Below are 121,294 nucleotides of genomic sequence, written 5' to 3'. Positions count from 1 at the left end.
CCGTCTCCCACTCCTCCTGTTTGTATTCCCACTCTTGCTGTGTCTGTCAAATAAATAAATAAAATCTTAAAAAAAAAAAAAAAAGGTAGGATGTCTATTAGACTCAAATGGTAAATAGTGATGGCTATTTTTCCTGTTGTACTAAGGGAAAACCATTGAGCAAAGACCCATTACCTCTGGTCTCTGATCCCTGAAGGGAAAGAGGCCCTCTTGCTGGGTTTGTGCTATCCCTCTCCTCCCCATAAAAAGCAAAAATATTCTTAATTAAAGGCTAGGGGAGCCCTATCCTCTCTCAGCAGTTTGGGATTCAAAAGGTCCAGCTCCTCTGGCTCACCAAACAAAGGACTAGCAGGAGCAGGCCAATCATGAGGGCAGTCCCTGGCCAGCCGGTGAAGGTGGAAGGTGGGAAGAACCCATAGCAGCAGCACTCCCCAGTGGACAAAGCCCCAGCTGGACTTGTATGGCTGCACTGCTAGTACAACACAGGAATGAGCAGCAAAGGCGTGGTCTCATTTGAATTTCAGAGCCACTGGGACTCTAATTAGTAGAAATGAGGGTTTAGAATCAGATAAGCTTTTCCAAACCGAGGGCTCCCTATTTGCTCTCAAACCAGAAATAGGGATCTGAGAGACTCTAAATATTTTCCAAAGCCTGAGAGAAATCACACATTCCCCTAAGATGTATGATATGGGTTAAAGCTGCTATAAAATGAAGTTAGTAATGGAACTGGCCCATTACAGGGATGTTGAGATTAATGAAGTGTTTACAGCAAGCTTGGGCATGTAACAATTATCTTCTCACCAACGTCATGTTGCTTATCAGAGCTCTTACAATTAGGATGGGTAGAACCCAATACCATGAAGTTAAGCTAATCATTCCCAAGAGGATATGCTTGAGTACTCAATGGTAACATCTTACATTTACCGAGGACCTCTGATGGGTCAGGCACTGTGCTATGAAATCACAGGCAGATGAGCAGAGGCTCAGAGATGTTAACTGATGTCCCCATGCTCATACTGCTAAGTTGTGAACCAGGTTTTGAGCCCAGAGTCTGGCTGGAAGGCCTGGGCTCTTAACTGTCTCCAGAGTTAACACATGCGATGATAAACACTACAGACAGGTATTGACAGTTAGGTCTTCTTCCAACAGCCCTGTGAGATACTGAGGACTGGAAAGATTCACCCTTAGCAGATCAGTGCTGCCGTCACATTTGAACCCAGGTCTGAATGCAAAGCCTAGCTTCTCCCCACCACCTCTGAAGTCTCCTTTTCAAAGCACTCTGCAGGGCGCCTGGGTGGCTCAGTGGGTTGGGCCGCTGCCTTCGGCTCGGGTCATGATCTCGGGGTCCTGGGATCGAGTCCCGCATTGGGCTCTCTGCTCGGCAGGGAGCCTGCTTCCCTCTCTCTCTCTGTCTCTGCCTGCCTCTCTGTCTGCTTGTGATCTCTGTCAAATTAAAAAAATAAAAAATTAAAAAAATTAAAAAAAAAAAAAAGCACTCTGTAGAGAAAGGCATCCTCCATCCTACCAAGCTTGAACATTCCCATAGCCTTTGGTTAATTTCCCAGCTAGAGGGTTGGTTGACTGGAGGTGAGGAGCAGATCCCACATGATCACCCTGCTGTGGGCTCCAGAAGGAAGATTCTGTCTAGAGGCAGACCCCCATGTCAAGACACCATCCACCCATTGTCCTCTGATGCCGCCAGTTTCTGTACTTCTCCTGGTTCTCCATCTTAACAGTGCTAGCCATTGGTTCTGGACCCTTGCTTGCCCCGTGGGCCTATTTCCAAGTTCTCTCATTCCAGCAGCTATTCTTTCTTTGCCTAATGGACCAGTTAATCTACCAGTTTCTGCTTAAAGCCCCTGTCCTGGTGCCAGGAATCCTAATGACTAGACTTAACTCTTTAGAGCTTGACAGCAAACTTTTGGTGACAAGTCCAAGAAAGGACGTCATTTGCTTCCACGTTGCCATCAGCCCGATTTCCACCAGTGGGTTCTGTGCACTGTGCAAGTCTGGGCTCCACCTCTACTATGGAAACCAACAGGTCTATCTTTCTCCCAACTTCAGGCAGCTGGATAGTACACAGGACTAGCCAGTCAGATATTCACACCTGGAATTTTGAGCTTTAAAAGGACAGGAGGCAGTGGGAAAACTCACTTAAGTCCAAGGAAGGTGGTAACATCCTTTAAGGCAACCTGCATTTCTTCATGGGCTGTAGTCACTGCTTACCTAAGTTATGCATTTATTTCACATGGCTTTTTGAAATGGTTAAAAAAATACCCCAAAGCCTCTCCTTTCTTTACCTGAGTAATGACTATCCAGGGGTGTTCATGTTGAAAACTCTAACTTTACATGTGCACACTAACTGGCATAGTATTCTGCAGGTCCATGCAATTCAGTACGTTTTACTTTCCTTCCCCAAGCTCGTGCTTCGGTGCCTCCGTCCTGCTACAGCACCCCCTGGTGGGGACATTAACAGCACTTCTGAGTCCAACAGACCAACTTCCAGTTTTAAGTTGATTGAGTTAGGAATTTAAACAATCATATAACCAGATACACAAACACCTGTGCTAGTACCAGAAATTGAGGTCTTACATGACCAGAACTGCCTTCACCAGTTTCCAACACCCAGTATTCTGGATGCTCATATTAGCTGAACTACTTTCCCAACAGAAAATCCCCTCACAACTGAACTACAGAAGTCCAGAAATCAAAGAATTAAGCAGCCTAGTTCACATTTTCAGTACAATTGCAAAATGCCATTCATTTTACCCAGAAGGGATATATAAAACCTTATGATAGCTGCCTGTATTGCATTAGCTTTGGGGTGGGTAGAGAATCATTTATTCAAGGCACTCGAATCTCACTTTATGCATGTGCAGTACTGAGGAACCAACACCAGCTTCTCTACTCAAAACCACCTCACCCTCAGCCCTTCCAAGAAAACTTTCATTAGCCTGAAAAACTGTTACCTCAAGGTGAAGGAAAGCATGGGGAAATAAGGAACATTTACATTTTTGTATACTTGGCTCTACTTCCTAATACAGTAACTATAGTACACATAGTCCACACTCCCTAGAACACTATAAATGGTTAACACATCAGCTATGCCAGAAGCTAGAGATTTCTAAGATTTTTTTTTTTTTTTTGACAGACGGAAATCACAAGTAGACAGAGAAGCAGGCAGAGAGAGGAGGAAGCAGGCTCCCCGCTGAGCAGAGAGCCCAATGCGGGGCTCAATCCCAGGACCCTAGGATCATGACCTGAGCCCAAGGCAGAGGCTTTAACCCACTGAGCCACCCAGGCGCCCTGAAGCTAGAGATTTCTAAAGGGAAGTGTCTCTACTAATGGTAGGTATGTGGTTTCAGTTCCATTACCATTGACAAAAACAGTTGAGAGGTTATGGTCCAGACAGTATAAACATCAAAGGTTCTGGTAGGAGTGGGGGCAGAGATACATTTGTCATTGTGCTCCCAATGGAACTTAATCCCTATATAGTCATGTAGGATTTTTTTTTTTTTATTTTATTTTTTTTTTAAAGATTTTTATTTTTCTTGACAGATAGAGATCACAAGTAGGCAGAGAGGCAGGCAGAGAGAGAGAGAGAGGAGGAAGCAGGCTCCCAGCCAAGCAGAGAGCCCGATGCGGGGCTTGATCCCAGGACCCTGGGATCATGACCTGAGCCGAATGCAGAGGCTTTAACCCGCTGAGCCACCCAGGCACCCCAGTCATGTAGATTTTCATGCCACTTTGTTCCACACTAGTTTCACCTGAAGAAACCAGGAGGATCCAATTTCTTTTTTTTTTTTTTTTTTAAGATTTTGTTTGACAGAGATACAGCAAGAGAGGGAATACAAGTAGGGGGAGTGAGAGAGGGAGAAGCAGGCTTCCTGCTGAGCAGGGAACCCAATGCAGAGCTTGACCCCAAGACCTTGGGGTCATGACCCAAGCCGAAGACAGAGGCTTAACAACTGAGCCACCCAGGCACTCCAATTTCTTTCTTTTTTTTTTTTTTAAGATTTTTTATTTTATTTATTTGACAGAGAGAGATCACAAGTAGACAGAGAGAGAGAGAGAGAGGGAAGCAGGCTCCCTGCTGAGCAGAGAACCCGATGCGGGACTCGATCCCAGGACCCTGAGATCATGACCCGAGCCGAAGGCAGCGGCTCAACCCACTGAGCCACCCAGGCGCCCCCCAATTTCTTATAGCTATCAATATAAAACACTTCAAATGACAAACTATACACAATGTAAAATGTTCTTTACACTTTCCTGGAGTATAATGGTTAAGAGAACAGAAGAGCTATACACTGCTCAGGAAAATCTCATTTCAGGTCCTTCAGAAGGAAAAGCAAATCCCCTTTACACTTCAAAGATGCTCAGGTTGAAATGGAGAATTATGTAAAAAAAACTACCTATAGTGTAGAATGACCTAAAATATAATGGACACTCTATTTATTTTCTATACGCAGTAAGATTTCCTTATGGGCACCTGGGTAGCTCAGTTAAGTGCCTGCCTTTGGCTCAGGTCATGATCCTAGGGTCAGGGGACAGAGTCCCTCCTTGGGCTCCTTGCTTGGCATGGAGCCTGCTTCTCCTTCTGCCTGCTGCTCCCCGTCCATGCTCTGACAAATGAATCTTAAAATAAATTTCCTTAGGGGCGCCTGGGTGGCTCAGTGGGTTAAAGCCTCTGCCTTTGGCTCAGGTCATGATCCCAGGGTCCTGGGATCAAGCCCATCGGGCTCTCTGCTCCACAGGGAGCCTGCTTCCTCCTCTCTCTCTGCCTGGTTGTGATTTGTCTGTCAAATAAATAAAATATTAAAATAATAATAATAATAAAAAAATAAATTTCCTTAAATATATCCCTGGGGAACCTGGGTGGCTCAGTCGGTTAACCAGCCGCCTTCAGATCAGGTCATGATCCCATGGTCCTGGGATTGAATCACACTCCCTGCTCAGCAGGAAGCCAGCTTTTCCCTCTCCCACTTCCCCTGCTTGTGTTCCCCACTTCTGTCAAATAAATAAAAATCTTGAAACACACACACACAATTATATCCCTCTTGGGGCGCCTGGGTGGCTCAGTGGGTTAAAGCCTCTGCCTTCAGCTCAGTTAATGATCCCAGGGTCCTGGGATGGAGCCCCGCATTGGGCTCTCTGCTCAGCAGGGAGCCTGCTCCCCTCTCTCTGTCTGCCTAGTTGTGATCTGTCAATTAAATGGATAAAATCTTAAAAACACACACACACATATCCCTCTTCTAAACCTGTAATGCCAAACTGAAGGTCAATTAATCGCGGTGCTGTCTTCTTAGCAATCAGCCTTCACTTTCACCAGATTTATAGGCTATTACTCTGGTTAGCTCTGTTTGGGTCCTCCTGTTGCAGCTCTTGCCTCCCAAGCACAGCTGAAACCAAGGATTTCAGGGAAAGCAAGCAGGAAAAGTGAGCCAAACAGCCCTGAAAAAAAAATCAAGTAATGTTCCCTTGGGGCAAAAAAATTCTCAGACCAAAAAGAGGACATACAGTCTATTCACACCATGTATCCTTCTTAAAGATTTTATTAAAGGTCTTTACGGATTGAAATGCAGCCTCCAGATCCAGCTGCCGGAGAGACCCTGAAATCAAATAAAGCACAACAGTAAGAACAGAATTTTCACCTGAATACTGGGTTCTTTCATTTCCCACTTAGGATGTGCATGAAGAATATAAACATACACACAGAACACCCAGAAACAAACAAAAAGGTGCTAGACTTAGAAGAGGCTTGGTATTACTGTTTCAACTGCTTAAGGGGCTGCTGAAGAAGAGGTAACTAACAAGAGTGCTTGATTTTAAGCAAATAAAAGGAAACATCTTGTTTCAAACTCAGTGGTAAACACAGGAACTTCTTAGGAGACCAGGGTATACCCCTCCCTACAGAATCCCTGGTTAAATGGGGCCCCCGCTCCAGCCTGCATTGTGAAGCGTCAAGAAAGTACAGTCCGATGTTTATTATTAGTGCTTAGCGCAGTATGGGACACACTAGTAGCAGGAAGACAAGAGAATAGGTTCCTACTCCACTCCAAAAGGCCCCTAGAGACACACCTGTTACGCTGTGGGTACTGGCTGTGGCATAGCAGGCGGCTCTGGCTTCCCACCCTTCTGTTCCGAGATGGGGGTGGTGGGCAGTATCTCATCTTTGGGTTCCACAATGCTCACATGATCCGGCAGGGGCTTCTTAGGGCCAATCTTACCACTTGGGTCCCAGGGAAGCATGATCTTCACTTTGATGCCCAGCACACCTAGAAGATACCATAATTAGCATCTAGCTGTGGTTGCCCTGGTCCCACCATAGGATAGGGCAGAAGGAAGACAACAGTAGGTTACTCAAGCACCCGAGTCTGGTCCCTTCTCAGACAAATGCCTCTAATCAATCAATGAACAGGACACTTTTGCAAAAGGAACACATGCACAGCACCACAGAACGTGGCACTGACAAGGACCAAGAGCAGGATGTGACCTTTCTGACTCGTCATCGTGTCATCACTGAAGGGTACACAGGTGGCTGAGACAAGAGCAAACCAACTCTCAGATCTGATCGATCTCAGCAATTCAGTTCTTACACACCTCATCAATAAACCCAAGTGGAATACAAACATGCTCCACTTGTCCAAAATGAATTTCCCAGCACTGAAGTATGCACAAAAACCCACAACCATATGCTGAAGGCCCTCTGCCTCCAGCGCTCCCAGCTGCTCACCCTGTCTGAGGAGCACATGGCGCACAGCAGTGTCAACGTAGTAGTTAACAGGGTCCCCACTGTGAATCATCAGGCCATCCACAAACTTCATGGATTTAGCCCTCTGTCCTCGGAGTTTCCCAGATACCACGACCTCACAGCCTTTGGCCCCACTCTCCATGATGAACCGCAGCACACCATAGCAGGCCCTTTGGGAGAACAAGACAGATATCCACACGTTATCACAGAAGACAAGACTGTTCGATCCTATCCCACACCACCATGAACACAAGACTCACTAGTCTGCACTATTTTCCATGTTCCCTTAATACGGAATGAATTTGACCAGAGCCTGTCAATTCTCTTACAGTCCTATTGCACCTCATCTTAAGCGGATTCCTTAGGGAATATATGCCAATTCCTTCTAACCAAGTGCTTCCCAGCCTTGGCTCCACATTAGAGTCACCTCAACAAGATTAAAATAAAACAAAAACACCTGTGAAGTCGAGTCCTCACACCAGGCCAATTAAACAGGCAAAATACACACACACACACACACACACACACACACACACACACACATATCCCTCTTCTAAACCTATAATGCCAAACTGAAGGTACTCCCTTTAAGGCACTGACCACTCTTTAAAACATAATCATTTAAAGTTTCAGGCCACTCACCTCCGCACAGCAAGGCCTCCTAGGAGTTTGTAACGCAGAGACTCTGCCTGGGCAATAGCACACAGACCTCTTGTAGCCACCTTTTCAGCATAAAGCTGTAAGAAACAACGCATACCCTTAAACCTGTTAATTTTCCCCCCAATTTTCAATAAAAAAACCACTTCATTCATCATACAAGCATGTCCCACTGTAGCATCCCTCAAGTACTAAAACACTGCCACTACCCACATGTAGCCTATACTTTGTGACAGTCTGAATCTTTCCTTATTGTCCTTCCACCTCTAGCTCCTTCTACAGCAACACCACTGAGGGGACAGCCAATACACCGTATGTACCATCACTATTCCCAAGTTGAAAGCAAAAAATCCCTTCACCACCAGAAATGAGCAGAAAAGGACTATAAAAGGAAGCCCACTGCTTATTAAGAGGACTTGAACAAAATACCAATCCACAGTAATCTCTGGCACAAGGCACAATCATTCACCTCTACACTGCCCTCGGGGAAACCAAATCTCTTCTGAACCACAGCAGTTAATTCTCGGATCCGCCGGCCCTTCTCACCAAGAACATTCTGTGTCCTGAGGAAAAAAACAAAACAAAACGGACAATTTATAGCTCTTACAAAATTCCAAACGTGGCTTTAAATTTTGGATGACAAGAACTAGAGTTAGATTTAAAATAGTTAAGAAAATTTACATTTGCAAGCAGCCTTGTGGCTCAGGTCATGATCCCAGGGCCCTGGGATAAGAGTCCAGCATCCGGCTCCCTGCTCCATGGGGCATCCGCTTCTTCAGTACCTCCACCCCCGTCTGTCCCCTCACCCCTGCTTGTGCTCTCTCAAATAAACAAATAAAAATCTTTAAAACAGAAACTTACATTTGCTAAGGCCAGTGTACTGACTGTCCCTGTAAGTTCACAGAATACACGATCCTAATATGTACAGCAATTACAGGTGACAGCCAAGAAAATGAGTTTTCACCTGGTGGCCAAGATAATGATTTCTGTCCTTGTGGGTGTAACTCGGACCTCAACCCCGGAGTAGCCATCTTCAGCCAGCTCCCGAGTGAGGAACTCGTTCAGTTCAGCTTTGAAGATGCCATCAGCGACAAACTAACCAAAAGGGAAAATTCACAATTAGAACTTGGACGCAGGGTCATTTTCCTGCCTAGTCCTTCTGCCAATGCAACTCTCATCAACATTCAACACCTTGAAAAAAACAACCCATCATCACCCTATTACCCTGGTTCCAACACTCATGTAGCAACCCTTCTCAGACAAATGCCTCTAGGTCGTCCTCTGGAAGTTACTTTAACCCAAGGGCCCTTAAAACCGCCACAGAACGCAGCAAGGAGTAGGGGCCACCCGGCAAAGATAATACCCCCAGTCAGACTCGTCATCCTCTCTTCATTGAAGGGTTTTTAAGACTTGTTCGTATGTACCTACAAATGCTAAACAAAAAGCGGTCCTCAAATGGCACATCCACAGCTCATTCATTCATTAAGGCAGAGACGCTACCCTTGTAACTAACGCAAATAGACCGACTTTAAGTAAGCAGTCTCAATTGTAGACACAACTTGGACCACCTATAGACTGCCAGCCAGGTTATCTTGCCATAAAGTGCGCGTGTCTTACAAAGCCGGCAAGTCCTAACTAGAGTAAAGGTGTGAATTTACACGTTATCATGTCCACACAAAATGACAAGTTAGTTGCCTATTTCTAATGCATATGGATTTTACGGAAAAGCGAAAAGTGGAAATTCGATGAAGTGCTCTTTCCAGGTCTCCTCCCTCCATTAGCCCATCAGTTTCCTTGGGGTACAGATGGAGCAAGAAACCGTCAGCAGCCTTCCCAAGCGAGCTCTCTGGGGTCAGAAAGCCGCACCCCGACTCGAAGCAAGCATGAGTACGCTGCTACCTCCCCTTCCCAAACACACAGTGAGACCTGAGGAGAAACGGCTCAACCTCTCAAAGGACTACATGTTTACTGAAGCTATTTGCTGACCAAGAAATGCTCACAAGCGCTTTGTCCCGGGCAGGAGGGACACCCAGTGTTCACCTCTGCTATTCGCCTAGAAGCGGCAACAATCACTCTTTTCCGCCGCCAGGATGAGCTCGCCAGGCTCGGGCCCCGCGTTCAATCCACCGCCATCCGCGGCCCGCGGGAATGCCACGCAGCCGAGGCCGCTTCTCGAAGCAGGGCAAGGAGCTGCGGGTCTCGCGACGGCGTCTCCACAAACCCCGACCCGCGCGGCGCCAGTTCCCTGGACCTGGGCCCCAGGGTCTCACCTTCCTCTTCTTAGAAATCTGCACCGCCATCTTGCCGCCGCGCGCCCCGGAAAGAAAAGGAAGTAGTTCGCGGGCGGAAGTAGGTATAAAGAGCGCGAGGGACGAGTAAGAACGGCGCGACGTCGACGCCTGTACGTGCTCCTGGGAATTGTAGTTTTTAGTAAGGCATTAAAGGAAAAAAAGGAGGGTAATGGGGACACCTATAGGCAGAACCAGGAAAGGGAGACGCTCAATCACAACTTCGGAACTGCAAGGGAGCCTAGAGTTTAGTTCTTATTAGCTTAAAAGTGAGAACGTGAGGCACAGAGATGGAAATTCCAGGTATAAGCTCACACAGTAACAGCATGGAACTCTGGTCCCTACCCTCTGCACTCAGTGAAATTCGTTTAGGTCCAGCCCTTCTAATCTGTATCCATTTCCTCTGTTCCAAATGATGGCAATATTAATATCTAATATTTATTAAATATTCTAGGGACTGTTCTATGCCTTTATATTATGAACTCATTTACCTCTACCTTTCATAAAGTAAAATATGTAACGGAAGTCACAAAGTAGTGGTTCATGGATTCGCAATTATTTTTCCTGGGGCGGCTGGGTGGCTCAGTGGGTTAAAGCCTCTGCCTTCGGCTCAGGTCATGATCCCAGGATCCTGGGATTGAGCCCTGCATCGGGCTCTCTGCTTGGCGGGGGGCCTGCTTCCTCCTCTCTCTCTCTGCCTGCCTCTCTGCCTACTTGTGATCTCTGTCTGTCAAATAAATTAAAAAAAATTATTTTTCCTAAGTCAATTGGAGAAAGACAACTATGATATGATCTCCCTGATATGAGGAAGTGGAGATGCGACATGGGGGGTTTGGGGGTAGGAAAAGAATAAATGAAACAAGATGGGATCAGGAGGGAGACAAACCATAAGAGACTCTTAATCTCACAAAACAAACTGAGGGTTGCTGGGGTGTGGGGGGGGTCGGGAGAGGGTGGTGGGGTTAAGGACATTGGGGAGGGTATGTGCTATGGTGAGTGCTGTGAAGTGTGTAAACCTGGCGATTCACAGACCTGTGAATTCACAGACCCCTGGGGCTAATAATACATTATATGTTTATAACAAAATTAAAAATTTTTAAAAATTATTTTTCCTTACATTTTGAAAATTTCAAGCATACAGAAAAGTTGAAAGAACTGTATATATGCATCACCAAGGTGCTCCAATTAACATTTTTGTCATAATTGCCTTATCATATATCTATCCATCCATCTATTCACCCAAAGGTGAATCTTTTGATGCATTTCAAAGTAAGGTGCAGACATCAGCACACTTCACTCTGAAACATCTCAACAACAGTTTTATTGAGAAATAATTGCCATATATCACTGTATAAGTTTAAAGCATACAGAATGATGGTTTGATTTACAAATATTGTGAAATGATGGCCACAATAGTTTCAGCTAACACCCATCACGTCATATAGATACAATAAAAAAGAAAAGAAGAAAAGAAAAAAAGAGCTTTTCTGAGCAGTTTTATTTTAAATTTGAATAGTTGGCCTACATTTAAAAATCAGGAATTTTGGTTATAAAACTATTTTAAGCTTCTCTTAAAAATGTAGAAAGACCTATCAAAATACCAGGCTCATGTTTCCTCATGGCAGCATTCTCCTTCCCTGTTAGATAGCAAAGGGCTTTTCAGTGTGCCAGAGTCCCTGGCGGTTTTACTCATTTATTGTCTGGCCCTAGAAGCTATTTGAGCTTTTCCCCAACAGTAAAAAGATCTGTCCTATAATCATGGAATTACCAGAGTTTTTTTTGGGGGGGGGGCAGAACAGAGGGACCAGGGAAGATGAAAAGACGTGGATGGACTGGGATGCCTGAGTGGTTCAGTCAGATGAGCGTCTGCCTTTGGCTCAGGTTATGATCCCAGTCAGGCTCTCTGCTCAGCGGGGAGCCTGCTTCTTCTTCTTCTTCTCCCTCTGCCCCTCTGCCTGCTTGTGCTTGTTCTCTCACTCTCTTTCTCTCTCAAATAAGTAAATAAAATATCAATTTAAAAAAAGAAGTGGGTGGACCAAAGAGAGAGTAGGCTATGGACCTATGTATCTTGGTGATGGATTGAGGTTGAGGGGGAACTGAGAAGGATACTCCAGTTTCTTTCTTTTTTTAAAATTTTATTTATTTATTTATTTGACAGAGAGAGAGAGAGAGCGCGTGCACAAACAGGGGGAGCAGCAGAGGGAGAGGGAGAAGCAGGCTCTCTGCTGAGCAGAGAGCCCGATGCGGGGCTCGACCTGAACCAAAGGCAGATACTTAACCAACTGAGCCACCCAGGTGCCCCAATACCCCAGTTTCTGACTCCAGTGGTGGGCACTTGGTAACAACCCTCACTGAGATGAGGAAACCAGGGTTGGGTTTTTCTTGCATGTGTTCTCTCCATGTGCTCTTCACTCCCTTCCTCATCCAGCTCCATGGTCCATTAATTCAGTGGCGCCAGGCTGATCCAGTACCCGCCCTAGTGAGTCTGACTTCTCTGTGCCCTCATTAGGGATGTGGGTGCTGTGGGAGAGCAGCAGCCTGTGTGCTGGGGTCAGCATATTTCCTCATTCAGGTATGCCCCTCATTCTCCCACAGTTCCTGTTCTAATCTTTGCCAAATCAGAATCTCTTCCTCACTCTCAACAATGAACTTGCCTACTAACCTTTTGCCACCAGGTATATTTGTGTAATCGACCTGGGCACAGAACCAGGCGAGAACTGCCTCTCACCCATCCTATAATTCTGTGTGTCCTTGGCCACCCCTTCCTGCTCAGGAAAGAGCAGGAAGAGCTTCTTGCCCAAGGTCAACCTCCCCTGTGCATTTGGTTCAAGTTTAGTTCTCTTCTTTGGAGACCTTGCTCTTGCAGTCATACCTTCTCTTTCCTGTGACACTGTTTTTTGGCTGGCTCTTTCCTTCCCAGTGCTAGATATGTCACTTCCTCTTAGTTGCTCCCATAACCATAACACCTCATCTCACTGGGTTGGAATGGCCTGCTTGTGTCCCACTAGACCACCAAGACCAAACCTGTCTCTGTTCATTATATCTAGAACCTAGGATATGGCCTGGCTCAAACTCAGCGTCAGTAGAAATTTGATGAGTAAATAAATCAATGCATGGATTCTGGTTTTAGATCATTTCCTAGTAGCATGGTTCATATGAATTTGCTTGCAAGTGCCATTTCTGAACCAAGCTCTGGAGACTCCAAGGTGAGCATGGCAGGTAAATCCTGCTGGAGGCTCCATGGTCGCCCATCTGCTGCCCTTCCCCAATGACACTAGGAGGCTGCCCACCTGGGAATTGCCCTCTGGTTCCAGAAGGAAGCACACAAAGGAAGCCTTTGTCTTTATCCTGATGCCTTAAATTTTATCTAAGACTGTTGGAAGAAGATACTGTATTACTCAAAATGACACCATAAAAATAATAGCGGTCACAATACACTGAATTCTAATCCAAGCAGGGACTGTGAGAGTGACTTCATCTCTTCCTCCGTATCTGAAGTGTAGACAAGGTTTACTGTGTTGAGCCCAGGGCGCCACAGAAGTGGCCTCAGAATCGGGAAGAGGGAGCCGTGTGTGTTTGTGTGTGTGAAAGCAGACTCTTAATCTACTTAACCAGGCCATGCCTGGGCTCTGTGAGTGCCACACGGGTGCTGTCCTGAAATTCCTGAAAACGGAAGGTGAGATTTGCCCCGGTTGCATGGTTTTGAAGACAGTTTAGTCACCTAAAGACCAGAACACTGAAATCTCACAAAAAGCTTTGAACTTACCTGGCTCCCACTGGAGGAGTTAGGCAAGAAAAAAGTGCAAGCGGGAGTACCTGGGTAGCTCAGCTGGTTGGGCGGTCAACTCTTGGTTTTGGCTGGTTGTGCGGTCCAGCACCCCTCGGGCTCCTGGCTGGGAGGCAGTCAGGACAATCTTTCTCTGCCCGCAACCCCCCCGGCCACGCCCTCGCTCACACGCATGCGTACTCTCCTCTCCCAAAGGAATAAAAATCTTTTTTAAAAAACAAATAAATAAGTGTGTGTGGGGGGGGTGCCTACCTCCTGCTCCATGAGCACATCCTCCGAATGAGATGTACTGAGGGAATCTCCACCCTCGCAGATGGTCTAGGTCTCACGCCTCAGGGGGCAAACAGCTAGGCGGGCTCCTTGTTCAAAGATTTATGTTTTTTTCGACAAGACCCCCAAATAAGCTTATAACTCCATCTAGTGTTTGGCCAAAGAACTGGAGATCCGTGCAAGGCCTGGAGGAAAAGCTGAATTCACAGAGAGAACGTATACCCGTCTCCACTAGGGCACTTCCTGAGGGATCATGTTGGGGGGAGGGGCGGGGACAGTGACCATATTTAGTTGTCACTCCCTTTAGATTCTAACGCCCCACAATAGGACGTGATGATACTGTCACATTCTCAGTGATTTCATTAAAATTCAACAGTGACTCACTCTGGGCCTGGAATTGAGTCTCTGGATATGAACAGAAGAATACTGTAGGAAAAAAATCTCAAAATAGGGGCGCCAGGGTGGTTCAGTTGTTAAGCGTCTGCCTTTGGCTCAGGTCATGATCTTAGGGATCAAGCCCCATATGGGGCTCCTTGCTCCGCGGGAAGCCTGCTTTCCCTCTCCTATTCGCCCCCCCCCCCCCCGCCCCCGCCCCACTCCCTGCTTGTGTTCCTACTCTCACGGTCTTCCTCTGTCAAATAAATAAATAAAATCTCAAAAAAAAATTTTCAATCTCAAAAAAATTTTTTTTGTTGCTTTGGTATCACTACTAAAATCTGATACTCCTCCTTACAATACAAATCAGATCTGGTGTATGATGAAAGGATGTAAGAAAACTTCACACTGAGGGGGGAAAGGGGTATGAATTGAGCTTCTTTGGGGAGGGCAGCTTGATGGTACCTGCTGTCACTTAAGATGTGGATTTCCCAGCAAATACACTCCTTTTTATCTCCTCCAGAAAAACACCTACACCAATGTACAAGGATGAAAAGGCAGGAATGCTCATGATAGCTGTATTACTAATAATGAAAAAACACATAGAAACAGCCAAAAGCCATTCAACAGAGAAATGGCCATCGAATATCATGCAGTCATTGAAGAGAATGAGGTGATTCAACATATGCACGTGAAAAGAGCACTGAGAAATACTGCTACGTCAGAAAACCAAGTTGCAGAACAATATGGACTGTGTGATATTTTTGCACAATAAAATAAGACATACACGCATGTAAAAACATAGAAGACTCTATAGCCAAGGAATAGATAAGCCTACTTCTGGGAATGGAACAGTATTGAGGGAGGGTAAAGGGCAACTTACTTGATTGTTTCCCTTATAATAAAAATGTATTCATTACTTGTGAACTTAAAAACAAATTGAAAAGAAAAAGAAATGCAAGGGATCACTTGTGAAACAATGTGAATGTCCCAGCCTCCAGCACCAAATGCCATAACCCTTTATTCTGAAAGCTGAATACAAAGAAAAGCTTATTTTCTTAGATTATAAATCCATACTGTCCCAAACAGTAGCCACTGACCTCATAGGGCTACGGAGCACTTGACATGTGGCTGGTCAGAGTGGAAAGTGTTGGAAGGATACAATAAACACCAGATTTCAAAGTACTAAAAAAAAAGAAGAAGAACATTTCCTTAATCAGTTTTATATTGATTACATGCTGAGACAATAATATTTTATGTATATTGAGTTAAAACAGGCTATTAAAATAAGTTCACTGGTTTCTTTTGGTGCTTTTTTTCATGTGGCTGTTAGAAAAACTAGAATCCCATACATGGCTTCCATTTGTGGTTCTTACATTTCCTTTGGACAGTGCTGCTGGAGTCCTTTTGACTGCAGAGATCCATGGTGCCTGACTTCTTGTTTCCTTGGGATTGGGCGCAGCGATCAGCAGAGCATGGTAATCAGTAACTGCTCACGGACTTAATGAACCGAAGATAGCTCACGTGGAGTGTTACATACTGGTCTTGTTTCTCTGTTTGTCTAGGGCCTTGGGAAACTCAAAGCTAAATTTCATGCTCGGTTGAGATCCTAGGACCCCATTGTGTCCCAGATCCACTCCAGACAGGTGGAAGAGACCCATCCAGGGGAATTCAGGATTGTTGCTGCTGTCCTCAAGTCAGGAAAGTCAGACCATCCCAACCCATCTTCCACATTCACACGTCCTTCCTCTGCTATAAACTGTGGCCCGTGGGGTCCAGGGAATGAATGGGGGTGAACTCAGTGAGCTCATTTTATTTTGTTCACGTTTTTCTGAACAAACTGCCTGTGTGGTCACTAGAGCCACAGGGAAGGTTGGGTATGGAGTTAAATCCCTGTCTTTGGGGTCAGCCAAAACACTTTTCACATGGAATGACACTTTGGAGAAATTCCAGGTTTCCTAATCCAGCAAAACTTTCCCAAGCATCTTTTCAGTATACCATAATGTTTAAGGTCATGGATTTGAGCCAGACAGCCTGGGTACACATCCCTGGTCTGGTCGTTTACTAGCTGCATGACCTCCAGCTAGTTTTCTCTGCATAAACTTCCTCATCTGTAAAATGAATGAAAAATAGGGGTGCTTGGGTGGCTCAGTCATTAAGCGTCTGCTTTTGTCTTAGGTCATGATCCCAGGGTCCTGAGATCGAATCCCATGTTGGGGTCCCTGCTTGGCGGGAAGCCGGCTTCTCCCTCTCCCACTCCCCTTGTTTGTGTTCCTGCTCTGACTCTCTCTCTGCCAAATAAATAAATAAAAATCTTTTAAAAAATGAATGAAAATAGTAGTAAACCTACCTCATGGGACAATTGTGAGATTAAATGACTTAATAGAGGCAAAATGCTTAGCACAGAATAAAGCACCTAGAATGTAGTAAGTGCTCAATTAGCTTTAGCTAGTATATGGATCTGCAGCTTTTGCCAAGTCCTGGGGAAACTGATGAATCTGACTGAACCCCTGCTCAAATCTGTAGGTGAGGTGGGCGTTACAGATAAATAAGTGTGATAAGCATCATACCATATGATGGGGACCACAGAGTACTGAGGGGGCAGAGTGTTTGAAAGGATGTCATAGAGACCCAGTCCTTGCACTAAGGTTCACAATACACTTAGGTGTTTGCTAGACCAAGAGACACCTCAGGCAGAATGAACGGGCTGAAGCCTCTGGGGGCAGAAGAAGGACCTCCCCCATGCCGAAAATAGTTTTCTGATTCAAAAAGTAAAATACATTAATAAAAAACTTGGAAAAGAATCAAGAATATAAAAGCAGTGTTCTAGTTAAGCAGTATAAACATATTGAGGCATGTTTCCTCAGATCTTTCCTTAGGCGGTGGGATAGATTGTGATGGACAGACGGGCATTTGCAAGGTCACACAAACGGTGTCCTCATGATGCACAGGTGCCAAGAAGGATGCTTGTGCCACGCCAGGAGGGAATGGAAGCTGGATCAGAGGTGGGGAGCACCGGGGAAATAATGAAGCCAGCCCCATTGGTTTCATATCCCAGTTCTGCCACCTACCAGCTTTGTGATCTCAGGTAAACCTGCTTAACCTTCCTGAAGCTCAGATTCTTCATTTGGAAAGAGGAGAAATGATCACAGCCCTCATAGGATTTCTGTGATCCCATTAAATGGTAGCTTAAAACACTCAATATAACTGACAGCACATGGAAACTGTCTGTTACGTGGGGCAGAGTAGCATTGCTTTTAGCACAGATAATTTGGCATTTAGGTTTGCCTCCATCTTCCGTGTTTTTGGGTAAGGGGAGTTCTCTCGCTGAATGCTTCCCAACACTAACAGGTGGGCTCACTCGGCTGATCTTTGCGGAAGACCAGAACACCCTAGCATCGTTTCTTTTTTTAGAGACTTATTTATTTGAGAGAGAAATAGAGAAAGAGAGTGTGTGCTTGCGCAAGTTGGGGAAGAGAGGGAGGGGGCAGAGGGAAAGAATCTCAAGAGGGCTCCACGCTGTGAAGGGAGCCAGAAGCCGGGCTCCATCCCAGGACCCTGAGATCATCACCTGAACTGAAACTGAGAGTTGGGAGCTCAACAAACCAGGCCACCCAGGCGCCCCCACACTGTCACTTTTCTTTCTCACACGTCAGGCACAATTTGACTACTGGTAAAAGGACTGTACTACTGTAATGTATAGGGTGGAGAAAAGTCCCTTAAAGGGAAGATGTGGAAATAAGTGGGCCAAAGACAAGACTGCTGAAGCATTAAATTTAAAAAACAAACAAACAAACAAACAAAAAAGGACTGCTGAAGGAGAAAGATGTGGCCACGGGACGGAAAAAAGCCATGAAAGCCTCAACCCATCAGGCTTCCTCTGACCGCCTGGGATCAGTGACAAGTCTGGAGAGGTGGGGCCCAAGGACAGCTGTAACAGGGACCAGGAAGGACATGGCGGGCAGGTAAGGAAGGCCGGCTAGACTCTTCCTGGGAGGGTTTACTAAACCCAGCTCGAGGAGGGGAAACACGAAGTACCCAGAGACCCTCTCTAGTTTGACTTTAGAAAGTGGAAATTCCACCTTTCCCAAATTGGCTCTCCCAAAGCTTTGCTTACTTTGCCCTCTGGCGGCCACAGTCTGTAACTACAGCACTTTGGTAGACCTCTTTCCCAGAAAGGAGTGGGGCCGGTTGCTCTCCCAGCGGGTACTCCTTACCCCTTCAACTGATACGCTAACCAAACGGGCATCTTTGGTAGTCAAATTCCAGGGGCTGAGAATGTACAAAAGCACACAGCTTTAGGTGGGCGTGCTACACAAACAAGAGGCTGAAGGCCGGCTCCCCTGGATTTGACTAGTGAAGCCCACACATCAGAATTTACTGTGACACCATTTGGGGTGACTGGAGGACAGGAATGAGACGGTAACAAGCCAGTGCTACCAACAACCCCGTTTCCTGCCCACAGCAAGGCTGTGTGAACAGGCAGCTGGTTGGCTTGGAGACAAAGGTAGGAAGGCAGGAGGCAAGAGCTGGCTAGTAGCCATCAAGGCTCAGGGGCAGGAGCCAGGCCTGGGGTATGACACGGCTGGCTCTGAGCAGAGAGGGCTCCTTCTCAGAGGTGCCTGCTCTGGGCTTTTGTAGAGAGAAGCCATTAGAACCTTCTGATCTAGTTCTCCAGACCCTAATCTGACAGGCTCGGGAGCCCTGGAGTTCTGGCAGCAAGTCACCTCCGCTTAGCCTTGCACTTTCCCAGAAAGACATGGACATAGCAGCTTCCTGAATGTTGCAGACCTCCACACAGTCATGGAGCACTGGGGAGGAGTCACGGCAATAGGATTCATCTCCACTGCTAGGGGCCAGGGTGGGGGAAGGGGGAGGAGGGTCGGGGTGGGGGATGTCAACTAGCCCAGCTGCTTTGGAAAGTTCAGTACCCTCCAGGAACCTCAATTGTACATCCGCAAACCTCAGCCATTCCACTCCTGAGTGTGCAGCCTAGACCTGGTCTTCAAAATTGTGTGCTCACATCCTCCCTACAAGAATTCGAAGGATGCGGTTTTCCTTTGTACATTCCGAGTTGCGTAGAACTTTAACATAGGTAGAAGTTTTCACCAGAAGTTTAAATAAACTCACAGAGACTATAATTTCCAGCACTCTCATAATGTCAACACCTTAAAATATAGCAGTTACTCATTCTTTTAAATGTATCCATAGGAAGATAAATGCCACAGTGATTTGATACCCACAATTATCCGCTTTAAAAATACACAAACACAGGGCTCCTGGGTGGCTCACTTGTTAGGCGCCTGCCTTCGGCTTGGGGTTGTGATCCCGGGGTCCTGGGATCGAGCCCTGCGTTGGGCTCTCTGCTGGGTGGGAAGCCTGCTTCTCCCTCTCCCACTCCCCTGCTTGTGTTCCCTCTCTCACTGTGTCTCTCTCTGTCAAACAAATAAATTAAAAATCTTTAAAACAAAATACACAGGGTGCCTGGGTGGCTCAGTTGGTTAAGCCGCTGCTTTCGGCTCAGGTCCTGATCCCAGGGTCGTGGGATCAAGTCCCGCATCAGACTCCTTGCTAAGTGGAGAGCCTGCTTCTCTCTCTGCCTCTGCCTGCCTCTCTGCCTGCTTGTGCTCTCTCTCTGATAAATAAATAAAATCTTTTTGAAAAAACCCACAAAATACACAAACACACTTTTCTCAAACAGCTGCACCTTTTATATTATTTCAGTCTCTCCTTGAACTTATGTTTTTATTGTGCATAACCCCGGGAATGCCTTCATGCACCCTGACAAATTCAGAGCTCCCTTGGATTGGATCCATGACCCTTCCCACTAACACTCCTTGCCCTCGTTGGCCAAGCTGACTCAGGTTTGATTTAGGTGGTTTTCCAGGAAGACCCCACACCAGCTGGGTGTTTGCCTAGCTTAGCGATCTGCTGAAATCCTCCCTTCCTGTGACCCCTTGTTTACTCATCAAAAAGGGCCTGCAAAAAAAAAAAAAAGAAAAAAAAAGAAGGGTCTGAACCAAAGTGCAGGGGTATAAGCTTTTAGCCACAACACTTGTAAAAGATCTCTGCATATGTAAATAGCAAGCAATTTTATATACTAATAGCTAGACATATTGAGAGCTTATAGTGTACCAAGCACTATGCTAAGTACTTCATACACATTATACATTTTTGCCTCATAATTCCCATGATGCAGTTTAATCTGTTTACTGTGATATCAACCCATTTTACCAACCAAAGGAAATGGTCTTCAAAGACCAGACTGGAAATCTACCCCCTTCAAGAAAATTACTTATTAACATCCAGGAATTTAAAGGGTTACATAATATCGATAATTTCCCCCCATCCAGAAGCCACAGTTGGAGAAGAACTTACCTGAGACATCTTAACTGTATTGAGACCTGTTGAGAAGATAGTAATTGGGTGACAGGATATTTCTTAAATTCTTTCTGTAAAGTGACTTTGAATTAAAGTCAAGACTAAAATCAAAACAGGATAGTACATGAATGCGATAAATGGTTTGGGACCACAAAGTGTTTCAAGATACTAAGTCCAATCCCCACCTCCAACGATGAAGGGTCATTGAAGAATAGGACAGCTTGGAAGAGCAGCCAATAGAGGGCGGCAGAGCACAGCGGACCCAGACAGGTCAAGGGCGGCCTCAGCCTCCGTCAGCTGTGTCAGATTAACGAGCGCGGTGGTTTGCGCCTCTGCCTGCCCAGTCCTCAACAGACACCTCCACAGCTTCTCGGGAAGGGCAAGAGAGGCAGGTGCCCGGAGGAAGGCTACGCGCCAGCCCTGTCCAGCAGAAATGTAATGTGAGCGCCGACATGATTTCAAGTTTGCTGGTAGCCACTTAAAAGAAGGGGGAGAAAGGAACAGTTGATGTTAATTTTAATATTTTAAATTTACCCCACCTATCCAAAAATGTTACCACTTCAACATGTAATTCATATGAAAATTATTGAGATGTTTTGCTTTTTTAATTAAGCCTTTAAAATCCAACATGTATTTTCTATTTGCAGCACTTGTCAATTTCAACGAGCCGCATTTCAAGTCTTCAATAGCCGCTTGTGACTATAGACATTTAATTTACATCACTGAAGTACCTCTTGCTGGATAAGGCCTTAGGAGAATTCCAGTAGTCCCAGAGAGGCCAGTCCAAGGACCTTTCCTGGCTCTGCCTAAGCTTTGACTTAGAGCCCCTGCCCCAGTCCCTTCCCTCAATATTTTCCTGCCACAAATATTTTCCCTAGGGCACTGTGGTCTCTCTCCTCACCTGTCAGAGGCATTCTTGTTACTTCCTAAAATGTAAGTTAATGTGTCATGCCCCAGGTTAGGAATGCTCCGTGGCTCCCGGTCCCCTGTGGTCTGACATCAGAGCTGTTCAGGCTTGGGGAGGTGTGAGGGTTTCGATAGATTTCATTTCATAAGAGCGCTGTGATTGAGAGGATAACAACTTGATTCTCGATCCAGTTGCCCATTGAGAGAGGCAGATGCTCAGAGAGGAGAACAGGCTCTGGTCTCCTGGAGCCTGGCACACATATCAGATGGGATGGCCTTGGGCAAATGGCTTAAAGCTTTGTCAGGATTTCCTCATCCGTCAAGCGGGGATATAAGAATACTTCCCCGCTAGTCTAGCTGTGAGGATTCCACGAGAGACTTCTAACAGTGTTTGGCACATAGTAAGAGCTAAATCAGTGTTAACTTCGAGAAAACTCTGTTGGCATGACAGCATTTCAACACTTTTAAACAATTATTTTTTGGCAAAATATGTAAACTTCTGGGAACTCTCTCAGCTGCTGTGCTGCCAGATGGGCCTGGCAATGCTCTGATCAAACCCTTACATGTGGTCCCTGCGAACCAGGCCATTATGACGTTACCTCCCGTCCTCTTGGGCTAAATGGATCCCATCATTGTCAGTGGGACCCAACTAAAATTTGTAAACAACACAGAGGCAAAGATTACCAATTAAAATACCTTTAAACACAATTTAGTTCTTGGCTAATACATGGCTAATGCTTTCAAATGCCTGCAAAGTTTCGGGTGTTTTTCTTCTTTCATTTTTTTTTTTTTTTTACGATTTTGTTTATTTATTTGACAGATAGAGATCAGAAGTATGCAGAGAGGAGGAAGCAGGCTCCCCGCTGAGCGAAGAGCCCGATATGGGGCTCGATCTCAGGACCCTGGGATCATGACCTGAGCTGAAGGCAGAGGCTCCAACCCACTGAGCCACCCAGGTGCCCTTCTTTTTTTTTTTTTTTAACATGCTTTAAGGCATTGAATTTTCACAAGTATGAATCAGAGTTTATATTTTGCATATGAAAAGACAGGTCACAGAACTAGGAAGTGACAGAAGTAAGTTCAAATCCAGACGGTCTGGCCCCAGAGTCTGGAGCTTGGGCTATCCTTTTTACTTTTCACCAGCAAAATTTATTCCTTCTGCACCACCCCCTACCCCCCCATGACCTGTCCTGTGCTCCTGGATTTATGTTCCCAGGCGTAGGGTTCAGGCCTCCCGCTGGACACCTGTCACGTGACATCACTGTGAGCTATGCTAGAATGTAGTTCCTCATTCCAGGGGCCAGGCCTGGGGGAGGGAGCCAGACAGGCCAAGATTTGATTTCTGGCTCTGCCCCTTACATCATGGGTGCCTTAAACAAAAGTCTCACTTCACTGTTCCTGCTAGGTTTCTAGCGCTTTTAGCACTAGGTGTCAAGTTCCTGACATGCAGTAGATGTTTTCTAAATCATGGTTTCTTATCATCAGGGACAATGATTATGCTACATTTTTTCTGTGAATTAAAAAATAAATTTTTTTACAATCAAGAAATGACATAATCAGCAAACTGATACAGCATGCAATTTGGTTACAAACGTAAATGCTTTAAACTTGCCCTTTGACCTTGCTATTTCATTTCTGGCAAATTATCTACAAATATATTCCTCTAAGTGAGAAACTGCCTATGCACAAGAACAGTCATTGTAGCAAAAGACTGGATTCCCCCAAAGTGTCCCAACACTAGGAAACTGTTTCAAGATTTTATTTGTTTATTTGAAAGAGAAAGAAAGAGAAAGAAAATAAGCACAAGCTGGGTGGGGGGCAGAGGCAGAGGGAGAAGCAGACTCCCTGCTGAGCAGGGAGCCCAATACGGGACTGGATCCCAGGACTCCAGGTTGAGGACCCAAGCCCAAAGTAGACGCTTAACCCGCTGAGCCACCCAGGCACCCCCAGCACTAGGGGATTGTTTAAATGAGTTGTAATCTATCCATCAGATGGGCTACTATGAAATCATGAACAAGAATGAAATGGCTCTATGTGTAGGGGAATGAATCACTTTCCAGATTAAAAAAGAAAAGAGCCAAGTGCAGAACAGTATGGAAAAATGTTATGTTTTGTGTAGAAACTAGAGAAGAAGGTTATATACGTGAGCAATTACACTTGCACTGAATATCTCTGGAAGGCAATCCCAGACACTGCTTCTGGATGTGGTCTCCGGACAGGAGACTGCAAAGCAGGGCTTCAGACATGGAAAGGAGGTTGACTTTTCACGGACCACCCTTTCCGAATGCTGTAAGATGTGCATGCATATTGATTAAATTTTTCATTAATTTAATTTAATGAAAGAGGAACACCTGAAGATACCCAGTCTCAGTTGTAACATTTTTTCAAGGTGATAAACAAATGGCCAATGGACACATGAAAAGATGCTCAGCATCACGCATCATCAGAGGAATGCAAATCGAAACCACGACGAGACAAAAGCATCACCTCACACCTGTTAGAATGGCTATTATCAAAAAGACAAGAAATACGTGCTGGCAAAGATGTGGAGAAAAGGGAACCACTGCTGGAAATAGATCCAAAGGAAGTGAAGTCACTATCTCAAGGAGATATCCTTAGCCCATGTTTATTGCAACATTATTTACAATAGCCAAGCCGTGGAACCAACCCAAGTGGTGGCTGATGAATGAATGGATAAGGAAATATATATACATTTCAACCAAGGGAAGGAAATGCTACCATTTGCAACATGGATCGAACTTGCAGGCATTATACTAAGTGAAGGAGGTCAGAGGGAAAAAATATTGTGCGATCTTAGATCTTTTTTTTTTTTTTAAGATTTTATTTTTTGCGGCACCTGGGTGGCTCAGTCAGTTAAGCATCCTGGGATCCCAGGGTCCTGAGATCGAGCCCTGCATTGGGTTCCCTGCTCAGTGGGAAGTCTGCTTCTCCCTCTGTCTCTCCCCCTGCTTGTGCTCTCTCTGTCCAATAAATCAATAAAATCTTTTTAAAAAATAAAGATTTTATATTTAAGTCATCTCTATACCCAACTAGAGTGTGGGCCCGAACTCACAACCCCAAGATCTAGAGTCACAAGCTCTAATCAATGAGCCAGCCAGGCGCCCCTAGTGTGTGATCTTATATGTAGGATCTTTAAAAAAAGGAAAAAGAAAGCACCCCGAACTCGTAGAAGTGGAGAGTAGATTGGTTGTTGTCAGAAGCTCAGGGGTGGAGAAAGTGGGTGAAGGTGGCCAAATCCTCAGTTATAAGACGATCAAGTTCACTGAGGTGACTATAGCGAACGATACTGTGTGGCACACTTGCAAATTGCTCAGCACGGATCTTAGAAGTTCTCATCACACACATCCACACTCACAGGGTAGGTAGATATGTGAGTGACGGATTGTTAACTAACCTTAGAGTGGTGATCATTTCCCAAAATATGTGTGTATCAAATCATTACACTGTACACTTTAAATGTACACAGTGTTATATGTTGATTTTATCTCGATAAAGCTGGAAAAAATAGTTGTAATAAGGGAAGTGCAAAGTGAAACAATGAGATTATACTTTTCACCCATCAGATTGGCCAGCACTTTCTTTCTTTTTCTAAGATTTTATTTATTTACTTGTCAGAGACAGAGAGCAAGTAAAACCAGGGGGAGTGGCAGGCAGGAGAAGCATTCTCCCTGCTGATCAGGGAGCCCGACATGGAACTCCACCCCAGGACCCTGGGGATCATGACCTGAGCCTACGGCAGACACTTAACCGACTGAGCCACCCAGGCACCCCCGGCCAGCATTTTCAAGTCTGGGGTCAAGTGCTGGCTCACACCGACTCTGTCTGATCCTGTTAGTGGCAGAGTAAAACGACACAGCTACCTCTAAAACAATCTGGCGGTACCTAGTAGGATGCATTTGCCTTGTGACTGTATGATTGCATTTTTCAATGCCAGTTCAAGGCCAGAGTCAAAATCAGGTCCCTCCTAAGGCTCCGCCTTAGCCCTGCAGGAACAGTTATCCCCTGGGCCCAGACCGGAGGCGCTGGTCAGAGGACACTGGCCTTGCTGTATTCTTCCCCGTGTCTTCTAATACAAGGAGAAGGTTCTCATGCATTATTTAAGGAATGAAGAGTTTAAAAACTGTTAAGTATTTTACAAACATGATTCTCTAGAGACATGTGGGAAAGGAAAAAGAGAAAAGGAGAGAGGAAGAAATATTTCTATGGCCAGAGGTAACCACCTTGACATTTTACATTTTCCCTTCATTGAATTTTTTGGTGCCTAGATCCGCCTGCGCAGTGCTGAGAGAGAACACAATTTCATATCCTGTTTTTCCCATTAACTTTGTAACTTGGCATTGGGTGTGAGACAGGACCATGAGTCTCTCTCCACTTCTCTTAATGGCCTGGGGATGTGGGGGGGGGGGGGAGGTGGGTGGTTAGGGGTAAGAGGTGGAGGTGGGGCGGGAGTTCTGTGTGCCCTGGGTATCCCTAGGGAGAGGTTCCTTTTGGTCTGGATAATTCTTGGTTGTGGGGAACTCTCCTATGCACTGGAGGGTGTTTGACAGCTCCCTGACCTCTGCCCACCAAAGACCAGTAGTACCACCCCTCCAGCTGAGACAACCAAAAATGTCTTCCGACTTAGCCGAATGTCACCTAGGGATACGGCTGCCAGATTTAGCTAACGGAAATAAAGGATTGCCCCACGGAAGTTGGATTTCAGATAAGCAAGAAATAATTTTCTACTATAAGTATATCCGAAAGACACACAGGGTAGGGGACATAGCTACACCGAAAAACTGCTTGTTTATCTAGAACTCACACTAACTGGTGGCATGCATTTGATCAGGTGCCCTGGGGGTGGGGAGGGAGGGATCACCCTCTGCTGAGAGCCCTTGCCTCAGCGCACCAGACAAAACAGGGTATCCCCTGCTGCCCAGGGTTTGAAGAGGTGGGGGTCTGGGGGGTGGCCACTGAGCCTGGGAGGGGTCACTGTGAGAGGGGAGCAGATTCAGAACCCAGAAACAGTGGATAAGACTGTCCGGTCATTTACTAAAGTTCATTTATGGAGAGTTCACTGTGTGCCAGGCACTGTGCTAGGTGCTAGGGAGGCAGCAGGAAACAGGAGGAGCTCGTCCTTGCTCAGGTGGGCACAAATGGAAGGTGCAGGCAGGGAGGACGGTTGTGCTGTCTGGGAGAGGAAGGGCAGCCAAAGGAACTGCTCGAACTGGTCTGGGGGGCAGACGGGTGATCAGTGGGTGGTGAGCCCGGCTCTGGATGCAGGTAGAATTCAAGGTGCCTGAGACACCTGGGGTCTGGGGAACGAGAGGACTGTGAATCTGGGCTCCAGAGAGGAATGTACTCAGAAGCCCTGGGGAAGGATGGCAAGAGTTGGTAGGAGAGAGAGGAGAGGGTGGGGACAGAGCCTGGGAACCTCGGTATACAGGGGCAGTGAGGGGGACTTTGAAGAAACAGTCAGAGGCCTAGATAGGGCTTGAGTCTGGAGGGCCAGCACAGAAGAGAGGTCCCAGGAGGGAACGGTGGGCAACCCGTAGCACTGTGGAGAGGGCAGGTGGGCTGGAGGTGGCAGTGGGGGCACCGAGGACACAAGCCAGCACAGTTCTGGGCCTCCCATTTCAGGACGAATATTCACAGGCAGAGAAGATTTGGGGAAGGGCCAGGTGTCATTTGGGGAAATGTTTGAATGAACTGGGGAGGCCAGCATGTAAAGGGAGCCCCCCAGGTTCATGGGTGACCCATAGCTGCAGCCACTCAGACTCAGAGTGCCTGGAGTGGCAACACTGGCACCCCCTCTGCCCCCTGCTCACTCTACTCCAACCCAGCTGGCCTCCTTACTGCTCTTCAGATATGCCAAATGGGCTCTCACCCCAGGGCCTTTGCACCTGCTCTTCTCTCTGCCTGGAACACTTTCCTAATACATCCTCATCTCCTTCAGGTTTTTACTCAAATGTTATCTTCCTTGTTAGATCTTCCCTTCCCTGACAATCAATTTAAAATAGTAGCATCCCTCTCTGCATTACCCTTCCCTTCTTTATTTTTATTTTTTATATTTTTATTTATAATCCCCTTCCCTACATTATTTTTCCCCATCACACATTTATTACCATCGAATAAAATGTACATTAAAATTTAAAAGTTATTTTGTTTTGGTTTGAATGGATAATATGTTCCCGCAGTTCAAGATTCATAGTTGTGTCCAGTCTTTCACTAGCACCACCAGTCCTGCAATGGATAACCTCATGCCTACATTTTACTATGTGGCAGAGCTCTAGGCTACAGTCCCAGAAGGGGGGTTATTGGGTCAAGGGGTAAATGCATTTCTAATTTTATCTTACTTATTTTTTTTTCCTACTCTCCCAACTAGAATGTAAAGCCCAGTATCCCCAGTGCTTTAAACAAGTTCTGATGCATAATAGGTACTCAGTAAGTACATATTGAATGGACTATTCAATATGTATGATGAGGAACCCATTCCCAGAAGCCTGAAGGTTTGCCCCCTTCCCAACCTCGAGGCTATGACTCTCTAGAGATCCTTGAATACAGTACATGGTCTGCATGAGTCCCACACACCCTTCAGAAATGAAGAGCCTTTTCCTCAGCAGATTTCTAAGGCTGCTTGTTTACTCCCTCTGTTTCCCCTACTTAATCCAGGAAGGCATTTTAAAAATATTTCTACAAAGCAACATGCATCATTTCCCCTGTAAATTCCCTTCCCTGACTACAGTTTTCTCTTTTCTAATAATTTACAAAAATCACTGAATACTGGAAGAATGATCAGGTGGCAGAGAAAGTGGGCTCGTTTTCGGAGATGGAATTCACCCATAGAGTGTTTCTGTTGTGCCTGACCTTGCACTGGCAATGAGAATGGACAAGGAGAACAAGATGAAAATCTTGCCTGCCAGCAGGGCTTTATCATTCACAGGCAGATTATGTTCAGGAAGTTTCCTTGAGGGTGGGGACCTGTCTGGGTTATTCAAGATAGACAGCCCCCTCCACTCACGCTGGCGCGGGCACACACACACACACTATAGCTGGTTAATGTTTAATCTCCCCCTCTAAGAATGAAGATATTGACTTGAATAATTCTCCAATTTTTCCTCACCTGTTGAAAAGACCATTTTTTTGTTGGTGGTACTGTAGGTCCGTTGGTTGACTGTTGGTCGGTTCGTTGGCTGTTGGTTTCATGTTTCTGGGAGTGTCTGTTACTTGTCTGTGTCAACTGTTTAACTTCAGGAAACTTGGCCATTCTGACTCCAGGCAATCCCCTTTGGACCCCTCAGGGAACACCCAAGTCCCATTAGGACTTTTCCCTTTGGCTCCCAAATGTTTTAGGATTGGGGAAGGAGAAGAAGTGGGCAAAATATGGAGCCAGACTGACCTGGGTCCAAAGCCTAGCCCAATCTATTGGTAACTGAGCAGTCCTGGGCAACTGAGATCCAAACTCCCTTCATCTTGTGTTCCAGCCCCACCTATTCCTCCTGCCCTTCCTGGAATCAATCACCTGATAAAGGGGAGGGAAGGGGTAAAGTCCAGCACCAACGCCAGCCGCGTTGGGCTGGAGGTATAAGGTTGCAGGATGGCAATCCTCCAGATCAAGGGAGGAACTTATGACAAAAACTGGGACCCATGTGTTCATTCCTAGGGGCGTCTTCTGTGGTTACAGCTCCAAAAACATTTAGGCCCCTAACCTAGACTTTCTGGATTTTCTGAGAAATCCATATATAAATTAGAGCATTGTTTGGCTCTTTTTAATTTCCTCGGGCACTCAAGTATCCATAGCATGTTTAACCTGGGGAGCTTTTAACATTAACTTCTAGAAGTCTAGAAGACCGCTAGACATTAGACACCTGTCTCACTGTTTATGCTGGAATGAGGAATCCCAAATTTCTACATGGACTGGGTCACCAAGAAAAGGTCCTTTAAAACCTAAAGATAAAGCACCTGGAAATTCTTCTGCCTCTAAAGAGACTGAAGATTTGAGAGAGCTTGAAGCAGCATGAACTTGAAGTTGACCCCATGGTAATTTCAGGAGATGATATTGATTAAGACAAAGAATTTGGCCTTAAAGGAAGAACAAAAGAACCCCCGCAGATTTTAGATGGTGATAGATGAGTAGAGAAGGAAATGTCATTTTAATCCCTTAACTGGTGCTGTCCAAAGCGGAGTAACCCATGGGAGGCACAGAAGACACAGCAGCTAAATACAATACACAGACCTTGCTCGGATCCTCATTCAGACAAATCAACTATAAAAGAGAAAAGCGACTAGATTTTGAGATTGAGCAGACCTTGATAACCACTGAAGCTGAGTGATGGGTACATGCAACTGAATTTGCTATTCCTTCTACCTCTGCATGTGTTTGAATTTTTTCATAATATAAGTGAAAGAAAATAAGGCTCCCCAAAAAGAGTATTTTAATGTTAAGACCAAATACTTCTCTTGCCTTACATATCAATCATTAAAATCATGCCACATTTTTGTTTACTTCCTATTGAATCACAATTTTCTGGTACAGTTTTGTGTTTTTTCTGGAGTTTCTTGGCATCTTTCCTATTTCTGAGAGAAGAAACATGCTCCTTCTTTATCGTATGACTAAGAGCTTCTAACTTCTTAATTGTACAATCTATTAACTGGAAGTCAATTTATTCTTGAAGACATTTTTAAGACACTGTTATCAGAGCCCACGTTTTCCTGTTCTAATTTAAATGAAATACTTCTAGGCAAACCGTTATTACCCTGGAGGTTCTTTTCAATGTGCATGTTGGGGGTTACTTCTACTGTTTCATGGCTATTAGGTCATGTTAGTCTGAAGCAGAGCCTGAGGCAAGGATTCTGGGGTAAGACCACTCCCCCAGTGGATCACCACCATCAGAATAAAGCAGGGGAATTCCAAAAACTAAGCAAGAAAGTTTTAGCACTGTTCCATGAAGACTCTGGAGACTGTCACCCCTTAAGACTGGGGTTGGGGGGAGGGGAGTGGCAGCTGCATTTTATGCAGCAACTCACAGCAACCAAGCAGTGGGTGAATCAGACAGCTGAAGGAGATTCGAAAGCATAATCCACAACTCCATGGGTTCTGCAGCTTGTTAAATGACACAGATCACTGAGCCCACCTTCAAGGTTTCTGATTCAGTAGGTCAGGGAAGGGCATGAAAAATTGCATTTCTAATACCTTGGGAGGTGCAGCTCCTGGAACTAAGAGAAGGAGAACACTACATTATGTCTTCCTTTTTTTGTTTTCCAGGAGCACAAGCTCAGGTTACTTTTTCCAGCAAGATTGCATGGGAAGTAAGACTTCTTTATTCTCACAAGTCTATTTGGACCCTATGCTTGTTTTTTAGTTTGGCTGGTTCAAAACATTTGCCCTGATTTTGTGGGCCATTGTTTCCTAACTTCTAGCTCCGGAAAAGCCTGATGCTAATTTGATCTTTCTACCTTTATAGATCATCTGTTTATTTGTTTTCAATTTCTAGGAAAAGTTGGGTTTTCTGAGACCTCAGGAGACCCTAGGCATGCATGAGTTTTTTTGTTTGTTTTTTATTCTGCTCTGCATTCAGTGTGTACTTTTATCTTTTTTTTTTTTTTTTTCAGTGTGTACTTTTAATCTGAAGACTCATTTTTCTTTCTCTGGGGAAATTTTCTTCTATTATTTCTAACTATTTTCCTGCCTCCATTTTCCCTTTTCTCTCTGGAAATTTCATTACACAAACATTAGGTCTCTTGAATCGATCCTTTGTGATTCAGTTCCCCCCACCCTGTAAAAAAAAATTGTTTTCTCTATAATCCTGGAGAATTTCATGACTTTTGCTTCTAGATTTATTTTATTTTATTTTTTTTAAAGTAGGCTCCACGTCCAACATGAAGCTCAACATGGGTGTTGAACTCACAACCCTGAGATCAAGGCCTCAGCTAACATCAAGAGTCATCTGACCGAGCCACCCAGGTTCCCCCTGCTTCTAGATATTTTTTTTCAGTTAGTGTTTTATTTTGGAATAATTTTAGATTTATAGAGAAGTTGCCAGGATAATACAGGGGGTTTCCATATGCCCTTCACCCAATTTCCTCTAATGTTATCATCTTATATTCCCACGGCACATCAAAACTAAGAAATGAACAGTCATACGTTACTATTACTGAAAGTCCAGATTTTTTATTCAAATCTCAACAGTTTTCCACTAACATCTTTCTTCCCTTTCAGGACCCAATCCAGTATAGCGCACTGTGTTTAGTCCTGTCTCCTGAGTCTCCCTGGGACAGTTTCTCAGTCTTTCCTTGTTTTTCGCCTTTTTCCTTTTTTTAAATCACTTTGACAGTTTTGAAGAGTATTAGGTATTTTGTAGAACACCCCTCAAGTGGGACTTTTCCCCATGACTAGAGTAGGGTGGGTTGCTTGGGGGAGAATACCACAAAGGGGAAGGGCCTCTTCTGTCCTGTGATATCAGCTGGTGACCGTCACCTTGATCATTTGACTAAAGCACTGTTTGTGTGTCAGATTAGCCCGCTGTACAGTTACCATTTTTTTCCCCTTTCCATAGTCTATTCTTTGGAGGTGAGTCACTCGGTTACAGCCACATTCAAGGGAGAAAAGACAATTAAGCTCCATCTGGAGCAGAGAGTAGCTGCATATGTTCCTTGGAACAATTCTGTAAGAAAGATTTATCCTTTCCCCGCAATTATTTATTTATTCAGTCCTGTAGGTCAGTCTGGACTCGTGTATATTTGTTTTGTACTTTAGGCAGCTTTGGCCACTGAGAGCCCTTTCAGGTTGGCGTCTGTGTCCTGCTGACCCACCCTCTCCCAGTTTATTTAAGCCTTTCCTTACTTTCTGGCACTAGCTTTTTTTCTTTTCTTTTCTTTTCTTTTCTCTTTTTTTTTTTAAATTTTCTTCATTTATTTGACAGAGACACAGTGAGAGAAGGAACACAAGCAGGGGGAGTGGGAGAGGGAGAAGCAGGCTTCCCGCTGAGCAGGAAGCCCTACATGACCCTTCAAGGGGCTCGACCCCAGGACCCTGGAATCAGGACCCGAGCTGAAGGCAGACGCGTTTGCTTAATGACTGAGCCACCTAGGCACCCCATGGCACTAGCTTCTAGACTTTTAAATTATATTTTTTTACCTTGACAATCAGATTTTTCATTTCCCAGAACTCCTCCCTGGTTTTTTAAGACACGTATTTCTTGTTTTATGAATCCCTGATAATCTTTAATTAGAATCTATTTCTAATTATAAGGTTGTAGATGCTGTTTACTGGGTTTAAATGATTAGAATTACTCTCAGATAAAGCATGAAAGACTCAGTTATGGTTACAGGACATATATAACTCTAACTCTTGTTAATGTAAAAGTAAGTGTCTGTCAGAGTCAGAATGGGGTGGGGGGCAGGCAAAACAGTATAAGGAGGCCAAGTCTCCATTTCACATAGTAGAAAGCATGAGATGTCATTAACATGGATGGAACTGGAAATAAAGATTGTAAATGACCATGGAGCTTGAGGAAACACTCAGTAGAAGGATGAACTAATACTACAACCAGGACAATGTGGAGCGGATCAGCAGATGAGCAGGAGAGTAAGGGGGCAGGTTTCTTCATTTTTTTTTCCTGAAGGGAGTCACTAGCTCTTAATTAGTTCATAAATCAAGACATGAAGGTATCGGCCTATGAATCAGATTTGTGGTGAAAGTCACCACGTCTAAAAGCAGAAAAGGTTGCTGGTTTCCTTAAGGGACACAGGGCAGGGCGAGGTAAGGGTGGGGAAAAACTGAGTTTTTCTTTTCTTTTTTTTTTTAAAGATTTTATTTATTTATTTGTCAGAGAGAGAGACAGAGAGAGAAAGATCACAAGTAGGCAGAGAGGTAGGCAGAGGTAGAGGGAGAGCAGGCTCCCTGCTGAGCAAGGAGCCCAATATGGGACTCGATCCCAGGATTCTAGGATCATGACCTGAGCCGAAGGCAGCCGCTTAAACAACTGAGCCACCCAGGCGTCCCAAACTGAGTTTTTCTTTATTAGCATTCTATATTGAAAAACTTAAAAAGCATACTATGTTTGGGGCACTGCGGTAGCTGAGTCGGTTAAGCGTTTGCCTTTGGCTCAGGTCATGATCCCGGGATCCTGGGATTGAGTCCCATGTCAGGCTTCTTGCTCTTCTCCCAGGCTCGTGCTCTCCCTCACATCACATCTCTGTCACTATCTGTCTCTCTTTAAAAAAGAAAAATGTATTACTTTTATTAAAATAATTTAAATGTATGTAAATGGTAGTGCAGAAACAGGCTGGTGTTTGGTGGACCACATGGAGTGGGCAGGGATATGACGGGGTTGGATGAAGTGCCACGTGTGCGGGATTTTGGCTGCAGGAAAGAGCCGCCTGGGGTAGGGGTGTTCCCCAAGGCAGGGCCCCTTTGCTCCTTCAGTATGTTCCTTCATTCAACAATTTATCCGGTGCTCGCTGAGTTCCAGACCCTGTTTTGGGGCTGAGGATAGGAGGCATCTTGGCTGTTGACATTTGACCAACCTTGACAAAGCTGCTCACCCTGGAGGAGGGGCTGCCCACCATGGCCAGGAGATAGTCCCTTTCTATTTTCCTTTCCAGGGTGAAGGTAACTGTGGGGAGGATCCCCAGGAGGTGCGGTGACCAACCATCCAGGTTTGCCCACCATCATCCCAGTTTTCAAACGGGAAGTGCTTTGTGTCAGGAGACTCCTCTGTCTTGGGCAAACCTGGGCACTGGGTCACCCTTTCCAAAGGGACAGCTCTAGCCCTGACTCTCACTCCTCCTCCGTCTTTGTTCTGGAGGAGACCAGGGAAGCCCGTGGCTTGTGGGCTTGTGGGTGTCACCACTAGAGCCACTAGCATGATCTGCTTTCTGAATTTTAGAGGGTCCGCAGTGGTAGAGGGTGGAATATGGATCAGAAAGCTGGTGATGTTGATTTCTGGATGGTGAAGGTGAAGGGAAGAGAGGACACTGAAGAAGAGAACTAGGAGACATGGGGTGAGTGAGGTAGGTTAAAGTAGGGTGTTTGCTCCACCTCCAGAAATTACATCTGGCAGGGCCATATAGTTTGACCTTAGGAGAAGGCCGGGTGGTTATGCCCACTCCCTTCCTTAAAATGCACTTATTTAATCAATATTTACTGAGCACCTACTATGTACCATGCTGTGATAATTAAGTTGTATTATACTCATTCATTAATTCAGGCCTGTTTTAGACTCCAGGGATGCAGCAAGGAACCAGGCAGATTCAGATACAGGTATAGAGTTCACAGTCCAGAAGGGAATGTTGACAACTGGCCTGTGAGCTTATTTTTCTCCTGTTATTCTATCTTTAAACTAGTACCACTCTGGGGGCGCCTGGGTGGCTCAGTGGGTTAAAGCCTCTGCCTTCGGCTCAGGTCATGATCCCAGGGTCCTGGGATCGAGCCCCACATCGAGCTCTCTGCTCCGCAGGGAGCCTGCTTCCTCCTCTCTCTCTCTGCCTACTTGTGATCTCTGTCTGTCAAATAAATAAATAAAATCTTAAAAAAAAAACACAAAAAACTAGTACCACTCTGGATTCATGATTACAGCTTGACATTAAGTTCTGAAATCATGTAGTGTGTGTCCTCCAACTTTGTCTTTTCCTTCCCCTCCCCCAGGCTGATTTCACTATTTCCATATACACATCTACTAAAAAAAATTGAAAAGCTTATTGGGGTTGTATTGACTGATTTGGGAGAATATAGACTAATATCGAGTCTCCCAAAACTATGAACTTAGTATATTTCCTCATTTATTTAGCTCTCCTTTGCTTTCTCTCAGCAATGTTTTATAATTTTTCGTGTAAGGGATAAGGTCTTGCATGTCTTTTGTTAAATTTATCCCTAAGTGAGGTGCCTGGGTAGCTCAGGCCCTTGAGCATCTGCCTTTGGCTCAGGTCCCTGCTCACCGGGGAGCCTGCTCCTCCCTCTCCCTCTGCCTGCTGCTCCCCCTGCTTGTACTCTCTTTCTCTCCGTGTCAAATAAATCAATAAAGTCTTTTAAAAAATTTATCCCTAAGTATTTTATGTTTTTTAATGCTCTTGTAATAGAATTTTTTCATTTCATTTTCAGTTCTTTCCTGCTAGTATACAGAAACACAATGGATTTTATATATTGACTTCGTTTATTAATTCTAGCAGTTGCACATTTCTAAGCATTTTCTGTATTAACAATCATGTCATTTGCAGATATAGACAGCTGTACTTACTTCCCAGTCTTGTCCCTTTTATTTCTTTGTATTCCTTATTGCAACGGCTAGGATCGCTGCTATCACGTTCACTGGAAGTAGAGAGAACTATCTTTGCCTTATTCCTGATCTTAAGGGGAAAGTATTTAATGTTTCGGGTTTAAGTAACATGTTAGTTGTAGGCTTTTCATAGTTTCTCTTTATTAAGTTGAGGAAGTTCCCTTCTACAGCTGATTTATTGAGTGAGGGTTTGTATCATGAATGGACGTTGAACCTTGCCAAATGTTTTTTTCCGCATCTATCAAGATATTCAGATGGCTTTTCTCCCTTAAACTATGAATGCAGGAAATTACATTGATTTAAAATGTTAAGCCAATCTTATGTCCTTAGATAAATCCACTTGGTCATGGTATAATGTATTTTTCATCTACACCTGGATTCAATTTGGTAATACTTCGGAATTTTTTTTTTCGGCATCTACCATGTGTTGTGCTCTGATAATTAAGCTACATTGTACTCATGAATAGTGAGGTGTATGTGGAATATTTACCTACAGTTTTTCTTTTTCTTGTAATGTCTTTCAGGTTTTGGTATCAGTATTATTCAGGTGGTTACTACAAGTTGGGAAGTGTTCCTTCCTTTATTTTCTGAATCTGTCCGTGTAAGATTAGTATTACTTCTTCCTTAAATATTTTTTATAATTCGCCGCTGAAATCCTTTAGCCCCAGAGTTTTTTGGTGACAAGGATTTGATAATAAAACCAGATTTGATTAGAATTCAAATTTTTTTTAATTAAAAAAAATTTTTTTTGAGAGAGAGAGTACAAGCACACAGTAGTGGGGAGGGGAGCAGAGATGGTGAGGGAGAGAATCTTAAGTAGGCTCCACGCCCAGAGAGCCCAACCTGGGCCTCAGTCCTGCAACTCTGAGATCATGACCTGTGCAAAAATCAAGAATTGGACACTTAACTGAATGAGCCACACAGGTGCCCCTAATCTCATTGATTTATATTCTGATATTTATTATTTCCTTTCTTCCACTTGCTTTGGGTTTAATATGTTCTTTGTTTTTTTGTTTCCTAAGGTAGAAATTTAGGTGATTGATTCTATTCATTTCTTCCTTTATACTATAAGCATATAAAATAGACATTTCCCCAAAGCACTACTTCACCTGTTTCCCCCGAGTGTTCATATGTTGCATTTTCTTTACCATTCAGCTCCAAATAATTTCTAATTTTCCTGGTGATTTCTTCTTTGATCCATGTGCTATTTAGAAGTCTGTTACTTAGTGCACCTGGGTGGCTCAGTGGGTTAAAGCCTATGCTTTTGGCTCAGGTCATGATCCCAGGGTCCTGGGATCGAGCCCCGCATCAGGCTTTCTGCTCAGGCTCTCTGCTCGGTGGGGAGCCTGCTTCTTCCTCTCTCTCTGCCTGCCTCTCTGCCTACTTGTGATCTGTCTGTCAAATAAATAAATACATAAAATATTTTTTAAAAAAGTCTGTTACTTAATTTTTAAATTTGTAAAGCCCTAGATATCTTAATTTTATTAATTTCTAATTTAATTCTTTTGTGTTCAGAGAATATAGTTTGTAAGATACCGATCTTTTGAAACTTAGTGAGTTTTGTTTTGTTTTGTTTTGTTTTGGGAGGTCTTTTTGTGGCCCAGCATAAAGTCTACCTTGGTGACTATTTTATGTGCATTTGAAAAAAAAATGCGTATTCTGCAATTGTTGGCTGTATACTTCTACAAATGTCAGTTAGGTGAAGGTAGTTGACATTATTGTTAAAATCTTTTTGAATTTTACTTATGCTTCTCTAGATGTTCTTACTTACTGAGAGGAATATTAAGAATCAACAACACAGGAGTGCCTGGGTGGCTTAGTTGGTTAAGCATCTGCCTTAGGCTCAGGTCATGATCCCAGGGTCCTGGGATTGAGCCCTTCCCCTCATCAATATCCCTGCTCAGTCTGCTTCTCCCTCACCCTTTACCCCCTGCCTTTCCCCCTCCCCCACCCTCTGCCCCTGCTCTTGCTCTCACTTTCAAATAAATAAATAAAATTGTAAGAAGAAAAAAAAAAGGGAATCACCAACACAATTGTAGGTTTATCTATTTTTCTTTTTAGTTCTGTGAATTTTTACTTTATGTATCTTGAAGTTTTTTTATTAAGTGCATACCCATTTATGATTATGTCTTCTTGATCAGTTGAGCCTTTATTGTTATGAAATATCCCTCTTTAATCTCAGATAATAATCTTATCTTGAAGTCTCTTTTCTTTGGCATGGATATAGCTAAATTAGCTTTCTTATGTTCACAGCTTTCTTGTGCTTCCATGGTATATCTGTCCCCACTCCTTTACATTCTATCCATCTGTGTCTTTATATTTAAAGTGCAGCTCTTGAAGGCAGTGTATAGTTAGATCTTACCTTTTTTATTCTTTTCTTTGATTCCATTTTTATTTAATGTAATTTTCTTTCTGTGGTAGGATTAGGTTTACCATTTTGCCGTTTGTTTTCTTCTTTCGTCCCATCTCTTTTTTGGTCCTTTGTTTCTCCCTTCTTGTCTTCTTTTGGATTAGTCAAATACTTCTAATACTTCATCTTTATTTACTCTTTAAAGTTTGAAGTGTTTGCTCTAGGGATTATAAATAGGCATCCTTAACTTATCACAGTCTACTCGGAATAAAATATATGAACCTTGCAAAAATATAATTCCATTTATCTCCATTTTCCATGTCCTATGGTCCTAATGTTGTCATATATTTTACTTCTATATGAATTAAAAACCCCATAATAAAATGTTCTTATTTTGGTGTTTAACAGTCAGTTAAAAGTAAAGGGGAAAAGCACCCTTATCTGTCCATAGAGTTACCATTTCTGGTGTTCTTCATTCCTTTCAAAAGATCTACCTTTCCAGGGGCACCTGGGTGGCTCAGTGGGTTAAAGCCTCTGCCTAGAGCCCGGGTCATGATCACAGGTCCTGAGATCGAGCCCCACATTGGGCTCTCTGCTCGGCGGGGAGCCTGCTTCCTCTTCTCTCTCTCTGCCTGCCTCTTTGTCTACTTGTGATCTCTGTCAAATAAATAAATAAAATATTTTTTAAAAAAAGATCTACCTTTCCATCTGGTGTCATTTTCTTTCAGCCTAAAGAACTCTCCTTAGCATCTTTTACTCTGCCGTGCTGCTGGTTTTGGACACTCTCTCCTGTCATCTATCCGAAAATGTCTTTATTTCACTTTCATTTCTTGAGGGATGTGTTTGCCAGATAGAGAATTTGGGTTGGCCGTTTTCCCCCTCTTCCAGCACTTTAAAGATGTTACTCCATTGTCTCCCGGCCTCTGTTTCTGATGAGAAGTCAACCCTCATTTGTAGCTGCTTCGCTGTGTATAATCATGTTTGTAACGCGTCTTTTCTCCTCTGGCCACTTCCAAGATTTTCTCTTTATCTCTGGTTTTCTGCAGTTTGATTATGATGTACTTAGATGTTAGTCCTCTGTATTGATCTTACTTGGGTTTTGCCAAGCTCCTTGAATCTATAAGCTGATTTTTTTTATCAAATTTGTGAGATTCCCAGTTATTAATTATTCAGATGGTTTTTCTGTCCCATTCTCACTTCCTTTAAAAAATTATCAGTCTTTAAGTTTGTTTAGAACAATTTTAGGTTCCCAGCAAAAGTGAGAAGGTACAGATTTTCTATATACCTCCCACCCCGACACATGCATCTCCTCCCCCACTATCAACATCCTCCACCAGAGTAGTACATTTGTTACAATTAATGAGCCTACATTGACACCTTATAATCACACGTTTACATTAGGATTCACTAGGAGTGTCTTACATTCTAAGAGTCTGGACAAATAAGTAATAACATGTATCCACCATTATAGTACCATACAGATTATTTCCTTTTTTTTTTTTTTTTAAGATTTTATTTATTTATTTGAGAGAGAGAGGGAGAGAGAGCACCAGCAGGGGGAGGGGAAGAAGGAGGGGGAGAAGGGAGCCTGACGGGGGGCTCCATCCCAGGACCCTAGGATCATGACCTGAGCTGAAGGCAGAGGCTTAACCCACTCAGCCACCCAGGCACCCCAGGAATATTTTCATTGCCCTAAAAATCATCTGTGCTCACCTATTCTTTCTTCCCTTCCCCCTCAATGCCTGGCAACCACCGATCTTTTTACTGTCTCCACACTTTAGCCTTTTTCAGAAAGTCATATAGTTGGAATCATGTAGCATGGAGCCTTTTCAGACTGGCTTCTTTCACTTAGTAATATGCATTTAAGGTTTCTCCAGGCCTTTTCATGGCTTGGTAGCTAGTTTGTCTTTAGCACTGAATAATGTTTTATTGTACCCCAGTTTATTTATCCATCCATCTACTGAAAGACATTTTGGTTGTTTCCAGATTTTGGCAGTTATGAATAAAGCCACTGTAAACACCTATTCAGTTCTCGTGCAGACATAAGTTTTCAGCTAATCTGGATAAATCCCAAGAAGCCCAATTACTGGATTGTATGGTAAAGGTATGTTTAGTTTTGTAAGAAACCATCAAACTTGTCTTCCAAAGTTGCATTCCTATCAGCAGTGGGTGAGAGTTCCTGTTTCCCTGCATCCTTGCCAGCATTTGACGTCTGTATTTCAAATTGTCCATCCTAAGGGGTGCCTAGGAGTATCTCATTGCTGTTTTAATTTACATTTCCCTAATGACAGAAGACATGGATCCTTTTTTCATTTGCTTATTTGTCACTCGCGTATTTGCCTTAGTGACATGTTACTTCTTTTTCGGGGGCTGAAACTACATGATTTTGTCCATGCCTCAGAGAGGACTTGAGGATAACCTACACGAAAATTCGGAGTCTTAGCCCCTCGGTAGCTCCCTCCCTCCCAGGACTTCCCCTGTCAATTTCTAGTCATTCTAGCATTCTCAAATTCCTTCTTCTGATACTCAAACAGCTTTCATCTCCCTCAAGCTTTCTGCTTGAGTTCCAGCTTCCCTAGAGGGAAGGGACCTCAGTAGAAGAGCATATAAAGGCAGATTTCCCCCAGTGTCGTTCCCATCTCTCAAGAGCAAAATCCCCTCTGGTTTTGGACTGTTTCTGTTTGTTCTCCAGTGCCTTCAAATTCTTGTTTTTGTATTTGTTCAAAGTTTATATTGCTATCTACAGGGGTTAGTCTGCTAGAAGATACTTCACCATTACTAGAATCCTATCTGCTGCCTCTCTTCTTTAGAAAGCTAACAATATCACGCCGACCCAGCAAAGGCCTCTCAGTTAGCAAGGGTAGCTGTCCCTTCCTGTCATCTTCTGGCTCTGAGTGGTTACCATAACTCACTCAGCTGCATTTTGTAGTAGAGTGGGTATTTGTACTTTTTGGCTGCTCAGCCTCTAAATTCCCGTCTTACATTTGGGGAATCCTTTGCCCTACAAGTCTTGGAGCAAGTCTAAGGCTGCCTCCCAGTATGGAAATCACAAATGCCAACAAGGCAGTTTCTCAGGGTCCTTGCCTACAAATGTAGGATCACGTGACCAGGCTCAGCCAATCATGGGGGATTTTGAAGAGTGGAGGGCTCTGCCTCAGGGAATGTAGAGCCAGTGAAGAATCCTTCCCAGGGACAAAGATGTGGCAGTGGCCATACCTACTTTCTAGGCCATACCTACATACCCAGGCTTGAGGCTGGCAATAGCTGGGGGTATGAGTTGTGGCGTTCCTTCCTCAGCAGCAGCAGCTATCTGAATACCCTGCCAATAAGTTCTTTGGATATTCGAGTCAGCCAGAATTGGTTTTGTCAGTTACAAATGAAAACCTTGAATCGTCCACTGAGTGATAGTTAGATACCAACAATCCCACCAACAGCAATCTTGTTAAACAAACTGGAGGTCTTGTTACACCCTGCCAAACTGGGGAGCTGACCCAGCTCTGAGCCTGCTTCCTCAAGATAACGGCTCCATCCTCCTTTCCAGTCCTGCTCCTCCCCTCTCTGTGCTCTGGCCGCAGATCCATCTGAATTCTTTCAAAGTGCTGTACCCTTTTCCTTCCTGCCTGGCTTTGCAGCTATTGAATGTCCTCTCCCTGGAATGTGGTTATCGTCCTTCCCCTGAACAGATAACAAGGTCCCTCCCCTCTGCATCCCCTACGGCCCATATCCAATCCATCCTTTACGCAACAGCCAGAGCCATTGTCTCAAAATACAGGTCAGAGCATGTCACTGCTCTGCTTAAAATCTTTCAAAGCTCAAAAATCTTCATTGATCTTTGGATAAAGACCAAATTCCTTAACATGACCCTCCAGGCCCAGCATGGTCCGGCTCCTGCCTATGTCTTCAGCTTTACTGGGAGACACTTAGGAGGTAGATGTCCAGGACGGCCCGACAGGGATCAAGCGAGGAAAAGGAGAAGTCAAAGATGACACCTAGATTTCTGGTGGGGGCAAAAGTAGGGAATCTCCCTAGTTTATCAATCTTTAACACTCAAAGGCATGCATCAGTCAACCTCACATCCTTTGTCGAACGAGGAGCTAGAAACAACCCTGCTCCCTGCCCCCACTCACTCCTTCTTCAAACTGACATTCAACTACCTGACCAGCTAAGCACAAGCTTTAGGTTTGAACTACAGGTTTGAACTTCCTTTTATTTGCTATGTCCTTGACTTAGGCACGTTCCCTCTTAGAGGTTTTGTTTTCTCATCTATAAAGCAGGAATAATACTTCATATCTCTCTTTCTCTTTTGGTAAGGGGTTATTATTGTGAGTGGTGAATTCAGGGCTAAGACTGGCCCAGGCTGGGTCAGAGCTGACCATGACCATCCCCTACGAACCTCAGTAGTAGAATCTATTTGCCTTTTAGAAAGACCAATCTGGCTTGCAGATGGAGGCTGTATAACAAATGGGTCAAGACCAGAAGGAGGGAGCCTCCAGGACTCTCAGCCCTCAGTGCCCTTGAAGAAATGTGTGGGGGCAGGTGGCCTGCATGAGGGGTGGAACAAACGACCTGCCCCAAACCTCAGAGCAACCCTGGATCTCCCACTGTCCACAGCTGGTCCCTGAGCAGGTGCTCTACCTCCAAATATACATGAACCCCTTTACTTCTCATTTCTCCTGCCACCACCATTGTCCAAACCACCATCCACTCTCTCTTGCCTACCGTCCCTGCTTGTCTGGTCCAACACCTCTCCAGCCAACAGCCAGAGTGACCTTTCAAAATATAAGCATGTACTGTTTCTCATCTCTTGTGTCCTCCACTGGCTCTCCAAACTCTTCAGCCCAAAAACAACTGCTGTAGGATCTCTATTCTGCTTCCCTGGTTCACCTAAACCCAGGCACCCTGACCTTATTCTTGGGCTTCAGAAGGGTCCAGCTCTGTATTTGCTCCTCCCTCTGCCTGGGCATCTCTCCCTACAGGCTTTCACCACACACCACCCATCACTGGGTCCTGACCTGCAGGTTTTACCCAGAGGTCAATACCATTTCTGAGTATACCTGCCCCATCACTCTTTGTTTCTTCACTGTTTTATTTCCTACCTAATACTTGGTACTGCTTGAAATTAGATCATTTATACTTATAGAGTTCTCCTCAACATATCATGTTTACATTTTTGTTAATTTTAATGATACTGAGAATATTTTATACGGTCTGAAGGTCCTGATAGGTAAAGCAAAAATACCTCTTAACTCCTCTTCCCCCATCCTAGATCCCTCACTAGAATGACAGCCCTGTTTGTCCTACAGATCACTGATTTGTAAGTTCCCAGAACAGCGCATGGCATATTTGACAAACAGTTATTGAATGAAAAGTAAATCAAAGACCAGCTTCTGGCTCTTCCATATACTAGCTTCCCTTGGTGGTGGGGGTTGGGGGGAGCTGGAGAAGGGGAGGTCAGAGGCCAAGGTCCCCCGGAGGCTGTGGATTTGGGCAAACTACATAGCTTCTCCAAGCATCAGCTTGCTTATTTATAAAACAGGGAGAAGAGAATTTATCTCATAGAATTCTGAACATCAAGTAGTGTCAGGGACACCATTAACTCCCTCATGAAGTTTATGGGCTCATGGGGATGTACTTGACATCGTGCCTGTTAACTGCACAGCCTACCAATCTGTTCACTGTCCCCAGAGCATTAGAGCCATCCTTCCCCAAATGGGCTGGGAAGAGCTGTGTGGGGGCAAGAGTTACTTGAAACAATCTGATGCATCTTCCTGGACCATTCGTTTTCCTTGGAAGCAATGCACCTTATGTCTTGTAGCAAACTAAACATAAACATTTATTGAGTCAAAGGGAGAATTAAGATGTAAAATTCAGGTGCTTTAGGCATCACCATGAGGAGAGCCATTGTAGATCACGTAACTGGTTGAACCCATCCCCTGAGGGGAAACTGATGCGGAGAGTGGCAGAAGCAGGTCTCTCCATCCCAGTTAAGGTCCTCTCAAGCTCACACAGTGAGCCTCCTGTCATCACACATGACCCTGGTATGCTCCTCTCAAGTCCCTGGGCTCAGCAGAAACAGCAGGTGGCTTCTCTCCTTTCCCTGAGGGAGTAAGAGTGAAGCTCAGAGGCCAAGGCCAAGACGAAAGTCCAGGGCTCTAATCCACGCTCTCTTAATTCCCAACATTGCCTAGACCCTGGACCACACTGTCTGCCTATCAGCACACCCCTCCTTAACCACCGGCCTATCTGGACATAATCACAGTAATTTTATTGGGATATCCTTACCCAGCTATATATAACCAGCATAGGTAACTGCTTCTGAACATAATTACAGGAGATGTTTACAGACCCACAACCACATAATAGTAAATGATAGTTTCCTTTCCTCCCATTAATATGCCAATATTAGGGATCTGTCTGGTCCAATTAGTCAAATCCCAGCAGTGAAGGGGTGGGAAAGACCTCATACTGCTCCATTACCTGGACAGCAGGAAGGGGCAGCAGGGTCCCAGCCAGGGTTTTACAGGACACCAAGATGTCTGCGGAGGGATGGGCTAACATCTACTGAGCTCCTACCCCCTGCCAGGCACTCGGGGAGGACAGCAAACACCTGTGAACAATTCTGCAAGCCATATTAAGTATCTCACTTTGTGAGTTTGGAGCCCTTTGGAGAGGGCTGGTGTCTAGTGTCACCCATAAAAAGCCATGAAGCTCGGTAGGGGCCTTTCCACGGTGCTACCCCACCAGGTCAGGCTCCCAGGCCACAGGAGACCAGCTCTAAGCTTCTTCCTTACCTCCTGTGCTCACTGCTTCCTCTTCCTAGGCAGCCACCTCCACCCGCCCCCTGCCGGTCTCCGGACCCTCGCCCCCCATCAGTTCCCCAGCGTTGACTGCTGCCTTCTTCAACCCCCCTCCGCCCCTTCTTCCTTTCCCTGTAGGGTTGTTGGGTGTTATCTCTCCAGAAGGGCGGGGAGTTGGGGTGGAGGAGGGTGAGGCATAGGACTAAGGCGGTGCCAGGCACCCGGGGTCTCCTACAGGCCCCCACCCCCGCCCTACCAGGGGCGCGGCTGGGAGGGAGCTAGGCCTTGGGGTGGGCTGACCTTGGGCTTCCACCCTCCCGCATACACAAAAGGCTGCCTCGCTAGCACCGGGGAGCCCTCCTGCACACACGCACAACTGCACAAAGACGTGCATACCGTTCCACCGCACGAACACACTCCCGACTCGGCCGGAGCACACGGCCGTGCACACGCACCGACACACTCGCGTGCACACACGCGCACGTATAGACACCCCAGCGTGCGCCCTCACGTACATCAGACACACAGCGGGGTGCACGGCGGTGTGGACCCCCAAATGCCGGCCTTGAGGCCCTGACGCGCCCGCCGCCCTGCCCTGGCGCGCACACGCAGGCACACGCGCAGGCACACGCACCCTCCCGCACTGCTCCACGCCCCTGGCCGCGGCCCCGGCGGGCGCTGTGCTGCGCGGCGGGCGGGCCCGGGGCGGGGGCGGCGGCGGCGGCGGCGGCGGCGGCGGCAGCGGGGAGAGCGGAGGAGGCGGAGCAGGGAGCCGGGAGCCGGCTGGCCCGCGCTCCTCCTGCCGGCCGGGGATTTTCCAGCCTGGGCGCTGTCGCCTTGGACCTCCTGCGGCCTCGGCGGACCATGGGCGACAAAGGGACGCGGTGAGTGCCGGCTGCGGCCCGGCCGGGTGCCCGTGGGGGCGACCTGGGCGAGGGCTCGGGCGGGGGTTCCAGTCAGTCACCCCGGGAGCGCCGACGCCTGGCTCCGCTGCACGCAGCTCTCCTGTGCCAGAGGTCTCCTGTGTGTGGTCGCTGGTGGGGCCTGGGAGACCCGGGGGGTCTTGTGTGGGGGTACCTAGAGCGAGGACCTAGACGCCCCATCTGGCTCGCAGCTCCTCGCCGCCGCCGCCACACACTCACACACACTCACTCGCTGCTGACACCCAGCACCGGCCAGCAGACGCAGAGACGCAAGGGGGCAGGTTAACACACAATGGCACACACGCTCCTGGAGACACACGGGCACACTCATCCATGGGCACACTCCTGCTGGCATACACATGGATGTTCACTGCCACAAGCTTATCGCGTACAATGACACACCGTCACACACTCACTGGTACACACTCATGAACACATTCTTGCTGACAGTCATGTTGTCATACACATGTCACACTCTAAGACACATCAGTTCTACCACACCTTCATGTTGGCACACTCATGGTGGCCTACACAGATACACACAGACACTGTCACTTGCACTCACTGTAACAAACACTCTGGGATGTAACCTCACACACTCATGCTGGCACCTATCTCCCCAACACCGTGTTTGTGAGACCCCACCAGCACTGACCCCCACAGACAGTCAGACTAAAGCCCACACACTCTGGCACCCCATGGTCACAAGCCAACAGACCCTGGGGCCGCTGACACACTCACTCCAGTCCCTACATGGCACGAAGTGGAAAGACACACATCACACAGGGTAGCAGCCCGCCCTCCCCCCCCCCCCCCCCCCCAGCCTGGGAAAAATGCATCCCTTCCACTCTGTTTCCCTTCCTCTGACCTCCAGAGGCCTGGGGTGGCTGGCCACCATCTGTCTGAAGCTGGGGTGGGGAGAGGGGTTCCTATCTTCTTAGGAGCTTGGCCTGGCTCAGAAAGGGAGAGGCTTTGCCTCTGAGATGGAAAACTGGTACAAAATAGGGGGGGAACCTGGGGCAGGGCAGCCCCTGGGGATAGCCTCTCTAGACCAAGACAAGCCCAGATCAGGCGCTCTGGTGTGTCACCCTAGTTGTACCCCTTCCCTCTGCCTGCTCCCTTAAGTGCCACTAGATGCTTCCCTCTCTCCTCCCCCTACCACTTCTACAAGCCCTTCATTTTCATTTTTTTCTTTCTTTACCTTCTTCTATCCTTGTGTCCCCTTCTCTCTCCTCTCTTCCCTCTCTCCACCCTCCCTCCCTTCTTGCTGCCAATAATTATTTATTGAGTGCCTGCTGTGTACTGGGCATGGCGTGGGGATCAAAGACATGTAAGACCTATTCCTTCCCCAAAGGAGCATCTAGACTAGGAAGACATGACCCCAGTGGTCATTACGTTTCGCGACCACGACAAAGCAATTTCACACAGCCTGCTGTCTGACGCTCTTCCTCAACGGCATGAGAGAGATCCTCTGGAGATTATTTTCCATTTCTCAGAAGAAGAAACTGAGGCTTGAAGATAATTTAGAAACTGCTTCCCAACCATCCTCCTGACATCTTCTTCAAGGAGGCTAATTTTCCTCTTCTGCTTTCCAGAAGAGGAACCAGAGTGTTAGAGGTTACCTGACTTTCTTAAGGCCAGGGGACATCAGAAGCCGGGCAGAGGCAGGAGCCCCCTTAGTCCATTTCTCTGGGGCTTGCCCTTGGGCAGTGCCAAGCCCTTCATGGGCCCTGAGGGTGCCCTGCTCTGTGTGTGGAGGCCCCGGGCTCAGAGGCGAGATTGCAGAAGATCCTGAGGCTTCTGCGTTCACCTTGATGACTAGTCCTCATTGCAGCTGGCTGGCCGGCACTGTGACCATGTTTTTGTCCTCACTAGGATGTGCAACTCTCTCTTCTGCTATGACCAATGTCCCCCAAAGCCAAGATCCTCCTGACCATTGAGATGAGACTTTTCTCCTCATCAGTGTTAGGAGCCCTTGCCCTTCTCATTTATTCCTCCTGTGCTACTCCGCTGTCAGGGTGACTCAGCCCCTCTTGGGCCTTGGTTTGCCTCTCTGTGACTTGAGGAGGTGGGTCATTGCTCCCATGCTGGCATAGAGTGCCAGCAGGATGGGGACCTTGTGAGCAGCCCAGTACCTGTTGGAGACCCTGTCTTTGGGGTCAAGATCTTTCCCACGACCCCCTCCCACTTGCCTCTAACTCACAGGGGGGCCTTGGACATTTGTCCTTACTCTTCTGGACCTTAGTTTTCCTGTCTGTAAATTGGAGCTGTCAGTACTTAAGCATTTCAAGGCTCTGTTGTGTTTATTGAATTTGCTGAGCAGGGAAAGAGGTGCTGGCCGAAGCCTGGAGCCCAGGCTTGGCTAAAGTCCATTTGATGGATGGTGGCCCTGCTTTTCCCCCACTCTCTCTCTCCCTTGTAGCCCCAGGAGGCCAGGTTTCCTGAGGAATTTGGAAGCGAAGGGCGAAATCAATAATGGGCTGTACCGTGCCTCGTTTCGGAGGCCATGGGTTTCTTTCTCTGACCTGGAAGGGGAAACTGCAAATACTTCATACCATAAGGCTCGGGAGTCATGGCATCGGTCTCTGTACCTGGACTTAGCCCTATGTGAAAGTGATAGTGAGAATTAGGCAGAAACTGTCACTGTCCTCTAGGAAGTCTTGGGGTGCAGGGGGAAGGCCGGGGGCAGGTGGTGACACAAATGTCTGGATGGGATTAATTACGGGGCAGGTGTTATGATGACTGTTCTAGCAAGGTGCTCTGGGAGGAATCGTACACCCATTCAGCAAATGTTGACGGAGTGTCTGGGTCTGGGGCTTCTGAAAGGAAGGGCCCTACTCTGTTCCCCAAGGATTTAGAGCCGAGCAGGTGACTACACTGCAGGGTGACAGGTGCCGTGGAAGGCCTAGGGAGGAGTCCCCACTCCAGTCCCAGCGGGGGACATGGTGAGGGATGCTTTCCTGGGACAGAGGTGGCTCTGGAGCCCCTGAGCTTCATCTGGAAAGACGAAGAGGCCAAGGCGGCGGCCCTGGGCATGGCTTTCCTGGCAGAGGGCACAGAATGTGAAAAGGTCTGGGAGGCGCGAAGCACCCTGTGTGTGCGGCCTGCGGGTGGGGCTGGTGATGATGGGTGAGCCTCAAGAGAGAAACGCAGGCTAGTCAGCAACAGCCTGGAACGTCACTAAGGAGAGAGTCTGTGGTGGTTCAGGGGGGAGTGTGAGAGGAGGGACGAGAGCAGATTTCCCTTGCAGAGGGACGCCTTTGGCAGTGGCGGGGGTGGGGGGTGGAGGGCAGAAGCAGGGAGACTGGGTGAGGAGGCCGAGGAGGAGCCTGGGAGAAAGCAGGATCCAAGCTAGGCTTGGGGAGAGGACGCAACTGAGAAATATGAATGAGGAGGTGGTGTCCATTAGTCTGACTGCTCGGTGTCTGGTATGTGTCAGGAAACTTACATGCATGATCTCATTTGGTTCTCCCAGTGATCCTGTTAATGGAGGGATTGTTATTCCCTTTTACAGCTGAGGAAACAGACTAAGAGAGATTAAGTAATTTGTCCGCTGCCATTCAGCCAAGAAGCCAGCCTGTGTGTTCACAAAGCCCTCTGCGGCACCGCGCTTGCACCCGGAGGGAGAGGGCTGAATGGCCCACACAGCTTCCCCCACCTCCCTGGCCGGTCCAGTCTCTCTCGGGCTGTGCATCCCTTCTGGTTCTTGCTGTTCTTCCTAATTCAGCTGCCAACACTAACGATCAGAGTGAGATAACAGGAGGGACTTCCCGAGAGGCAATGGGATGGAATGGAATTCTTGTTCCTACAGATGGTTATGAATTTTTCTTTGTTGGAAGGGGAGGAAGGCAGGTGTGATAGGCACATGTCATTACCAGCTCTCTGAACCTTGGCTGTCATCTCTCTCTTGGCAGTCAAGCCCTGTGTGACCTGTCTTGGGTGGACTATGGGGAAGTCTTGTGGCTTTGTCCAGGGATGCATCTGGGGTTGCTGGGAGTGGCAGTGTTGAACCTGACTTATCATCTCTGGTCCCCAGTCTAGGTTGGCTTCTGGGCTTCAGATTTGGCCACAGCTCTTTCCCTTCCAAGTTTGGGCATCCTTGCCTGAGGCTGAAGTTTTCCGTTGGCATGGGTTCAGGGGCCTTGTCACACCTCGGAGCTGTGACAATGGAAAAACAACAGAGAGTCGACACCACCCAAGTGGCCCCCTGGCTTCAGCCAGGCCACCCTCCACTGCTTCCAGAGTGACCATTCTGGCCATCTGTCTGTCTGAGGACTGCAGGGAGGGGGCAGCTTGGCAGGGAGCCAGACTGGAAGTTGAGGAAGAGGTAGGGAGACTTCTGTCTGCATAGATGGGTCAGGATCCTGGGGGTAGGGATGGTGGAGGGAGGTGGGGATTGGAAAGTCCTGGGTTTGGAAGTGGCAGTTGCCTCGGGAAGCATGGGTACTGTGGCATAGGGAAGAGCTATGGTGTGTGCAGAGAGGAGAGTTAGGGGCAGCTGCGGCCTTGGAGAGCTCAGGTGCCTGAGGGGGAAGAGGGGACCAGCTCGGGCTACACACCTGGGAGTTGGCCAGAAGGCAGTGGCTGGTGACTTGGTGAGAGGGCTTTTGATGGGGTGGTGAGGGCAAATCTGGGTCACGGGGAGAGGGGAGGACCCTGCTTTTCCCCGTGCTTGGAGCTGAGGTGGGTCTCATGGAGGAAGGGTGTGAGGCCCTGGGCTCAGATGGTAGGGACTGGGGGTGTGGGAACCTGGGGGCTCAGGCTCAGCTAGGGGTGGGAGGGACACTGCAGAAATACGAGCTGGTCACAGGAGAGGGTGTCTCCTGAAAGAGGGGCCTCTGATTCTGGCCAGGGGTCTTGGGAAGCCTTTCAGTATATGTGCTGCCGAAGCGAGCACATTGGGAAGCCTTTCATAAGGAAGTGCCTTCTGAGCTGGGTCCTGGGGCAAGGGGAAGGCCAAGTCGTCTAGACAGAAATTGCGGACAGCGGCTGCAGGCCCAGGAGTGTGGCTGCTGAGGGACGAAGCCGCCCTGGGAAGTAGGCCTTGGGTACTAGGTGGGTGAATTTCCTGGCAGTTTCTCACACATTTATCCATACCCCAGGTGTTTTTATTTCCCAGTTGGTGAGCTTCTTGTGGTTTGGGGGCTATTTCTGTTTTCTGTTTGCTGGTCGTTATCCACCTCTGGGTCTGATTCATTGGAGATGCCTGGGAAGGGTAGTTGAGTGCACTGAATCCTTCCTTCTCTCTTGCCTCTGCTGTCAGCCCAGGGACATCCTAAGGGCTAATATTAGGTCCGTCCAATAGGGAATTCTAAGGATGAAAGCCATGTTTCCCACATTAGACTAGGTTTGGTGGGTGGAGAGCGGGGAGCCCGTTTCCTCCATCAGATTGTGAAGTCTTGAAGGAGAGGGAGGTCCCATCCCTATCAGAATGGGGTTCCTCAGAGTGAAGCCGGTATCTCCCCCATGAAACAGGCATCCGAAAGAGGAAGGTCTGTCTGCCCCATCAGACTGAAGGCTGCTGAGGGTGGGGCATGTCTCAGTATGAGTAGGTATTATCTCGGATGGTTTCAGGCTCCCTCTCTGTCTTCCGCGTGCAGGATGGGTCCTGCCCCAGGAGTGGCTGGAGTCCTAATAGGGGGGTGTCCAACCAACAGAGGGGGTGGGGCAGGACAGGGTGGCTGCTTTTGAGAGGGGAACAAAGGCGTCTGTTGTGCCAGCCCCAGCCCTCCCTCCCCAAGCGGCCCTGGCAGGGTCATCTCTCTGGAGACGCCTCCTCCTTCCTGGGACGGGCCCCATCTTTAGTCCACTTGAGAGGAACTGCCTGTTCCTTCCCAGGAGACCTGGTGCCAGATGAGGCCGGGCTTCGGGGACTGGACCAGACAGGTCCTGGAGTTCTGTATGGCTGAAGTCACCGCAGCCACTGAGTGGTTTTCCCTCTGCCGAGGACGGGGCTGGGCCTGGCTTGGGACCACAGCTGATTCCGTGGGGCCCCTTGTACTTGGAGAGGAATCCATCTATTGGTCCAAAGAGCCTGGAACAAGGGGGGCACTCTGGCTAATGTCAGGCTGGCTGGAGACTTACTCCTCGCTCAAGGTCTGAGCGTTCAGTGGCAGCACGGCGGGCACCCACAGATCCGGAAGCGGAATGGGTACGGGCCTGGGTGAAGCCGAAGGGCCCTCCCATGGTGGTTGGGGGCCTCTGGCCCCACGGCTGGTCCTCCTGGTTCTTTTGCAGCTCTATCCTCCTGCCTTCTCCCATGCCATTAGTAGGCATGGGTGTGTTTTGACCAAAGGCAGGGGCGGGGGGGTGGGGAGCGGACAGCTGTGATGTACCATCACTGGAGGGTCCCAGAGGTATGCTCTAAAGCTTAATCATTGCTGTGTGATCCAGGCACCACATTCACCCTCTCTGGGTCTTGGTGTCCCTGTGGAAGTCAAATCTTCCATGCTGTGCAAGGAGGTAACTCTCCTTGAGTTATCCCCTTTCCTGTGTTCTGCTAGTGGGCGTGGGGGTGACCTTTCTTCCAGAGGGTGCCAGAAGTGGGGGATAGGGCAAAGTTCAGGCCTCTGTCACAGACCAGTGGGACCGAGATTGCAGGGGAGCTGGGCCTGGGTGACTGTGGATTGTGCCCTCAGCCCACTCTGTGATCCGATTAGCATAGACTGATTAGTGTAGTGGGTAGGCTTTAGGAAGAACCAGATTTCCTGGTTTCATATGCCAGCTCTGCCACTTACCAGCTCTGTGACTTCTATTATTTAACCCTTCCTCTGCTCTAGCACTCTCATCCGTAAAATGGGGCAGCAACTATGCCTGTAGAGTAGGTTGCCTCGAGGAGTAACTGAGTTGAAATAGGTAAAGCTCAGGGACAAGTCCCTGGCCAAAGGGCGGTATTTACTTGAGGTCAACTCCCTCAGCAGGCTGTGAGCTCTCACACAGAGTGACCCTCTCAGATTCACTCCTGAGGCCTCAAAGTTCTTGGCACAAGCCTGTTTCATCATTGGCCCTTAGTACACAGGTGGTGACCTGACCCAACACAGTGCCCTTCCTGTCTGTCCTTCAAGGCCTCCATCATATATGGCCTCCTTCTGGAAACCCTCGCCAATCACCCTGATCACCAAGTACCTTGTGGGTTTTTTGTTTTGTTTTGTTTTTTGGTTTTTGTTTTTTTGCATTCTCTCTCTCCCTCTCTCTCTCTCTCTTAATCTTGGCACTGATCCACTCCTCCACACCCCCAACGTGTCCTGGTTATTTACATAGTTGTGATGTCCCCTGGGTGAGACCAAGGACACCTGTCCTGAGTCTTTTGTCCCTGTACCTGTGCAGACCTGGCATGGCGCACTGAACTACGTAAATATTTGTTCAGTGAAGGTGGCTGAATGTAGGTGTTTCACTGGGAGAAGATATACTTGGCTGGGGAGGGGGATGGGCACTATGGTTGGTGAGAACAATGGGATATCTTTGCTGGCTTTGAAACACCTACAAGTGATTTTGTGTGTGTGTGTCACCCAAAGGGCGGATGTCATTGGATGAGCGGCTTTACCTGGCTAGGAGCATGTGTTTTCTGATAACCAGAGCTAGCTGGCATGGGGTTTGGTGGCTCATTCCAGCCTTCTTGCTTTTGCTTCTCCTGCTCCCTCCATTTAGGGTGCCATCCTCGTTTCTTACTGCTTGTCCAAATCCTACTCCCTAAGTAAGTGCCCCAGCCGTGGAGCCATCCCTTGCTGGCCCCAAGAGAGTGGCTTCCATTCCTCATCCCCATCCTCAGACATTTCTTGAGCCTTTCTGGTTCTGGACTGTGGCGTAGGTGAGTGTGGAGTCTTTAGAATGGACGTCTGGATCTGGCCCCAGGACACCCAGTGTTCTTTGACCTGGCCTGAGGAGGGGACCGTGGCTTCCGATGACCCACCGGTGATCAAGGAACTCTTTATGCAGCTGGAGAGATCTCCCCCTTGGCTTCCCACTGGGCAAATACTCAGAACCCACCTAATTACTGGGGACAGCGTTCTGGGCACTGGATCCAGCAGGCTGCGGTCATGATCAGCTAATTAAACCACCCAAGAATTGCTCACTGGCCCTGAGGAGGGGAAGGAAGAAGGTGGGGCGTGGTGGGGCTCGGAAGAGTGTGAGAAGGCCAGCAAGGCTGTGAAGGAGGCTTCAGACATGGGGCCTGCAGGCAGAGCTAGGAAAAGACAGCAGGAGGTGGGGAGAGAGGGTGGGGGAGCTGGGAGAGAGGCAGACAGACTGACGGATGAGCGAGAGTGCTATCTGGGGACAACAGCCAAGTGAGATAAGTCAAGGAGAGGGGTACTGACCTGGGAAACAGGGATCCCACTTCTTTGCTATCCCTCTGATACCCTGGATGAGCGGCTTTTCCTCTTTGGGCCTCAGTTTCTCTGTGCGTCAAGAAGGAAGGAGAAAGGGCTTTGGCCTAGGAGGGCCTTAGTACTCTTTCCTTCTCAGTTCTACAGCTGGAAGGGGAGAGGGCAGAGACAGCTGGCTGTCAGGCTGTGCTCTGTGCTGGATAACTTGGCTGCAGGCAGTGGGTGGGTGTGATCCCGCCTGAGGTGGAATGCCTCGAGTTGAATCAGAAGGGAAGAGTCCGGGTGGCAGGCAGCAGGCAAGACCTCGGCCTCCGTTGTGCCCTGTCTTCATGGCCATCCTCTGGCTCCCAAACTAGCGTCCTCAGTGGGGACCAGTGAGGGCTGCGTGGTGTCTCCCAATAGTAGCACCCCCGGATGTATGGGGCTCCCCAAAGCTAGAGCCACGAGGTCTGGAACAGGGATGGTAGAGTCCCGCAGACTTGGGCAGTTCTGCTGTTCAGCAATATTGCACACCAGCTCCATGACTTGGGGGGAAGTCTCTCTAGGCGTCAGTTTTCTCATTTGTGCGGTAGGCGTGATAACGTCACCTAGCGCATATGGTTGCTCTGGGCCAGAGGGTAAGGATTTGCTGAAGCCCTCACTGTCATTCAAGACCAGGAGTGGGTCTCAGCTCTTCTCTCTGCTTCCCTGTCTCCTGCATCTCCTCCCTCCCCACCCTGTCTGGTGCTGTGCACACAGATTAATTAATTAAGCGGGAGTGGGGGTTGCACCAGGCTAGAGAAGAAGTTCAGATGGAGGCAGGAAAGGGAAGTGAGATTGCCCAGAGGCCAGGGAGGGGCAGAGCTGGGTGCTGCGGGGCAGCCTGAGCCCCCAGCCCTATGGCCCCTCACCCATGACAGATCGTCTAGGAGGCAGTGGGGAGAATGGGGGGGGGGGCAAGAAGCCAGGGGCAGGGGTGGACACTGTGGAGGGCCCCAGGCTTCTCTCCCATAGCCCATGCCCGCAGGTGCTGCGGTGAGGACTAGAGCCAGGTTTTCTGCCCAGGGAAGCCAGCAGGCCACTGTTTCACACACTCCTATGACAACAGCCCTTCCTGGTTCCCACCCCTAGCAGGGGGGTGCCTGCTTGGAGCTGAGAGTCTTGGAGAGCAGCGCCAGCCTCCGAGGTCTGCTGAGGTCTGGAGGAGAGGCAGAAAAGGAGGGAAGCAAGCCGCTTCGCCCTCCCCCAGCCTCTCCCTGCAGTGCTGGGCTGTGACATGCCAGGGCCTCTGACTCCAAGGAAGCTGGTTACATAACTCGGCCCAACTCCCTGGTTCCTTCTTCTCTTCCTCCCCAGAGGGGCCCAGGAGGAGGCTGGAGCTGCTTTGCTGGGGATTTCTGGGCCTGAGATGTCAATGTGAGCAGCCCCCTGCCTGGGCTGGTGGTATGTGCCACCCACACCATTTCCGGGGGTGGGGGGGTGGGGAGGAGCTGTAGGGCCCCTGAGGTTGGTTCCGGGCACTGCCCCCCTCCCACACTCTTGGGAGTAGAGCTGTAAGGGGGAGAAGCCCTCATTACAGGAAACAGGCTGTGTCCTGAGATAATTTGCCCACGAAGTACCCCCAGAGGGGACCTGGCCTCTTTGCAGCCAGAGGAACAAATAGCCAGCATTTTTCAGTTTGTTCCACTAGGCTCCACAAACATTTCTCAAGCACTTGCTGGGTGCCAGGCCCAGACCTCCACTCAACACATGTCTCCACACTGCCTGGCTGACTTGTGGAGCAGCTCTGCTCCTGTCCCCAACCTGAGACCCCTTCTCAGAGGCCTAGCCCTCGGGGGCTGGGGTGGCAGGAACTTCCATGATAGAGAACACCATGGCTTATCCCTTTCTGTTCTGCCAACCCGGTCCTCCCAAGAAGGGACCTGTGAATGAACACTTCAGGGCTGGGCATCTGAAGCACGAAGAGGAGGAAACATGCAAGTCTCAGCCCTGGGGCTGCTCCTGTCTTTTGGGGGAGAGGAAGTAGATCATCACAACACACTAGAAGAAGGGGGTAAGGTGGACTCGTTTATACAGGGTCGGGGGGCAGAGCCCACCGAGTGACTCAGGGTCAGAGGCAGCTCCTCAGAAGTGGGGGACCCTGGAGCAGGCTTTGGCTGGTGAGTCTGTACCAGGCACAGTGTCAGACCCCTCTGCTGTTAATTAGGGGTAGGTGGAGGCTGCAGATTGTTTTTAAGCAAAAAAAATTTTTTTTTAAGATATTATTCATTTGAGAAAGAGACAGAGGGTGCATGGGGGGTGGCACAGAGGGAGGGGGACAAGGAGGCTCCCCCTTGAGCAGGGAGCCCAACGAGGCTGGGCTTGATCCCAGGACCCCGACATCATGATCTGAGCGGAAGGCAGATGTTTAACCTACTGAGCCACCCAGGTGGGGCTGCAAAGTGTTGGGGGGCACAAAATCTAGGGTGAAATTCAAGGTTCTGCCTCATGGCCTCACAGTGAATGTTGGGGCCTGGACGGAAGAAATGGGATGGATATAGGAGGAGACACCAGGTCCTGCAAACCCACCGTCGGAAATGAGGCGGTTTGGGGGGGTCTGTCCTGGTCTCTTCTGATGGAGGGCCATCAGAGCAAAGACTTTCCCCCAGTGGAGGAGACCTGCAGAAGGTCTGACGACTTCTAGATGAGCGGGGGACATGAAATAGGAAACAATGTCTTTTGAGAAACAGCGCTAAGCTTTGTGGCTGTGGGGTGGCAGTGGAGGTGGGGGACACGTGGCTCTGAGGTCCGTCTCTGGAGGCCAGGGACGGGTGGCCGAGAGAAGCAATGGGTTGGTGTTCTCACCTTCCTTCTAGCAGGATCTCCAGTATCCCTGGTAGCTTCCCGGGGTTTTTCAGCCTCTGGGCATAAAGCTTCTGCTCTTTCTGTGTTGTATCTGTGCTAATGAAAGTGCCCAGCACATTAGCAGGATGATTTTATTATGGGGCTTTATAGCCCCAGGGCAGTGGAAGAAACCAGGAAGCATTTTTAAAACTCAGTAAGGAGAATTTTTTTCTTAGCAAGAGATTTTTTTTTTAATATCCTAAAAATGACAAAGATGATCACATGGGATAATGGAATGGTTAATATGCTCGTATTCATTTCTCATTTAGAGGGCTGACTTCGGCAGCAAGGTCTCAGTGCACAGACTTGAGACAACCTGATCAGCTCTGATGTTCACTTTTTTACAGTCAATTTTGCCAAAAAAAAAAAAAAGGTAAAAGTTGTTTGGTAAGTAGAACTTTCAACCAAAGAACCATGACCCAGTCCCAGATCGAGTCCTGTCCCAGGCCACACAGCAACTTGGCTCCCTCCGGCCTCAGCTTCTGTTGGAGTGTTTGGGGGCAGGGATGTGCCAAGCTCCTGATCCTAACCTTTGGGGCACCCAGCTTCGTGGTGATAGATACATGTCCATATCACCGAAGTGCTTTTCTTCTCCCCATTCTCCTGCGGCTGGCTCAGGCCAAGCGCTGCTTCTGGCCTGGACTGTGACCAGAATCTTCTGGCTTACTCCTGGTCCCACTGCTCAGTCTAGATGCCCCCCACACAGTCCTCTTATTCTGAAATTCACATCTGACTCCATTTTTCTCCTCTGCCTTAGAAACTGGCCGGTTGCTCCCCATTTCCTGTAGGACAGTCCACATTCTCCAGGGGGCATTGGAGGCCCTCCACCGTCTGTGCCAAACTTCCTTCCCTGTTCCTTTCCCAGCTCTCCCCACCACCCGGCCCACACCCCAGCTGCGCTGATTTTTTTTGGATATTCCTCTACAGTCTTCATATTTTCTCCGCACCGTGCCTTTGTTCAAGCCGGCCTCTCCGTCTGGAATGCCTTCTTTCTCTGACTGGGCACAGCTCCCTTCTATTTGAAGGTTGAACTTCACCTCTGTGTGGTATAGTTGATCTGTTGTACTGAGCACTTCAGGTGTGACACCTTCCCTTGACTGGGCGCCCTGCGCCAAGGCCGTCAGTGTCGTCCTGTATGCTCCCTTGCACCTCGCAGTCTTGCGGGTGGGATGGTGCGTTCCGTCAGAGCTGGCTGCTGACACGTCAGTTTCCTGTGCTTGCGGGCAGACCTGTGTCTGGTGCCTCTTGGCCCCCCAGCTCCTGATAGGGCTGGCCTAGCCGCGGGAGGTCTAGGTTTGCAGAAGTGAACTGAAGCAAGAGTACAAGCCCCACACACCCATGGGCGTGTGTGCAAACTCACACACTTCTGACACACATGGCTGTTGTACTCTTTTACGTAGGGGCCAGAACTGGGTGGAGGTGTGAGTCAGGGAAGATTCCCTGGAGGAAGCGAGCCCTGAGCTGCTGACCCAAAGGAGAAGCACTCTTTCCCTCTTCTCACTTCCTTCCTGGCCTTAGCGCTTTAAGAAAACAGCTGACACCGGCTGTGGAAAGGGAAATGTCAGTATTGTGAGTTGGGGGTTGGGATCTCTGAGCCTGGAGGTGATTAAATCAGGCACGTGCCTCCCTCCCTTCCTTCCTTGCCCTCCCTCTCCCTCTCCCTCCCTCCTGGTAGTTCCTCCCCTTCCTTTCCTTCCTCTCTCCCTTCCCAGTCTCCTTTATCTCCTCCCTTCCTCCCTCCCTTTTCCCTCCCCTCCCTGCTCCTGCCCCACCTCCTTCCCTCCCTCCTCCCTTCCCTCCCTGCCTCCTGCCTCCCCTCCCTCTCTCCTGCTCCCCCTCCTTCCCTCCCTCCTCCCTCTCTCTCTGCCTTCTGCCCCCTCCCTCCCTCCCTCTCTGCCTCCTGCCCCCCTCCTTCCCTCCCTCCTCCCTCCCCTCCCTGCCTCCCTTCCACATACATTTCTGAACCTCTAGCACATGCCAAATACCGGGGGCTACAAAACTGATCAAATAAAACATATCTTTATATTTTTCTGTCTTCCTAATATTCATGTTGGAACCTGCCCTTTCCTTTATTTGTCTCAGGGGATCTGAGTTCAAGTGTTGGCATGTCACCGATAGCTCTGTGCCTCTGGGCCGGTCAAGTCACTTCTCTGAGCTTTAATTTCCTGTGTATACCATGAGATGATAATACCCTCCTCCTGAGACTACAGTGAATCATATGTGTGAGGTGCCCAGCAGGCGCCTTTGATGGTAGTTCCTCACTGAGTGAGAGCCACTCTCCAGCTGGAAGCCGGATCCGGCGTGTCCTCCATGACCAGCACAGGGCCAGGCACGCAGTACAGTGGCGTGCTCAATCATTCCAGTTTTCCTGGAACTGTCTTGGTCCATCTCGGGACACTCCTTTGTCTTGGGTGACTGTGGACAGGTGGTCACCCTATACTACATTCGCCATAAGGGTTTGTAGAATGGACCTATGAGTGGGTAAATCACAAGGGAAGGACAGAGCTGGGACTTGGCAAGCACAGGGCAGCTGGCTTGTCGGGGGAGAGGTGGTCTCATGAAGGGTCTGGGTGGCGGAGCAGGTGGGAGGTGGGCTCGGGACCTTCTGCTGCTTGGCAGCATGGGGAAAGAAAGGTACAGGCCCTGAGTCTGCGAGGCTGTTGCTTTTAAGCAAGCTTCAGGCTTCCAAGGCATATGCACTGGTTGTCTGATCCCCTTTTTCTAGGAAGGCCTGTAATAAGCCACTGGCTGCTCCTCTGCCTCGGAAGCTGGAGGCCTCTTGTTCCTCATGGGACACACGGTGTTCCTCAGGAGCTGTGTACTCCAGACTGTGAAGAGACTAGGCCGAGGTCCAGACTGGGAGATGGGAGAGCAGGGCTCTAGCCCCACTCCCTGGTCATGGCCCAGAGACCCAGCAAGGCCTCAGTTCCCCACCTGTTCCCTGAGAATCCAGCCCTTCCTGCCAGGGTGTCTGTGAGATGTCACCTGCAAAGGTCCCTTGGCATGTCTTGCCCAGAGGAGGCATACAACGCATGTCCTCTGTTGTTCCTTTCTGTAAATGGGGACAATACAATCAGCTCTGCCTACCTTCCAGGGCCAATGTGTGGACCAGATGGGATGCGGGATGTGGGAACACTGGCTAAACAGTGTCATAGCCTTCAAATATTTGGGGCTGGGGTTCTTAGTAGGGCTGTTTCTGCTGGCCCAGGGGTCCAGGCACAGGTGAGGGCGACCCTGCCCACCCAGGCACGGAGGACCCTCCTGGAGGCGTGCTCTAGGATCACAGAGAAGTCCAGCGCTGCTGTCCATGGGAGCACACACACTCCGTGGGCAGGTCCTGAACTCAGACGAGCTCTGCTGCTTCTGAAACCGTGGCGAGAGGGAGACAGACAGCCAGCCAGACTTAGTCCTGTGGCAGGGAGGGTTTAGTTGCAGCAGGACGCGTGATCAGAAGAAGGAATGTCCTCCAGAGCCTCCTCTGTCAGTTGGGCTGGAGGCAGGGCCTTTGTGAAGGCGGGTGGTGTTCGGATCGCCTCTGGGCCCTTCCTCCAGCCCAGGGGCGGACTCACCGTGAGGCTGGCTGCGGCTTCAGCTTCAGGCCCTCTGTGCTCCAGGGCCCCTTCCGAGACCTAGCGCTGTGTCCACGGACTCAGAGGTTCTGTGAAAGGTGCAAAAAGAAGATATTTTTGTACTCTTCTTTTTTCTTTTTTTAAAGAGGGCTTCCAAACTCTATGAACTCATTCAAGCTTAAGTGTGCCCCTGCTCAGGCCGGGTGGTCCTTTGTGCCAGGATGTCGGCGCCATGTCCCTGCGAGTGCTCGGGGAGGTCTCACCCCACACACGTGGACCTGGTCATCGGTCATGGCCCTCCCTGCTGAGGCAGGACCCAAAAGCTATCTGGGTGAGCCACTTCCCGGCCAGGCCCAGCTGCCAAGCTCCCTGGCTATAGTAAAGGAGAGACTGGAGAAGTCCTTCGGCCCTCAGTCTTACTCATCTGTAACGTGGACATCATCCCTACGTGAAAAGGCCTGGAAAGGTCTAAATAATGTGCCGCAGGTGAAACTACCTGGGACAGCCCCCGACTTGTCACGGGAGCTCAGTAAATGTTGGTGGAACCTGGATAGAGATGGGTAGGGGGTGGGGTAGGGAGATTTGGAGGCTTGGGGGAAGGGGGTGGGGGGCACCCCTTCCATTGGGGTCTCTGTCAGATTCACCTGTACTGTGCTGGGCCTGGTGCCGGGATTCAGACAGCTGGGGTGGGGTGCCGGGGGTCAGATGAGCTAAGAGGGGGAAAAGGGTTTATTAGCTGTGGAGTACAGTTTCCTGGGAAGGGGCCATCGTAAACTGAGTGGCCCTTTGGTGGAGGAGGGCAGAGTGGAAATCTGGATCGAACTTTCCTGCTGCTGGGGGTAAGAGGTCGTCAGCCTGACCTGTTTTGTTTGAGTGAAGCAGCCCAAGCAGGCAAGCCAGACCTTTCCTGCTTAGAAAGGAAACCAGGCCGGCAGGGTGCGCTGCTTCCCACGTCGTGCACCCTGGCGCTGAGCTGGGGAGAGGGGAAGGTAGCTTAATGACCGTGGTTCCATCCCTCACAACTTCAGCGCCCCCTTCAGGGAGGGGAGGGAACGGCAGTGAGGTGGGGACTAGGAGGAAGGAATAGCAGCTTTGGTGTGAGGCTACCTTTCAAATCCAGCCACTGTTGCTTATGTCTGTGACCTTGAAACAGTTACCTAATCTTTCTGAACCTCTGTTTTCCTATCTTTGAAATGGGGGTGATAATATTCTCTCCCCACTGCCTGGGTTGTAGTAAGGCCTAAATGAGATGGTGTAGGGCTTAGCACTGGCACACAGTAGGTGCTCAGTAAATACTGATTATCCCTCACTCCTCCCCCATGACCCTCATCCAACTGTCTTGCATTCTACTCCATTATCCATATGCGTATACCCTTGGTTAGACTGGACTGCCCGAGGGCAAAGGTTATGTTTTATTCATCCATCCCTACACCCCCAGCCCTGGTACAGTATCTTCCAGACACCTTGAATTGGTTGGTGAGAAGCTGCACTGGGTCAAAGAATAGTGCAGGAAGTTTAAGCCAGAAACTCACTTACTGCACACCTACTGTGCTGTGCGCTCCTGCCAGAGGCCTCATGGGGGGTCTGTGCCCTGCCTGTCAGTAGTAACTTGAATGGCCACAGACTGTCAGTAGTAATTTGCTGTCACCCTCTGTACCAGCGATTTCCTTTTCTTTTCTTCTGGTCCCATTTCCCGGCACAGGGGGTACCCATACATTTTTGGTGAATGAATGGCTGCCTTCCTCCACTCTCTCCCCTGCCTTTCTGAAGTCAGGCTTTGTGTCCCTCCCAGCCCAGCCACTTTCCAGCTGCGGCAAGTCACCCTGCCTTGTTCAGCTTCAGCTTCCTCCTCTATAAAATGGGGAAAATAGTGATATCAGATGTCCAAGGGCCCAACTGTGCCTAAGAACAAGGTAAGCACCTCATTATGTCAGCTGCTGTTTTTTGCATGATCTCCAGGGGTCTTTGTCATCTGGCAGGGGGAACATTCCATTCCTGCAGACCCTCTCTGCTGGCCTCACAATGGATTTGGAGCTCAGTGCAAACTGTTTATGTTTCCCCAGCAGAGTTTATTACCCAGACAGGCCTACTGCAATTAATTACTAGCAGAGCAAATAACTTGTCCCTGGGAGGCTGGGCTTGGCATAAACATTTACATCCAGCCAGGGGCCAGTCCAGGGGCTAGGCTCTTTCCTCTAGGCTCTGGAACAGAGGGAGATCAGAGGATCAGGCTGAGAGGCGTAGGATGGGGTGGGGTGCCAAAGAGAAACAGCTTTCCTTCAATTGCTTTTCCTGGAGGACTCCTTAGCCCTTGAGGTGCTGGGCCTCTGCTTTCTCTTTTTATCTCCCTCACTGCCCCACAAGGAGAGTCCCTGTGTGCAGATGGGGAAATTGAGGCTCAGCTAAATTAAGCAGCCTGCTTAAAGCCACAGAACCTGCAGGAGGGGCAGGAGGTGAAGGTTCGAGTGGTAGCAATGTGGAAAAATAGACTGGGAAAGAGAGGCTAGAAGCTGGGAAATCACCAAGGAATTGCTTGTTGGTTCTCTTGTTCATTTGCCACATGTTTGTCTGGTCCCTGTGAGGGGAGCCTGAGGAGGCGGTGCTGACTGTTAGTGACGACTGAGACTGACCGACTCCACACTGAGTTCCAGAAACTCCCTCAGGATGGTACCGTTAACAGTCAAACATGTGGCAGAGGCAGTTTCTTGGAGGACAGGAAAGAGGTGGCCTCTGTGGGTCTCTAGAGCTCAGAGCCACACTGTCTTACACAGAGAGGTGGCCTGAAGGGGAGTAGTCTTCAAAAAAAAAAAAAAGAAAAGAAAAGAAAAAGGAAGAGTCCCTGGATAGCTCAGTCAGTTAGGAATCTCCCTCTTGATTTGGGCTCAGGTCATGATCTCAGGGTCATGAGATTGAGCCCCACGTCTGAGTCCGTGGTGGTCACGGGGCCTGCTTAAGATTCTTTCTCTCCACCTCCGCCGCCCGCCTCCCCATACCTCTCTCTTTCTCCCCCTCATTATAAAAAACCCAAACACCAAACCAAACTAAACCAAGACAAACAAAAAATACCAAAAGGAAGGGCCCTCTGAAGGCAGCTCACTCCTCTCAACCTAGAATCTAGAATTCTAGAGTCTTGAGCCCCTACTTTTGGGCAAAGAGAAGGTTCAGAGAAGGTTTAGCTCAAAGTTACACAGCGGGAAGGCTTTAGGATAAAATCCGACAAAGGATTTTATCTTGTGCATTTATGTCTTAGGGGTGAAATGACCGATCGTAGGGGAAACTGTCATGGCTGTCCTGATCCCATGCCCCCTCTCCACTCTGTGGCTGTGAGTCCTGTGTTTTCTGGAGGCCCTTCCCGCTCAGCATTCCTGCTCCACTCACATTCTTGCTGTGTAACTCTCTAGAGCCTCCTGCTGGGTCCATCTTCCCTCTATGCTGGAAGGAAAGCCAAGGCTTAGGGAGGGAAAGGAGCAGGGTCCTCCTGCCCCTGTACTCATTTTGGACATGGTGTGCCTGGATTCTGGAACCTCTGGAGGTGGGCAGAAGTGCATCTCTGCAGCTTCAGGCCCTGGGGCACCCTGGGGCCTCACCTGAGCCCTCCACTCTGTGTTGTCAGCACCTGGCCCAGAGCCTGGCTTGCGGTAACTGATGTCCAGGGAAGGTGTGACTTGCAGGGTGAGTGAATGGCTGGTGGCAGACGAGGGTGGCAGGCAGGGGGCTCCACTTCAAGTCACCACTCTACCACAGATGAATATCAGCATTGCTTCCAGAAAGGAGACAGGACAATAGTCCTCACTCGCAGGGTCATGGTGAGGATCAAAAGGCAGCCGAAAGTGGAAAAGGATGGCCCAAATGTGCATCAGTGGATGGATGTCTAAGCCGATTGTGGTCAGTCCAAACCATGGAGGAGTATTGAGTCATAACAAGGGATGACACAGTGGTGCCTGCTGTGACAGGGACGAGACTTGAAAACATTGCTCTAAGTGAAGGAAGCCAGTCGCCCAGGTCACACATTGTACGATTCCATTTATATGAAATGTCTAGAATAGATCCATCTGTAGCTGCTGGGGCTGGGGGAAGGGGAGAATGGGGAGAAGAGACTTCCTATGGGTGAGGCATTTCACTGTGGAGCCATGGAAGTGTTTTGGAAATGGAGGAGGTAGGTTTTTTGTTTTGTTGTTGTTGTTGGGTTTTTTTTTTTTTTTGCACATCTTGAATGTACTAAATGCCACTAATTGTTCACTTTGAAATGCTAAGTTTTATGTTATGTGAATTTCACCTCAATACATTATTTTTTTTAATGGCAAAAAAAAAAAAGACGCATCTGTTAGGAGAGAATGCTGGAGGTGGGACACGGGTGTTGGGGTGAGGCTCCTGGAGGAAGGTGGGGTAAGACTGAACAGCCGTGAAGCGTGCAGGTGTCAAGTGGAAGGCAGTTTGGCGGATGGTAGGACCAAGGGTTCTAGAATAAGACTGAGGGAATTCAGAGCTCTGTGGCCTTGGGCAGGTTATTTAACTCTTCTGTTTCTGTTTTTTCAGCTGTGAGATGGGAGTAATGAGGTTTTTATTATGGGACTCATAATCTTCTATTATGGAAATTATAAAATGTTCCTGAGGATTAAATGCATTAATATTTGCGAAATGCTGAGAACGGTGCTTGGCACAAAGTGGGTACCACGTAAGTGTTAGCTGCTGTTACTGTCGCTCTTTCGCATTTTCATTCATTTGCTCACTTACTGAACACCAGGCCTGGGCTGTGCCCTGAGGGCCAGGCTGGGAGGGCAGGGAGGTGGGGGTGGGAAGGGAGGGGCCGGGTCCTGTTCTCAGGGGCATCCTCATATCTGGATGCAGAGTCAGGCCCCGCTGTACCTCCAGCTGTTAATGAAAATTGAAAATCGTGCATCACCTCCCGGTTCTCGGAGTTTCCTGAGCAGGCACTGTCTCCCTTAGGACCTGGCAGTCCTCATTCTTGGCTTTTGAAAACACCTGGGTCTTGGGGGCTGGTGCCTTGGGCTTTCTGGAACTTTAGTAAGTCTCTGGGCCTTGATTTCCCTGCTTATCCTGGGAGAGGACAGGCTGTGCTCTGGGGCTCTCAGTGTCTTTTAACCTCCAAACCTGAGCCCATGCTTGGGGTGGGCCTGGCGTGTCACATCTGTGGAGATTTAATTTATAAAAAGCGGACAGTCGTTTTAGGGCTCGCGTTCTGGACAACCGAGGGAGGGGCTCGGAGTGGGAGTCGGGGTCTCTCCTGAGCTCCCGCCTTCAAGGTTTTGCCTCCTTTTGGGCCTGGCCAGCCCCTGTCGGCCTCCCCGACTCTTCCAGCAGTCGTTCAGGCTCAGAGTCTCGTGGACTGAAACAATCTGTTTCTGGCTGCCGCCCATCTCTGCTCTGTCAACCCCTCCATGTCGGCACCCCTCCCACTGCCGTCCCCAGCCCGTCACTCCAGCACCGTCATATGCCCCATTCCCTCCCTGTGACATTCAGTACACACACAATCACCAGGTCCTGGTGACTCCTGTTCACCCCCAGGGGAGTCTTGCTCAGCTCCTGTTCTCCCCTTCTACCACCTGCGTCCCTCAGCTCACCCCCAACCCACCTGCCCTCCTTCCACCTAGAGCTCTGTCTCCATCTGCTGGCTCCCCTGCCAGCTGCTTGTCACGGAGGTTGTCCCAGGGCAAAGGAGCAGAAAAGTCATTCCCGGAAGGAGCTTGCTTTCTCGCTTCTTGTAAAAACAAAGTTACATCTTAAGTAGCTTGAGTCAGGCTTCCAGAACTCCTCCCTGGTGGTGGGAGGATGGATAAAACAGGCAGCGGCGCTGTGCTAGAGGGCCTCTGGAAGAAAGCAGAGCCAGAGTCAGGCCAGGCAGAGTTCTCTGGCTTCTCAGAAAGCCCTGATGTATTCATATCCCCTCCCCTCTCTCCCAGACACAGACAGCACACTCCTGCACACGTGGCTCTCAAGGGTTTGGCACACAGGGTTCAGGGAAGTTTTCTTGGGTAGAACACTCATTTATTCAGCCTTTCATTCATCCATGGGCCTTTGTTCAGTGCCAGGCCCTGTGCCGAACCCTGGGGATGTGGAGTGGGGCCAGACCAGGTCCCCGCCTGAGGGCTGGTTCTGGAGGCTGTTGGGCGCTCAGAAGCACACGGTGAGGTCTGATAAGTGTCATGCATTCGTTTGCTCATTCAACAAAGGCTTGCTAAGCACCTGCTGCATACCAGGCCCCATTGTAGCACTGGGGCACAAGCCCAGAACAAAGAAGGCAAGAACCCTCACCTTTACCAGGCTAGCCTTCTGGGGCTGTGCCATCCCAGAGACACAGTGACCAGAGTTCTGAGGGCACATTTAAAAAGAACTAATATTTATCATTCAATAACTATTTTTAAAAACACAAAATCAGGGGTGCCTGGGTGGCTCAGGCATTAAGTGTCTGCCTTTGGCTCAGGCCATGATCCGGGGGTCCTAGGTTCGAGCCTGACATCCTGGGATCGAGTCCCTTCCTGTTCAGCAGGAAGCCTGCTTCTCCCTCTCCCACTCCCCCTGCTTGTGTTCCTTCTCTCCCTGTGTCTCTCTCCAACCGATAAATAAATAATGAAGTAAAATTTAAAAAAAAATAAAAACACAAAACTTTCAGTTTAGACAAGGAGAAGATAGCAATCGTCCATAATTTCATCGCTTTGGAAGAACATTAAAAATTTTTTTTCAGTGTTTGCCCTCTCTGCTATGCATGTGTGCGTACGTGTATGTGTGCAGGTGCTGTGTGTTCAGGCACAATGGTGCTTAAGCTGTCTGTGACATCTGGACTAGTGTCTTTTTTCCTCCAGCATTTCCCTGCCATTAACCCAGCATTAATAAATCCATATTTATTAATGACACACAGTTTCTCATGCAAATGCTCCTCAGTTTATCGAACTCTCCCCTTCTTTGGCATGGACATTATTTCTCGTTTTTTTGCTATTCCAAATAATGCTGGAACGATTAGTTTTGAAACCACCCAGTGACCCTCTGAGGGCAGGATCCTGGAAGTTGCAAAGGTCCCAGGCTCTGCAGCTGCCCGTCCTCCCTCTCCCCTGCAGGCCTTTCTTGCTGTGAAGGCTCGGTGCCTTGCCTGTGAGAGAGGAGGCGCCCGCCAGGTCAGTCTCAGTACAAGTTGTTGCATTTTCTTGGCTGCATAAACAATCAGCTGATAACTTAGTAGCTGGAAATAACAACGTTCTTTTTTTTTTCTCTCCTGGTTTCTGCGGGTCAGGATATGGGAAGGGCTCAGCTGGGCACGTCTGGCTCAGGGTCTTGCGCGGTCATGGCTGGCCCCGGGGCAGGAGCAGCTGTGTGCTTGAAGCGGGCCCTTGTTGCTATCACCCCTGGAGTCCGGCCCTGCCTCCCTGTGTCTCATGGCTCCCTCTCACATGCGGGCGGCCTCCATGTCTGTGTCTCCCCTGGACGAACCATGCCAGCTGAACACACAGCGCTGTCTGCGGGCCTGGGGTTCTTGCCAGTTCTTGACATATGTGAAGTTGTTCATTGAATCCTCACAGCGACCCAAGGAGGCAGGTACTGTTGGGATCTCGCTTCCCGCTCAGAAAGTGCATGTGTGGAATCTGAACCCAGAGCAGCCTTATTACTGAGCCTGCCCCCGCAACACCCCCCGCCCCATCCCCCGTGTCTACTCCAGCCTCTCTGACCTTCCATTCTCCACCTAGTGGCCAAAGTGAGCACATTTAAGGGTTCGGTCCGTTGTTTGCGTCCATTCCTTGCTGAAACCCTGCCAATGTCTTATCAGGCTGACGATTAAAATCCCGACTGGTGACCAAGGCCACCTGGTGACTGGAGCTGTTGGTCTTGCCCCCCTACCCCACGCCCCCTCTCCCTCAGCGCCTTCAACGAGGCTTACCCCCGCCTCCAAGCCACTGTGTAATGGGCCACCCCTTGCCCCTTTCTGAGTTTTTACTGCTGCTGCTTCTGCTCCTAGCTCAGACCTCCTTTCTTGAGGAAGCCTTCTTGACTTCCCAGGCTGGTCTGTCACCTATCCTGGGCTCTCGGAGCCCTGTATTTGGCGGCCCATACTGTAAGAGTCACCGTGTACTATTTGTCGGATGTCTGTCTTGGAGGGCTGTGGTGCTACACACTTGTGGGTGATGCTGTTGGCATTACGGTCCGTGCCACGGAACCCCCTGGTGTTGGGCAGTGTGGAGCCCTGTTGTCTTCCCTGCTAGAAGGGAAACGTTGGGTCCGTTGCACAAAACTGCCCTAGTCACCATTTGTCCCTGGTGGTCAGCAGTGTCTGACATGGAAGTAAATATTTTTGTGGAATATTATTCATTATAATAAGAGCTATATGTGTTACCAAGAGTTAGGCACTACATTTGGTCAATCCTCAGAACAACCTTATAGGGTAGGCCCTCTTGTCATCCCCTCGTTTTAGATGAGGACACAGGCTGAGGAAGGGGGAGTCACTTGACTTATGTCCTCTAGCGAGTAGAAGGTTCACCCAAGGCAGACTGGTTCACTATGATAAAAAAACAAACAAGAGAATTCTAGCAGCTTAGAGCTGGTCAGATGAGGGAGAGCCCAGACACACCCCATTGCAATAAAGCTTCTCACACAGTGGTGAGGATGTATGTGCTGGGAGGGTTGTTTTCCTCCGGTAGGGAGGGAGGAAGGAGAGAAAGGGCCCCTGGACAGGAAGTGGATTTGCTTTGGGGCCACTCTCCCATTTGGATGCCAGACCTGGCCATGTTCTCCTGACCACAGCCTCTGTCTCCCCCAGCTTGCTGTCCCAAAATGAAGCCCTGAGGAAAGAAGGTTCCAGCCGGGACAGGGATGGGGTGGGACTCTCCTATGTGCCCAAGTCATACCAGAGGCCTCAGCTCTTACTTATGTGGAGATCTGTCCTTAACCTGATGATTCTCCTGAGAGGAAAACAGATAGGAGAATTTCCATTATACAGGTGAGGGAATGGAATAACCCAGAAAAGTCAAGGGGATGGTCTGAGTCCTAGAGCCAGGACCAGAACCCAGATCCCTGGAAGCCCCTCAGGCCCAGGACTCTCTCTGTGTGTGAGAGAGAGTGTGTGGAGTGTGTGTGTGTATGAGAGTGTGAGTGTGGAGTAGGGGTGGGGGACAAAGATGAGGCCTCCCCCTTCCTCAGTCCCCTGGCTCCTCCTGACTCCTTATCCTAGCAGCCTGTCCCACCAGAGGAAAAGACCCCCATTAAGGCTCTATGGACTGTCCCACAGTGCCTGCCAGTCCTGTTTGTCTAGGAGTTCGGAATCACCTCAGTGCCCGCTCTCCATCCGTTGAATTCCTTGGCTTTCCCACTGGCCTGTGGGCTTTCTGAGGGCTAAGCCTTGACTATACCATCAGGTCAGTTTTGCTGCACAGTATTTTCTGAGTTTGTGTTCAATCCTGTGTGGAGCCCAGCCCAGCCCAGTGCAGAGGTTGGTTCAGGGGTTTTGGGAAAAGTTGGAGCAGTAGGAGTGACCGGAGTCCATGTCACCTTCCTCCCTGAGCCCCAGCCCCTGTGGGTACAGAGCTGGGCAGGCACTGGTGATTGATGCCCAACCCCCACCCCCCCGTGCCAGCTCCAGTCTCTAGCAGGGCTACCCAGTCCCTGAAGATTCCAGAGACTCCAGCCCTGGGCGCCTGCCCAGCCACTGCCCCTCTGAGGCCCCGGCTTCTTTCTGTCTCCTTCCTCACAGGTCTGTCTTCTGGGGATTCTGTTTTGGTTGGAAAGAGGAGGCGGAGGTGTTTGCGTGTCTGGCTCTTTCCTCCTTTCTCATTCCTCCTCCCTTCCTCCCTCTTGCCTCTCAAGATGTTTCCTCTGCCAGTCTGGCCTCACTCCAGGCTCCCTGCTCCTCAGTAGCCGTCCTCTCCCGCCTGGGGCTTCTGTGGGCTGTGGCTTTCCCTTAATGCCTTCTGTCTCCAGACAAGGGGTCCACGGGACATATCCTTCAGGGTGGGGGTCCATTGCCTCCACCTTCCCCTCCTGTTTAAAACCCACGTCTCCTGGGAGAGGAGACCGCAGGCCCATTCTAGCGCTGCCTCCTGCTCCAGGTGTCCCTTTTCTCCTCCAGGCCTTGGTTCCCTGTGGAGCCTATAGACGGCATAGGCAGCCCCTTGGTGTCAGGGCACATAACGTGCCTTGCGTTCATTTCATTGTAGTTTTGTGCTGCTTTGGCAAGGATCTGTACTCCAGGCATGGGACACTGGGGAGCTGCTCCCTCCAGCTGGGCAGTGGCCTGGAGTACAAAACTTGCACGACCCCCCCCCCCCAGCTCCAACCACCTTTTCATGTTCCCAGCTGGGGTCCCATCATTCCCTGAGGACCCTCAAGGACCCCTTCTCCATCTGCCCCTCCTGGCGGAGGTTCACAGGGTGAAGCAGACCCATACCCGGGCCTGATGGAGCTCAGCCTGTGCTGTGTACCCTCAGCACATCGCACTGTGTCTGAAACAGGGCAGATAACTCAGTAAATATTTGTAGAATGATTTCTGGAGGAGCAGCCAGTGAACCAGAGTGTGGCACGATAGAGGGGTGAGGACGGATAAGGTGCTGAAGGGGCACTTCCTAGTGGAGGTGACATGTGGTGTTTCAGAATGGGTCAGAGCTGGACAGAGAGAGAAGGGAGGGCATTCCAGACAGAAGGAACAGAGGGCATGTGATCTGGGGCTGAGGGTAGATTCGAGTAAGTGGAAAGAAGTGATGCTGGAAAGAAGGAGTGGGATATGGGAGGAACCTCTGTTCTGGGGCTGGGGGCCCTGGCCTGTTGGAATGGTGCCAGCACTTATCCCACTCGGCAGGGTCCCAGGTCTCTGTGCTGTAGGCCTGGGTTTGGGGGGGCAGGCAGGTGGTGGAGGGGGAGGTCCCTCAGGGCTTTCGAGGCCTTGCGGGGCTTGGGACTGCGTGAACCCAAGGCCACTAGCTCTGTTCCCCTGGGCCGAGCAGATCATGGGATTAGAACCTGTCAGGGCCAGCTGGATGAAGCAGGCTTGTGACAACACTTAAGTTAGAACCAGGTTCAGCTGCGTTCTCCATAATTTCCTGGCTGGGACCCTGAGCAAATCACCGACTCTGTGTGAAAGGTTTCCTCTTCAATAGAGAGAACATAAGCTGCCTCTCGAGACCATTACAAAAATTAAGGTAACCTGTGTAAAGTTTTCCTTTTTCCTCCCAGTATCTCCCCTTCCATGCCCACACTCCTTCTTGGCAGGGCTGGCTCTTTGCACTGGGGGCCTGGGTCCGGTGGCAAGGACACAGGATATTCTCAGCGCTGATAGCCCACCTCTCCTTCCACAGTGCCCTGGACTCCACATGCCTCTAAGTGTGCATTCCTCTGGGTAGCAGTTCCCAGCATCTTGGAGCCAGTGTGTCTGCAGTACCTCTAAAAAGGAAACAGTTGGAAATCCACATTCCCAGGCCCACCTCTCCCCCTGCCCACTGAATGGGAACTCAGAAGGTACGGCCCAGCAAGCTGGGTTTTAACAAGCCTCCCACGTGATTCTGACCCATGCTCAGGTGTGAGAACCTTTCCCAAATGAGACTGATGCCCAAGGGCCTCTCAGCCAGAGGAGCCTGGGTTTGGGTCATGAGTCAGAACATGGGAGTGCTTCCAGGTGGGTGACCTGTACGGTCACCTAGAGGCCAAAGCTCAGAAGGCCCTCTGGATTGGTTAAATGCTTTGCTGTCATTGTCTTGACATCTGAACAAGGGGCCCTGCATTTCCATTTGGCGCTGGGTACGCAGATGACTTAGCTGGTTCTAGGAGCTGGTCCCGGCCACGGGCCAGGTTAACTGGGTGTCCTCGGGGAAGTTGCTGTCTCTCTCAGTCTCACGTGCTCATCTATACAGGAGGATGAGAACCACCACGTCCTAGTAATTGCAGGATTCAGCATGAAGCTTGGGCTCAGCAGTCAGCCCCGTGCCCCGCCCAGGCCAGTGTAGAGTGGCCTGCTGAGGCCACGTGCCAGTTCTAGGCACACCCCTGGGGAAACCAGGGCAGCACACAGCCCGTCCTTGGCTTCATGGGCTTTCAGTCTGGAGCAGGGAGATGACAAGAGTCCCCACTGTGAGGCGTGCCCTGAGAATGCCTGAGGGGGTGCTGACCTACTTGGGGGAGGTCACCAAAGGCTTTCTGAGGATGTACCCAATGAGCAAATATCTGAGATGGAGTGGATGTGAACTTGGCGTGGGCGGTGGACAGCCTTGTCCGGATGGAGGCAACAAAACGCCATGTGCTGTGTTATTAGTTACCAACAGCGGATCTCTGGGGAGGCTGAGGTGAGGGGAGAGGGCCTGGAGGGAGGTGATGGGCCACAGGGACCGCAGGCAGCTGGTCAGGAGGCTGGCTGCCTTGGGGCCAGATCACGGCTCTGGCTTCCTCCCCTGGACCCAAGGCTTTAGAATAGGAACAGCCCTTGCCCAGAGGCCTCCTGGAGCAGTAGGAATGTGGCCTTGCCAGCTCCCATGGCTGGCAGGTTATTGACCCTCCGCAAACTTCAGCTTCCTCTTCATCAGAATGGGCCTTCTAGACCCTCAGGTGGCTGTGGTGAGTGAAGTATAAGCAAAGTGACAGCCCAGAAGCCCAGCACAGTGCTGCCTGTGGGGAAGTGGATTCTTCCCTCCGGGAGGGCAGTGCAGCGCCCTGGTTTGGATCTCCTGATTCCCTAGAGCCCAGGTTGACTCCCTTGGGGGTAGTCCTTTCTTTAATGGGAAGGAAAATCAGGCTGGTAATCCCTTTCCTAGAGACAATCCGCTGAGATTAAGGACTAACCAGCTTTGGGGGCCCAGAAGCAGCAGCTTTGCAGACAACTGAATATCCTTCTGTCTGGGTGTCCCCACCTCAGGGTCCAGCCTGGGGTTAAATGAAACCCACTGGCTATATCACAGAGCGGGATGAGCTCCCCCAGCCAGTGTCCTGAGTCCAGGCCCCACTCTCTCAATGGCGAGAGCGGCTTTCACTTCACACGGGCTTCCCGGCACCAGGTCCTGTCCATGCGTTCATCAAGAAAGGCACTGTTAGGGGCGCCTGGGTGGCTCAGTGGGTTAAAGCCTCTGCCTTCAGCTCAGGTCATGATCCCGGGGTCCTGGGATGGAGCCCCGCATCAGGCTCTCTGCTCCGCAGGCAGCCTGCTTCCTCCTCTCTCTCTGCCTGCCTCTCTGCCTAGTTTTGACTTCTCTCTGTCAAATAAATAAAATATCAAAAAAAAAAAAAAAAAAGAAAGGCACTGTTATTTCCATTCTATCGTTGAGGATCAGAACAACTCGTTCCTTGCCCAAGGTCACCCAGCTTGTGAGTGGCAGACTGCAAACTCCCATAGTGACACAGTGTGAAGCCAGGGGTGAGTCCTGTCCTTCTCTGGGCCTCCGTGCCACTACGTGTGTCCTGAGGGGTGGGCCCTAACGTTCGTAGAGACCCCATCAACCTCACTGCCCTGGGGTCTGCACTTCTGGGAGGGCCTGCTCCCCCGCGAAGATAACCCACCGCACTCTGTGCCCCATCCAGGGTGCTGTTCCTTTACTGTGTAGGGAATGACTGGCTCACTCAGGCCCTCTCAGCTCCAGCCTGCCAGGTCTCCTGCCGCCGAGGGCTGACCTCTGGTTTTGCTCCCTCTCCCTTACCCACAAAGAGGAACGGGTGTGGCCAGGACCTATGGTTTTTCCATCATGAGTGCGTGTGGATTGGGCTGGTGAGGCAGGAGCCTCTCTCCTGTGGGAGAGTCCAGAGTTGTACAGAATTTGGTGTTTTCAGGGAAGTAACCACAGTCAGTGTGGCTGGAGGGCGTGTGTGTGGTGGGGGGACGGGAGTAGGTGGGCTCAGACTGTGAAAGGCTTGTAGGGAGCAGTGAAGGGGTTTGAGGCCAAGGGGAGACTCAACAGGTGCACATCAAGCCTGACAGAAAATGTCAGCGACAGGAGACACAGAGTTCAGTAGCCATTGGTCATAGTTTCCTTACGTTGATTGTCACAAACACGCAGATTCCTCTTCTTACCAGCTATGAGAACTTGAGGCCACCACTAACCCCCAGGGCCTCATTTTCCCCACCAGTCCTGTGGGCAGAAGGATAAGGAGTCTTCCTCTCAGGAGTTTCATCAGGAGCAAAGAGAGATAATGGGGAGATTTCATCTAATCTTGGTTAATCCTACAAATTCGTGGCCCACTCAGCCCAGCTGCGTAGCCAGGGCCCTTCCTCCCTGTCATAGGCCTCCCCCGCTTCACGGTTTGGGGCAGGGTAGGACGCAGTCACTGGCTCCAGGAGGCCCCAGCCGTAATACAGTTCCTTGTAGGCACAGCTTTACCTTCCCCAGATCCCATCCTTCCTCTATCCTCAACCTTGACCCTGCAGTAGTAGACCCCAGCCTCCCTCTCAGACTTTCCCCTAGCCTTGAAACCCTGGCCAAGGAGCTCCCAGCCTTCATAGCCCCTGGAGAGTCCCAGAAAGGCCAGTGTGGTGTGGGAGGGAGCATGTAGGACCCGAGGAAGTCACATGCCTTCCCTGAGTCTGTGTCCCCAACTGCAAAATGGGAATGGGACGATTAGTCTCCTATTGCTTCTATAACAAATTACCAGAGATTTAATGGCCTAAAACAGCACATATTTCTTCTCTTACAGTTCTGGAGGTCAGAAGTTCTCAAGTAGGTTGGTAAGGTTGCGATCCTTCTGGAGGCTCGAGGGCAGAATCCATTCCTTTGCCTTACCTAGCTTTTGCAAAGCCGCCTGCATTCTTTGGCTCCCGGTAAAGCCAGCGACACAGCATCTTCCAATTTCTCTCTCGATGCTTCCCTCAGAACAAAGTTGTCTCTTCTCTCTCTGACCCTGCTGCCTCCCTCTTATAAGGAGCTTTGCGATGACACTGGGGCCACCTGGATAATGCAGGGGAGTCGTCCCATCTGGAGATCCTTCACTAAATCACACCTGCGAGGTCCCTTTTACCATGTAAGCTACCCTAGTCACAGTTCCAGGCATTCGGATGTGGGTGTCTCAGGGGGCCATTCGTCAGCCTGCCACACATACCTTGCAGGTTGGTTGTGAGGATTAAGGAGACAAGAAATGTGAAAGCCTCCAACAGTGCCTGGGACATGGCAATCAATCTCCAGACATGCTTCTTTGTCCTCCTCTGCCTGGGCCTCTGTCTCCCCATCCATAAGAAGAGGCCCATTCCAGCCCCAGCAATTAGATCCCACCTTCATCTAAGAGCGAGTGGTAAGGACAGGCAGACTGTGCCCTTAGCCCAACCTGGGCTTCAGCGGAAGCAGCAGAATGGAGCCCCGCCTCCAGGACGCCCCCAGTGGCCCTCGGAAAAGCCCAAAGTCCATCTTCTCCTCCTCCTCCCTCTCTGGGGCAGGCCTCTGCCGGTTCCTGGCCTGCTCTGCATTTCCCAGCATTCCCAGGGATGGCTGATGGGAAAGGCTGAGCTCACTGCTCCCTGGGGAGGGCGAGGGCTGGAGGGAGGAGAGGGAGCGGCTGGCGGCAGCTGTGGGAGCTGAGGAGAGGGTGGGATATTTGCAGTGGGAGAGGTCGAGGTTATCAGCGTTTGGGGGCGGGGGGGGGGGGGCTCCAAACTGGGCCTCCCAGAAGCTCAGCTCTTCCTTGGCCTCCTCTGAAGGCTGCTCTGTCCCTCTGCCAGCCACCCTGCTGAGGGGCCCCGGGCTCTCTGGAGGAGAATGCACATATGTGGGGGCTGGGAGGAGGGCATTACAGACCAGCAGGGTCGGGGAATGAGGGGCTCTTGCCCAACAGGAATAAGAATACCACCCCCTTCATGGGGAGAGGCTGTCTCGGCCAGCGTTCCTCCTTTACTCATACCCTGTCCCCCGGAAATTGGCCCCTATTTACCATTGGGCTCATCATCTATCTTCCCTGGACCTTATTTTCCTTATTTGCATGTGCGTGAGGGGCAGTGGGAGAGGGCAGGTAAGAACACCACTATGGGATTTGAGAGAATTGAATGAGATCGTGGTTTTGGAATGATCTGGAAGCATACAGTCTGCTCTAGAAGGATGTGTCATTCCACGCATACGCACATCACTTCAGTGTTCTCTCTTCACCTTGATGACCCGGCAAACTCTTAATCATTCTCCAAGTCCCATCTCACATGTCGCCTGTTCTCTGTGACTTCCGAGCCACTCCCTGGAATTCCTGTCACCTTCTTTACAACTCTCTCTCACAGTCCCTTTGCAGGGTTGTTTTTGGTTTGTGCCATCTACCTCCCCTACCACATGTGGGCCGTATGTTCACCCCAGACCCCCTCTGCTTCTCAGGGTCCCCATGGTTGCGGTAGAATAGAGGCAGGATGGCGAAGGCTGGGCAAGCTGGCCTCCTGGGGTCTGGCTGGGGCAAGGTCCCCACGGGGCAGTCCAGTCCTCAGAATGGAGCAGGTCTCCACAACCATCTCCATCAGATTTACAAGCATCTGGGTTGGGCAGCCAGAGCTGGCTCTAAAGTTGTCACTCCAGACAGATGGGTGGCTAACGAAGGAGCCCCACACTGTTCCTCCTGGCAATCTTCTCACACTTCCCAGGACAAAGAAAGGGAATCCCAAGGAGCAGGTGGAGGGTTTGGGTTGGGTATGGAGGTGTTGATGACCAAGCTCCAAGGCATGGTTCTGGGAGAGGTTTGGAGATGCCCCGAGGGCTCCTTCCTGCTTGTGGCCTCACTGAGGACAGCTGCTCTTGGCTGGCCTTGCTGTGCCCACCTGATTCGTAGGCCTCTGTGTTCTTGAAAGTAATGAAGGGGCACCTGGGTGGCTCAGTTGGTTAAGCAACTGCCTTCGACTCAGGTCATAATCCTGGAGTCCCAGGATCAAGTCCCACATCAGGCCCTCTGCTCATCAGGGAGCCGGCTTCTCCCTCTGCCCCTCGCCCCTTTCATCTCTCTCAAATAAATAAAATCTTGAAAGTAATGAAAATGGATTTCTTAAAAATGCTTGCTAATTCAGCCATGTTCTCATAATAGGCCTTTGTCTCTGGCCTCCTAGGAATTCCTCATACCCATTACCTCCTCTCAGCTGCCGAGGCCCATCAAGGTAATGTGACCTGGATTGAGAGCTGGTGAGCCAGTTGAGGCCAAGGTGGGCAGGAATGTGCCCAAGGCCACTCAGCGAGTTTGTTTATGGTGGTGCTGGTGGTTAGTATTTTCACCACTTGAAGGACTCTAGCTGGGTACCAGGGCCTCCTCTAACCCGCAGACAGCTGAAGTCCGGGCTGATGAAGCCACCCGTCTTCTCCCTGACCTCAAGCTGGTAACCCCTTTGATGCACCTTCTCTGTACCAAGCGCAACCCCCTCTCTGGAGCAGCTCCCAGACTGGGCAGGGCGGACATCTGTGGGTCATGCCCACCACCACGCCCACCAAGGTGCAGGAGATAGGCACCCTCGAGGGACTAAGGGAATAATGGCTTCTCTTTCTTGATTTGTCCTCAAGATTAAACATGAGAAATATGCAAAGTACCTAGCACATAACAAATACATGAGAAATCTTAAACCGATTGCTATTGTGGGTTTTTCTTATTTTCTAAATTTTAACAAAACTGCTCAGTTAGAAGTTTCAAAAGAAGGAGAAGTGTAAGTGTGCCTGGGTGGCTGCGTCCATTAAGCATCTGACTCCTGATTTCAGTTCAGGTCACGATCTTGTGGTCATGAGATCAATCCCGGCATCGGCCTCAGCTTGAAATGGTCTCTCTCTCCTTCTGCCCCTCCCTTGGCACACGGGCTCACTCTCGCTCACTCTCTCAAAATAAGTAAAATCTTTGAAAAAAAAGGAAGGAGAACTGTATTTTGAGAGGACTGAGAAACTTGTGTTTTACAAATGTGTAATATTATTCTTTGAGAGGACTTCTTACATCCTGAGAATACCATGGTATGTCCAATAATGAATGTATTTGGTTTGGAACACAGGATAAATTATATCTTTCGAAAGTATATGTCTTTTAAAATTCAGAAGCGTTGTAATTATATTTTCACTTCTTAATTGATGCAGATGATTTGAGCTGCTTCCATTTTTTCTCTTCTGCTCTGTGATGTTGGACAAGTTACTTAATCAATTTGTCTCTAAATTTCATCCTGTGTAGAGTGGGAATAATGAGAGTATCTACCTTACAGGGTTCTTGTGAGGTTTAAATGAGTTAATATTGTGTTTACAATAGCACTGGGCTTGTATTAAATGCAATAAATAGAATTTATAGTAATAATAACAAAATACACCCAGGTTAAGTTACCGGATTAAGGTGGCTTTTCAGCGAATATGTATTCAGCTGACATTTACCGGGTGCTGGCCCTGGGCTTGTTTGGGCCTTGGTCTCGGGTCTCCACTGCTCCCTCCCTCTGCGCAGTGGCCTGGGCCCCCGGCTCCATTTCCACATCTTGCTCCTAGCCCCCAGGGCCCCGGGTGAGGCTAAGCTCATAAAAAGTGCCGGCAAAGCACTTTGTGGATCGATGCTAACTAATAGCAGCTCCCAGAGCTGGCGCATGTAGGGAAGAGGACTGTGAAGGCGGCTTGGACCAGGCTCAGGGATGACACCTGGCCCTCGGGGAGGCCATTAATGTCCTCACGGTGGGACCTGTCCTTCCTCTCTTGTGCCTCCTGCCACTGTAGCCAGCAGTGGGTGCTGATTTGGGGGCTGGGGGGGGCATTAGTGGCCCCAGGGGGAAGAGGTTTGCCTGACTGGCAGCAGAGTCAGGACCAGAGACCCAGGGAGCCCATGCATCTGGTGGCATCCAGGCCAGAGCTGGGTGCCCAGCTTGTCCTGGGCATCCTCCTGTCAGGGCTTTCCTCGTCACCCCCTCAAAATTGCTTGAGAAGTCAACGTTCCTGGGTTGGGACAGACGGCCGCCATCCAGACACATGGCTGTCTTAAGTATGGCAAGGCTGCTGTGGGTCGGTTGAGGGCATGAATGGGAGGTTGGCGTGAGACCCTGCACAGGGGACGATTGGGTAGAACTCCCCCCTGGTTCTGCCCCCAGACGGAAGCCCTTCTCTGTGTCTTTGACTGAATGAAGTCTGTTCCGAGGACTGTTATGGGGGCAAGCAGGTGGGGGGTGTGCCCTCTGGGAGTTCCTAGTCTAATGGAGGAGGCATGGCCCCATCTTCCAGGAGAGAGACTCCTGTCTGATGGTGGGGGGGTGTGTGGCTCCTATTTCCTGGGGCTCCCCATTTAATGGAGGGGACATAGCTCTCTTGTCCACTGGCAGCTGTTGTTTAAGGAAGGAGGCATGATCTTTGTCCTGCAAGAACCTCTAATGATTGAAAGTCACAGCCACTTCCCTCAGGGGAAATCTTTATTTGATAGAGGAGATCTGCCCTTTGCCCTCAGGAAAGGTCTCCTGTCTGATGGGAGAGGCTCATCTTGTCACTCAGGAAGGCCCATTGATGGCCTCTGCCCTTGTCTCCCTCCTCCCTGCTTACCCGTCCCCCACCCCAGCATGATTTATGGGGCGCATAGATCTACAGGCAATAGCCACAGAAGGCTGGGCCGTGTGTGTTGGGGGGGTGGCTGCTGTAGGGCAGGGAGGAAGGGAAGAAGAGGGACTACAGAGGGACTTCATAGCAAGTGAGGGTGACATGGAAGGCTTCCCAGTAGAGGTGTCTTTATGGGACAGTCTGATGCATAAGAGGTGCCTGGCTGTGATAAGTATCCCTGGGGGATAATGTGTAGCGGCTCCCCTGGGCTGGGCAGGAACACTTGAGAGGTCACTCCAGGGAGCTCCTGTTCATGCAGGCCCGACTGCTGGGGTAGACGGGCCCCGGGGAGACCCTCACCTTCTGTCTGTGCACAGCTGAGTGCGGTCAGCCCAGAGACATCCGCCCTCCAAGGCCCGAGAAGCCCAGAGGAGGAGAGGAAACAGGACGCGTATCAGGAACGCCTTTTCCTTTTCTTTGTAACTAACCCCCTCACTCCAGGCTGGGGAGAGCTGAAGGGCCTGCCCTGGTCTGCCTGTTGCTGCCTCCAGCCCCCAGCTCTGGGTCCTACACACACAGCCTTACCTGCCCCCTTGGCTGCTGCTTCTGGGCCGGTCCCTCACTTCACCAAAACTCAGGACTCTCATCTGTAAAATGGGGTAAGACTTCCTATCTGCCTCACATGGAAGTTTGGTTTTTTTCCTCTCTGTGTAGGATTTACATAAATTATTTCTTTATTCCTGAGATGGGCATTAGGCACCTGGGAGCTTTGGGTTGGGGAGGGGCACGCAACAGAAGCAAGGAACAGATGTGGACAGACAGGAAGTCCGTGGGGAACTTGTCTGAGGAGCTGGAGGACACGTGAGTGGAGATGTCACAAAGCTGGTGGGTGTGGGGTCAGAGAGGATCTGGCTGGAGATGGGGTTTGGACTCACCAGCCTTGCGTGGCAGCCAAGTGGCTGGGTGGGTGGAGTCACCCAGGGAACTGCTTGTCATGCGCCCTGGGAAGGAGTGGAGGGCCAGACCCTGGGGGCCACAGCGTCTGGGGCTCAGCGTACAGAGAGCTGGATACAGAGCAGGGATGGGGAACCATGCAGCCAGGGCTCCAGTGACCAAGAGGCTGGTGGGGCGGTGGTGTGTGGGGAAGGGCGGGCCACAGAGGATGAAGAGGGAGTAAAGGTGAAGGTACTGAGACATTGAAGAAGGCGGTCAGTCAGACTGGCATGCTTTCACTGTTCACATGATTTCAGATACTATTGGTCTCTGCCGACCAGAAGGCTCCTTATGTGTGTGTTTGTGTGGTGTGTATACAGCCTGTGTGGGGGGATATTGGAGTAAGATATGTGTTGCAGGCGTGAGTGGCGTGTGCATGGTATGTGTGTCTGTGGGGTCTGTGTGCGTCTGAGGTGTGACGCACATATGATGACGTGTGTGGCGTAGGTGGCAAGTGTGCACAGTGAGTGTGTGCTGTGGTATGTGTGATATGTGGGTACTTTCTGTCTGTGGGTGTGTGTGGTGTCTGTAGGTGTGGGTGAGGGGTGTGCAGTGTTTGTGTGGTCTCTGTGGGTATGTGTGGGGTGTGTCTCTGCGTGTGTGTGTGTATGGTGTGCACGGCACTTGTGTGTATGAGGGGTGTAGACTTCGTGCACATTTGGATCCTGGTTCCACATTGCAGAAAGCAGGCTGGTGCTGAGCCATCTACCTGGGCTGGAAACTGATCAGCATCTCCCAGGCTTGTGAATTCCCTTCTTTACTTAGGGTTACACCCAGTGGTGTACTGATAACAACTGGCTGTCCAGAAGACAACGGAGGTGGTGTGGTGGTACTTGCCACCAAGTTCTCCCACCAAGGAGTTCGCACTACTAAAGTGATGTCGTTGAACGTGGGGATGGGGAGAGATGAGCAGTAGGACACCATCCGACAGCATTCCCACGGCGACATAAGTAGCCTCAAGAGCATCGTAGGGAAATTTGGTGAAATTACAGTAATGATAAGTTTGGAGTATGTATTCCCTTTGTTTTTAATATAATTTAATATAATATAATTTATTGAACTCTAAGTTTAGAGCAGCATTTCTCACTATCAGTACTAAGAACATTCGGGCTGCAGAATCTTGCTTGGCGGTGGGCACGGGGCTGACCGTGTTTGTGCAGGCGGCATCCCTGACCTCTACCCACTGGATGCCACTAGCGCCCATCCTCCAGAGTGTCTCCAGACATTGCCAAATGTCCCCGGTGGGGGAGTGAGGGGGTGGCGCATTCACCCCACAGTGGCGAGCCGTGGCAATGGCTCTGTTTAACCCATACAAGCCTCCTCCTGCACGTCACAGGCACCTTGTCTGGCTAAATATGAGACATGGCTTTTTTCCCTTAGAATTCTTTCTCAGAGAAGAGCTGCCACCCGAGGCCATAACTTTCAGTCTGGACAGAGCCCCTGACCACAGAAGGCGCTCAGCCTCTGACCCGCCCCTGGAGAGGTCAACACAGAGTCTGAGATGTGCTCCCATAGCGATCGGCTCTGCTGTTTTATGACCCACTAGAAGGAAAAAAGTAATGCTTCTGAATTACTGTCTCATTTTGATATGCGATTCTATGATCCTAAAAATTTGTCTGTGCGAATTGGCAAAACAAAACAAAACAACCAAACTCAAACAAATGAAACTTGAAATAAAGTCTTCCTCTGGGAACATCTGACTGCCTTGTGTCTGGGGCCGCCCTGTGTGTCCCAGGCTCCCGCTGAGGCCCACGCGCCGCGTCTCCTCCTGCTGGCAGGGCTGCCCGCCTCTGATTCGCCACTTGGCCCTGGACCTGTTTCTCCCCAGCTTCATGCTTGGGGGTTGGTTCTCTTTGATTCCTTTATTCATTCATACAGAATATTTATTTAGCACTAGCCATTAAAGTAAATGACTGAGGGAAGAGGCTTCTGATCTCCGCAGTTTCTCAGTGTTGCATGGCTGTCTCCAAGGAGAGGTGGGATACAAGCCAGTGCGGATGCCGAGGGGACATGGGCGCTGGATGGGGGAGGGGAGGGACAGGTGCTAATGTGTGTGGGTGGCTGTTTTGTGCCTGGAACCGAGCTGGACATTATACATCCTCTCATTCCGCCCTCCCACTGTGCTTTTAAGGGAAGCTTTGTTTATTTGTGGAGCATCTGTCTTCCTGCTTCAGAGTGTAGGTACCCTGGGGACAGGGCGCAGGGGCCTAGATCTCCTGGAGGTAAGAACTGTGGCAGGCCCAGAGATTGGAAAATAAAAGGAAGAAAATAAAGGAAGGAAGAAAGATGGATAGAAAGAGGGGAGATGGGAAAGAGGCAGGAGAGAGGAGCCAGCACAGTCCCTCTGGAGATGAGAACAGTCAGGGAAGGCTTCTCAGATGAGGTGACATCGGGAAGAAAGGATTGCAGTTGGGAGGACAGACAGAAAGGCTAGTACAGAAAGAAGAAATAGGGCATGTCCCCAGAGATTTCTGAACTGTGAGGGTCTAAACTGGGAAGAGAACATTACAAACTATTGTTTTCCATCTGAGACCAAGAGGAGGACAGACAACTAGAAAAACTTGCCTGTCTCCAGCGAGGGTAACATAACTATCTCTTCCCACCCGGAGGCCTTCTCACTCAAGGGACATTTAGGCAAGAACTCTCCCCTGGGCCCTGGAGGGGAGGGGAACAATGATAACAACAATAATCATATTACCAATCATGTTGGCTTCCTTTTATCAGTTCCCTGCAGTGTACCAAGTCCTTATATGTGCCTTCATGCTATGTGGTAGATACCGCCCCATATTCCAGACAGGGGAAAGTATGCCTCAAAGAGGTGCTAAACTCACCCGAGGACACACAGGATTCCGGCCGGGTCTGCCTGCTTTTCCGCCGCTAGCAGCCTTCCCTAAGCTGAAAGAAGCCTGGAGAGTATTCAGGTGCGGTCTGTGGGCTCTTTGGGATCCAGCTGCCAGCCCGCTTGTTGAAATTTTTATTAGCCTTTGACGTTCAGATCTACAGTTTCTTAGGTTACCGGCAAACGCACCCGCTTCTTTAAGAAACTCTCCTCTCTCTTCAGGGCCACCTGGTGGGCCCCCTCCTTCCTGACTCTGCGCCCTGTAGATCTGGCTCAAGGTCAGAAAAGGGAACCTGGGAATGAAAGCAGAAGGGGGAGGGGTTGCTGTCAGCCCAGAAGCCGATGGGAAGTCCAGAGGCTGGGAGCGTGACTTGGTCAGAGCCCCCATCCACCACCCTTGCCCTGCAGCCCTGCCAGACACGCCGCCCTCTGGACACAGGAGCCTTGCCAGGTGTCGAGCTGCTGCAATAGGACAAGAGCACGAGGAACCTGGGGCTCCCCTCCCTGTCTGGGACTCTGTGCACGTGGGCGAGTGTCTCTGAGCCTATTTCCTGGCCTCCGCAGGGACCCTTCCCTCCCTTGCGTTGTGATTTCTCCATCTGGGGAATGAAGCAGGCTGTAGTGTGCTCCCTCAGGCTCCCCAGATTTGTGAAATAAGGGTGACATTTCCTGTCTTCCTGCCCTTTCCCCCTCCTGGGCTGTCCTGAACTGCAGGTGCACTAATGGTAGGTAAACAGGCAGGCAATGTTCTGACACGGGGCGGGTGTGCAATTTTGCCAGAGCGGACGAGCTTGTACGTAAATAACTCTGCTACCAAGGAGCGTGTGATAAGGGCCCTAGAAACCTCTTTGCTGCCATCGCCACCTGTTCTTCATGCTTCCCTGCTCCCTGATGGCTGCTCTCACACCCAGAAAGTGGGTCAGAATGTAGGGCAGAAGGAATGCCCCCTTGTGTTGTCCCCACCCTGCCCAATTGAGTCCATGATTGCCTATCGGGCCAGGGATAGAGGAAATTTATGGGGTTGGGGGCACGTCTGTGTCCAAAATATAGTCCTGGCCCATCATTCTCCCTCCCCCAAAGGCCCAAGGCTCCCTATTGCCTTCTGGTTATGGTTCAAGTTCCTTAGCTTGGCATTCAAGGCCCTTTACACCTAGCCCAGGGCTTGGTGGATGGAGGTGCTCCATGACTCTCTGGGTCATGAGTGGACCTTTCTCTGGCCTGTCCTCCTCCCTGGTGCTCCTCCTAGACCTGCAGGACACACAGTAGCCACACCAGGTTGCCAGCCACCTCCTGAGCACCACGTGGACTCAGTCGCCCTCTCTAGACCTTGGCCTTCATCTCTGACGGTTCCTCAAGGTCTTCCTCATTGCCCCATCTTCCCTGGAAGCCTTTCCTGACTCGCCAGACAGAACCACACGATCCCACTTAGAAGGTGGTGTGAATGGTTAAAAGTGTGTGATCTCTGGAGCCGGACGGCCTGGGCTCCAGCATCAAGATACGCCCCTTACTAGCTGTGTGACCTTGGGAAAATGAGACTGTCTGTCTGTGTCTCAGTTTCCTCATCTCTGAAATGGATATGGAGTCGTACCTCCTTATAATGTTGTTGGAGGAACACAAGAGCTGATATTTATGATGTACTTAGAGCAGTCCCTGGCACCTGGTTTCTCTCCAGGGTGAGTTTTCTGATGTTGATTGAAGATTGAGTAATATTTGAAGGTCTTCCCCCATTCACTGTATTCATTGCATTTTTCTCCACCATGAATTTTCGGATGCTCATAAAGGAGTGAATTGTAAACAGCACTCTTCCAGTTCACTGGTAGTGAACCCACATTCTTGGGTAGTCCAGGATAAGGTTCCTGATATTAACTAAGATATTAACTAAGTAAAACAAGTTCTATCTGATATTGAGTAAGGCAAATTCTGTCTAAATGATTCCCTGTAAGTGGGGTTTCTCTCCAGTATAATTTTCTGATACCGACGTCATGACTTTGATGTTATTTATTGGTGTCTTGGGTTTCTCCTCTGGAAAAAATAGGAATGTTTAGATGGAATAACATAATATCTTTTTTTTTAATAAAGATTTTATTTATTTAATTGACACAGAGAGAGAGAGGGCACAAGCAGGGGGAACTGCAGGCAGAGGGAGAGGGAGAAGCAGGTTCCCCGCTGAGCAGGGAGCCTGATGCGGGGCTCAATCTCAGGACACTGGGATCGTGACCTGAGCTGAAGGCAGGTGCCCAGGAATGACATAATATCTTAATGTGTGTGAAGTGCTCACCATAGCACCTGACTCCTAGGGAGAGCTTAATGCGTGGTGGCCATCGTACGTGGTGGGTTGCTCTAACTTGACTATGCCATGGTCGTTGGTCAGCAGGGACCACGAATTGCTCGCCTTAGTGCCCCCAGAGCCTGGCAGTGGCAAGGCCTGTGTGAAGGTGGGCAGGTGAGTGATAAGCTTTATCAAAGCTGAGTAGAGGAGACCTGTTTGGGATACATCAGTTGTATAGCTGACTTAGCCTGATGGTGGCCGGGACCCTGCCCCTAGGAAGCATTTTCTAAGCTTGATTTTCATAGATCCTGACAGCCAAAGAGAAGGATAGCTCCAAGAAGAAAGCTCTGGAGTCTGCTAGCCAGAGAAGATCATCATCAACCCACCATCCTTTTAAACTTCATCCATCCTCACTTTTGACCATTCTCTCTTAAAGAGTTCATTCATTCATTCAACAGCATTCACCCTGTTGTTATTTACTGAGCCCCTACTGTGCCCCAGGAACCATGCTATGCCCCAGGGATCGATAACACAAGTAAGATCTGTGCTCTCACTTATGTAAGTGAGGCAGAAAGTAAGTAAACAAACTACCGCCAAGTGTGGGACATGCTGTGACTCCCTGCCAGGTGTGGGGCTTGGAGGAGTCAGGGAGGGCTTCCTGGAGAAAGAGATAGCTGAGCAGAAGACAGCACAGCAGTTCTCATAGCTGGCACAGCAGGCCCGGGAGGGATCTGAGCAATCACAGAGAAACAGACTCCACGGTGTAAAATCGCAGAATCAGAGACTCTAACATCAAAGGATTCAGAGTAATAGGTTCCATATTTCTCTACTAACAATATTTTTTTTTCCCCAGGCTCTTCTTTCACCAAGACCTGAGACGTATCTTATTAGGGAAGCCCTGGCATCTTTATAAAGTGACTTATGCCTATTGTACAACACAGAAAAATAAGATCTATAAAGAAGCGGGTTGGTGGGTGGAGGGAGTCTCCTTCAAGCCCTGGTAATATTTGGGCACATTTCCTTTCCTTTCATGTATTTTTTGGGGGTTTGTTTTTAGTCTTATTTTTTTTTTCAATCGATATAATTGTCAGAATTTTTGTGTAAAATGTAGTGCTTTTAATATATTCACAAGGTTGAATAACCATCACCACTGTCTAATTCCAGGACATTTTCATCTTCCCAAGGAGAAACCCCCTACCCGTTAGCAGTCACTCCTCATTGCCCATTCACTCCAGCCCCTGGCAGCTACTAACCTGCTTTCTGTCTCTGTGTGCTTGCCTATTCTGGACATTTCATGTAAGTGGGATCAAACAGTAGGTGGTCTTTTGTGTCTGGCTTCTTTTCTATGACATGTTTTCAAGGTTCATCCATGTGGTAGCAGGAATCAGTATGCTGTCTCTTTTTATAACTAAATAATATTTCTTTAGATACCACATTTCAACAATACATTCGTCAGTTGATGGGAATTTGTTTTTCTTTTTCACCCTTTATGACTATTATGAATAATGTGTGCTGTGGACATTTATGTACACTTTTTTGTGGGGATCTGTTTTCCATTCTCTAAGGTATGGACCTAGGGATAGAATTTCTGGGTCATACTTTCAGAGGAACTGCCAAACTGTTTTTCCAAGTGATCCCACTGCGTTACATTCCCACCAACAATGTATGAGGTGAGTTCTGATATCTATGCATCCTTGAGAACACTTGTTATTGTCTTTTTTTGGATTATAAGTATCCTAGTGGGTATGAAGTATCTCATCGTGCCTTTGATTTGAATTTCTCTGATGATTAATAATGTTGAACATCTTTTCATGTGCTTATTGGCCACTTGTGTATCTTCTTGGAGAAATGTCTATTTGAATCCATTGCCCATTTTTAATTGGGTTAATTGCCTGTTTATTGTTGAATTGTAATAGGGTTTTTATATATCCTGGATACTATACCCTTTTCAGATACATTTGAGAATATTTTCTCTATTCTTTGGTTTGTCTTTTCACTTTCTTGATAGTGACCTTTGAAGCTCAAAAGTTTTTAATTTTAATAAAAGACAAATTTATCTCTCTCTTTTTTAAAAGATTTTATTTATTTATTTGAGAAAGAGCGAGAGAGATCATAAGTAGGCAGAGCAGCTGGCAGAGAGAGAGGGGGAAGCAGGGTCCCTCTGAGCAGAGAGCCCGATGCAGGACTTGATCTCAGGACCCTGAGACCATGACTTGAGCTGAAGGCAGAGGCCAAACCCACTGAGTCACCCAGGTGCCCCAATTTTATCTTTTTTAAGTTGTCTATGCTTTTGGTATTATATGTAAGTTTACCATTGCCTGATCCAAGGTCATGTTGATTTACACTTAGGCTTTCTTTTAGGAGTTTTATAGTTATAACTCTTAGATTAAGGTCCTTGATCCATTTTGAGTTAATTTTCATATATGGTGTGAGGTAGGGAGTCTACTTTTTTTGGGTGGGGGGAGGGCATGTGGATATCCCATTGTCGCACCATCATTTGTTGAAAAGACTGTTTTGTGTTTTATTCCCCCATTGACTTGTCTTGGCTCCTTTGTCAAAAATCAATTGACTATAAATATATGGGTTTATTTCTGGACTTTCAATTTTGTTCCATTGATCTTTGTGTCTATCTTTATGCCAGCCTCACACAGTCTTAATTACTGCAGCTTTGTAGTATGTTTTGAATTTGTGGGTATAAATCCTCCAAATTTATATTTTTTCAAGATTGGGCCTTTGCACTTCCATATGAATTTTAGAACCACCTTTCTTTTTCTTTCTTTCTTTTATTTTATTTATTTATTTATTTGAGGGAGAGAGAGTGAGTAGGCATGGACAAGCAGGGGGAGGGACAGAGGGAGTGGGAGAAGCAGACTCCCCGCTGAGCAGGGAACCCACTCACCTGAGTGGGGCTCTATCCCAGACCCCAAAACCATGACCTGAACTGAAGGCAGACACTTAACCAACTGAGCCACTCAGGTGCCCCTGCCTGTTCATTTCTGGAAAACAACAACAACCACCACCAGCTGGGATTTTGATAGGGATTACACTAAATCTATAGATCAATTTGGGAAGTATTGCCCTCTTAACATTGAGTCTTCTCATTCTTTCTTTTGGTATTTTTGAGTATAAAGTTGAGCTCATGCCAAATATGTTATTTTGAATCTTAACTTATTCTGCTTAATATTCTATCATAGGCATTTCCTTGTGTTTAAAAGATGTAAGAATAATTTTAGTGCTATGTAATATTCCATTGTTTAGCTGTATCACACAGAATCATAAACTTTTGGTTTTTGGCTAATCTATCATGGGCCCCTCATGATGCAGGCACAAGGGGACACTGGGAGGCCAGGTGGCTCACAAAAAGGCTGCAGAATATTCAAGCTATCCCCTGCTACAGGTGGGGAACGGGACTCACTGGAAAAGACAACGTTCTGGTTACTGGAGAGCTGACCTGTCTGCCCACCTGGGAGCACCACCCTGAGGGAATCAAATCAAAATGTTGTTTTAAGCCGCTAAGTTTGCAGTCATTTGTCATAAGCTCCGTAGGAAACAAAAACGTGCACTAGCCCTTATATGCTTCTCCCCTGAAGTGACATGTGACACTTCTACTCCTTTCTTGTTGGCCAGAGCAAGCCACGTGGGCATGCCTAACTTCATAGGACTGGAGAAACGTGCCCAGCCTTACAGGGAAAGGGCATATTGATGAATATAGTCATATCTGCTCTACCCGTGCTATCTGTGTGTCTCGCTGATGTCTTCTAGTCCGTGAAAACAAAACAAAACGAAGTGCTGGTGGCAACTCTTTTAAGTCGATTTCATGATTCACTAATGGGCTGTGGTACCCTGATTAGTAAAACACTGCTCTGTAGACCCTCCTCCGCAAACCCTCATGGACCACATGACACGCCCTCGATATAGCTGATTGGTTCAGGCAGGGGAGCACCTGACCAAAGCTGATCAATCAAATTCCTCTCCTGGGAATTTGGAATTGGGCCATTCAGCCAGTTAACAGTGCGAAGCTGAGTGAGAGGCTGAGTAGAAACAGGGTCGGAGTGAGCCGCATGCGAGCCAGAATGATGGAGGAACAGAAAAGGCCTGAGTAAGCAGAGAGAGTTGGTCCCCAGAGACAATGGAGCGGCCGATTGGAGAACAGCACAGCCCCGAGAACATGCAGCCCCAAGGGGAGAGGCGGAGAGAGAGCTACCATCCGAGAGGCTGATGGCTTCCCTATTCGTGGCTCCAGCACTCCTGCGTCCTGCCTGCGCGTTCTTCCCGTGAGAGTTTTGTCTCCTTATTCTCCTCCCGCCTCCTTTTCTTTAGCCACCCTCGCTGGGTTTCTGTTTCTTGTCCCTAGGGATCTTTAGTCTTCTAGAACCAACCCCTGGTGTTTCTCTTACACGGGACTCAGCTTTGACTCTTAGAATCAGGCTGGCGGGGCACAGATGGGTCTGAGGGGGTGAGGGATGGTGGACCAAACCCAGCCAGCCCACAGTCTTGCACGTGTGTCCTTGCCCTTCACTGGGGACAGGCAGAAGCCATCTGCGTGGTGCTGCACAAACGCAGGGTCCAAGGAACTGGAGCACCCCCCCCCCCCCGCCCCGGGGTGGGGGGCGGGTGTTTCCTGATAGTGTTGGGGTCAGGAAGCCAGTGGGGTTGTTTCAGGGAGGCCTTGGCTATGCAACAAAGCGGATAGGACATGGGTTCTGAAGACACAAAACCAGAGTTCACCTTCCAGAGCCTCAGTTGCCTCATCTCTGAAATGGGGTTGTTGAAGGATTAGCAGTGTCCTGGGAAAATTACCGGAAGGCAGGACTAGGGCAGAACATGGGCTGGGGCATGGGAGGCTGCTGTTGTTGTTTGAGGAAGCCGTCAGAGTCCCGGCTTCCTGAGGAGGTGGCCCCGGGGGCTGATTGAGTTAGCGCAGGACATTCCCCGCCACTGGCCATGTTTCCTGCCCTCGTTGCCCTCACTCTCCTTCTCGCCCCATACGCACCTTTTCATCCCTTTGCCCTCCCCTCCCCTCTCCAGACTCATTTCCCCTGTTTTCTGCTTTTCCCCGAAGCTGATTAAAAAAAGAAAAAGAAAAAGAAAGAAAAAGAGAAAGCCCAAAATATTAAAAAAACAAAAACAAAAACAAAAAAAAAACCACCTGCTTTAGGAAAGCAGCAGAATTGGATATAAAGTACTCAGCCTCTGGAGGCAGACAGAATTGGGTCTGAATCCTGACTTAGACTCTTGGCTTGCTCTGTTCCTGGACAAATTGCTTCATCTCTCTGAACCTTGAGTTCATTATGTGTAAAATGGGAGTTACAATGCCCATTTCACAGTGTGTTAGGAGAAAGAACTAATTAGGCACTCAACAAATGCTAGTTCTGTCTGTCTTACTGCCCTTCCTCCTTCCCTCCCTCCCTTCTTCACTACCACTTACCCTGGCCTGGACCCCAGCCCCTACCTGTGGTAAGGATGCCCCTCGATCCTCTCCAGGATCACCTCAGTGGCTTTCCCTGACTCACTTAGAACTCAGGCATTTGTGTCCTCTCCTTTCAGTCAGGCCCCAGGCTCCCGAGAGGTGGGCTGAGATTTCTGGAAGCAGCTGGGAGTTCCTGTGACTTCTCTGGTCTCCTGGACACAGATCCAGCCCTAGCTTGGGAGCTGCTGGTTCAAACTGTGTGATCTGTATTTTTTCTCTCACTTTAGTGATTATTACACCCCAGCTGACTGTGGCATTTTCACACTCCAAACACTGATAAATATTTATGAGGAGGAGAAAAGCCCAGAAGAGGGGAAGTGGGGGGGTGGGGGGGAGAAGTGCCAGTGCCTTCTTTGCAAGCCAAGCTTAGCCCTCTCAGTGGTCCCTTGTGCCCTAGATGTTAGGGTGGGGGTGGGGTGGTGGGGGTCCAAGGAGGCAGAGCAGAGGCACCCCCCACCCCTTCAAGGAGGAGCGACTGTCCCCATGGCACTGTGGAGCTCACCCCACCTTGCCCTGGTGGCCTGCTGCACTTCCTGCTCCTGGGGGCCTGTTCCATGCTCCAGGTTTTTGGCTGGTTTGTTTCATCTCTCATTCCATCTGTTATGCTCACACCTGCAGGGCAGCGTCCCTCTCCCCTCCTCTCCCTCCTTCCCTCCTTCCTCCAGTACCTTCTCTTGTCTCTGCCTCTTTGCTTTTTCTTCTCTCTTCCCAACATTACTCTGAGCAATTCTGGGGCTAGATGATGGGGTTAGGTGAGGGGGTCTCAGGCTCCCAGACCAAGCTAGGGGAGAGGACAGGGACTGGTGGAGACTGCAGTGTGCTCTAGAAGGCCCAGAGAACACTTCGCAGGAGTTGGGGGGCTGCGTGTCTGCCTGACTCGGCGTCCAGTGCTCTGCTCTGTGGCCAGGGGCACATCCCCTGTCTTTCCTGGGCCTCAGTCTCTCAGTTGATTCCTTCACTGATTCCTTTGTGTGCCCACTCAACTAATGTTTGTCAAGTGCTTGCTCCCTGCCATGCATTAACACAGATCTATTAAACGCCTACTAGGGACACCATTCTAGGGACTCAGGACACATCCGTGGAGAAGAAAGTTCAGGCTGTCTGCCTCATGGAGCTGGCATGTTAGCAGACCAGACAGGCATAAATTAGCAAGTCACTTGAGAGTAGGTTAGCAAGTGCTGAGTGCTGTGGGAAAGTAAATAGAGCCAGAGGAGGAGAGGGAGTGTGGGGTGAGGCCATGGTGAAGCCCCATCACAGAAGGCATGGGGCTGGGCCAGCAGATCTGTGGTGGGGCAGGTACTGCTCGAGCAAAGGCCCTGAGGCAGGACCCACCCTGGTGAGTTGGAGGAACAACAGGGAGGCATTGTGACTGGCAGGGTGTGAGAGAATGGGAGCTGATGCCCACGGGTGAAGGAGGCAGAGAAGACCACTCTCACAGGGCTTTTCTTCTGCATGAGCTGGGAAGACTTTGAGCAAATGAGTGGCAAGGCCTGACATGTCTTTTGAGAGCCCCTCAGCCTCCTGTGTGAAGAGGAGGCTGAGGGGGCCATGGCAGATCCCATGAGAGCCACAATGGCAATTAACGGAGGCTTGGGCGGGGTAGCGCTGGAGATGGTAAGATCTGATGACACCAGACGCTGTTTTGGCTCTCAAGGCTTGGACAGTGACTGGAGATCACTCCAGGTGCTTGTCCTCTGTCCTGCTGAGGGATGGCATATGGGGGCCTTCCCCCCAGCGGGATGCACTAATCCTAGCTTCCTCTTTCTGTCCACAGGGTGTTCAAGAAGGCAAGCCCAAATGGAAAGGTGAGTCCATAACAACCGCACCCCAGCTCCTCCCTGGCCCCACATTCTTGTCCTCTCTTGGGCATTTCTATTGCCCATTCAGGATCCCCGCACAGCCCCATCAGTCCCTAAGAGTGCCTGCCACAGGGGAGGGACTCTCAGGGAACTTTCTGTCTGAGGGGGGCAGTCCGACTCCCCTGGACTTAAGGGAGCTGCTACTCCGGGCTGAGACACAGCCTCTCTTAGAGACACTTCAGAGCAAGTGTGGTCATTAGACTAAGTGCCAGGGGCCTCAGAAGCACTGGGTCCCCTGGTGTGAGAGGCCCCTAGAGCCTCTCCACTGAACCATGGCTTCACCTAGTTTTCTGGAGCAGCTCCCAGGGCCTGCCCTGCTTTCTCTCTTTCCACAGGCCCCAGGCTCCATCCTGCTTTCCTTTCAGTTCAGCAAATAGATCTTACTGACATCATTCCCTGTCGGGTACAGGCCTGGCCGGAGGGGCCCGGGACAGGGTATACTGAGACAAATGAGGCACGACTCAGGCCACTCCCAGCCAGACCGGGGCAGCAGACACAGACACCCATTACTTCAATGTGCAGCAGCAGGGGTGAGATCAAGGGATGCCTGGGGACGGCAGGACCCAGCCTGGGCAGTTGGGAATGGCTTTTCTCCAAAGAGGCTGCGTATCCAGGCGAGGCGGGATGAAGAAGGGCATTCTAGGCATGAACATAACTCACCGGGAGTGTGGGGGCATCAACAGCAGTTGAATTGGAATGCCCAGAGGGAGGCGGGGGGAGTGGGAGCTGAGGGGATGTGGTTGCCGGGTATAGGAGCTTGGACTCGTGGCCTGGGCTGGCAGATAGCACCATGTTGCTCCCAGGGAGACATCACGCATCCCTTTCCTGCTGAGCCAGGATTCCATCTTAGATGCTTTCTCTGCCCAGAGTCCCCAGGCAGCCCCCCTGACCTATCAGAGCTGGCATTTGGAATGAAACCCTTTTGTCATCACCTCTGGACACAGCAACCATTAGAGGGTTTTCAGACAGGAGTGACAGCACTGTATTTGCATTTTAGGAGAACCAGTCTGGCTAAGGAGGGGAGAACGGCCTCCAGTCCAGAGCATGTGAGGCCGCCAGCTTCAGGCCATGGAGGGGGCTGGTGTGTCTGGTGCGTTGTCCAGGCAACGGAGGCTGTGGGGAGGAGGAGGGCTGGACCTAGAGAGATGGGGGTGAGGGGGGACTCAGCATGATGCAAGGACTGTGCAGGAACACGAAGTGTCTGGCATGACACTCTGGATCCTAGCTCTGGAGGGTCTTCCCAGCAGGACACTGGCTCCTCATTCCTCATTTGCCTCGAAAAACCAATCCTAGGATGAGTGGAACCCAGCCAGACTGCACAGGGGCAAGGAGCAGTGAGGAGCACGGAGCTCAGGGTTGTGAGCCTTTGAGCCCGCGCTGGGTTGCCCTTGCTGTCTCAGAGATGTGTCCAGCACCTCCCGGGCCACAGACTTCTTTGCTGCTGCTGCTTGACGCTCAGCAGTCGATCTTGGTGTGAAGATCTCAGGCCTCAGTGTTCTCATCTGTAAAATGGGAACAGTAACAACTGCTTCTAAGGGGTTTAGGATAAATAGGCACTTTCAAAATTGTACAAGGGTTTGGTTCGTATTAGGGCTGGAGCTCAGGTCCAAGTCCAGTGTGGACTTCAGTGTGGACTTGGGTTGGGTTTAACAGTTGCAAAAGCAGCTCCCAGGGCTTCCTCCCGAGCAAGGGCCAGGGGCTTTTCAGGGATGTGTCCTCCAGGCCCTCAGCTGCTAATGCCCCCTGTGCCTCTCTTCCCTAGCTCACTGTCTATCTGGGAAAGCGGGACTTTGTGGACCACATCGACCTCGTGGACCCTGTGGGTAAGTGTCTGTCTGTAGGCCGTGGAGGAAGGTGGGGAAAGGTAGAGCTGACCTGGTCCCTTCTAGGGAAGGGAGTGTTCAAGCCACCTGTGAGGGGCCTCAGGTCTCCAGACAGACCTGGCACCAAGAACAGGGTATGAGTGTCTTCCTGTGACCGTCGGCAAGCATATACCACGTTTACGTACATATACCAGGATTACGTGAGGGGAAAGTGCAGGTGGATTGAGGAGGGAAGCCTGGAGTGTGGCCGGATGATCGTGAGGACGGTGAGCAGCCACCCGTGCGAGGCTCATTACACACAGACACTGGGGTAGCTCCATGATTATCCCTGCTTTGCCACTGAGGAGAATGAGGCACAGAGAGGTCAAGTGAATCCCTCCAGGTCACAGAGCTAGTAGTTTGAGGAGCCTGGATTCAAACCTGGGCGGCCTGGGTCCACAGAACCTTTGTTCTGCTGCATCCTGATGGCAAAGGTGGGAAGAAAACTTTGGGGCTTATGAAATGGGGGCTGTACTCACCCACATGGGGGTCTCGGCATGGGCCGGGTTGGGGCCCCAAGTCACCTTTCAAAGTCTTACTCTAGCTCAAGTTTTCTCAGCCTCGACACTCTGGACACTTTGGGCTGGGTGATTCTTTATCCTGTGCGTTGTAGGTTGGTTAGCAATATCCCTGGGCTCTAGCCGTTAGACCTTAGGACTACCCTCTCCATCCCAGGAGGACAATCAAAAATGTTTTTGGACATTGCCAGATCTCCTCTTAGGAGGTACAGTCACCCCTGGTTAGGATTCTAAGAACCATAGCTCTCGTTAGAAGAGCCTGACCTCATTGCCTTTTCCCACAGCTATAGGAGGGAGGGAGGGAGGCCCAGAATTATCCCTGTTTCACAGAGGGGATGGTGAGGCCCAAAGAGGCTCTGATTTCAGAGGGACAAGAGCAAACCAGAGTGAGGCCAAAGGAGGTGACCAATGGGGAGGATGGACACTGGAAACTTCCTGAGGCCAAGTCCAGGTGAAGAAACTAGATGTGTTACGTGGGGAACGTTCACAGAGAATGTGGCCTCTGTTACATATCCCTGGAGTTGTCCTGGGGCCAGAGGGGAGAAGTGAGCGTGCGGTTCCAGAGCTGAGGTGGGAGCAGAGAGAGCACAGCTGGCAGGTTTTGGTTCACTGGGAGGGAGCCCTTTGTGACAGTGGGGGCAGGAGAACTGGGGAGTCCCCGCGGTCCCTCTGCTGAGGGGGTGTATGCAGGGCTGTGGGTCAGGGAGGTCAGCCCCCCATTAGGCCCTCCCCTCCTGGTCCAGAGTAGGACGACCCCACTTTTCCTCCCCTGTGCTGTCTGGGGACCCTGTCCCCTCTGCCATTTTCATCTCCTCCGTAAGCTGCCTCTTGGAGGCAGTGAGCAAGCATCCCAGTGTTTATCTATGGCTTGCTACAAAGCACAGTTTCCGGCAGACTATCTGGGGCCAGGGCTATCCCTACCCATTGGCCTATTAAGGACAGCAGCGGGGTGGCACTGAGGCTGGGGGGCAGGGAGAGAGCAGGAGGGAACCAGCTCCCCCGGTGCACACAGGCACCCCGAGAACTATTTGGTCAGTGTTCTCAGAGCAGAGCAGCTACTTTGAGCCAGGCCCTGTGCTGGGCCCTGGGGATCCCAGAGAGCTCTGGGGCACTGTCCAGAGTTGATCAAATGATCCACAGAGAGAAAATACCTTGCCCATCATGACATCAGGCTGATTATGAATTCCTAATGCATAGCTATCCCCCAGGGTTCCCTGTTAGGCTCTAGGGCAAGTCTGAGCCTCCTGACACATGCGTCTCCCCCCACCCCCCCGTCTTGTAGACAGGATGCCGCTGGTCAGGCCTGGCCCTGCTTCCTCAGCACCCCCAGGATCTACTCTCCCAAGCCTCAGAGACACACCCTTCCCCCTGTCCACTTTGTTATGCCCCATGGTCATCTAACTGGCGACCCTTACTGCCCTTTAAGACCTGGCTCCTGCTTCCCTCCTTCAGGAAGCCTTCCCTGACACCTCTAGGTTGTGGGAGTGCCCTCTCCCCGGATTTTGTGCAGAGCTCCTAGTGCTCAGGGACAGAGGAAACACCAAGGCAGAAGGAGGGAAGATGGGCAGGTTTGGGGACAGGGTGGACACTCCCCTGATCAGGTATCCCTTGGGCCCACCCAGGGCTGGATAGGACCAGGAGCCCTCCGGCACTCTTTTTCAGATGTGGCACCCCGAGATTCCCTGAGAGATTGCTGTGCGGGTGGCTGGGGAGAGGGTAGCAGTGGATGAGAGCTGGGGAGAGAACATTTTGCTTATTCCATGGGTATGGCTGGGTGAGGTTCGGCCAGAGGTGACTGGGGATGTCAGGCAAGGAGGCAACCCCTGAGCCTGTGTTTCTGGCCTCCTGGGGTCCTGCGGGGAGAAGACGTCCTTTGTGTCCAGCTGGTCTCTACACGGCCGCGGCCAGGCCTGGGTACATTCTCTGTGGGATCGCATGAACGGGGTACCATCTCAGCCTTGGATGTATTAACTCCATCTTCACAGCAGCCCTGGGCGGTTGGTTCTACAGGATTGCAACTCCTGATGGCAAATCCCAAATCCGACAATCTCTAGAAGTCTGCACTCATTCCTAAGTTTGACATGGGATTCATTTAGTGGCAAAACCTGACCCAAACTAATAGGAAGGTCTTTATACTTGAGCCTCTTGGTGAAAATATTCCTATTTCCCTGCAGTGGTGTTAATGGGTTTGAGCCCAGATCCTGCAGAGGGTGTTACGAAGTATATGGATGATGTACTCTGTGGCCTTTCCACAGTTCAAAACCTTGAAATTCTGAAGTGCACCTGATCATAGCAGTTTCGGGCCCATATTGTTCTTATGAACAGGGAAGAAACAGAGCAGTCACCTACTAGGCCTTTAAGTCCAGCCTGCAGGGAGGGGGTGGGGCAAGGCAGCGCCCTCCCTTGGGCGATGCCTCCCCAAGTCTCTCCTGAGGCTTTCCAACAGAGGGATAGTTAGGTTCAGGTTTGGCTTGGTGTTTGGGGCTCAGGAATTTGAGAGGTCAAGCTGGGAGGGTGTGCTTACTTTCTGTCCTTCTTCCAGATGGCGTGGTCCTCGTGGATCCTGAGTATCTCAAGGAGAGGAGAGGTGAGGTGGTAGGCCCCACCTCCAGCCTGTGACGGGGCCTCCTATTCCCCATGACCCACTGTGACAGGGCCTCCCTGAGTCCCTGTCCAGTCAGAACATTAACTAATTCTGCACCCTTGACCTGCCCAGCCCCACTGGCTCTTCCCTTGGCAGCTCCAACGAACATCAGAGCAGGTGCCCTGGCCTCCTCTGGCCTGGGCAGTCCACCCATGACCATTTTAGAAGAACCTGGTCAGTGCCCCAAGCATGCTAATGTCAATATATTGTGACTTTTGCAAGGCCAGGATGCCCAATAGATCAAGAATAAGGGTCTCATTATAGATGAGAAAATTGAATCCCAGGGACGTGAAGGGATTGTCCAGGGTCTGCAGGAAGACACAGGGTGGAGGTTAGGCTAGGACTAAACCCCGTGCCTCCCAGACACCACTCAGCACTTGTTTCCCCCACTCCCTCTGTTCTCTCCAGCTACAACTCTCCCCCAGCCACCCCCACCCCAATCCTGCCAGCCTACTCCAGCCCTCACCAACCCTGTCAGACCATCTCCCGTGCTCCTGCGCACTCCACTGGCCAGAGTGGGTGGGGGTCGGGGGAAGGGAAGGGAAAGTCAGACCCTCCCCCACCCCTGGGACCAGGCTTGAGTGACTCCCCTGGGTACCTGGTTCCCCCATCCCCAGAGTAGCACAGCCTTTCCTACAGGAGCTCTGGGACAGACCTGGGAACTCCCATTGGGCCAGTCCCAGGGCTGAGCTGGTGCTCTGGGGTGTGGGGGTGGGGGGCTTGTTTGCTGCCCTCTGGGCCCATTCTCAGCATCCCCTACTCCCACAGTCTATGTGACACTGACCTGCGCCTTTCGCTATGGCCGGGAGGACCTGGATGTCCTGGGCCTGACCTTTCGCAAGGACCTGTTTGTGGCCAACGTGCAGTCCTTCCCGCCGGCCCCCGAGGACAAGAAGGCCCTGACGCGGCTGCAGGAGCGCCTCATCAAGAAGCTGGGCGAACATGCCTATCCTTTCACCTTTGAGGTTAGGGCCTCCCCTAGGAAGCCCTGTGGGCAGGCACATGGGGGCAGCCCTCAGTTTCTCAGTGTACATTGGGACCTGGGGCGCTGTCACTGATCCTGCCTGGTAAGTGTCTCTTCTCTGGCCACCGCCAGGGTGTCACCTTACCTCTGAGCTCCTCCTTGGAGCCTCCAGAGTCCAGCTCATCGGTGGGGAGAGGCTGCAGAAAAAGAAGGGAGCCCTGTCTTGCCCCCGAGTCATTACGGGACTGCCTCCTCCTTCAGACCAGCCACACGCCTGGCTTCTCCAGCCCGGCTCATAAACGAGGCACGGCATGTAGCGAGTTCCCTGCTCTGCCTCTTTTCCAAATAGAAAGGCTCCCAGGTTCTGGGTTTTAAAATTTCCTGTTTCTCAGACTCCGATTCTGTGATTCAGTGAAATCCGCCGGCTTTCTGGGAAGCTAGAGCAGGAGGGAGGATACGTCATTCCGTCCAGCGTACATGTATTGGTTTCCTGTGGCTGCCGTAATGAGCCACCGCCAACCTGGGGGGAATGAAACATGATTGTGAAAACACGCGTGGGTGAGCTTACCGTTTCGGAGGGTAGAAGTCAAACACAGGTCGTGCTGGGCTAAAATCGAGGTGTCAGCCGGGCTGTATTCTTTCTGGAGGCTCTAGGCCCCGCCCTTTCCAACTTCTAGAGGCTGCTTGTGTTCCTTGGCCGGTCGTCGCCTACGCCTGTCTTCCAAGCCTGCAGTGGCTGGCCAGTCTATCTCCGAGCCCACCACTCTGACACAGACACTTCTGTTTCTGGCTTTCCCTGCCAAGGTCCCTTGTGGTTACATCGAGCACACCTGGATAACCCTGGATACTATCCCCATCTCAAGATCCTTAACTTAATCCTTAACACCTGTAAAGTCCCCTTTGCCATGTAAGCTAACAGTCAGAGGTTCTGGGGATTAGGATGTAGGCATCATTGGCGAGGGCAGGGGGATGTAGGGGGTGGCTCTTATTCTGTCTTTACCACAAGCTAGGGGTGACCTGTTAGACAAAGAAAAGCATTGACATCCTTGTCTTTGCCGGAGGGGCTTCTGGCCCAGTGTGGAGTAGGTATCCTTGGGATGGTCTGACAAGGGAGACATTGTCTGTCCCCTGGAGCCCCTAGTCTGATGGATGAGACATGGCCTGTTGCTAGGGGCCCCCTGGTATGACGAACATGTATGGGGGTGGTGGGTGGGCGACATGGGGAGGTTAGGGGTCAATGTGACAGGAGACCTATTCTGTCTGTCCTCTTAACAGATCCCTCCGAACCTCCCGTGCTCTGTGACATTGCAGCCAGGGCCTGAAGACACAGGGAAGGTGGGTCACATCTTTGGACGCGTCTCTCTGGGCATAGGACATTTGTATCACCAGGGCCCTGGCTTGCTCTCTGAGAGGAGCGGACCCCTCTATGTGGAAGGCTCTTTGTGTCTAGGCCACTTCAGTACCGCCTCAGATAAGCAGTCTCTTCTCATACAGACAGGGTGTCACTCCCCTGACCCCCGCATTCAGTTACGTGTCGTCTCTCCTGGGCTGCTTTTTGGCTGTAGCAAAACCAAAATATTCTCTGAACTACCACCTGGCCTCACTACCTTGCATGGGGGTACATTCGTTTTGGTTTCACAAGTGGGGAAACTGAGGTCCCAAAAGAGGTGACACCCCTTGTGTTGCAGGCCCTAGATCTAAGCCCCCGTTTCCTCATCTGAAAAATGGGCACAGTAGGATGTGCTGCCCCGTGTGGTTGAGAGGGTGGAGTGAGGCCCTGAAGTGCCCGACGGTCTGCACACAGTATGTGCCTCCCCAAGCAGGGCTGTGGAGGCACCGGTTGTGATTTCCGGGTGGCTGCCTCTGTGAGGACAGCCGCCCAGACCAGTCAGGCGTCTGAGGGTGGAGCCCGGTTAGGGCAGTTTGGGATGTCCAGAGGTGGGGCGGGGGTGGGTGGGTGGGGGGAGAGCTCTGTGAGAAGGTCAAGTGGGGGAGGCAGCCACCCCCAGAGGCAGCACAGTGCTGGGGCTGACCCCAGGTCCTGAGTCAGGCTGCGCACGGGGCTGTGGGGTTGGGTGTTCCTATCCAGTGCCTTGGTTTGTAAAATGAGAGGGAGCTGGCTAGGATGTGGGGACCCTGCCCTGTCCAAGACCCTGTGGTTAGCAGCCACTTCCCATCAGGCCTGCGGTGTGGACTATGAAGTCAAAGCCTTCTGTGCCGAGAACCTGGAGGAGAAGATCCACAAACGGTGAGAAGGGCGCAGCTTCTGCGGGGTGTGGGCTGCCCGCTGGCAATGGGAAGGAGACAGGGCCAGCAAAGCCTGAAGAAGAGATAAGTAACAATACCGGGAAGTATGCAAGGAGGGGCCGCGCATTCCAGCCTCAGGAACCCCAAGACGGGCGCTCTGGAAGGCTGGCGAGTCATGGAACATTTCCTGGGGGCAGGTGGTCCAAGGACTTGGGCTCAGGTCTCAGCGTTTCTCCCTTTACACCGCCGAAACCCCCTCCTCCATCTCCCTGCCTCTCGGTTTGCCCCACCAGACTGCATGGCTCTTTATTTTGTTTCAGAAAGAAACAAAATTCGGATTGTTTTTAACAGTGAGCAGGACTTTTCCCAGCCATCCTAGACCCCCACTTATCACTTCTCCTCCTGGGGGGCCATTAGCAGCAGGTGATGGTTGGGCCGGTGGTGGGGCTAGTTATTGGGTCAGTGGAAACTTCTAAGCAAGGGAGAGAATTGTAGTCAGAGAAGCCCCTCTGGGGAGAGTGAGGGGGAAAGTCAGCCCACATGTCCAAGAGTGTTTTCCTGGAGAGGCACAGCCCTGGGCAGAGAGCCCAGCTGGCAGCTGGAAAGAGCTGGCTCTGACTTCTGAGATGGACTGCCCAGCCCTGCTCTCAGGCCCGCTCCTCCTCAAGGTAGGTCCTGCGTTGCCTCCTGGTAAGGCTGGCCTCAGCCCGCAGCTCTGATGAACCCACTTCACCAGGCAGTCAGTGATCCTCGGGAGGCTGGCTGAGGGCGGTCACTGCAACTTCCTAGGAAGTGGGCTGAGCTTGCCACCTGGCGGCTGAAGAGTGTATTGCAGGCATGTCCCTTTCCACCCTGGGCAACTCTGGGGTGTCGGGAGATGGGGCACTTTTCCCTTGCATCTCTGTCTTCCTTTTCAAGACCCGAGACAGGGGAAAGAAGGGAGGGTGTGGTTTTTTGAAGGGGGCCTGACTAGAGCAAAGAAGAGGAACAACACTGAGGGCTACTGTCTTCAGCCCACCGTAACGGCACATTTTAAGTCCATACCAGAGTTAAAATACTAATGATGATTTATCAAGGGCCTAATAAGGACCAGACACTATTCAGAGTGATGAACATGTACGAACTAATTTAATCCTCTCAGCAACCCTGGGAAAGAGGTGTTGCTATTATTACCATTTTACAGATGAGGAAACTGAGACCCAGAGGTGAATTTACTCAAGGGGGTATAGTTAGAAAGGGGAGAGCTAAGGCCTTAAGCCTGACTGTCCGGTTCCAGGAAGTGAAGGTGAGCAGCAGGGATGCCGGGTTCCCTGGCACGCCACAGACACTGCCTCACCAGGTCCCATCCCCTCCCAATCCTTGTGTCCTCGTTTCCTCCTTAAGCACCTGTCACCTTCCTTGAGCCCCATCTCATCTTTGGACCTCCATCTATTCAGTGGGTCTCTGTTCTCTTCACTGACCTGCATCCCTCTGACTGAATCCACACCCCTTCACTGAACCCTGTCACCTCTCTGAGCTTCTTCATGGGGCCCCTCTGCATCTTTTGATCAAATAAATATTTGGAAGGCATTCATTATATGGGAGGTACTGTCATAGGTGGTGAAAACCCAGCAGTGAACAATGTAGACAAGAATTTATCTCCTTAAGGAGCTTGCCACTATTAAGTAACCTAAGGGAGGCTGGACGTGAAACGTAGTCCCTTTCTTGTCATCCTGAAGAGTGGCCACAGGGGTTCAGCTCTGATGGGGTGGGAGTTCAGACAGGAGATCAAGTGAGCTGATCCAGGAAGGCTTCCCGGAAGAGGAGGCATTTAGCTGGGCCTTAAATAAGGAAGGCCCAGCTAAATGCCTAAATGAGGGCAGAAGTGGGAAGAGGGTATTGCAGGTGGGGGGCCAGTGTAAGCAAAGCTGCAGAGACAGGACTAGATAGGCCTAGGATGACAGAGAGGAAGTAGGGATGGCTGCAGACACAAGGCGGGAGGATAGAGTGGAACTGGGCGGTGACAAGGCCCCTGTGTCTGCCTCTGCAGTTTGGACTGGATTCTAAGGCCACGGGAGCCATGGCAGTCTCCTGAGCAGGCAAGGGAGGATTACAAGGGAAGGGGATGGAGGCACGTGACTCTGGCTATCTTTTGCTCTGCCCATGTCCATTAGGAATTCTGTGCGCCTGGTTATCAGGAAGGTTCAGTATGCCCCCGAGAGGCCTGGCCCCCAGCCCACAGCTGAGACCACCAGGCAGTTCCTTATGTCGGACAAGCCCTTGCATCTTGAGGCTTCCCTGGACAAGGAGGTAGGAGGCTTGGACTTGGCAAGGGGTGGGAGCTGTTCGGTGGGGGTGGGGACCTCCCAGCTCAGTTCTCTCCTGGTCGCTAGAGCTCCTGGGTTCAGGGAATCGGAGACCTCCCTTGGGGGATGTAGGGAAGTCCTAGGGGCCGAAAGGAGGGGCAGAGTGGAGCATGAAGCTGAAGGATGGGATCGACTTTGAAGTCAGGGTACCTCCTGAAGGGATGTGGGTCCTGGCCATCTTCCTGCACCCCTCACCCCCTTCTGCAGTGTGGGCATGTCTCTCTCTGTGGGGACAGTCGAGGGCAAGTGCTAGTGGCAAGATTTGAGCTGAGGTCCTTCAGGGAGAATTCCGACCCGGTTTCCTCAGTGAGCCAGCCTTTCTCCTGCTTCTTCCAGACCCCCCTGAGTCTAGAATTCCTGGCCTCCAGAGCCAGCAGGGACTTGATACACCACCTAGTCCAAATCCTCCACTGAGCAAAGGGGGAAACTGAGGCTTAGGTAACTTTCCCAAGGTCACGCCGCTCTCATTCTCTTCATCATTGTTATTCCTATTGTTCTCATTTTCTGGTGACCAGGTCAGGACTGGAGCCCAGGAATATCACCTTCTAATCCAGTTATCTTCCAAAATCCCACCAAGGCACCAGTCTAACCTACCCAGTGCCTAAGCATCAGTGAGACATGGCTCAGGAATTTGAGGCCAATGTCAGAGTGGCCAGAGTCTGTGTGGTCAGGAGATGTGTGTGGGGCCTCTTCTCCCTCCCTCTGTCTAGAGCTTTAGTACCCCCTGGTCCAACCCTCCTGCCTTCTTCTGCCTCCCAGATCTATTACCATGGAGAACCCATCAGCGTTAACGTCCACGTCACCAACAACACCAACAAGACAGTAAAGAAGATTAAGATCTCCGGTATCCAGGGCAGAGGGCCAACCCAAGGGGTGGGCAGGAGGGACTCCTCCCAAGGGTTGGGGGTAGCTGAAGGCTCTCCCCTTGTTACCAGCCTTGTAGAGAACTACCAGCCTGTAGGGAAGCCCAGGGCCTCCTCTAAGCCAAAGGGGAAGGCTTTTGAGGCTAGTAATGCAGGCTGCTCATTGGCCAGGTAATAAGTTTACTGTGTAAGCTGCCTACTCTTAGGTTCCCTGGGTTCTCAGCAAAGCTGTCCCCGAGGGAGGGTTTTGATGATGGGAGGGAAGGGTGCCTTTGGGCTATGCTTCGGGTGCAGACAGGGTGGTTTCTTGTAGGATCCCCTGATGCGCTCCAGGGATGAACATCCCCAAGCTGAGGGAGCCTGGGATGCCTGGGAGCGGCAGCCCTGGCTCACACCACCTTGTCTCCCTCTTCCTCCCAGTGCGCCAGTATGCGGACATCTGCCTTTTTAACACAGCCCAGTACAAGTGCCCCGTGGCCATGGAAGAGGCTGAGTAAGTGAGCATAAGCCCAGCCTTGGATGTGTGGGGCTGGGCAGGGAAATGGGAAGCCCTGGCTTCAGTGACAGGGGCACGTGGTTTTTTTTCCCACCTGCCAGAGGGCTGGGCCTTGGACTTCCTAGCCACTCATGGTACATGATCCCAAACAGCCTTTTAGAAAACACCCACTTGATTTTAGCTACAAGAAAATGTACACTACAGTCAAGGGAAAGACCTGCTCAAACTAGAATGACAAAATGAGAGCTATTGAATTGAAGGGGACTGGGGCTGTAATTATACAGTGCCGGAAACCTAGATTAAAGGGCAGACTTTGCTCTGAGCTTCCTGGCAGCCAGGGCAAAGAGGGTAAGGCACTAGGTACATAGCTTTTCTTGTCTGATGAAAGACTAATCCAGCTCATTGGGTAAAATGATTGTATGTGGGAACGTAGAGAATAATTATATATAAAAAATTTAGGTTTGAGGGGCAGCTGCTGTGGTTGGGCGTGGAGTTTTGTTTCAAGCTTGTTAGCAGCTCAGGCAAGGGGAGAGCTCTCCAGTGAAACGTCTTTTCTCACCTGAAGGAAGTAGATGCTCCTGTTAGAAGACACATCTGGTTTTTGGGTTTTCCTGGCCCTGCCTCCCTTTGGGAGGCAAGTGTATTACGTGTCATTTTTTCATGTATGTGTGTGTTTATGGATATCTAGCCCTCAGTATTTTGGAAAGTTACAAACATGTTTTCAATGCTACTCTGTGGTCTCTGAGTTGTTCTAACTGGGCTGGGGGATGACGGATGGGGTGTGTTTCCACACCTGCCTCCCTTCTTCCCAGTGACACCGTGGCTCCCAGTTCAACCTTCTGCAAGGTATACACACTGACCCCATTCCTGGCCAACAACCGAGAGAAGCGGGGCCTCGCTCTGGATGGGAAGCTCAAGCATGAAGACACAAACTTGGCTTCCAGCACCCTGTGAGGACCCACCTGCCCTCCTCCCTGCCCACCTCCCCGGGGGTCCACCAGTGCCTGTCCATGCTGTGCTCATCCTCTCCCCAAGTATGGTCCCTGGCCCCATCCTCAGGAGCTTGAACTGTAGGGAAACTGTCCCCTTACTCCCATCCCTATCCAGGGATGCCCCAGAGAGCCAGATGGGCCCCTAGACCAAGCTCCCTCTGTCAGTGCTGGGATCTGCTGGCTTCCCAAAGGAGGGCAACCCAGAGAGGCTTCCTGCAGGAGGCAGCAGCTCCTGACCTAGTGTCTTGAGTCAAGTAGGGTATGTCCCTGAGGCAGAGTAAGGCTGGACGGAAAGGAGTGGCTTCGGTGGGAGAGGATGGATCAGGAGGTGAGTGGGGAGTCTGGGGAGATGTGGACAGCGAGCTAGGCTACAGCAGGTGTTGGTGTGCCCCTCAAAGGGATCCCTGGGCCACATGATCACTCTTGTCTCATGGGCATCACTGACTTGGAGGCTGCCCTGCTCTTGTGGAGATCTGGGGTATAGGGAACTCGTCTCACCCTACCCACTGAAGTCTGGCCCTTCTGTGGGGCTCTGGCCTGCCTCTGCTGTACCCCTGCCCTGGACTCCCAGTGTAGACCCTGTGCTCCAGCCACACAGCTGGTCACAGGTGTGCTAGCCACTCACCTCCAAGTCTTTGCCCTCTTCTTCCACCCTGGTCCAAATCCTACCAGTCATCAAGACTTGGTGGAGGGGCCGCCTCCTGCTGGGTCTTCCCCAGTACCTCCTCCCCTGCCTTGCCAACCTCGCTCCCTCTCTCTGAACTCCCTGTCTAGCCCTTTGTGCCCCATGGGTTGCTGAGTAGTGGGAGAGAAACATCCATCCACCCAAGGGTAGTAGGAGCCCCCCCTCCGCCTGCTGCTGGGACTCAGACCCAGGGAGGAATGGGGCTTATCAAGTGTGCCCGAGGAGTGAATTTCACAGCCAGATAGGGGACCCAGGGATCCAGGTTCCCCCCAACTCAGGGCAAAGCTTCCCTTTGTTATATAGTAGGCTCTGCACATGGTGGCTGAGTGACCCAGGAGAGGGACAGATGGCCACTGCCCCCACTGCACCCCATCCTTGCCGTGTCTCTTCTACCCAGTGATCATCGGTGAACCTGCTTCCCTGTGTCACCTTGCAGGTTGAGGGAAGGAGCCAACCGGGAGATCCTGGGCATCATTGTTTCCTACAAAGTGAAAGTGAAGCTCGTGGTATCACGGGGTGGGTGAGTGTTCTAGCCCAGCCCAAGACTCCCTAAATGTATAATGGGGTGTCCCAGATCACCCCAGCCCACTGCCCTATTCTGCCTGATAGTTGCATCCACCGAGAGGGTACCAAGCTTGAAGACTTCCTGTTCCTTCTCTTCCTCCTTCATGCCTCCCTTTTCCTCCTCCTCTTCCCCCCTTTCCCTCACCTACATCAGAGGCTTTTGACCCTTCCCCTGCCCTTTCCATGTCTCTCTCTCCCTCTTTCTCCTCCTCTTCCTCCCTGTCCCTGTCTGGACACACAGGGTTGTTGCGGGGGAAGCTTCCTCAGAGTCTGTGCTGTGGGGTCTCCAGAGGGTTCTATCCCCTCACTATGTCTTGGGGCCCAGCACCCACCCCTGCTCATGCCCACGCTGATCTGCTAAGGAAATGGCTAAAGGGGCTCAGAATCCCAGCGCTAGATTAGGGATGTTTGGACTCTCCCATTTTACAGATGGGGAAGCAGAGGCCCAAACCATTCTCCAGACATTTCCTGAAACGTCCTCCCCTAACTTCAGGTCGTAGGCTGGGCACTGGGGTCACTGCAGTGGACCAGGCATATTCCTGCCCCGGAGCATGGTCTGTGCGCCACCTCAAAAGGAGGGAGCTCAGATAGAACAACTTTTCCCCACAGATGGGGCTTGCATGTTGTACTAGACCTAGAATTCTGAATCTGAACTTTTTGTCTGACTCATAAATTTCTATGAAAAGATTTGCAAGCTAATAGCATTAGACGTTAGAGTCATGCCCTATGTAGATGGCTTTATCTAATACTGACCGCATGTTCTAGGACATCTCAGAATTGCAAATCCCAGATCCTGTGTTCTTTGACTCTCCACGACTTCCTTGAGGAATCCTTGGTGAATCCCAAATTGATTTTTCTCCTGCCGTCAGGCCTCCCCAGGGCAGGCCGCACAGGGGTTGGCTATCATGTCTCCTTTGCCAAGGGGGATCCTGGGGGCTCAGCGAGTCCTGGGATTTCGGTACCCCCCCATCCTCTACCACCCCCACCCCCTCCACCCCACAAGATTAATGCCATTTCTGTGTATCTCTGAATAAGAGGTCACAGCCGCAGAGCGGTGGGTGGGAGTGCGTCTCAGGGTCTGCCCTACTCCTGAGGGCAGCAAGGTGGTGAATGAACATGCTTTCTGTTTTCTTCCTCTCTGAACTCTCTCCTGAACACCTCTCCCGCCTTCTCTGACCCACCCAGCCTGTTGGGAGACCTTGCATCCAGGTAAAGCCCCTCCCTTCAACCTGACCCACACACCTTCCTGGAGGGTCCAGAGACCCCTGGGCTGACCATCCGGAACTGTAGGGCACTGGGTTGGGAGGAGTCTTAGCAGTCACTTTCGATGGCCAGGCTCGGGCATAAGTGCTAGGACTAGAATCCTCTCCAGAGGGACTTAGGGAGATGCAGTTTCTGCTTTAAAACAGCCTTGCCCTGTTCTTCCATCCCTCCCAAGTGAAAGGAACCTTTGCAGATAATAAAGTCAGCTTCCTGGATCTGGGGGAATAGACCCCCGGCCCCTATCACACAGTCTGATGTTTTGGAGACATGCAGGCTTTATGGCTTCCAGACTTGTACCCTAATGAGAATTAACTGCTGGCCATGTGGAGAGGGAGACCTAGGGAGAGGTCCTGCGGTCCTGATCTTGTACACAAGGTTTCTTGTACACATGGTTCCTTGTAGCACCTGGATCCTTGCACCTTCCAAAAAAGGCATGTGCCTCACATGCAGTGGTTTTGCCTCATCTTGTCACTAGATGGCAGTAGTGCTCACCCCAAGAAATCAAGCTCTTTGGAGAGGTGAAGTTAATTCATTTGAGTTCAGTTCAATATAATTCAGTAAAGATTTCTGGAATCCGGATTTATGCCCAGCCTTGTGCTACAATTCTGGGGCCCCAAGGAAGAATCAGACCTACCCCGCCCTTGATCACTTATGGCCTGCTGGAAGGTTAATGTCCAGATTTTTCCATCCATGCACTGTATGGCTTTCACAAAGACTGGCAAAAAGCATTCTTCCCTTCTGTTAGTTCACTCTTCCAAGTGAACCTGGAAAAGCAATCCGCTTGGCAAGCAAAAAGAAAAAAAAGAGCCAAGTTGTTTCAATAATCTATGAATCCCCATGTCCCCATTGAGGGAAGTAAAGCTTGAATCTGGCAGGTATAAGTTTCATAGTTCAATCAAACCTTTTACCTACATCATCTCCTAGAAGTTCTAGTGGTTGTAGAAGTTAAGCGTTGTTATCCCCATTTTCCAAATGAGCTCAGTGAGACCTGAAGATATAAAAGTGTCCCCCCAGACACTGCTGGGGGCCTGGGAATGGACCTTTCTGGTTGCACAGCCTCTGTCCCTTCCTGCTCTGTTCCCCTCCCCCTTCCTCCCTGACACCTGGGCCCCGGGCAGAAAGGTCAGTAAGATGAGGTTGTGCCTGAACAAGGTCACAGTTGACAGGGCCTCCTAAGTGGCACCAGACTGAGCTGAAAGGAGGCACTTTTGTGGCTGCTTCTCTAGGAGTAGAGAGCAGAAGTTGGGTAAGAATGTGAATTATGCAGTCAGATTCCTCTCTCTTACTTCCAAAAAAAAAAGAAAAGGAATCCTGTCTCTCATTTCCCATTAATAGCTGTGTGGTCTTGTGTGATATATTTTTCCTCCTTGTGCCTCAGTTTCCTAGTCTGTACCTATGGTACAATAATGAGACTGTTGTGGAGATTAAATGAGCTACTCTAGAATCATCCTTGGCACGGAGTCAGTACCATGTGTCTGCTCTTATTATTTTGCTTGTCAGGGCCCAGCAGAGGGAAGTCTGGGTCAGAAGCACTGGCCTGTGTCAGCACATACCCCGTACTCCACGTCCTGCCTCCCCCACCCTCCACCCAGACCCTCCATCCCTACAGGGCTTCAAGGAAGGCTCAGTGCACGATGTCAGTAGCCCTGGGCCCAGACAACCTGAATTTGACTAAACTGACCTCAGCAGTACATCATCCAGGTGGCAGGGGGTTCGGGCCCCCCGGAGTACTTTTACAAGAGCCTCCTGGAATTGTTGGGAGGTGGGACTGAGTAGGGGGGAGGGAAGGGCAGGAGGGCAGTGTTAGGGAAGGCTGCGCTGGCCGCAACCGACTGAGGCCTGCGGGGTCACAGGGCGCCTCTGGAGCCACCCAGGGACCAATGTGTACATGGCCCTGGGCAGTCCTTTCCCCACCCCCTTGCCTCCTCTCAGCTCATGAGAACCCAGGGGTCCTTACCAGGAAAAGGGAGGTTTCCGTTTCTTTTTGGAGGCAGCAGAAAAGTTCTTCTAATTCAACTTCTAGAGGAAGTAAGGTTCAGAGAGTGACAGAACTGGGGCCTGAGTCTGGATTCCCTGCCTCAACTGAGAGCTACCTCCTCCAACCATAAACCCCTCCCCAGGCCTCAGGCTGGTAGGGCATTGAGTCTTCCTTCTAGCCTGAGACTGACCTTGAGGCTCACTGGGTCTGGGTCTTTTTTTCAGTGACGTGGCCGTAGAACTGCCTTTCACCCTAATGCACCCCAAGCCCAAAGAGGAACCCCCACATCGTGAAGGTAAGCAGGATCTGCGGGTCACTGGAGTGGGGGTTTCCTGGTTGCCCAACCCATTCTCCACCAGCTACTGTCTCTCCCCATCACCCCATCTAACTGTGGGTTAGCCTGCAGCCCAGGGTCACCCTTTTTCCTCACCCTCCCCAGGATTTTTTGTGAGGCCTACACTCCTCTCTTTGCATCTGACTCCCCCAAGAAACAGAGGTCTGACTCATTTCTCCAAGGGGAAGGAGGCTGGGAGCATTCTTGGAGCTCTTCTGGCCGTTCTTGGAGCTCTTGTCTTGCATCCAGGCATCGGGAAGGGGCTGCGCAAATTAAGATGGTCCCTGGACATATCTTAGTGATTTTTTGAAGTGATACCAGATTGGTCATATTTCCTTAAATCTAAAATTGTTTAAGTTGAAAGAGGCAACAGTATAGTCTGTACCACAAAGAAAGAAAAATGTTCCCACAATTAAACTGTGAAATGCCATTGGTTGTAAAATACACCCCAAGTTCAGAGATGTGCAGGTACGCAGGTGTGTGTGGGGGGAAATAATGGTTGTCTTAACACTAAATGCAAGTCAGGTATTTAAGAAAAGAATCTAAGTCATGCAAGACACATGCCAAAGAGCAGGGTCCAGAGGTTTTTCTGTCCTAGAGCTGCTAGGGGCCTCTAGGGCCTCCTTGGACCCTCCCTGGACTCTCCTTCCTGCCATTAGGATGATTCGGGGGTGTTTTCAAGACCAGGGACCAATACTTCTCCCCCCCCACCTTCTTCCTTAGCCCTCCCCACCTTAGTTTGGTTGCCGTAGGGTGGGGACCTGTGCCCATTTGCCCCCTGCCCTGCCCACTAACCTACGGGCCTCTGCCCACCCTGTGTTTAGTTCCAGAGAACGAGGCGCCGGTAGATACCAATCTCATAGAACTTGACACAAAGTAAGCCAAACCCTGCCTGCAGACAGCGTGGGGGAGGCGGGCCTGGGGTGGAGGCGGGGCAATGGGGTCATTTTGCATATATGCTTATTAACCCCTGAGGAACGGCCGGTTTAACCCCTGTGCTGAGAGCTGCCTCTGCTCGCCTCTTCAGCAACCCGCTTGCCTGCATGTGACTTGAAGGACCCTCCGTGCCTGTTCCTCTTCCTCCTGCCTTGGTGGGGTCTGTCTTCCTCCCTCGTCCTTGCACGTCCGTCCGTCAATCCGTTCGTCCATCCACAGCGCCTGCTCGGCTCTCACAGGGCTGATTGGGTTCGGGGGCCCTGGGTCCGGCTCTCCAGCCCTGCCCGCACCCAGCCAGTGGAATCAGGCTGTGGGGTGGGGAAGGTTATGGGAGCTCTTGTTGCTTCTGACTCCTGAGGACAGATGCGGATTTCCCTGCTGTCAAAGGCCATCGCCTCACCGGACAGTGGCTGGAGGGGGAGGACTTGGGCAGACTTCCTGAACCACCTCCAGAGCCAAGCAGCTTTCTCTCCAGCTCCAAATCCACTCTTTTATTGTCTCCCAGGAGATACTTGGGGTGTGGGGTCTCAAGTCATGCCATGAGGATGTCTCATGGGGCTGGCTGAATTCTGTGGGGTGGGGGTCTTGGTGGGCTTAACTCTACATGTTACGTGATAGAACAGAACTCACTGTTCTTAGAAGCAGTCCTTCGTCCTGAAAGCCCACTCAGATGCCCCTTTTCCCCACCTACCCTTCCTCTAACCCCACAATTTAGATTTGCTACCCCCAGACTCCCTCCTATCCAAGATCGCTCAGGGTAGAGTGGGCTGACAGCTCCCTGGAGAAAGGGCATTTGTGGTTTTTCTCTTCCACCAAGCCAAGCCCACATGGTGCTGTGCAGAAATGAGAATTCTTCCTGAGGGTAGTTCTTTTGGTGGGTGGTAGGGTTTCTTGGGCCGGTTCGGGGGGGTTCGGAATATGCTGGGAAATGACTGGTGGCCTGGCCTCTCCCGGTAGGACTAAGTTCACCTCTGGCCCCAGCCCAGCTACACCGCACCTCCATCCCTCTTTGATATCTCCCCCACTCCCAGATCCTTCAGAACCGGATCACTGTCCAGTCCTGGTCACTTTCCAGGCTGGTCACTTTCCAGCTCTTAGGCATGAGAGTTGAACTCATGCATCCCTCTGGGATTCCCACAACTAGCTGGAGCCCAGATGCGACCAGTCCTACTGTCTCCAGAGGGCATTTAGACATGCCAGCCTGGCAGGCCTTTCTGTCCACGGGCTACCCCAGGGACCGGCCTCTGAGTCCCCTTTGAGCCTCTGGAGTTGCCTGCTTCCCTGCCTGGCAAACAGGCCCCGTTTTCCTTGTCTTTCCCACCAGCGATGATGACATCGTGTTTGAGGACTTTGCCCGCCAGAGACTGAAAGGCATGAAGGACGACAAGGAGGAGGAGGAGGATGGTACTGGCTCGCCACAGCTCAACGACAGATAGACTGGGGCCGGCCCTTCCTCCGGGCAGCTCCAGGTCCGCGTTCATGCACTAGGATGCTTATTCGTCTTCTTCCTGTCCTTGTTACCCTCCCCCTTGTCCTTCTAGTTCCTTCTGGGGCGGGGGGGCCAGCGGTCTTCCAGGTCACGGTGGTGAACCTCTGGCCTCAGGATTGGCCCTACATCACCACGCCAACAGGGTCACGAGGACCACCTTTCCCCCGTCACCCCACTCATGGGTCACCCCTCCAGCCTCTTCTCTTTTCCTGCTGACCCCCACAAAGGCCATCCGGGCTCTGGCCTTGGGATTTTACTTGGGATGGGGAGCAGAATGGGGAGGGTGGGGCAGAGGGCTCAAGACACAGGAGAGGATGCCTGTGGCCCCAGGTGGCTGGCGCAGCTCTGGCAGCTAAAAGATGACCACACTGAGGGCCACCCTCTTCTGGCCATGAGAGGCACACCTGTGGATTGATTCTCAGTACTTTTTACAGTCCGGACCCACCAAACACCTCTCCCCTTCCACCCCTCCGTCCCCATCCTGTGTCCCTCTGAGTCTCACAGTGACATTGGTGAAGGTTCACAGACCCCAGGAGTAGAGAAAAGCCACTGGACTGACTTTCTTACCAGCAGTTACCCAGTCTAAGGCAAGCTGTGTGAACTAGCCCAAGTCTAATTCAGTCCTCTCAGGATGTGACATCCTAGCTACCTTGTACCTTATGTGTGTGTCCTATCCATACACATGCACAGAGGGAGAAGGGAGGGGTCTTCGCAAAGCACCAACGGGCCGCATAGTGAGGCCAAGCTCCTGGGGGCTTTTCCAGAAGGGTGGCTCCGAGAGATGGGGGTTAGGGGCAGGAAGATGAGTATTTGCTCAATTCCCTCCTTTGCAGACTTAAGAGCAATCAGTGATCCCACAGCAAGTAAGGCTGGAGGTCCAGATGGGGCTGGGGACACCGGTCCGGTCCCCTACTACCTCCCTTCACAGCCCTCCAGGGCTGAGCTGGGCTGGCCCTGCAGGGTGGGAGAGTGTGCTTGGGGGTCATCACGCCCACAGTCAAAGGGCCTCCTGCCCAGGAGGTGGCGTGGTCCATCAAGATGCCCTCCCTAAAAGGAAGGGGGCTGCTGGGTAGCAAGGAACCCTTCATTTCCTTGGGGATTTAATGACCCCCCCCCCCCCAGTAGGTCCTGGTGTCATGGATGCCCGGTACCCACTGGCTGGGGTTGATGTGATTGGGACCTGGGACAGGGCAAGGCAGATGGTGAGGCAGAAAGTGATAAAAGGTGTTTGTTCTTGTCTGATCTTTGATGCCCACTTACTGTGTGACCTTGGGCAAGTTTCTTTCTCTCTCTGGGCCTCAGTTCTTCACCTAGAAGACCAAAGCATTTGACCAGATGATCACCAAGCGAACTCCCGACTCTGGCCTCCAAGAATTTGTAAGCCTTAGAGCTTCTGGTATGATGGGTGGCACCATCCAGACCACTGACTCTGGTCTCTCTGCCTCCAGAGATGATTCAGGGCCCCAGAATTGGCAGGGCCCTGGAGACCTCCTAGCCCATCCCTCCCCAGGCCCTTCTTGGGTCACTGGAGGGTCATCTGATGTTAAGCTGTGGCCGTAGCTAGCATGAACTGCTCGGCCCTAATACCCCAGTATTAAAGAAGACAAAGCTTAGATTTGTTTATGATAGGGCCTTGGGTACCTCACAGCTCCCTGTGGTTGCAGACCCCCTAAGGCTCACTGTATACACAAGCAAATATATTTCTTAGCAGGGCAAGGGGAATGTCTCCTCCATCCCTGCTCCCTTTTATCTGTGTCTCATGCTTGCCTGGAAAAGGAGACAACAAAATGTTATTATGGGGACTGCACCCTTTTCAGGGCAGCCCCTCCTGGGGTGGGTTGGATAACCATTCTCCATGGCGACAGTGCCCAGTTCCCAAGCCCAGCTCTGCACCCTGACCCTTCCCCTTCTGAATCTCATGAAGTTGCAATTCTAGGGAGCCCTACCCCATGGCAGACCAAGTCAGCTGGCAGCAGCCATGATCTCCTGGCCAGTTCTGGGGTCCTAGCTGTGGGTACCCAAGGCATCCAGCCCCTACCAGAGCTTGCTGGCAGTTCACACCTCCTTGGACAGTTGAAGAGTTGATGAAGGGCTGGAACCCATGCCAAGCATATGCTCTCCGGTGTCCTGCTCTGGGAACTTTGAGGCTGGTACGAGGATTTGAGGGGCTCACTCCCCTACCGACTGGCCTCTTCCTCCATCCCTCAGCTGTGCACACAGATTTGTCACTCTGGTTTCTGGAGCTTCTTCACCTCAACATCACACTCCCCCTTTCGGATTTTTCTGTGTCTTTAAATTCCCCCAGCTGCAGGAAGTACCATACTCCCATCTAGACCTTTACTCTTTGGCCCATGGCTGCAGAAGGGCGGCCCCTGTCCTCAGGAAGCTCATGGTCAGGTGAAAGTTCTAGGGGGAAGAAATGGGGGCCATTAGAGTCAGGGGTCCTTGGCTGCTGCTAGTCCGTATAGTGCCTTGATGTGAAGTAGAAACAGTCCTCTTCCAGGTAGGTTCCGTCCATTTTAGAATGCTCAGCTTTGAGAATGGCGCATAGGCTGGAATTCAGCCCCACTCGCCCCAGCCGGGTGCAACACAGGCTGGAGTGTTTCCTTGGGTCTCTTCTTGAGAGAAAGACCCATATCATCTTTCAAAGCTTCCAGTTGGCTCCAGACCCCACAGTGTTGGCTCTGTGCTGACCCCAGGGCTCTGCACTGGTACCTCCCAGTGGCCCATGTGGGTGGCATAGAGAGATCAGTCTGGGCAGGAAGGAGAGGCCTGGCGCTGGGGGAAAATCTACAGGCAGAGACCAGCTGGGCTTCCTCAGCTTTCCAACCACGAGAAGGGTGAAGTCCTGTGAAGAGAAGGGCTGAATTTGGTCGGCCTCCCTGGGCTGCCTCAGCCTCAAAGCACAGACAGCGAGGGTGGGCACACCAGGTCGGGGTTGGGGTTGCTTCAGCTGCTCAGCTTGTCCCTGACAAGCTGGTTGCCACATGGTGCCATGAAAAGCATGCTGGCCTGGAAGCCCACGGTGTCTCCAGCCCAGTTGTCACCAACCAGCTGAGTAGCCTTGAGGAAGTACCTCATTCTCTTGGGCTCAGTTTCCCTAACTAGAAAACGAGACTGTAATCTCTTCCCCACCTGACGCAAGGGATCTGAAGCCCAGAAGAGACGAGAGTCAGCTCTGTAGCCCCGAGTCACACAGGAAGATCGCTGCGGGCTGTGTCCTCCTCCCGCCGGTCTTCATCTCTTGCCCCCTTCTCTCTTAGGCAGATGTCAACCAGAAGGAGATGCAGTTAGCTTGGCTTTGGTGACCCAGCTGAGAGACAAATGTGGACACTGCTCAGGAATGCCTTGCCCACAGATAGTGGTCCCAGCAATCATGACAGAGAGACAAGCCATGGATATTGTCAGTGATTGGGCTTGGGCAGGGGGCATCCTGGACCCTTCCGGGCCTGGTGGACCCCCATCTCCCATCTTTCAGATCCCACAGAGGACAGGAAGTCTTGGCTCTGATCCCAGATGTGGGAGAGCCACCCACTTCAGGCCCAGGGAGGGCTGAACTACTATTCCATCAAAGAACCCCAAGGGTGAGGTGGAACAGAAATTGCCCTTCAAGGTAGAACCCCCCCCCCCAATCCAGGATCGAGCACAGCTGCTGATGCTCCTTGGTGATACTTGGAAGGGATTCGGGTCCAGGGGAAACCCAGGCCCATTTCCCTGAGAGCTGAGACCCTGTGGACCCATTCACTCCCCATGGTTACAACCTCCCACAAAGGCAGCCTCTTCTGCCAGTGACTGGGGACTGGACATTCTCCACCCATCCCAGAGGAAGGCATTGGCCCCAGTCTTGTATTATAGGGTCTCATGGGCACAGGCTTATGTTCTGATGTGGTTTTTTTTTTCCCTTTTTAAAGTAAAAAAGGACCAAAATAGACTCTCCGACCCTCATGCATAAGGCTGCGCCTTCAGTCTGATGGCATTTTGCCATTCTGGTCCAGGGAGATTCATCACTTCTGTGCCCCATCCAGGGCTGAAATGGCCTACCTGTGGGGCAGGATCCCCATCTCTTCCACTCCCCTGCAGAGTCCCTGCACAGTGGCTTCAATGAGAGGCCCAACAAAGGGGGAGTACCCTCTGACCCGAGCACTCTCTCCGAAAGGGAAATCAAAGCACAGGTCCCCAGGACCCATGACCTATAGACACTCTGATGCAGTGGTTTTCAAACCAGGTGCTGTGGAACTCCTGGGGTTCCACAGAGCTTCACCAGGGGCTGCTAAGGTGGGACCGTGGGGGTGGAGGCAAAGGCTCAGTCTCCAGCTCTCCCCCATCCCCACTTCCACCAGGACAACTCTGCTTTTATCTGTCTTGCCTCTTGAGGTTCCACCTTCAAACTTTTGAAGAAAAGCTTCTTCAAACCACCATTCTGAGGTTTGATCTTCAACCAGCAAGCACAGGTTCTCTTCTTGCTTTTCATGTTAGAATGGCTTTAGCATTCCAGTACAAAGTGGCTTGTACTGGAACTTGGGTTGCAGACCCAAGTCCAAGCATTTGCTTACACAAACATACATACTCGTTTGATGGTTTTGTAGCTCACCCACCATGGAAGCTTCTCTGGCCTGGGTATGATTTGGTCTTACCTTGATATCAGCCATGCAGTGTGGGGGATGATGGAGCAAGGAAATAGGCCCAGCCCCCACCCCACGACTTCTGTCTGCACCCCACTTCCCTGGCCCAGGCCTATGGGACACGTGATAGGAGAAGGAGTAACTAGACTCAGGTTCCTCTTTACATACAGCCAGATGGATGGATGTCCGGGTTCTCACAAAAGAAATATCGAGGGAGGACATTATACATTAGTCCCTCCATGAGGACATGACAGGGTCCCTCCAGAGAACTTTAAAGCAGCCAGTTTCCCTTGAGAAATTCTACTAGACTTCCACTCCCACATCTGTGGACAAGCAAATGTGTGGGCAGCAGGAAGGTTCTGGAAGAGATGTTGGTCCTCCACCCAAAGTCTCTGCCAACCTGTCCTTCTGTCCAGGGGACCCCCACCCCCACCCCAGGGCTGGCTGAGGGGTGGCACATTGGTGAGACCCGGACCAGCCCTTGACACAGAATCCTGCCTGGGCCCCTCACTGAGAGCATTCTAGGTGAAAATGCACGTCTCAGGGCCCAGCAGACCATGTGGCATGGGAGAGAGTTCTATGTTCAGTCCGAGTATGCTCTTGGGTATCCCACTGACCTCAGTTTCCCCAGTGTGTAAGATGGGGCTTGTGCCGGGCTCTGACCACCTCGCAGATTACTGAAAGTGGAGATCATGGGGGGTATGATAGGTGATGTCCTATGAGAGGTGGGAGCCGCACAAACTTGGGGTGTGGTCATGGCCTGCACCATGGATCAGCAGAGCACTTGAGGGAATGAGTATGGGATAATGCCATCTTCCCATACTCTGCGCTTCCCAGACTCTACTCTGCTTCCCATCTCTGCTCTGCGCTAAGGTCCAGCCACAGATGCTATGGGAGATTCCTCCTCTTCCTACCCGATGGGAGCCAGCATTCAGCCTGGCACAGTGACTATGGATCCTGGACACAGGGAGTGACAGGTGGCTGGGACAGGTCTCCAGGTCTGTAGCCCTTCTGTTAAGTGATTATTTTGTGACACCCTCTTTCCTGGGCCACCTGCCAGGTTTATCTGTTGTACCTGTGGCATTCCTTATTATGTCAGATAAGTTATTACAGTTTATTCAACTCTAACAGGACAAATGAACAAGAGAACCATAAATAGGAGACCATTAAAGGTCTTTTGTGACAGATGCTCCATGTGCATTCATTTCTGTCTCCTCAGCTTATGGCAAGACCTAGACCAGCAAATCCTGTCCCTACTGCCTCAGAATGTTGGACAGGACCCATGACTGGGTCAGGTGTTGTCTTCCCTTCTCTTTGGCCCCAACTCCAATCTAGTCTCTGCACCCTCTCTGGAAACTGCCAAAGAGCTCCTCCCCTTTGGGAGGAGTTACCAGTCTTCTGGCCTTGGGGAAGCTGCCAAACCTCTCAGACATCCCTGGATCCCATGAACCCTGATTTGCTGCTCAGGTTAAAGCCATCCCATCTTCTCTTTGGCACCACCAACCACTCCAGCTGGAATCCTGCCCCCGTCTCAGCCCTGGGTCTTATTCAGTACTTATCTCCTGTTCTGCGGGTCTCCCCAAAGTCACTTCACTTTCCTATGACTTACCCAATGCCTGTTCCGAAAGAACACATGGGAGGTATGGGGATGTATGTGAGGGAGATTCGAAGTTCTAGATGATAATGTGTTGCATTAACACAAAAGGGGGATGCCAATGAATGGGAGATGGCTGTCCTGGAAAACTGATTATGTATGAAAAAGAAGTTGTTTTTACATTCCTCTAAAATATGTGTGACTTAGATCAAAGATTGCCCTCCTGGTAGAGCAGAAGGTAGTCTCTTTCCTCTGATGCTCCCTTTGGGGCAGAGAAGGGTGGTGGGAAGATACTGACATTTGAATCAGGAGGCTTCAGCTCAGGGCTCTCATTCTGCCTTCCCATGTGGTCTGTATCAGTTTAGGTCCAGAGAAATAGCCTCCGCCCCTATTTCAGTAGCAGGGATTTTACTGATGATACTGGCTATAATGTTGCAAGAGTTAAAATGCAAGTGAGGCAAGGGAAGCGAGGCAACCCAGAGATTAGGTGTAAACCAGAAGCCACTACTACCTGTGAGGTGGAAGGGCAGGGCAAGGAGTGACAGACCTGAGAAAATAGGAGCATTGAGGAAGGTATCTGAGGAATTCGGACCACAAGAGAAACATGTCTGTCGCTGGGGATGCTACCCAAGGCAGAGAGTCAGAGAATCACTCCTCTCTTTCTGCCCGCTAATTTCAGGCCCATGCCTACTTTTGGCAGATCTGGGTGCCTCGCAATACAGAACAGAAAGTCAGGAGATTAGATCTGAGACCCAATAGGCAAATCACCAGCTCTTCCTCAATCTTCTCATCCAAAAAATAGAAATAATCATATTGGCCTGGATACCACAATTGAGAAGGAGTGTCCTGACATCCACACAGGACCATAAATATGGAAGAAGTATTTGTTTTTGAACCAAAACCTGATAGAACTGAATGGAGAAATATACGAATCCACAACACTCCCCTCTCAGCGATCAGTAGAGTAAGAAGACAGAAAACGAATAAAGATAGAGAAGACCTGAACATTATCAACTAACATGGCTTAATTGATCTTAATAAAATATTTCACCTCAAAATAATAAAATGTATATCATTTTCAAGTGCACATGGAACATTCACCAAGAAAGACAATTTTGTGGGCCTAAAAATACCTTGGTCAATTTAAATAATTTAAATAATAGAAAATAGGTTTTCCGACTGTAACAGAATTGAATTAGAAATTAATAATAGAAAAGTATCTGGAAAATTTACAAATACTTGGAAATTAAACAATCTCATTAATAAAGAGAAAACACATGGAAAATTAGAAAATATTCTGAATTAAATAAAAATGAAAACAAAAATAAGCAAATTTGTGATGTGCTGCTAAATTATTTTGATAGATGCAGAAATGGCATTTGACAAAATTCAATATCCACTCTTGATTAAAAAAGCAACAACAACCGGAAGCCTTACTCAACTTCCTTAATCTAATAACAATCTAATAACACCATACTTAGTGGTGAAATGGCGTCGTGGTGGTGGTGAATGATTTTCTTCAAAGACTGGGAACAAAGCAAAGATGGTTGTTCCTAGCCCTCCT

At 50.2% G+C, this 121,294-nt stretch overlaps 2 protein-coding genes and 2 non-coding genes across 8 annotated transcripts; 1 reads left to right on the top strand and 3 right to left on the bottom strand.

The window, feature by feature from the left end:
* Positions 1 to 5,534: 5,534 nt before the first annotated feature.
* RPS3 (ribosomal protein S3) lies at positions 5,535 to 9,828 on the bottom strand. Its single transcript, XM_046017581.1, has 7 exons — positions 9,679 to 9,828; positions 8,373 to 8,503; positions 7,878 to 7,971; positions 7,394 to 7,488; positions 6,734 to 6,921; positions 6,079 to 6,275; positions 5,535 to 5,609 (listed from the first exon to the last, which is right to left on the bottom strand). The coding sequence occupies exons 1-6, from the start codon at positions 9,706 to 9,708 to the stop codon at positions 6,082 to 6,084; spliced, it is 732 nt and encodes a 243-aa protein (XP_045873537.1). The 5' UTR covers positions 9,709 to 9,828; the 3' UTR covers positions 5,535 to 5,609; positions 6,079 to 6,081.
* On the bottom strand, positions 6,381 to 6,525 carry LOC123950171. The gene has a single exon (XR_006820165.1). It is a non-coding gene; the product is annotated as a small nucleolar RNA SNORD15 (small nucleolar RNA).
* On the bottom strand, positions 8,659 to 8,806 carry LOC123950172. Its single transcript, XR_006820166.1, has one exon. It is a non-coding gene; the product is annotated as a small nucleolar RNA SNORD15 (small nucleolar RNA).
* Positions 9,829 to 45,557: 35,729 nt separating the features above from the next.
* Positions 45,558 to 119,321, top strand: ARRB1 (arrestin beta 1). Of its 5 annotated transcripts, none has more exons than XM_046017436.1 (16): positions 45,558 to 45,722; positions 93,250 to 93,280; positions 95,097 to 95,157; positions 98,257 to 98,301; positions 99,127 to 99,323; positions 100,598 to 100,657; positions 101,503 to 101,570; positions 103,723 to 103,858; positions 104,674 to 104,758; positions 105,198 to 105,270; positions 106,086 to 106,223; positions 107,387 to 107,470; positions 108,700 to 108,723; positions 110,980 to 111,050; positions 111,914 to 111,965; positions 113,350 to 119,321. In XM_046017436.1, the coding sequence occupies exons 1-16, from the start codon at positions 45,703 to 45,705 to the stop codon at positions 113,459 to 113,461; spliced, it is 1,257 nt and encodes a 418-aa protein (XP_045873392.1). In that variant the 5' UTR covers positions 45,558 to 45,702; the 3' UTR covers positions 113,462 to 119,321. The 5 variants fall into 5 exon arrangements, with proteins under 5 accessions (XP_045873392.1, XP_045873393.1, XP_045873394.1 ...); XM_046017437.1 differs by lacking the exon at positions 45,558 to 45,722 and adding an exon at positions 80,441 to 80,563; XM_046017438.1 differs by lacking the exons at positions 45,558 to 45,722; positions 113,350 to 119,321 and adding exons at positions 90,031 to 90,279; positions 112,117 to 113,322.
* The last annotated feature ends 1,973 nt before the right edge of the window (positions 119,322 to 121,294 follow it).

Source organism: Meles meles, chromosome 8, assembly GCF_922984935.1.
Source record: "Meles meles chromosome 8, mMelMel3.1 paternal haplotype, whole genome shotgun sequence".
NCBI classification, from domain to species: domain Eukaryota; kingdom Metazoa; phylum Chordata; class Mammalia; order Carnivora; family Mustelidae; genus Meles; species Meles meles.
The sequence above is the reverse complement of the archived record's forward strand: the minus strand, read 5'-3'. Positions and strand labels throughout refer to the sequence as shown.

Coding starts and splice junctions, on each gene's coding strand:
- RPS3 (XM_046017581.1), bottom strand. CDS start 9,708: ATGGCGGTGCAGATTTCTAAGAAGAGGAAG. Junction 6,922..7,393: donor GGAGGCCTTGCTGTGCGGAG/GTGAGTGGCCTG, acceptor GTTCTCCCAAAG/GGCCTGCTATGGTGTGCTGC. Junction 6,276..6,733: donor CCATGTGCTCCTCAGACAGG/GTGAGCAGCTGG, acceptor GGTATCTTCTAG/GTGTGCTGGGCATCAAAGTG.
- ARRB1 (XM_046017434.1), top strand. CDS start 90,224: ATGGCTTCCCTATTCGTGGCTCCAGCACTCCTGCGTCCTGCCTGCGCG. Junction 105,271..106,085: donor GTGGCCATGGAAGAGGCTGA/GTAAGTGAGCAT, acceptor CCTTCTTCCCAG/TGACACCGTGGCTCCCAGTT. Junction 111,051..111,913: donor GGAACCCCCACATCGTGAAG/GTAAGCAGGATC, acceptor CCCTGTGTTTAG/TTCCAGAGAACGAGGCGCCG.